Below are 144,179 nucleotides of genomic sequence, written 5' to 3'. Positions count from 1 at the left end.
TGCAGCATCTTTTCCTTACACATATTTGCATAGAAAATAAGTAGGATTATGTTTTATTCTAAACCATCATCCATTCCTGAGTCATTTCTCTCTTCAACACAGTCAATCCATTATTGCCCTTGAACTTAAAGACAGACCTACTAGCTACAATGGAGCTCCCTGCAAACAGTTTTCATGGAAACCAGAATCTCATTTATTCTAAAACCTTTCAAGCAAAATTAAGGGTAGAAAAACAATAGAACTGACTGAATCTTTAAGGTCATTTAGTTCCAGTCCCCCTGCTATAGGCAGGGACACCTCCCTCCACACCAACTCTTCTCCTCAGGGTCAAGGCTTCTCTCAAATCATTCTCCTCTAAGCCTGTGCCTGTGCTTGGGATTGCCCTGACCCAGGTGCAGGGCCTTGTACTTGGCCACACTCAAGTTCATGAGGCTGCCAAGGGCCCACCTCTCCAGCCTGTCCAGGTCCCTCTGAGTAGCATCCCTTCCCTCTAGCACATCAACAGCACCGCTCAGCTTGGTGTCATCTGCAAACTTGCTGAGGCTGCATTTGATTCCACTCTCCATGTTGCCTACAAAAATGTTAAATAACACTGGTCCCAACACCACCCTCCACCTGGACACTGAGCTATTGACTGCAGCTCTCTGAGTGTGACCATCCAGACAGTTCCCTATCCTGCAACTGGTCCATCCATCAAAATCATTTTTCTCCAGTTTGGTGACCAGGATGTCATGCAGGACGGGATCAAATGCTCTGCACAAGTCCAAGTAGATGATGTCAGTTGCTCTCCCATTATCCACTGATGCTGTTACTCCATCATGAAAGGCCACCAAGTTTGTCAGACATGGCTTGGCCTTGATGAAGCCATATTGGTTACCACCAATTACCTCATCTTTATTTTCCAAACTATGCCAAGGAGAACTAGACAGAACTCTACAGTGTTGTGTCACTACAAACCTGTCTGAACCATTGGCTTCTCTGCATGCTCATCACTAGTCTCTCCTTAGCTTGTGTGCCTACAAACAATGTATGGGGAATGTCAGCCACAAATCTTACCTAGGGGACATCTTTGCTTCAAAATCCTTTGAACATCACACAATCCCTTTTAACTCTCCAGGTCTGCATTTAGTTATGTCAGAATCAGGCCATATTTCTGTGCTGCTATATCCCTTTCCTTCTGAAGGGCCTGGATACAACTTGGATTAACCTCAGGAGAAGAGTTCCTGCATAGAATCATAGATTTACCCAGGTTGGAAAAGACATTGAAGATCATCAAGTCCAACCGCAGCCTAACCAGTACCCTAACTCTAAAAACCCTACACTAAATCATATCCCTGAGTACCACATCCAAAAGGCTCTTAAACACAACCAGGGATGGTGATTCAACCACCTTTCTGGGGAGCCTATTCCAGTACCTAAAATCTCTAGTATCTAAATCTCTCTAAAAGAGCACAGGTATTAATCTGACCAGAAAGGTTCCTGTTTGTTCATAAAATGAGCCTTTTCCGCTCCATCTTGCATAGGCCACTGGGCACAGGGTAGCTGGGAGACCACAGAAAAAGTGGTTCTGTGAGCAATAGGGAAACTACTGCCTAATCCAACTCCTCCAATCTCTGCGCTCTGCCAGCATGTCTAAATAGGGTGGCAGATACACACAGGAGATAAATATTTCCACTTCCCTCAGCCAACACTGCTCTGAATTTCTATGGGACACAGTTAGATGAAAAGGCATTTGACAAAGAAGGAAATGAAAGAGTTTAATCTGCTGTGTCATTCTCTCGGTAGCCAGAATAACTAACCCTCGCCAGTGTTAGTTCAAAGAATAGGCAGATTTTATCTCCTGACATGAGCAGTAATTCAAAGAAGCTGGTATATGATCCAGTATCCTGCATATTCACTGCAGGCAGGAAAAGACATTATGAGATAAGGGAGATCTACACATCACTTGTTATGAACACCTCATAAAGATAAAACCACACACAAGAGGAGAGTTTAGGAAGAGGACCACTCTTGGACTACTTTCCAAGAGGCATCAATTAGTAACTCTCTTCGCTCATTTTTCACACTACTCCACAGTGTCCTCCTGAGCCCCCTTACTCCTGTTGCCAACTGCTGATGCAGGGAATCCTGAGGAACCAAGGATTCATAGTTGTTCCATCAGTAGTCCTTGGTCAGCTCTCCCTCCCTGCCCCTTCTGTTTTGATCCCACTAACCAAATTTTAGTTAGTCTGAAAAGAGGATGGAAACCTCCGCAGCAATTAGTTTCTAAATATCTTGCAATGGGCAGCTTGTAGGAGCCCCATCTCAATGCCCACAGCACAGGAGGCAGGACTGCTTAGCCCATGCACTAGTGCATTTACCAGCACAGATGTAAGCCCAGATCTATGCACACCAAATACAGGCTCTCAGTTTGCACAAGGAGGCATCCATGGAGCTGAAGTATTAGGCAGATATTGTGGTGGGGCAGCAGTTATTGAGACGCCAGACAGAAAGGACACAGATAACGTGGCAACTCAGCTTTACCATTATGACTGATGATGGAACATCTAATTTCACTGCTCAAAAGAGAACTTCCATATAACTGGAAAGAATGAAATTCACAGGGGAAACCACACACAGACACACACAAAAGCAATACAAAGGAGATGAAGGATGGTTCACATACTAGTGATTCACTCTGAGACGCAAGCAAATGAAAGAGTATCCCCAACCATTTGCCTCCTGAAATGCTAAGTATATAAACTCATTGCTGTGATAACTCTGCCAGACGTGAGTCATACACTGTAAAACCTTATGGGGTCAATCAGTTTAACTTCATAAATTCATTACACCAACAAAAACAGACCATCGTGTCCAGGCTGGTTCATTTCAGCTCTTCAAAGCTGTTGGTAAAACTGCCTGAGAGCTGAAATGCTTACCAGCAAAAGCTAAAAACTGTAAATCAAATGTAATAGGCTGGCTTTGTCTACTGTATAGAAATGATGCCTGAAAAAAAGAAAATAAAAAAGAACGTAAACCAGAACAAATGGAATGGCTACATAAAACAGCCAGTACTGAAACAGCAACCCAACCTGGTTGCAGAATGAGAGAGAAAATGAGAGTTCACCAAAGTCATGGGACAGGACACATGTTCATGTTCATGCTAACACTGAACCCAAGTGGCCACATGAGGACAGCATCTAGTAGGAAATCAGAAAAAAGCATCCTTTCATACGTCCCTTGGGAAGGTGGCATCTACCAGGGCACAGCAGACCCATGTGTTCAGTAACAAGTCTGATGCTTCAGAGCCCAATGATGAGCTACAAACTGGGGTTTAACCAATGCAACACATGGAGGGAAAATCTGTCTTGAGCATAAAGAAGAAAGAGAAAGGTATCCAAAAGGACTAACCAAGAAATGCCCAAACTGCCCATGAAGCATTTCTTCCCGTGGTGCAAAATACCACAAGAGGATTTATTTGCTCTTTCAGTTAAACATAAAATGAACCTTTAGGGTAGCTGATGTCTTGTCTTAGGCTGCTCAGCATGTGGATGTTCCCTGATCTTCATATTCACACTTGTGAATAATGAGACTTCTCTTATTTCCCTGGGAAGTAATGCCCACTTTTTTACTTTGACAGAGCTCCTTCCCATCCTAGAAGGGAAAATATCAAGTCAGATCTCCATTAGTCCTTCCATCTCTGCACTGAGCAAAGGGAGCCTTCAGATCTATGCTTAATTCACCCACTCCCCTAGAATTAATGGAACTGTGCTTACTGGAACATATGCTGAAGCTTAAGCACAGTGCAGTGTTTTCAACATGAAGGAATGGCTATAGAACATGCATAAATTCTGGCTGACCTATGACAGCTTAAAGCACTGCGGAGGACTGTTAACAAGCCTGTTTGGACATCACCTTGAATAAATGACGTTATCCCCAAGTAAGGGAAGGAACAGCTGAGCACCAGGGAGGTACACAAAGTGCCAGAGCAAATTCTCACACTGTCAGGTGCAAAGAAAACTGAGATTTCACCCCAAAAACCCAGTTCACAACAAGGCTACAAAATCCCGGCTGAGAATTTCTGTGTTAGACTTGAAGCTCAAGACTGTACTGTAGTTCAACCAACAATATTTTGTGCAGCATGACCTAAAAAGTTCACAATAAAACCAAAACAAACTTCCATTTCAACTTGATAAATGAACTCAGGACATAATAACAAAGAGTGCTGATCTGGGCAAATAAAAGAGCATAAAGAAAAGAGAGCAGTGAAAAAGCTATCAAGGAAAAGCTCAGACTCGCATCCCTTGGAAGTGAAATTAAAGGCTCTCATTCATTTCCAGAGAAGTCAGAAAGGAAAATACCATTACATGCCATACCTTGAACCACTTGACGTCCATGTTGGGCCTGGACAGCTCACACTCAAATGTGACCTTGTCCTTCTCAATGACGCTACTGTCTGCCAATGGTTTGCTGATTTTCACAGGCAATTCTGAGAAGGAGAAAGAAGAATGTGGATTTAGTTGGGAACTTAGTTTTGTTCATAACCAGGTCCATGGGTGCTGTTAAATGGATCCTTCCAGATGGAAAAAACATTTCAGGTGGCCTCCTAGATTTTACCCCTTTTTGTGTTGCACGCAAGACTGAAAAAAAAAATTACTTCTGCAAAGTTCTTCTTGTCATAAGGAAACAAATATTTGGGGAATGGCAGAACCAGGTAAAATTTTCCTTCACGTCAAGAAAGTATAAATTTCACTCTCATGCTCTTGGTGTGGTTTCTGCTATGATTATTTGGACTAATTAAGCTTCTCCCTGATGAAAGCCTAGAAGTATATCACAAGAAGGACCAACTTACCCGTGACCTTTTATTTGTCTTACTCAAGCATCTCCTCCTGACCAAAACTGACAATAAAAGATTCAGCCAGACTACAGGTTTGAGCAGCTGAGTTGTTTCTAGGATCTCCTGCAATCTCAAGCTTGGAACACACACTTGTCTTTTGACTAAGTGTCTCTTATAGTGCAGTAAAACAACAGGTTTTCACACAGCGATTCCTCATTTACCTTGATCTGAAATCATTCTCAAACCATGTGGGATCAGTCCAGGGAGAAGGGGAGGAGAGGGGAAGGGAAAGGGGAAGTCCACAGTCCTCTAAAATCAGGCTTCTTAGCCTAAAGCTCAACAGCAAATAGCAGTCCACTTCCCCACATTGCTAGACTCCGAGCATTTAAAGAACATCAGCTGACCTCATTATGAGCTCTAACATAGCCAAAGGAATTCATATATTCAAATATTCTCTTGAGTGATGAGAAATATGGAGCATAACTTCAGACTTCTGCTGTTAAACTCTCACTTCTATCATAAACCAGAGTAAGAGTTCAATGCTGTTTTAGATGGAGGACTCATATTTTAAATAACTCATCTCATTAAGGCTTGGATTCCCTACTACAATTAGTTAAATTCCAGTTTGGATCATGCTTCACCTTGGATCACTTAGGGCTTCAGCCACTTATTGGAACTAACTCAATTTGTCTACAGAGAAGCTGTTTTCTATAGCAACAATAAGCTGTGATTGCAACTGGATGTCGGGAGAGCACAAATCCCGCAGTTATCCTGTACCAACATCCTCTCCTTCCATCAGAACAGCAAGTTTTTAAACCAGACTCATGCAAGCTTGCATGACACACCTTGTGTAAAACTGTTGGCAGCCATCAGGACAGCCAGTTGCTTCCTGTATAGACACTGTTCCATCAGTTTTGGTTTTTTGTCTCGCTAGAACAACAGCCAGTGTCTGAAAACTCCCACAACTGAAGCAACCACGCTGATATACCGCAGTCACTGGAGGTGCTCAAGAGCCACGGGTATGTGGCACTGGGGACGTGGTTAGTAAGTCCAGTGAGGGTGGGCTGGGTTGGACTCAGCTATCTCAGTGGTCTTTTCCAGCCTTGGGTGCAACTTGTAAGAGGGAATGAAGCAGCAAACTGCCCAGCACTGAGCTGCATTCTTCTGACACATGGTATCAGTGAACTGCTGTATTTCCCTATCTTCTCTGGAGCTATTGATCTAACCTAACTGAAAAAGTAAGCCTGAACCTAGATATAAATCAGGATCATAGTCACCCATGGTTGCTTATATATTCAGAAAGACACTCCAGAGGGTAATTCAGCGCATCTAGAAATTAAAGTAGAAGTTCCTTAGTCAAAAATATTCCACAGCCAGATTTTCACCTCGCTACCACTACATTAAAAAGGAGAATCCAACTTGTGGTGTGGGTCATTGATGTTGTTCCGGGGGGAATTGTGGCTGTTCCATGCCCACAGGGTAGAAGACAGCCAGTCTTCCTCTAAGCCACATAAAAAGCTGCTTAGTGCTCCCAAAGCGAATGCTCACCAGTTGTTTCCAACTTGAAGGTCATCTTCTGGCCAGCAGCCTCGCAGATGTATTCTCCAGCATCTGTTTTCTCCAGCTGCTCCACAACCAGACGCCGTGTTTTGCCCACAGATTCCATTCTGAACTTTCTGGAGGAGGCAAGCAGTCTTCCATCCTTGTACCATTTTACTTCTGTTGGATCCTGTGCTACTTCACAGCTGAGGGAGGCACTTGCTGCCAGGGCAGCACTCACCTCTTTCTGCACCTGCTCCTGGTTTATAAACACAGGTTTTGGCTCTGAGGGAAGAAAAGAAAAAGTATTGACTGAGGGACCGAAATGAGACCAACTTGCAGGTTTGTATGTACAGGTTGGAACAGGTTTAGGTTACCACTTGTGCCCAAACTAATAGCCTTCACTAGAGAATATCAGCTCTTCTGTTGAAACAAAGTGTCAAATCTAGGCAAGAAAGAACCTAGGAACTGAAGGAACCAAGAGGGTCCTTGAACACCAGTCCCATGGTTGCAAGTCACTATGCAAACATATTGAACCCAAAAGAACATCTGTCCTGCAGGCAACCAAAACCTGAGTTCCTTTTACTTAAGACCCACCGTGAAACATCAAAACACATAAACATGTGATAGTCAAACCACTGGCTGCCTTTTCATGACCCAGAACAGTACTCCTGGCTTCCTGAACAGACTCCTCATGGCCTCTACCATTGCCACAACTGTGACTGTCAAAGGCACAAAGGAAATATGCTCACCAACGCAGTCCTTTGTTCTTTGTGTGTGATTTGCAGATATCTATCTTACTTTGAGCTCTGGCAATAGTCAGCTCTACCAGGTCTCTTACTGTGAGTAGCAGACTCACCTATCCAGATGCAGCCTCCAACATAAAGGCATAGTAAAAAGGCAGTGTACTACTAGGAGAAGTTCCTGCTTCTCCTGCCATGAAAGGCTGCACGTAGAACATGCACTCCAGCCTCACTGCACATACTTATCTTAGTCAAATGTTTAGGTGAACAAGAATTACAGTTTGGGATCTCAGGCACAGGAGAGATTTGAATAATATCTTGAATATTGCTTCCACTGTACATATATTACTAATTATTGCTCTACAGACAGACTGAAACAGGTCTTTGTGTCATACTGAAACCAAATACTTTCTACAAACCCAGGCAATCAAGTCTAGGGAAAAAACCTCAGCACAGACTACAGTGATCCAGGTGCAGTATAATAGAAACTAGATTTTACTTTACTGTTCTCTGCTGTATTTCATACAACACCTGTCTTACCTGTGACATGAATCTTGAAGGTGAGTTTCTGGCCAGCAGCCTCGCAGCTATACTCCCCTGCATCTTTCTTCTCCACCTGGCTCACCACCAGCCGACGCTGTTTGCCCTCTGACTCTACCTTGAACTTCTTGCTCGAGGTGATCAGTTTCCCCTCCTTTTATCACTTGACCTCTGTGATAAAATGTTTGCTCATTAAGACTGGGATGTGGTAGCATTGTGGTGGAGTGCTTGTTCATTAGGACCGGGATATAATGGTGGAATATGGAGGCCACAAAGGTTGCAGAACACTCTAATTTTATGGGTAGATTGTGTACTCTGCGTAGTTACAGGCAAAGCGCGCCCCGATGGATACAAAGTTCCACGGAAGGACCAACCAAGGAACGACACACCAAGTCGCACGATCACGACCGACCAATTAAAGGACAATACGCTCGGGATGGACAATACAAAAGAAGTTGCAAGGGACGGGACGGCGCGGCAGTTGGAGGAACAATAATCCCCCTGTCGCCCAGCGCTGAATTGCCTTTTAGTTTTACCCGCTACAATTAATAAAAGTTTATAATTGGAACATTATTGGCTCATTGCTTATAAATTGATGACAACCTCCATCTTCTCCTGGGCCACCTCGCAGCTCAGCGTGGCATTTTTCTGTTGCTGCAGCCTTCACCACCTTCTGTACCTTCTCCTTGTTTGTAAATACAAATTCTGGCTCTGAAAAGAGAGAGATACATTAGTTTGGCCTCTTGAAAGAAGAGCAGGTTTTGGGGAAGGAGTCAGAAAAATGAATCAGTTCTCCCAGTCTGATGCCCCAAGAGAATGATGTGGAGAGAAGTTGTGCAATTTATGGATGCCCCATCCCTGAAAACATTCAAGTCTAGGCTGGATGGGTGTTAGAGCAACCTAGTCTCAAAGAATGTGTTCCTTTCCAGGACAGAGATTGGAACTGGATGATCCTCCAGGTCCCTTCCAACAAAAGGCATTCTGTGATGCTTCTTGTATGACTCTCATGACTCTTTCGTCCCCTAGCTGCCATTTACTTATGTCTTCAAAACATCAACTTATACAAAACATTCCTGTAGTATTCTCTCCCATGCTAAATGAGCCCTTGCAAGACAAAAACATGTTACATAGAGCACACCCCCTAGTGCTTGACACAAAGCCCCTGTTCTGAAACTTCCTGAGACGCAGCTGCATTGCAGAGTTGTTCTAGTGGTACAGGCACGTGGGAATGGAGAAGTGCAATCAGAACTTTCTTGTCTATGGCCTCATTCCCACAGCAAAAGGAAATTCCTGAAGATTTTAAAAGATGGAGCTGCCTCACAACTGTATTTAGAATAATTTGTTCAATTTCCTCATCAGAAATTAACCACCCCAAAGTTCAGCTCCAAAAATTTTAAGCATAGCAGGGAAAACTTACAAACTAATGACCGTTTTCTAAAACATTCTAGAATGAAAGGCCAAAATGTGTTCTCTCTCACCTGTGACATGAATCTTGAAGGTGAGTTTCTGGCCAGCAGCCTCGCAGCTGTACTCCCCTGCATCTTTCTTCTCTACCTGGATCACCACCAGCCGACACTGTTTGCCCTCTGACTCCACCTTGAACTTCTTGCTCGAGGTGATCAGTTTCCCCTCCTTGTACCACTTCACCTCCGTCTTCTCCTGGGCCACCTCGCAGCTCAGCGTGGCATTTTGAGTCAGTGCAGCCTTCACCTCCTTTTGTACCTTGTCCTTGTTTGTAAACACGTCTTCTTTCTCTGCAGGGACATCACAACAGTCACACCATTTTGCTGTAGTCTGCTGCAGAGCTTACTCCAGTTCCCCATTTTCATTATACTTGCCCTTCACAGGGACCATCATGATGCCTCATTAAGACAGGAAAATACTTTCCCCTCTATTTTGCCTTGGGAAATGAATAGGCATATCATTTCATATCATATCATAAATCTAAACATTTCGCAGTCTGATAGCAGATTTGGACATGAGATTTAGAACACCTGCATGCACTGCTGAACCTCCTCCCTTCTCTTTGTTTCTTCTGATGTCTCTCTACATTTCCAGTAAATCAGAAGGGAATGGCCCTCTAGAACAGGTTGCCCAAGGAGACTGTGGATGCTCCATCCCTGCAGGCATTCAAGGCCAGGCTGGATGTGGTTCTGGGCAGCCTGGGCTGCTGGTTGGCAACCCTGCACATAGGAAGAAGGGGGTTGGAACTGGATGAGCACTGTGGGCCTTTGCAACCCAGGCCATTTATGAGTCTGATTAGTGGCATTTTCCACCTCATTGTGTCATTCAAATTTTGTAACCAGATCTCATCAAACACCTCCCCTTTTCTCACTCCTTGCATGCCTGGTGTGCTCTTGCACTGTAACCCTGCAGACACCAGCTGACTACAAGAGCTGCACAAGTTACCCTCCTTGCCTATTGTTTGTTGCAGTAATTCATTCCTGGATGGAAAAGCACATGTAGAAAAGTGTTGCTATGACACTAGATGACAAAGAAAGTCCTATAGCCAAAATGTTTTGCACCAGAGAGGCTGTAAGTTGATCCTCCAAATGCAAGACACACAAAATGAAGTGTTCCTTTATCTCTGGGATTCCAAGCATTTTCTCACCTCTGACTTTCACTTGGAATGTTGCTTTGTCATCTTTTGTTTCACAGCTGTAGCTCCCTTGGTCTTTCAGGGTCACATTTTTGACCATGAGCTTGCGGTGCGTCCCCTGGGAGATGATGGTTGTCCTCTGGTCCTGCTTCACCTCTATTTGATCTTTCTTCTATACGACAGCTCCGCTTGCAGCTGACACCTCACACACCAGCTCCAGGTCTTCAGAAGGACTGACTGATATTTCTGGAGTCGTTTTGGACTTGCTGACAAAATTAATGGCTTCATCTGAAGAAAAAAAGAGAAAGTGGTTTACATCCTGACTCAGGCTTATTCAGCACAGCATTAAGATACAGTTAGAATTGATTGTAATGTCTCTGCTCATTACATCTGGGGGATCAAGTTTCACCTCTGGAGGTACTCACATACAAACGTGTGCTTGATTCTCCTGTGTAAGGAAAGAGTAAGTTCTATGCAGACAGTTCTTATTTCTTCTAATCAATTCTGTATTCTGCACATGTTCTTCTGAAGCTAAAATGAAGGCAGCTAAGTAACCTGTTTGCAATACATGAACAAACCAATTCAACACCTTGTCTCTAAGCTAACAAGCAGCGTTTGATGAGCACATCAGTATTTCATGCCCTTCATTCCATCCAGACTGTATTGGCAATAACTATGCTGGTATTAACAAGGATAGCAATTACAAGCAAAATGGTAGAAATACAGAAGATATAAGGAAAAGGGAACTCACCAGAGCTGAGGCGATCCTCCCTGGTGAGCGATCTCCAAGAGATGCTGCCTCAGTGAGGGTCAGCCCTTAAATGAGGTCTCAGAGGAGGTGGAGTCGAACTGCACCCCTCCAGGGAGCACAGCTACATAACTTTCACCTGTGCTCCCACAGCTGACCCCACACTTGCCTCAGCTGATCAATCAGTGGTTCACATTGTGATCTCCCATACACTCCACCCCTTCACAACGTGAACCAATGATTAGGTGAGTTCCCCTTATTACAGAGACCCAATCACGACGCTGATACAATCTCCCGTCGCATTAGATGTTGATATTATTCAAATGATGATGATTGGATGGGTGTTTATGATCTTCCATGGGCCAGTGCTTGATAGATGTTACCGGAGACAAATCATCTTGAAGTGCAGGTCCGTCTGCGTTTCATCAGTCCAGAGTAATGGTCCTAGAGGCTTAGAATCAATCTTAAGGGGAGTAATATAGATGTTTCAAGGGTACTAGGAGGGGAAGATCCGCCCTCCAGGGCAAGATACAGGCCGTATTCTTATCTTGGGTCAATACTTCTGCTTGTACTGGATTATGTCCCGGCCTCCGATACCATACCCTCTGGCCAGATATCTGTGGCTGTATAACTATATCTGGCACCAGAGGAGGAGTCTTGATCTGCCATAGGGACATAATAGGTGTTCCTTTAGCAATAAAGGCCGGAGTATTGACCACGATGTCAGTAGGCCATGTACCTATCACCGAGAGGGTGACTGAACCTCCCACCTCCAATAATCTCCCCCAAGGTGCAAGTAGGCCACACCATTTGGGTCCTACCTGCACCTTCCAAGGCCAATTTATCTTATGGATTCCCGGTTCTAAATTCTCAGGGGCAGGGAGCAGAAGATTATTTTCAGTACCAACCTGCGGTTTTACCTTATTATCGGTGCCTGTAATTTGGATCCTAAGAGGGGAGGCCCATATAGTTTGTAACATTTTCAGGGCACTGGGTCTGCCATCCCGAGGTCTTTCATTCAGGTCCCGCACGGTTTCATATAATCTTTTTGTCCACCCCTGCAGGGACTGAGAGTCTGTTTTCAGGGCAGCCTTAAGGATACCATTATAACGTTCAATAAGGCCTGCCCCTGTTGGGTTATATGGCAGGTGGAATCGCCATTCAATGTTGTTTTCTTCTGCCCAGCGCTGTATCATCGCTCCAGTGAAGTGAGTCCCTTGGTCACTCTCGATAACTTGAGGTGTCCCGTATGCAGACATCAGTTTAGTAAGTGCCTTAATTGTGTATGCTTGATTTGCCTTTGGTACAGGATAGGCTTGCAGCAGTCCACTTACAGTGTCAACGCAGGTCAGGGCATATCTCGCCCCCTCAGACCGAGGGAGGGGCCCAATGTAGTCGACCTGCCATCTCTGAAGAGGACTATATCCTCTAGCAATGTGGGATGTTGTTTCAGGCAACGGTCTCGGTCTCATCTTTGAGCAAGCATCGCAATCCTGACATGCTTGAACGATATCAGATAGTTGTACAGGCAGCCCCCATGCTTTAGCAGCTGCCCACATTATCTTCTGTCCAGCATGCCGTAGCTTCTGATGTAACCAACGGGCAATATTTTCAGATTGTGAATTCTCAATCCATCGGATTCGGGCCAGTGTGTCAGCTTCATCATTTCCTGGTGACTGCAAGGGTTGATGACCAGAGACATGGTAGACACATACTGTCCTGTGTTTGACCGTATTCCAAATGTCTACCCACATGTCTTTACCCCAAATCGGTCGGGCGTGGATAGTCCATTCCTGGGTAGCCCATTGCGTAATCCACAGAGTGAGCCCCCGGTACACAGCCCAACTATCTGTACAGATGTTCAGGACGCCGTCACCAGGTTCTTTAGTTATAACCATCCACACGGCTCGCAATTCTGCCCATTGGCTGCTTTGACCATCCCCCTCATCAAACCAGATGGTCTCAGTAGAGGGATGGTATGCTATTGCTCGCCACTTGCTCGGGTTGCCTCTGCTGGACCCATCCGTATACCAGGCATCTTCAGGAATAGGATATCTTCCTTCCTGAACGGGACTCTTCTCTGGTGGAGCAACCATCGGTTCTTTTGATGTATCACTGTGATACGTCACTGGGCCTAGGATCTTCTGTAGTTCTTCTTTAAGTGGAGATGAAGACAGACTGCTTCTCTCTCTTAGATAGGCGACCCATCGTGCCACCGTTTGTGCTTGGGCCACCCCCGTCTTAGGAAGGTGAGTCAAATCTCTCACCCACCCCTGGATTGGTAATGAAGTCTTAACTATGACCTCTGCTGTTTGCGTTATCGGCTCTACTGCTTGTAATGCCGAATAGGCAGCCAATAACTGTTTCTCAATCATGCTATATCGTTCTTCTGCTCCGTGCCAAACCTGAGACCAGAATCCAATGGGGGTTCGAACAGAACTCTGGCATTGCCACAGGCCCCAGCCAAAACCATCTTGAGTAACATGAACATCTAGTTCAGCTGGGAGGGTCGGATCAAATATACCCAACGCCTGAGCTTGTTTAACTGCCAGTTTTGCCTGTTGGAAAGCATCCTGTTCTATCTTTCCCCAATTCCATGATTGACCCTTCTTTGTAAGCTTGTATAATGGCCTTAATAGCTGAGCTAAATGAGGTATAAAGGAGCGCCAATACCCCAATATACCCAAACATTCTTGCAATTGTTTTGATGTTGTAGGGACTGGAAACACTTGGACTTTATCTACTACCGCACTGGGTAGTACTTTGGTTTTCCCAGACCAAATTACTCCCAGGAATTTTACAGATAGCCCCGGACCTTGCACCTTCTGTGGGTTTATAGCCCACCCTCTTTTCTGCAGGTAAGCTATCAACAAATCTGCTGCTTGTCTCACCGCCTCTAACGAATCGGATGTTAACAGGAGGTCATCAATATAATGATATAAATTGACATTATTTGGCTTTTCCCACTTAGCCAGATCACGTGCCACTAAATTATGACAAAAAGTGGGCGAATGTACGTACCCTTGGGGTAGGACCTGGAAAGTCCATTGCCTCCCTTCCCATGTAAATGCAAACTGATCTTGCGATTCTTCACTGATTGGAATACTGAAGAATGCATTCGCCAAATCCAAGACACAGTGATATGTTTTGATTTCCCTGCTTAGTGTGTCCATTAGGGAGGCAATATTGGGTACAGCCGCATGAACAGGTGGCGTGACCTTATTTAATTCCCTATAGTCTACTGTCATCCTCCATGTTCCATCTGGTTTTCGCACTGGCCATATTGGGGAGTTATATGGGCTATGTGCAGGCCTTATAATACCCACTCTTTCTAATTCCTGCACCGTCTTTGTTATTTCATCCTGCCCACCCGGGAGTCTGTACTGTTTCACATTAGTAATCCGGCGTGGCTTCGGCAAACAAATAGGCTCATGTTTTGCATGGCCTCTCAATATTGTCTGGATTGCCCGGATACTAATGCATCTCTGCCGCAATCGGAACTCTCCCACTGTTGTATGGAGAGCCAGACCCCACAGGATATCAATTCCTAATATATACTCTGGAATTGGGGCAATGGATACCTTGTACTCCCGTGGTGGAAGACGCCCGACCCCCAGTTTTACCCAGGTTTGGGTGACCGGAATGGTTTGTCCCCCAAAACCTCCAATCATCACTCTATTACCTTTAAATTTAGTTGGGTCTCCATATATTATAGATGTCTCTGCCCCGGTATCAACTAGGGCCATAACCTTCTGTATATTCTTTCGGGACCAGTATATCGTCAGTTCCACATAGGGCCTCCGGTCCCGTCTAGAGGCCCTAGGAGGACTGACATCCCTCGTCAAGCCATGAACTGAGCCAGATTCAAGTCTTTTACCTCCGATACCTCCGGTGTCATAACCCGAGGCACCTGAGGTGGCTTCTTTTTCCTATTTGGAAGTATAAAATCTTCTAAATTCCATGTTGTTGTTGGTCGCCGCTCTATAAATCTTATCCCTGGCCTTTTGGGTTTATTCTGAAATTTTTGTTCATCCTTCAGTTGCTTCCACAACTGAAGGAGAACCTGATTGGGCTGCCCATCAATTTTTGAAAACTGAACGCCTTCCCGGAGCAGATCATTAAACATTTGTTTCCGGGATACCCTAACAGGTCCTGCCCGAGAAGTTCGCGGGGCCGATCTTCTGGCTCGCACTATTGGAAAAGCCTCGGCATCCTCAATCACCCTGATATTGCGCTTAGCTCGTAAACGCTCAGTTTCTCCGAGGTCTGCTACCAATTGGGCGGCTTGTTGGACTACTGCCTCTGCGGATACTACTGGATTAAGTATGGAAACCAAGGTTCCATACATATGAGAGGGTGCTTACTGTAAAATTAGGTCCCTCATTCCCGCAGAAAATTTAACCATATCAGGGCTATCGAATGTGTCTTCGTAGATAGCCTCTCTCATACCTAATCCGCGTATATAATTTTGAAGGTCTTCCATAGAAGACCACATCCCTGTGTTTACTGGCACGTCAGTTTTATTTGTCCACACCATGCGGCAAGCAGCCATTATCCATTCTACAATTGAATGGTTTTCTTCAGGGAACTGAGTCCCAGCATACAGTCTCTGCCGAAGGGCAGGATGTACTGTTATTGTGGCCAACTTAGATACTTCGGGGCCACTAACCAGTACACTATCTGCCCCTGAATCCCATAACCGTAATAACCAAGCCGGAACACTTTCCCTTGGCCTTTGCCTAAATCGTTGCACTAGGTCCATGAGTTCAGTAGGTGTATATGGACGGGCTGTTACATGTAAAACAGATTCGGCAGGGGGCCATTGATCAGGAGGCACTCCTGCTGGTCGATCTTGAATTTTCTTTGTTTTTTGAGTTATTACTGGACGGACTTCTAGTGAGTCCGTCTCAGATGGTTTTTCTAGATCAGATTTAGTGATCTTATTTTGATTCATTTCTTCAGGATCTTGATCGTCATTAAATGAAATGTATCTAATTTGAGGGTTGGAGGAAGAAAATGACGGTTTTTTTCCTGTCAATAGATTGATCTCACCCTCCAATTTTTCAATACGGGCCTTTAACAATTCATTTTCATGTGCAATGTTGTTTGATTTTATCTCTGCCCGATTTAAAGCATTTAATAATGGCCAGGCTGCCATAGATGCATCCATTCGCTTTTCTTTTGTAATTAAGATATCTTTTTGTAGTCCTAGAAAGTAATCAGTTAGACAATAGGCGTCCATGTTATTTGGTACTCTTAAAGGGCCCCATTGTTCAATAATTGTTGCTAATTGGTAATATGGGGACGCCTCAAAACCTGGAATTTGTCCAGGAAGGCATGTCCCTAAGGGGGTGGTCTTCTCCCCCTTGTACCAATTAAAGATTTTCCACACAAAGGACATTTTTTTTTTTCCTTATATTTCTAGATGCCAAGTCAGTGGCTCCTGCCTGGCTTGCCAAATGTATTGGCAATAACTATGCTGGTATTAACAAGGATAGCAATTACAAGTAAAATGGTAGAAATACAGAAGATATAAGGAAAAGGGAACTCACCAGAGCTGAGGTGATCCTCCCTGGTGAGCAATCTCCAAGAGATGCTACCTCAGTGAGGGTCAGCCCTTAAATGAGGTCTCAGAGGAGGTGGAGTCGAACTCCACCCCTCCAGGGAGCACAGCTACATAACTTTCACCTGTGCTCCCACAGCTGACCCCACACTTGCCTCAGCTGATCAATCAGTGGTTCACATTGTGATTTCCCATACACAGACAGAACCTGCCTGAGGAGCAAGCTGATGGCTGTCAGCTACAGGCAGACCTAGCTTTGTACTGCATTTCTTAGAGCAACAACTGTTGCTTTCAGTCACTGAATATACCAAGGCCAATTACTATGCCAGGAACATTTATGGCATCAGTGAACAAAAAATGCGTTAAAAATTGTAATAGACAGGAGCCATTTATTCTTTTATAACTAGGTGACCAAAGAACAACAGTCCTTCTAGAGTCAAGCTGTTAAGAACTAATAGCATCAATCAATATCACATAGATAGATTACTTCCCTGCCCTAAGACCATCTTGCGACCATTTGGTGCTCCTAATTAAGCCCTCTTGATGGCATTTTGTCTGAGCCATGCGACATTTTGTGATAGGAGTTACTGCTAGTGTTCCCTTAACCCTACACCAAAGTAGGAGGTATCCATTCTCAGGGAATCATGCAGGCTTCCTCTGTATTTGATGCTCAGAGACAGCCCCAGAACTTTTTAAATCTTAGCTTAGCTCTCATCCAATAATGTTCATCAAACAGTGCAACTTGTCCTTTGGGGATGCCTTTGTTCTGCATCAACCAGTTCCAACGGAGTCTTCTTGGCTTGTTTTAGATCAGTTTTTCAACAGATAAAGCCAGGGTCTTTGAATTACAAAGTGAAATTGCAGAATGCATGATTCTCAACCAAACAGAACAGCAGGTGGGATGCAGGGTGAATACCTGAACCAACACCACCTGCAAGCAATCCTTCAATATCTTAGGAATCTCTAGCCACCCCAAATCCAGTGTTGTGCTTGATCTATCATCTCTGCTGAGTTTTTAGCTAAGCTGATGGTGAGCATCACGGTGGTGATGGGTGAGCAGTCAGACTAGAGGGTCTTAATCAACCGTAAGGATCCTGTGATCAGAGGAACGTGAATGTGCTGTTAAAGGTCACAAGCGCTGCACTGCAGCATGAGCATACACAGCGAAAGGCTTTCAGTAGAGCTTCAGTTCATAAATGAGGACTGGGTTATGGAAAATAGGCTCAAGATATAAAACAGAAAACAGATCTTAACGCCAGGTTCTGTGAATGCAACCAGCTGAATTTCACAGATATTGAATTTCAATGACAATTTCTTGTGTTATTTTACCCTCCAGCTCCACCCTGAACAGGAACATGTCAGTGACAAGCATTACTCCTCCAGGCTTGACCTAACAGTGCTTTACTTGCACTATGAGCTAATGGCTGTGCTTACAGCACCTCAGGGAGACACCTCAGAGATCACAATGTCCTTCGGGTACAGCAGGAGACACTCAACTCTCCAAATGTGGAGTTTAATTTGTCCAAAGAGGAGACAGGATTCCCATGCTAATAACTTAGGACCATTTCAGTCATAGGTTTAAAGATGATGTAAGTGCTGAGGCAATACATGAACTAGATGAATGAAGCCCAGATGTCAGGGCTCAAGTCGTGACTCCAGCCCCAGCTGGAGCTAAGGCTGTCTTGAATTCATCACAACACAGTTACATTATTTGCTCATACTGTGGATTTGCATAGGGACAACAGGAAGGTCAGAATTGCTTCAATAGAGCTATGCAATCTTTGTCCTAAATACTGGAAACCCACAGCGTTGGACAAATAAAATGAATTAAGTCTGAAGTGCTTTACATGGATTGTGATCCTATGTTTGCCTCACAAACTTACCTGAGACTTTCCAATCAAAAATCAGAGTGTCATCTCCAATTGTGTAGATGTATGTTCCCTCGTCTTCTTTTGTTACAGCTGAAGCCACAAGCTTATGCAGTTTCCCTTTATCTTCCATTGTGAATTTCTTACTGGTCTTGATTTCTTTGCCATTTTTGTACCACTTCACCATGACATTGGCTTCAGAGGTCTCAGAAACAAATTCAGCTTGTTTTCCAGCAACGGCCCTGATTACTCCTCCACTTGTCTCTTTGATTACGAAGTTTGCCAGTGCTGAAACAAAATATGAAGACACAAAATACATATGATGGTAAAGAACTGCAGGGACATTGGTGACCATGAGGCATTCATTTATCATAAGATCAAACGTGCACGTTTAATCCTAGTTCTAATTGCTAGATTCTAATTCAGAAGCTGGCAAATTGGCAGCTTTTATAAACCACGTACCAGATTACCTTATCTCCACAAGTTGAAGGACGTACACTGTACAGGGGACAGAGCCAAAGGAAGAAGCCCAAGGCTTCAAGAAAATGTCTAAAATAGGAAAACTGAGGAAAGAATTGGAACAAGCAAACTAGAAGGAAATCAATGGAGGGGGTATCTATTACTGCACTGTAACCCCCTGGCAAACAAATCAAGCCTAAAAGATAGAGATATCACTTAGGACTGAAAAGAAAAAAGAAAAAAAAGAATTCCTTTATGGAAATTAATTGGAGTGCAAAAGTTAGATGATAAAACTGGCCCTTATTAACACACAGTGGAATAATTGACTTCAAAGATTCAAAATCTCACCACTGTCTTAGCCAAAAGTTCAAGCCTAAGTCCACGGTCCTATTTTACTGAGGGTAATTGAGCTTGTTTTCCAACTTCTTGTTAACATATCATTTCAAAACAGCGCACACAACTGAGTTGGGTCTGTTGAGACAGCGCAGTCAGAGCTGCTAAAATCAAAGTCTGGATTATGCATGCATTTGTTCTGCAGTTCCAAGAACACACATGTATAATACAAATTCAACAACGTTCTACAGAATGCCTGTATTTAGGAGCTCGAGAGCCAGCTGATGGACACTGGGATGACTGAGATCCTGTCAATACATTTAACTCCATCCTATCATACAGTCAAATTTCATTCATTTTTTCAGGAACTGTCTCTTATCATTGTAGTCCCGTCACCACTGCTGGATGTGAGCCCAACCACACAAAAGCAGCTGCTGGTTTTCACTGCAGATACTGCAGTAAGGAGAAACAGCCTCCAGACTGGACCAGCTGAGCGTGGCCCTACCAGGATTTGCTCCAAAGGTCTTATTACCAGTAGTGCTTCCCGATGAAATACATGGGGGTCCTCCTTTGATTCCAACCCCAACCCACCCCACCATGCCCCCTGATAACATCCATCAGGGCCACATCTCGACAGCTCCTGAACACCTCCAGGGATCCCACCACCTACCTGGGCAGCCTGTGCCAGTTAATTCTATGGGCAGACCTGCCAGTATGAAATATTATGCTAACATGACAAAGAGAGAGAAGAAAAGCAAAATTAAGACTAGCTGACAAGCCTTGGCAGGAAGTTCTGCTCTCCATCAATTTAGTCCCTGTGACTCTTCACAGGTGTTTTCTACATTTGGGATCACTGCTACAAAAAGAGATGTTGACATCATCTCTTGTGGCCACCCTGACAGAAGAGCAGGAAGGCTGGGATGCTCTTTTTCCTGTCTTTCCCTTGATTTCCTCTATATCTTAGGGCCGAATCACAGGACAGAACACAGAAATCAAATGGCTCTACAAAGCAGATTGGCCAGTTCAAGTCAAAACAGCCACTGAAAACACCCCAGATGCTGTCTGACAACAGCTGGACTGTCGGGGAGTCAGGTGAATGCAGTCTGCTGGCCCTGGGCAGGAAGAGGACAGCCCAGACTGTCACATACCTTTCACTGAAAGCTGATAGAGCATTTTATCCCCCTCACAGATGCACTGATAACTTGCAGCATCATCCATTGAGTCGTTGTGAATTTTCAGGGTGTGTTTCTTCCCCACAATTTGCAGTTCATAATTTTCACTGGCCTTGAGCTCCTTCCCATCCTTCATCCACTCCACAGTAGCGCCTGTGTCTGAAAGCTCAGCCTGCAGTTTGGCTTCCTCACGCAGCCAAGCGCAGATCTTTTCTACATCTTTGCTCTTCTTGGTAAATCTCACTGCAGCACCTGTCAGGAGCAAAGGCCTCGTTATTTCAATTTATATCAGGCTAACGTGGTCAATGTTTGCTGCAACATCTCTGAAAAAGTATCACCTTCTGTTCCTGCACTCATCATTGTGTCAGTGCTGAGCAATTCACGATATTTCATTTGGTCTTCTTGCTGGATTTACTAAGTAAAAATCAACCAAACATCTCCTTCTACTGATTAATAATGCTCTAAACATGCTTCTGCAGAGGTTTCCACCCAATGACAAACAGGTCCTCCCATCATGAATGTTTATTTGTTCTACTTTGTCATGCAAAGCTGATTGATAGAGATATTATTGGAATGATTGCTCCCCTACTTCTAAACTATTCCAGTGCAATCAGAAAGGCTGTCTGAACCTGCAGCTGAAAGTACTGCTCTATGGTCATGCAGTGGTAAACCTGGTGACTGAATGCACTGGCCAATAGCTGTGAACTGCAGACATTCATCAGCTGGCATGCTTGCACGTTGTTGTAAGGTCAATAGTAAACATGGCATCCCCTCCAGGTACAGCTTCACCAGTTGTTAGGGGGGATTTCACAGCCAGGACTGGGTCTGAGGAAGAACATGTATGTCTTAATGCTCTTTAGATGCAAGTCTGGTATCTCATTTAGAGATGGAAGATTAAATCATAGGTACATTTCTACTTCTCCCTTTGCATGAGTGCTAGAAGAAGCACTTCTGTGCTTAAGATCTGTTACAGAAAGTTCTGCCTCTTGCACATGTGAGATATCAAAAGATAAGGATATTCATGTCTCTGTCACAGAAACAACTCGTATCACTTTAGTGGTAGCTGGAGGTTGATAGGAGATAGGAGAACTAGGAATAAAGGAAAGCCTTTGGTGTGTTAATGCACTGCTAACCTTAAAGTCAAAGGAAGCATCTTTAGGGAACCAACACAGCTGCTCAGCACACACTGACCCATTTCCATTGGGGTTTTTGTGCTTACCAAGGTGCACGCTCCCTGGGAATTCCAGAGACGGGCTCTGTCCATGCGCATTGACTGCAGACACTCGGAACTGATCATCAGCCTCTTCAGACAGATTGCTCACCGTGAACTCTGGGACGGGGACATGAGACTCGTGGCACCTCACCCAGGTGAAGCCAGTTAGTTTCTTGCATTCCACAATGTAGCCATCGACTGGAATGGGGCGGTGCATCTTCGGAGGGGACCATGCCAGCGTCACTGAGGTTTCTGTTTTATTTTTCACCACGGGGTCAGTTGGGGGCTGGGTGGGAGGTTTTCTGGGAGCTGAACAGAAATAAATTTCAGAAATATTAGCATAAGGTCATGTAGGATGGAAAAGACCTTCAAAAGACCTTCAAAATCAGCAGACTCAACTTTCAGCATGACCTACTGAGTCCCACCATTAACTACTGTGGTACCTGAGGACATACATGACAAGCTTATTCCTGCAGGTATTTACATAGTGAATATATTCACCCTCTGGTTGCTTTGGAACATTTTAGAGGTTAAAATCCCATCAGACTTTTTCACTGTGTGCAGCCACTGATACAGGCAGGAGGCTGGGAATTACCTGATGGGCTCTAGTTACAGACTACTGACACAGTAAAGGATTGATTTCATTTAATTTTGGCCATCAGAAAGTTTGGTGTCTGGTTTCAGTCACCCATCTGGACTCCAATTATAATCATATGGAGAACAGCACATTCAGGAGAACTCATCTCAATAAACCTGAATGAAATCACAGAATCATAGGATCATGGGAGGGCTTGGGTTGGAAGAAACCTTCAAGATCATTAAGTGCTAGATGCCAAAGGTCCCACTAACACAGTATTAAGCCAAAAGCTAGATGCTGGAATCAGATCTCCTGACCTTACCATCAGAAACTGAGATGTGATATTTTGCTCAGAGGTGCCTGCTTGTAGGAGGGACAGCTTCCGAGCTTTTTCTGCTCCAGGAACCAGCTCGAGCTTCAGAATTTAAACAGCAGTCAGAAATTAAACTGAGCTTTGTCACCTCCATCAAATAGAAGGAGTGGTTGGGTGGTACAGCTTTCCAAATCGCTTAGAAACTGTCACAACAATCAGATGCCTACCTTTTCTTTTTTAACTTGTTAATACATAGAGCTTAATAGCATCAGAATGCCCCAAGCACTTCAGACAACAGGACAGCTGTAAACCCTTCTTTAAGGATTCCTTTGTTTAACCACTGAGTAACTGTAATTCAGTGGTGCTGGTAGGAGAAGGGAAGTCCTAATCTTCCCAGATGGTGAACAGAGTTGATGTTCACATGCAGACTGGTGCTGCAGCAGAGCCAGAAACCACTCATTTGGGAAACACAGCACCAAGAAAATAATGGGAATAGCTTCATAAAATCAGGAGCTTCACTCAAATTTCATGTCAGATCTATAATTCTTCCTATTTTCAGGAAGAAATGATTTCCCTTTTTCTTGTAGTTTTATTTTCTTTTCCTTTCCAGCAAGCAGCTTTGTAGCTTACAAATTGTTTTCTAATCACCTCCTGGTGTGGACAAATCACACAGGTCTGACTCCATGTTTTACATAGTTAGCATATTATATTTGTTCCACTATGGAACTGTACAGTCATAGAATGGCCTGGGTTGAAAAGGATCCCAAAAATCATCCAGTTCCAACCCCCTGCTATGTGCAGGGACGCCATCCACCAGACCAGGCTGCCCAGAGCCACATCCAGCCTGGCCTTGAATGCCTGCAGGGATGGGGCATCCACAGCCTCCATGGGCAACCTGTTCCAGTGCGTCACCACCCTCTGAGTGAAAAACATCTTCCTAAGATCCAACCTGATCCACAACCCCTACACACCCTCAGAGCCCCCTAGAGCCCCTAGTCCTCCTATTGCCCACCACAGCCCCATATGCCCACTAGAGTCCCCCTCAACTCTCTTTACAGGCCCTGCACAGCTCTATATAACAGTCTTATAGAACTACCTCTAGTAGAAGCAATCTCCATACAGAGATCCTTTCCCAGCACACTGCGCCACGGGGGGAGCAAAACGGGGGGGGGGCACATACACACACAGCGCCGGGGGGGCCCGTAACCGACCCCCACCCATCCTTTAAAGGGGTGGGGGGTCCGTTTTAATGGGGGGGGGGGCGAGATCACCTTCACCCCCCACCCCCCCATCCCCACCCCATCCTTTAAAAGGGGGGTGTCCATTTTGGTGTTGGGGGGCAGTGACAATCCGCCCCCCCCACCCCATCGTTTAAAGGAGGGGGGGTCCGAGACCACCCCCCCACCCCATCTTTTAAGGGGGGGGGTCAGGGGCTCATGGGGGGCAGCACATCGTGCACAACATTGTGGGGGGGGGGGGGGCTTTAAAAGGGGGGGGTTACAAAAAGCGTAGCTCTCAACTATAGATGGGATTGGGGGGGCTCAATCGATGGGGGGGGGCCCTTCATGCAGGGGGGGCACAGCGTAAGTCAGCGGCTTTGAGGGGGGGTGTTGGGGCTGTTTGGCCTTTGGGGGGGTTATTGTGTGCCCCACCCCCACCACCCCCACACACAATGGGGTGTTAATGTGGGGGGGGGGGGCTTAGATTAGTTGCGTTCCCTATAGCACTGCCCCCCCCCGTCATTAACCCCCCCGCTTTATCCTTACGGCTGAGCCCCCCCCCGACAGCGCCCCATTCATCTTGATGGGGGGGGGGGTTTGTCACACGACCCCGGCGCGGCTTACGGCACATCGTCGACCCCACCCCACCCCCCATAACCCCACCCGGGGGGGGAGGGGGCGATGTGGTGAGTGGGGGGGGGGTTCCGGAGGTGGGGGTGAGCAAAGCGCAATATGGGGGGGGGGGTCCTATAACTGGAGGGCAGCGGCTGCACAAAGAGCCCGCGGGGGTCGGAGAGCAGCACTTTGGCTGGGGGGGGTCCACGGGGTCCGGGGGTAATGCTGCCCCACCCCCTCCCCCACCCCCCACTGCCGACCCCCCCCCCGCGTTGCCCCCCCTCCCAACGTCAGCTCCTGCGGCAGCTCCTCGTCGCTCTCCTCCTCCTCTTCCTCGTCTGGGGGGTCAATATGTGGGGGGGGGGTCCCATCGGGCAGCGGCAGCTCCGCCGGCTCCGATTGGCTGAGCCGCAGTGCGCGGGAGCGGCTGTTGTGTGCTGGTCGGTGGAGGGGAGGCTCTTCATGGAGCTGCCCCGCAGCCAACAACAGCCTGAATGAGATCCTGGAGTCCCAGACGCTGGAGGATGAGCTGGGAAAGAGCAGAGGCTCCCCACAGAAGGGCAAATCACGTCTGATAACGTGAGTGTGGAGCACAGCCAGCCCCTTCCTCACATATGTGGGGCTTCCATGTTCCTCTGTGCCCATTGCAATGTGCCACCCCAATCCTGCTGCCCAGCCAGGAGTGGATGGGATGAGCAGGTTGGGATGCACAGAGCAGTGCTCAGACATTGCTGGGACATTTGTGCACTGCTGTTGAGCTTCCCTTTGTGCAGCAGGGGAGAGGATGGAGGTTTACAGGTGGATGGTTGTTATTTCTATGGCATTGCACAGGTGGTAGAACCATGTCCATTCCCAAACTTATTCCAGGGCATGCGGGAATTTGTGCAGTTGTAGTTCCTGAATTGTGCTATTTAAAACCCTCCTGTAAATGGGGATGTTTTGTAATGCCTGCTGGGGCTGCAGGCAGCATTGCCTTCCTCCTTAGGGGGCAGGTTTAATCACAAGCCTCCCTATTTCCTATCACAAACGTCCTACAAACCATGTCTGGGCATTGCTGTCTCGGCCTGGATCTCAGCTCCTGAGACTGTCAGATGTGAAGCAGCAGCAGCTGGGACAGGGCTGGCTCTGTGTGCCCTCTCTGGCTCTGTGGGCACAGAGTGGGGCAGAGGGATGACTGTGAGAGGGAGGAATTGCCCAGCCACAAGAAAGAGGAAATCAGCTGAAAAGGGGAGATTTGAGAAGCACTGAGGCTGTGGCTGCTTTGACAGTAAGAAGAAACCAAGCTGTCACTGTGCAGATGGGAACTCCAGTAGGAGAGCTGTGGTGGCTTTACAGATGGCAGACAGCAGCTGGAGTGTAGAGCCAAGGGTAGGGGGGGGATCTTCCTCTTAGCAATGCCATGCAAAGAATGATGCAGACTCCTGCAGGGTCGGCTTTGCTGTGTGACCCTGGGTGGAAGCAGCTGGAAGGTCTCAGCCCTTCTGCATTATCCCAGGAGCTGGGGCAGTGCTCGGTCTCATCCCACCTCTGCTAATAGCAAATGCAGAATCCCTTATCTGAGTGCCCTTTTCTCTCATGTAGAGTCACCAACCCTGGGAAGTTCACAAAAAGTTTGGGTGTTGTGTTGAGGGATGTGATTTAACTGGGAAGTATTGGTGATGGTTGGACTGGATGATCATAAGATCATCCAGATCATAAGATCTGAGATCATAAAATCATAAGATCATCCAGGTCTTTTCCAACCTTGAAAATTCTATGGAGTTGTAGCAGATTGTGGGGGTGTAGGTGTGGTATATATATGTACACAGATGGGAATATCCGTATGGAAAAGATAGATCCATGTGTGTTCTGGGCTGCACTGAAAAAGGGGTGGCCAGCAGGAGAGGGAGGTGATTGTCCACTCCTGCTCAGCTCTTGTGAGGCCATATTTGCAGCACTGTGTCCAGGCCTGGGAAGGATGTGGAGCTGTTGGGGGGGGTCCAGAGGAGGGCCACTGTGATGATCAGAGGGCTGGAGCAGCTCTCCTATGAGGAAAGGTGGAGGGATCTGGGCTTGTTTAGCCTGGAGAATGGAAGGCTGTGGGGAGACCTCATTGTGGCCTTTGAGTACTTGAAGGGAGCGTATAAACAGGAGGGGGAATGGCTGTTTATGAGGGTGGATAATGATAGGACAAGGGGGAATGGTTTAAAACTGAGACTGGGGAGGTATAGGTTGGATCTTAGGTAGATGTTTTTTGCTCAGAGGGTGGTGACACACTGGAACAGGTTGCCCAAGGAGGCTGTGGATGCCCCATTCAAGGCCTGCAGGCATTCAAGGCCAGGTTGGATGGGCTCTGTCCATGAGCATTGACTGCAGACACTTGGAACTGATCATCACCCTCTGCAGACAGATTTACAGCCCCTGCACAGCTCTATATAACAGTCTTATAGAACTACCTCTAGTAGAAGCAATCTCCACACAGAGATCTTTTCCCAGCGCCCCTTTGTGACATCATAATGCCCCTTTGTGACATCATAACACCCTTTGTGACATCATAATGCACCTTTCTGATGTCATAATGCCCCTTTCTGACGTCATAATGACCCATTGTGATGTCTTAATGCCCCTTTGTGACGTCATAATGCCCTTTGTGATGTCATAATGCCATTTGAGACGTCATAAGGCTCCTTTGTTTTCATAATGCCTCTTTGTGACGTGATAATGCCTCTTTGTGACGTCATAATGCCCTTTGTGACGTCTTAATTCCCCTTTGTGATGTCTTCATGCTCTTTTGTGATGTCACAATACCCCTTTGTGATGTCATAACACCCCTTTGTGACATCACAATGCCCCTTTCAGACGTCATAATGACCCTTTTTGACGTCATAATTCCCCTTTGTGATGTCATAATGCTTCTTTGTGGTGTCATAATGCTTCTTTGTGATGTCATAATGCTACTTTGTGACGTCATAACGCCCTTTGTGACGTCATAATGCCCTTTGAGACGTCATAATGCTCCTTTGTGATGTCATAATGCTCCTTTGTGATTCATAATGCCCTTTGTGATGTCATAATGCCCTTTGTGATGTCATAATGCCCTTTCTGACGTCATAATGCCCCTTTGTGGTGTCATAATGCTTCTTTGTGAGGTATCTGTGGTGCCATTGATAATGAAGTGTGATGAACTGGAAGGCTTTCAGTAGAATTGCAGCCCTAACATAAACAATGACTTGAACTCTGGAATTCTGTGTAAAATCATTAGCTAGCTTGTGGTCCAGGTCTTGAAACCAAAGGCTGTGAGGTGCTGCTCTTGTTGACGCAGGCTGTGAAAGATGACTTGAGCTCTAAGAGTAATTTCCCTTCTGCTCTTTATATGAACGTCAAATCCACAATTAGAATATTAAGAAGATAATATAAAATTTTGTGCTGCTGGACTGAGGACTTCCATTAGCTGTTAGCCATAGTTTGGAACTTGCAAAGCAATCATATTGGAGCCTTGCTGGGCAACCTGCTCCAGTGTCTCACCACACCCACAGTAAAGCATTTCTTCCTAATATCCAATCCTAATCTACCTTCTTCCCATGTAAAGCCATTTCCCCTCATTCTGTTGCTACCTGCCCTTATGAAAAGTCCCTCCCCAGCCTTCCCTGTAGGCCCTCTTCAGATACTGGAAGGCCACTCTAAGGTCTCCTTGGAGTCTTCTCCAGGCTGAAGAGCCCCATCTCTCTCAGCCTGTGCACATAGTAGAGGTGCTTTCAGCCCTCTCTGATCACCTTCATGGCCCTCCTCTGGACCTGCCTGAACATCTCCAAGTCCTTCTTGTGTTGAGGGCTCCAGAACTGCGTGCAGTGCTCCAGATGGGGTTTCAATGAGAGGAGTGTGGAGGGGCAGCACCACCTCCCTCGACCTGCTGGTCATGCTTCTGTGCTTTAAGCTTATGCTTTAAGGTCCTATATGCTTTAAGGTTTAGGTAGTGCAGTCGCCTCACCTCTTCAGGTTTATCTGTGAAGGTCCCTTCCAAGTGAACCGTGCTGATCCAGACAGTTCGGATTGCTCATTAAAGTGTTTTAGTAAGTTGGGCTGGTCCTACGAAGCAGTATGACTGCAGTAAGCAGTGTACATGGTGCGCTGTGAGTATTGCACACATTCCTCTTGGCAGCTTGTGGAACAGAAACTGTGCATTGTTTGGATTGTGTAAGTATTCCTGTTGGTCTCTTGTGATGCTTACCTTCTTAGAGCACCTTTCCTCGTTTGGCTCTACATATTTTGGTACCTTACTTGTTCTGTTTGGCTTAGCAGGGAAGGTCTTCTTCTGAAGCATCCTCAGTCTTGGTCTGGGCAGCATACTTAGAAATGACATGGACGTTACATGAGTGGGTGGTCAAAGGGGGGAAGAACTCACCTTTCTGATCTGTTTCCTTTTAGAACACAGTCCTGGAGAGGATTTGCTTTCCTTGTTTCCTGGAGACTTGGATTCTTAGATGGTTTTGACTGCAGCTATTTCTGATGTTAATTCCTTTTTCTGTACTTTAGTAGCCAAGTGCAAGTGGAGTGCTTTGGGAATTGTCTGAAGTTGCCAGGTTGCGTGTGATCACATATGTAACGTGGAGTTATGTGTGGTGCCAGTGATAATTAAGTGTGATGAACTTGAAGGCTTTCAGTACAATTTCAGCCCTAATGTAAACAGTGACTTGAACTCTGGAATTCTGTGTAAAATCATTAGCTAGCTTGTGGTCCAGGTCTTGAAACCAAAGGCTATGAGGTGCTGCTCTTGTTGACGCAGGCTGTGAAAGATGACTTGAGCTCTAAGAGTAATTTCCCTTCTGCTCTTTATATGAACGTCATATCAACAATTAGAATATTAAGAACATAATATAAAAGTTGTTGCTGCTGGCCTGTGGACTTCCATTAGCTGTTAGCCATAGTTTGGAACTTGCAAACCAATCTTATTTAGACTTTAGTGGTGAAATCTTCTGATGAAATCTTCCTTCTAATTCTGCAAAAGAATCTCGGTGGAACATTTCTGTCTGAAAAGGCTCTGGCATATGAAGATGTGCCAGACTGCAGCCATGTGCCAGATGCGTTTGGATCCATGGAATTTTCTGATGTAGCTTCAGTGTTTGAAGAATCTCCACTCGATCTAAATACTCAGAAAACAAAGCAGGTGTGTGAAGATGTACAGCTAGTTTCTTACAGAAAAAATACAGCTCTTAATCTAGAAATCTGCTTCTCATTGTATCTAGTGCTTACTCCATATTTAAGTATCTAGTGGACCTTGACCAAAGGAAGATAAAGATAGAGCAAAGAAGTATGTTAAGCATAAATTTTGTTGCCTTCTACCTGTAGGCCATGGTTGGTTTGACGTGATCCCTAACTCCAGTGTTTGGTTTGCACAGAAACAGCAAGCAAGGGAACAAGTAAAGGAGTCAGTGAGGATTTTAAAACACAATGGGAAGCGATAAGGCACAGTTAATAAGATTCTGGAGTTAGGCTGGAGGTAGGCAGAGGTTGAAAGGTACCGAAAGAAATTCAATCTTACTGTGTTGGACAACAAAATCCACTGTGATATTATTCAAATTTTTAACTAAACCAAGTGATAATTCATATTTATGTTTAGATAAGCTGGTGAAGGTTAATCCTCAATGGAGAATTGAGATGAACAAATAAAAAAATGGTGTTTGACAGTCTATAAGAAACGAACTTATTCTAGGAGAGAATCAGAGTTTTCAACTGTTTTGTTCAATAGCCAAATAATGTATGATATTTTTATAAGCATTGTGTCTGACCTTCTCAGCTGTTAGAATTTCTTTGACAGTAACTTCTCCGGCTGTGATCAGAAAACCTTTTGTTCCGTCTCTGGCACCATTCGAGGCATGATACTCAACTGGGTGATATGGAATTCACACTGTCAACTCCAGTGACAAGAAAAGTGGCATCTAAGAAGCGTGCAAACACAGAGAATGTTGATGCAGAGTCAGTGTTAAGAAATGAGCTGCCCTTTGCATTTCCTGCTCCAAAGGCCTTCTTTTCGAAGAGCCAGACAGAGAAGCAAGTAGAAGGCATATCTTTTTAGGCGCCTACTTCCAAAGGTATGTTGTATCTAACAAATGGAAACCTAGAACATGTGTAGCTTAGGAATTTTTTACTTTTAATATGAATGCAGTACTTGTAGGTCCTAAAATTCTGAAAGGTTTCAGTGTGGGGTTTATTTGGTCACAGCACATACAGCTGCCATCCTGTACATCTGACAGTGCACTGCAAGCGGTTTAACCATATATCAGGGCATGGTACACGTCTGTTAATGATAGAAGTTCTCACAGTTTCACAAGGAGCATGCCTTGAGATGCATTCAGATAATGAGATAAGTGCTGTGTTCCTAAAACTAGCATGTGTCTCCACTCTCCATCGAGATTTAGTAGATAATTTCTTTAACAATTATGATGAGAGTTTTGTTTTGTTTTTATTTTTTTCTGGGCTATTATTTTGAGTGAAAGAAAAGGGTATGCTTTTATTTAAGCGAGCTTTTGATTGCATCATGCTTCTAAATTAAATGTAACCTACTGAATTCCTCATGATAGCATACGAGTACTTGCGTGTATCTGTTCTCCCTAATAGAGGGAGAAGAGACTCAGTGAACCTGGACAGTGTTACCCAGGGTTGTGAGAACAGCTAAATGATTGTTGAGAACTGGTCAACTCGTGAGCCTGAGACCTGGGATCCTCCATCCTAGGGTGGAACTTTACTGGAGCACGTGGGTGCCACAGCAAAAAAAGGACTGTGTACAATAGACTGAGAGTTTGCTGAGTTTCTTGGTTTACAGAAAGCACAACTAACTCAGCAGCAAGTGACGTATTTGGGATAGGAGATGACAGCTGGACTTTGAACCTTAAGGACTGCCAAGAAAGAAGCCATCTGCTCAACCCCTGAGCTGCAAACTGCCAAGGAACTCCATACGTTGCCAGGAATGACAGGAGGGTGCCGACCATGGATACACAGCTACGGACTGATGGTAAACTTGAAACAGCTTGAAGTGAGTAAGGGATATCCAGGGTGCACTGGTGCTCAATATTCAAGAAGCCCATCAATCTACACTGGGCCAAAGGATACCAGTTTTAATATCTCATGCAGTGTTTACTGTATTGGAGGCAAAAGGGGGACATTGGCTTTCACCCCACAGAATCACAGAATCACAGAATTACCCGGGTTGGAAGGGACCTCAAGGATCATGTAGTTCCAACCCTCCTGCCTAGCAGGGCCACCAAACATACACATTTACTAGATCAGGTTGCCCAGGGCCCTGTCCAACCTGGTCTTGAACACCTCCAAGGACGGGGCATCCACAACCTCACTGGGCAGCCTGTTCCAGGACCTAACCACCCTTCTAGTAAAGAACTTTCCCCTAACATCCAACCTAAATCTTCCCTCCTTCAACTTAAAACCATTTCCCCTAGTCCTGCTATTATCAGCCCTTTCGAAGAGTTTACTCCCCTCCTGGGAGTAAGTTCCCTTCAGGTACTGAAAGGCTGCAATGAGGTCACCCCGCAACCTTCTCTTCTCCAGGCTGAACAAACCCAACTCCCTCAGCCTGTCCTCATAGGGGAGGTGCTCCAGCCCCCTGATCATCTTCCTGTCCCTCCTCTGGACCCTTTCCAAAATCTCCATATCTTTTTTGTACTGAGGGCTCCGCACCTGGACACAGTACTCCAGATGGGGCCTCACAAGAGCAGAGTAGAGAGGGACGATCACCTCCCTATCCCTGCTGACCACCCCTCTCCTGATGGAGCCCAGGATCCCATTTGCTTTCCGGGCTGCCAGAGCGCACTGCTGGCTCATGTTAAGTTTCTCATCTATCAGGACCCCTAGGTCTTTTTCAGCCGAGCTGCTCTCAAGGACAACTCCTCCCAGCCTGTACAGGTGCCTGGGGTTCTTCCGGCCCAAGTGCAAAACCTTGCACTTTGCTGTGTTGAACCTCATTAGGTTCACCCAAGCCCAGCTTTCCAGCCTGTCAAGGTCCCTCTGAATGGCATCTGTTCACCCCAAAGATTCCCGAAATACCAGGCCATCCTGGTAGAGCAGGGTGATATAGAAATAATTGTAACTACTATTGCCAACCCAGTATCTTTCCTTAGCGGAACTCCCCTGGTGGAGAACCAGGATGACATCACTGCTTTGAAACAACTGATGCTGCACATTACATCCAGTCGGTCGGAGCTGAAGGACGAACCCTTAGAAGATGCAGAAGACGCCTGGTTTACCAGCAGCTGCAGTTTTGTGAGACAAGGAGGCTGTAAGGCAGGACATGCAGTAACTGCTACTGAGCAGGGAATGGAAGCACAACCATCAGCCGTGGGGACTACCCCTCAGAAGGCTGAAATAACTGCCTTGACGAGAGCCTTAATGATATGGACAGATGCTAACTATGTGTTTGGGGTGTCACACGCTCATAGTACCATCTGAAAAGAGCAAGGATTGCTCACACACAAGGAAAAGAGCATGATGTAAATGTACCTATGTTGTAGGGCACAGTTCTCTATCCAGGCCCAAGTCTGTGTGGGTGTCTCCTCTATCCACAAAGCTGCTCACACTGCAGGAGGCACAGGCTGAGAGGAGAGGCCAGAGCAGCTCTCCCACTGTGACACGGAGCAGCAGGATACAAGTAAAGGAAGGCCCCGCAGCGGTACTGGGAAGGTTCCACACAGTCATCAATTTTTCATCTGAAAGGTAAAGAGGAATTCCCTTTTCTGCCCCTATCATCATTGGTCGGGTGAGTAGCAATGATGCCCGGTGTGCTTCCATCAATGGAGCAGAATAGGCGGAAGGCTGGGGTGCAGGCTTTCCTCTGCTGAGGTGAGTGGGGGCTCAGGGTGTTGCTCAGTGGTAGATTTGTTCACACTGAGTTCTAACAGGAAACTTGCTCAACATCGAAGGCCTTGCAAAAGTCTGGCTGAGTGATGTCAGTTGCTTTTCCTTTCCCTACTGATGCTGTCACTCCACTGTAGAAGGCCACCAAAGCGACCAGGCTGCATGTCTCCGTTTCCGCTGTTTCTCCATTTCCTTCTTGTTGCTCCCTGTAACCAGCAGGTTCAGCCATGCTGCTTTCCTGCCTCCTCTGCTGTGTTTCGTGTGGTCGGGATGGAGCTCAGAGCTCCAGCTCTGAGAAAGGTTTTCTGAGAAAGTTACCATCTCTTTTCCATTCCTTTACCCCTAAAAACAGTTTTCCAGTGTCTCTCATGCAAGAATTCTTTGAACAGCCTGCAGCTGACTCTCCTGAAGCTCAGGGTCCTGACTTTGCTTTTTGCCAGGCACACATTCCTTGAGATGAGGAACTCTAGGAGGGCATGGTCACTACAGCCCTGACCACCTCCAGTCTTAACCCCTGCTGTTCAGCATGTCCAGTAATGCTTCCCTTCTGCTTGGTGTGCTTAATGCTTGGCCCACAAAGTTATTGTCAGTGCACTCCAGCAGGCTCTCAGACAGTTTGCAGCAACTGGGATTGGTGCTGGGTGGTTGCTGGGAGGTGTCTCAGCAGAAAAGCTGGGCTGGGGTGGGCGTGCTGTGTCAGTCCTCATCGCAGCTGGCAGAGAGAGTTAGAGGAGGGTGATGGGTGCTGCCTGCTCTCAATGCTGCTGCACTGAATTTGGGGCACAGCAGCACACTGGTGAGTGAGCTGGGAGGGAGACGGACTGCTGCTGTGCATGGCTAGGCCAGAGCTGGAGGATTGTCAAACGTGAGTCATGCTGGTGCAGCCATTGCAGCTGCAGCAGGAGTAGAAGACAAAGAGGTTTTGTAGAGGACAGAGGGTGGTGACTCATGGTTTGATGTCCAGGTGGAGGCCGATAACAAGTGGTGTCATCCAGGAGTCTGTCTTGGGACCAGTGCTTTTTTACATGGTTATCAGAGACACCAATGATGCAATGGAGTGCACCCTCTGCTGTTTGCTGAGTGGTGCGGCTGACGCAGTGGAAGGAAGGGATGCCATTCAGAGGGAGCTCAACCGAGAGGTTGGCCTAGGTGAATTTAATGAGGTTCAACACAGCAAAGTGCAAGGTTTTGCACTTGGCCTGGGGGAATCCCAGGCATTTCTACAGACTGGGAGGAGCAGTCCTTAAGAGAAGCCCCGCAGAGAAGGACCTGGGGGTCCTGGTGGATGAAAAACAGAACGTGAGCCATCAGCGTGCTCTTGCAGCTCAGAGAGCAAATGGTCCCCTGGGCTCCATCAGAAGAGGGGATGGCCAGCAGGGACAGGGAGGTGATTGATCTTCATGATCCTTGAGGTCCCTTCCAACCCGGGCCATTCTATGATTCTGTGATTACACTCGCTGTCAGAAATAACGGCAGCTGTACAGATGTTGGATATATTTTGGGACAGTTCTTGTAACCAGCTGATTTTAAGACCTTGCCCGAGTCAAGAGTCTAAATTGAGTGTCAGAAGAAAGCTGGTAAAGTGGCTATTGCTCATTCTTTTTCATTTGCTGATTCTTTCATTCGGGTTCCTTTTCCAAAGGAGATTCTGGTGATGGAAGCAATTGAAGAAAGAACCAAAGCAGCTCTTGCCAAGAGTGCTTGAAGTCCCTGTGGAGAGAAGCAAAGAACTTGGGCTTCCTCTGGGATGCGCCCCACCATGTCTCAGGAAGGAGACAACTGCTGTTCCACTTTCTGCTTTGTGTGTGGAAAGGTACGTCTGGGTTTTCTTCTACTTGTTTTTCTTTCTTTTTCTGGATTTGAAGGAGAAGGGGTGGAGCAACGGGAGACCCACTGGTCATTTGTTAACTCAAGAGCAGGATGGATTCTGCATTGACTGTGAAAATCCTGGGCTAGTAGCATGGGCATATTTCAGGCTGGACTCTTCTTTTGCTGCTTGGTTTCCTTTTGGCTACAGGGAGACAGCTGTCTAAAGGTGTGTTTTCAAACCCACTCTCCAAAACAATGTTTCATTGTTGCAGGTGGTTCAGTGTGCTCTTGCAGGGTAGATGTGTTTGCTGTAGAATCTGAATGGTTTCTGTTCCTAGGGGAGGACTGGGAGGAGGTAGTGAGAAGAGAATTCAATGCCTGAGGTGTATCTTAGTGAGAAATGTTGGCATGAGGTGCTGAAAGTCTTGAGTTGTCAAAGGCCAGTGAGGCTCAGACTCCTTAACCTGCTGGAGCAGGGTGGAAGCAAGGAGTGGGCACTGCCGTCACACAAGCTGCACTTGGTTCTGGTCTGCCAGGTCTGTGCTGGCCTGGATTTCTTCTGAGAAGTTTGTTGGAGCTGCTTGGAGTAGTGAAGGGTGGGGAAGAAGTGCTGCTCCAGAGCTATGAGACGTGCAGCTCCTTCTGAAGTGCTCCTGAGAAGGACGGAGCGCATTTGCTGCAGCTTTCTCTGCAGATGTGCTCCTCACCTTGAAATCCTCGTGGTTTGTCCTCAGCTCCTGACCACGGCCTGTTCTCTGTTTTGCAGGCTGATAACATGCAGAAGCCGCAGCTGGTGCGTGCTATGTCATCTTCAAACGTACCAGCATTTGCGGCAGCCCATGTTATTAAGAGCCACGTCGCCCAGGGGCCAGATGAGCTCTCTCTGGAGGTAAGCAGTTCCAGGCGTTCCGTGTTGTCGTGCATAGAAGAGGGCAGTCCTTTCTGCTTTGTTTTCCTACCAGATTTGCTGAATCTGGGATTGATGTTTCAATCTCTTTCAGGTCGGAGATCTGGTGAGCATTGTTGATATGAGGACATATCAACAGGCTGAGCCCCTGGTGGAGAGGCAAGCGTGGCTTTGAGGTAGGCACACGTTTTTGACTAGAGAGCACAACTTCAGTAGAGTTGGGAATCTCAGCTTGGAGCTGCTCTGCCTGCACAGGATGGCTGCTGGATGCAAACAGTTGCCCTGTGTCACTGTCAGTGGACCTTCCCTTTGGCTCTGGGCTCGGGCTAATGCTCACCTGTCTTTTTGTTCTAATTACAGGTTGGGCTTTTCCCTGGTGAGTGCATGGAACTCATCAGCGGAAAAGTTCCCGATTCCCTCCTCAATTCATTGCCAAAGCCAGGTGCGTAATTTACATTTGACAATGCGAGTTAGTCAAATAGGGTCAGAACGTTACTTTCAGGGGGTTTGTTTATGCCCAAGTTCAGCAAGCTTAGAAAGAGAACTACAGTAATCTCCTTGGGCACCTCCAGGGATGGGGAAAATCCATTCTTGCGTGTCCTTGTTGGGAATGTTCTTCCCGTTGTTACATGCTCTGTCGAATGCATTGCACTCAGCTTCGTCCAACCGAGCCAGGCCTGAAATGAACTGGTTTCTTTGTTTTGTTGCGCAGAGCCAAAGAAATGGGGCAAGCTCATCAACGGCCTTTGTTCCCTGGTGAAGGTCAGCCCTGGGAGAGCAAAGCAGCCTGAGCCTCCGACATTCTCCGGATCCATGTCCTTGCTTGACATCGTTGAGAGGTATTTAGCCTTCAGGACTTGAGGGCTGAGCTGTAGGAATGGAAGCATCCTCTGCTGTTTGAAACAGAGGGTGTTTCTAAGCTGTGTTTCAGCAGAAAGCAGGCAGTGCCCAGAACAGGCAACTTTTGGACAGGGCTCGGTGCAGCTCTTCCATTACCCTGCACCACGTCTGACAGCATGCTCTGTTTTCTCTGCAGAATGAGTTCTCCCAGGAAGAGGGCAGAGTCAGCAGCTGGCAGTTGGTGTTCCTGCTTCTGCCTGGGCAAACCATCCCCTGTGGCCAAACACCAACTGCAGAGCAGTGCCAGGGAGCCCTCTGAAGCAGAAGTCTTGGTCCTGGCAGGTAAGGGTGCAAGTCCAGCTTACAAAACACTGCTTGTCAGCAACACAGGTAGAATTCATGCTTTCAGTGGGCTTGTACCTCCTTCTGGCGTTCAAGCCCGTGCCTGACATCTTCAGTTGATCCCTGTCTTTCCCAAATGAGTCTCTTGTCAACACAAGAGCTGGACCTGCACGTGGATCACTTTCAAGACAGTGACGCTGTTGCTAGAAGCCTATTTGCTTCTGCCCACCACCACTACATAGCCAAATGTCAAGAATCTCCATGGTTCATCTTGTGAACGTTCGACACTAACTGCTGTACATCTGCTCCTTCCTAGGTGACCCGAGCCCTTGTATATCCCCAAGACGCAGGGCATGTTACGATGACGCATCTTCCATCAATGAAGAGTTGTTACTAAGCACAGAATGCTGCAGTTCAGATGAAAGCCTTCCGTATAACATCAGCTATCAAGAGAAGAAGGTCATCATCGTTGAAGCCTTCATTCATCCCATCCCTACTGAAGCTGCTGACCTGAGCCCACCAGACACCTCAGGCACCAGCCTGGACTCAATGTCTCTGCAGTGCAGCCCAGCCCAAGCACAGCCTGAGTGCCCCGACAGCAGCACCACCATGCAGGCTCAGGTCAGCATCACCGAGGAGAAGCTGAGCATCTCGCAGGGGGGCACAGAATCAGGACACGAGTCCCAGGCTCCGGGCAACAGCACGGTCTCTGAGCAGCTCTCATGATTACAAGAGAGGATGAGTCCCATCTTTCCTCCAGACCTCACACCCCCTCCTTTCTCCTATTGAATAAAGGCACGCTCGTGCTCAATCAATGCCTTGACTGAATTCCGAGTTTTCATTCGCAGAGATTGGGATGAGTGCAAGAAACTGCAAGGCAGCTCAGCTTACAACACTCTGGCTGTGGGGTTTGTGCGGCCGAGCTCTGGGTGTGTTCCCATTTTGCCTGACTTTGGGATGCCTGCAGCGAGAGCTCTGCTGCCGTTGTGTATGGCAGCAAATAGTCTCTAGCATCCTGGATGCTGCTCATGAAAACCCCAAGCTTCCTGGCTGTGGCTGTGATGCTTTTCAGGGCCTTTTGATGCTCTTTGATGCCGTGGCTGCTCCCTAAAACCTCTGTCCTCCCACCGTGTCCATTCCTGGCTCCCACCTGTGAGCTGTCCCTGCAGATCATCTCCAGCCCTGCCATCATCGCGCTGCAGCAGGAGGAGCTCGCCCTGACCAACATCAGGCAGTGCTGCCTGCCTCTCTCACTCTCTAGACCAAGTGTAACTACGCTGTCATGGAGACAAATGCTTTCTGTCACATCCTCCATCCCCGCAGACATTTACCGGTAGGTGGCTCTTGCAGAAGAAGATTCAAGCAGCAGAACCTTTTGCTCAGCTACAGCACACAAATGCTACAAAAGCAGGAATAACCCGCAAGCTCTGGGTCTGTTTGTCTTGCACAGGCATGCACTAACTGCGTTTGATGGTACCCCCCATCCTTGATTTCCTTCCCTGCTTCTTGTCTGATGACGCTGCTGAGCCAGGAACAAGCTGCCCAGTGTGGCAGAGCATGGTGCAGGGCTGTGCTGGGACCTCCTCCCCTTCATCTGCTGCAGATCAGTGCCACACACGTGCCATCGAGATGCTCTGGCACGGGATGTGCCTCCAACCCAAAGCTCCTTCCCACCTCCCAAGGAAAAGCAAAGCAACCCAAGCATCTCCAGCAAAGCTGCCCAGCAGACAGCAGGGAATGCAAACAGCTTCTGGCTGGTCCCCTGCACTCCTGTCCTAAGTAATAGACCCCATGAGGACTGGCTGGGAAATCAGTGCATGACACATGTGAGTGTGCACAGGATTGTGCAAAGCAGTGGGGTTCCATGAGTTTGTGCGTGTGTGTATCTCGGCTGTTATGAAAGCATGGGAAGACTGCCTTACTGAGTCCCAGATAATTACTTATCCTCAAATGATTTTTCCTGGCCAAATTTAAAGCCTCTTACAGGTAATCGAGACCAACAGGCTGTTGTTGCACAATCAACAGGCACAAACTAGATGAATAGCTGAGGAAAATAAAGCATCATGCCAAGGGTACTAGATAAGTGAGCAGCTTGAGATCTGCACATTTATGTGATACTCATGGTCTTAGACAATATTTGCTTAGTGAGGTCACATAGAATGAAAGTAAAATAGAAGAAGTGCAATTGGTCTCAGTTCACACAGCTGGCTGGTTTGTCTCAGGCTAATCCTGAACTGCCTCAAGCGACTGCTTTGGTGCTCTACAGAACAGCAACTTCAGAGATCTCTTTCTATTACTAAGTTTTTGAAAGAGCAATTTGCTCTGTTAATTATCCATCATTTTTGTGCAGTCTGTTTTGTCAGACTTGTCTTTAGCTTCCAAGTTGTATGTGAAGAATTGTTTCCGTTGTAATGCACAATGAACTAAAAATTGAGAGATGAAAATGTGAAGAGTTTTTCCAGCTTTGATTTCATGTCTGGAATTTTGGAACCCACTACTTGCAGTTGTTAATCTGTCCAAACTGGTCTGGTTTGGGATGCCCTCGTACTTCTTGAATCGCTGTTAAAGGCGCAGCAATTCCTACAAGTGCCATGGCCCCACTGTTGTTCTAATTCTTGTTTCTTTGTTTTCCACACACTGCTTTTCAAGCCTCCTTTTTCTTTACAGTCAAAGTGAGAACTGCACTGTGTCTGAACCTTGTTGTGCCTCTACATAAATAGAACAGCAGCAAAGCCAGACAGGTGACTGTGCTGACAGCTCTCGTAGCCAGTAACACGTAACTGTGCTAAATCCCTTGTGACGGCTTTGATTTCATTTTTGCCAGTGAAATCCTTGTAAAAGGAACTGCAGCAGTGTGATGAGCTAAGGTGAAGATGCTGGTTTTAGTAGTGCTCTAAGCTGAGTGAAAGGGCAATTGAATGAGGGTTATATGCTTTCTCTGGGACGATAAGGCTCTTTTTCCTGAGGGAAAGAGCCAGCTTTTCATGGGCTATATGTGGGCTTTGGCAAGGGCAGACAATCCAGTCTGTCAGGAAGCCATTTGAGGTGCTTCAGGTTTGTAAGCTTGTCTTTTTGTTTTTCAGGCGGATATTTGGAGCATGGGTGTACTGCTGTATGCTCTGCTGTGTGGGTTTTCCCTTTGGATGATGACAATATGATGGCACTCTACAGGAGGATACCAGTGGGTATCAGTGGTGCTAGAATACACTGAGAAGGGAAATAGCTGAGCTTGACAAGAGGCCTTGCTTTTCGGATGGCAGAACATGCTGAGCTGTGAGTAGAAAGGCCTGTCTGCTGAATATTGTCCCTGTTTTTGCTGCTTTGTCTACCAGTATTTAGTGGAATTGGTTCTACGCTTGGTTGGCCTATGTGGCACTGTAGCTTAATTCTGTACCATGATAGCATACAGAATTTAAGGAGAAATATTTTCTTGCCAATGGTCTGGATTTTTTGTATCTGGTTCTTCAACTGGCTGCTCCCTATACTATCTGTAGTAAAAATACAGACACATCATTTGATTTCCCTGAAATGAATGTTCCTAAATGCCAGCTCTTCTCATGTCTACAAAGATCAAAGTTCTGCATTTGCTATTAGAATTTCCTCTTCCAGAATCAGGAGGTAATGTAGGACCCCACAGATTGCCTTCAGAATCCAGCAGTTAGTTCTGTTTCCTTTCGGAGTGCATAACAACCTGAGCAAATGAATTGAATGACGTGGCTTATTAGTCTGGTACAAACTCTGCTGTACACTGAAACTTGGTCCATTTGTAAGCAGGACTTTTTCCATCTCTCCAGGACAGCAGAAAACCCTTTGTGCTAATCATGATGCCAAGAAGCAGAATGCGGCAGATGATCCAACTGCTTCAGGTGTTCATTTCCTTAAAACTGAATAGTTTTGGACTGAGAGTTTGTAAGCAGAACGGAGCTCTTAAAGCTGTCAGAGACTATTTCTGCACTGTTCAATTCTATCTGCACAACATACACAGGATCTCAGAACTGCGTTGCTTGAATTGGTGGAACTTGTTGAAGTGAACTGGGATGAGCAAGTTTTAGAACTTAGTCAGAATGCAGTAAAAAATGGATAATCTCATGAGTATTAAGGTACAGGCTTGCTATTTCTGCACTGAATTTGTTTTTATTTTACATGGCTGTGATCTGAAAGTTGCTTGAAACGCAGGCACCTAGGCACTGTTGTGTAACTGAATTTCACACGATAGGTCCTGAAATATCCTGGAATCAAAAACTCTGACTTGTTTTAAGTCTGCTGCTTGAGTCTAATCAGGGTCATAGTGTCTGTGTGCAGTGTTTCTTTCCCTGTAATGCTCCACATCATTTCATTTTGGGAATATTGAAGGAAATGGACTATGTGCCATAACTGTTGTTAGAACAAAGTATGTCTGGTGTGATCTTATGCATAGGTTCTGTAACTGCTCTTCACAGCTCAGGTGTTTGACCTTCCTTTTGGTGAAGTGATGAAATACTGCTGGTTTCTATTTGTGCTTCTAGGCACCTTGAAGCTCTTAGGAATAGAACAATTGTCTCCAGTTCTTTTCAATGATATCAGTAACAGCTCGAGTGTTGCTGCCCACTAGGTAGACCCAAAGAAGCAGATTACAGTGAAACAACACACGAGCTGGACCTGAATGAGGATCACTTTCAAGACAGTGGCTATGCTGCTTCAAGCCTACTTGCTTCTTCCTGCCGCCACTCTATTACCAAGTATCAACAACCTTTCATGATTCAACTTGCAAATGTTTGAAACTAACCCTTGTGTTTCTATGCCTTCCTAGGTGATTCGAGCCCTTGTCAACCCCAAAGATCCAAACCAAGCAGTGTCTTTCCATCAATGGAGAGTTCTTATTAAGCATGAATCGCTGCAATTCGGATGACAGCCTTCCACATGGTAACAGTGATGGACACAAGGGGCTCATCCACGTTCATGCTCTCATATCTCCTGGCTCTGCTGAAGCTCCTGACCTGAGCCTGCCAGACACAGCAGTCACCTGCCTGGATTGTGACCCAGCGCCTTTGCAGTGCTGCCCATCCCAACCACAGCCCGAGTGTCCCAGCAGCAGCACCACCATGCAGGAGCAGGGCAGCATCAGTGAGGTGAAGCTGAGCATCTTAGATGGGGACTTAGAGTCAGGCTGCCAGTCCCAGGCACCAGGCAGCAGCACCAGCTCTGAGCCACTCTCATCTTGACAAGAGGAGTCCCATCTTCACCCTTGACCTCTCAAGCCCTCCTGTCTTTTATTGAATAAAGTCACTCTCATGCTCAGTCATCGCCTCGACTGCATTCTGAGTCTTCAATCACAGGGATTGGGATGAATGCAACAAACAGCAAGGCAGCTCAGCTTGCAATGCTATGGCTGTGGGGTTCGTGCAGGCAGAGCTCTGGGTTCCCATTTTGCCTGGCTTTGGGATGTCTGCAGCAAGATCTCTACCATTTTGTATGGGAGCAAATAATCTCTAGCATCCAGGTTGCTGCTCATGATATATCCCAGTCTTCCTGGCTGTCACTTTGTGATACTTTTCAAAGCCTTCTGATACTCTTTGATGCCTTGGCTGCTCCCTAACACCTCTGTCCTCCTGCCATGTTGACTCACGTCTCCCACTTTTAAGCTGGCTTTGCAGATCATCTCCAGCCCTGTCATCATCACGCTGCAGCAGGAGGTGCTCACCTGGCCCAATGTCTGGCAGTACTGCTTGTTCTGCAGATGAGCAGCTGCCTCCTCATCTCTTCAGCTACAGTAGTTTTTCTCAGGGCAGTTAGATGCAGTCATGCTCCTCTGGATTTGGTGTGTTAAATCCATGCTGCATGGCAGCAGTCAGTGCAATACAAAGGTGTTCTGTGTGCCATAGCATTTCTCCAGGGGCTGCCAAAGGTAGAAGCACAACACAGCACCATCCTTCTGACAGTAATGTCTGTGAGTGTTAGACATGTGAGCACTGCATCATCCCCAGCGTGTCAGTGCTTTTCCACACCAACCTGACTCTCACACTCTGCACTGAATGTAACTCTGCTCTTGTGGAGACAAATGCTTTCTGTCACATCCTCCATCCCTGCAACCATTTGCCGGTAGGCAGCTCTTGCAGAAGAATCAAGCAGCAGAACCTTGTGCTCACCCTACAGCATGCAAATGCTATGAAAGCAGAAATAACCTGGCATGCTCTGGGTCTGCAAGGCTGCACAGATGGGAGAGGTAGATTGTGTTTTTGCAGTGGAAGTTTCCAGTATTTTCAGTACGTAGTGTAGGCCCTAACTGAATGTATAACCCTCTTGTAAAACAGCTGTATAAGTAGTTTTTCCACCAAGAAAGTTGCTGAACAGAATTAAGTTCAGACTGGGGGCATTCTGACATGGGGAGAATTGAGACAAGCACAAGATAAATACAGGGTGGGTAGAGCCCAGCACAGGACAGAATGAATGTACTGACTTTTGGTAACATTGCCCTTCTCTGTCCGCAGAAAAGTACAAGGCAGACCTAAAAACAAGAGGTTGGTAATTGACCTTCTATGGAAATGAATCCTAGCCACAGTCTCGAGGAGTCTGTGAGCCTGAGATGCTCAACCAATGAGAGCCATGAGAGCATCACCTGCAGTGGGTTTAGGGCACAGAACAAAATTGATTTCACTGACTGGTGTGCAGTTTCTCCCTTGCCAATAGGGGATGTGCGCGCAGTATTGCAATAATGAATAAGCACTGCTGCTATCGCTGCCAGCTTTGCCTAACTAGAAATCTTTGACTTTGAGAGTTTCTCACACAAGGGGAGAGGGTAAGAAAGTAAAGAGGCACAGAAAACTAAGGGAAACTGCTCTTCTTTATCTTATCTATAAAAATTGATACGATGCTGTTGTGCATTTTTTTTAATTTTATTTTTAATTTTTTGCTAATGTCAGTTAGATTGTTTTAAAATATCCACACACCAAAATCTGACTACCAAGCAAATGTAATGAAAATGAAATGAAGGTGAGTTAGTGGAAAGCACAAGGCCATATTATATTAGGCTCCAGCAAATTTACAGGCAGTCACTGCACGAAGAGGTAGATCTGAGTTGCACATTATATGATTCCCACAAAGATTAAGGAAATCTGAAGCTTTCAATATATTTTTTTAATTCTTTTTTCATTTCATTTTTTAAACACCTGACCCAGACCCCAACCCTCACAGGAGCTGTAAAGATAACAGCATTAACCTGCAATGTAACTCTAATCCTAACCCTTACCCTGATTCTACAGGGGACTGTCTGAAACGGACATCAATTCAATTACTCATTTATTTATTGACAGACATTCAAGTTTGCTACGTTTGGAGAAGTTTTTATTTGTTTGCTGTGGTTTGGTTTTTTCTTTTTTTCTTTTTTTTTCCCCCCTTCCCTCCTCTTCCATCTTTGTGTTCTTCCCCTATAATCAAAAGAGAACGGATCCCCAGGGTCTGTCCCGCAGACGTTCTTTCCGTGGTCTCTGCTGCCACCTGCTGGCCAATACACGGAACTGCCACTGTTGGGCGTTTGGTGCCACAGGAAGCACAACGCAGATCTGAGTTCTGACCGGTCTACGCAGCAAATCCGCCAATCTTTATTGTGATAAGCCCTCCACATGGCATTGCGCATGCACTCGAACACGCAACAGGCATAGATTTCTCTTAACTCCTTGAGGAGCAGGCAAGCAGAACAACTGAGCGCACCACTGCTTGTGATTGGGCCACCCCCATCATAGAGATGTGTGTTAGATCTTTTACCCACACCTGGACTGGCCTTGTTGTTTAACGATAACCTCTGAAATCTGAGCTACTGGTTCTACCACCTGTAGTGTAGAATAGGTAGCCAATAAATGCTTTTCAACTGTGATGCATCTTTATTCTGCTCCATGCCAAACCTGTGGCCAAAACCTCATAGGGGTTCACAAAGAACTCTGGCTCTGCCAGAGCCCCCATCCAGACCCTTCTTGAGTTACATTCACATCTAGTTTGGCTGAAAAGGTTGGACTATAAATACTCAGTGCTTGGGCCTGTTTAACAGATATTTTTTCCTGATTATGCTGTCCATCGATCTTTTTAAACTGAACTCCTGCTCTAATCTGGTCTTTAAACATTTGTTGTCTCAAGACGCTAATGGGTCCAGACTGGATTACCTTAGGGGCTGGACGCCTAAGTCATGGCAGCAGATGGTTCTCTGCCTTTCTCAGACCTTTCCACCACCATTCAGAGCCTGCATCTGGCCGTAGGCACTCTTGTCTCCCCATCAATTGGGCAGCCTGTTGTATTACAGCACCTGAGGGCCACTGGGGGGTTCAGTATGGATAACATAGACCCATACTAATGTAAAGGTGATGGCTGTAGGATGAGATCCCTCGTTCCTGATGAAAAATTTATTGACTGGGCTCTCAAAATCATCTTCATAGATTGCCTCTTTCATGCCTAATTCTCTAATATAATTTTGTTAGTCCTCCATAGAGGACCACAGGCTGATATTTAATGGTATGTCATTCTTATTTGGCCATGTTATATGACACACAGCCATAAATCATTCACTGATCAAATGGCTATCCTCATTATGTTGGACAGAGCATACAGTCTTTGCCTGAGGGCAGGGTGAGTAGTAATGGATGTCAGTTTTGAAATTTCCAGTCCATTCACCACAGCGCTTTCTGCCTCCATGTCCCATAACCAGAGCAGCTATGCTGGCATGCTCTCTTGGTTTCTGTCTAAACCACTGTACTATATCCATCAGTTCAGCTGCTGTATTATGGGCAGCAGGGTTTGGGGGGTTGGATACTGGTCAGGGCACTCCCACCAGCCTATCCTGCATTTTTTTTTTTTTTTTTTTTTCATTTTTGGGTTACAATCAGTCAGATCTCAAATAGATCTAGTCCAAATGGAACCTCAAAATCTGACCTTTTAGTGCCTTCATTTACAGAGTCCATTTTATACAGATTCCCTTGTACAGGGTCCCCATGGTCTTCCAGAGAGATGTTCCTGATCTTCCATAGGAGAATGATTGAATTAGGTTTTTTCCCCATCAAAACTGCCACCTGTCTTTCCAATTTTTCAACACTATCATTCAATAGCTGATTTGCATCAGCCTGAGCCTCTTCAGTTATGTTCAGACAGTTCAAGGCCATTAAAAGTGGCCATGCCACCATGAACACAGCTAACTGTCATTCTCAAGTTGTAAGTATGTCTTTGCTAAGACCATGGAAATACTCAGTCAGGTGGGCCAGGGACTCATGGACCCTCCCTCCGTCCCACACACGGCCCCATTTTTCAGTGACAGAAGCAGTGCTGCATTTTGAGGATCCTAGGAATCCCAGGACATGCCCTGACAAAAGGTCATTCAAAGGGGTAGTCTTTCCCCATCCAAACAACTCCATGATATTCACAGAATCACAGAATTGTAGGGGTTGGAAGGGACCTCCAGAGACCACTGAGTCCAGCCCCCTGCCAAAGCAGGTTCCCTACACCACGTTGCACAGCTCAGCATCCAGGCAGGTCTTGAATATCTCCAGAGAAGGAGATTCCACAACCACCCTAGGCAGCCTGTTCCAGTGCTCTGTCACTCTCACCGTAAAGAAGTTATTGCACACATTAGTGCAGAACTTCCTATGGTGCAGTTTCTGTCTGTTTCCCCTTGTCCCGTCTCCACACACTGCTGAAAAGAGTCTGGCCTCAACACTTTGCCCCCCACACCTCAAATATTTATAGAACCTGGATCCTGTCCCCTCTCAGCCTTCTTTTCTCAAGGCTAAACAGACCCAGTTCCCTCAGTCTCTCCTCATTGGGGAGATGCTCCAGGCCCTTCACCATCTTAGTGGCCCTCTGCTGGACTCTTTCTAAGAGGTCCCTGTCTTTTTTTTACTGGGGAGCCCAGAACTGGACACAATATTCCAGATGAGGCCTCACCAGGGCAGAGTAGAGGGGGAGGATCACCTCCTTCGACCTGCTGGACACGCTCTTTTTAATGCACCCCAGGATGCCATTGGCTTTTTTGGCTACAAGGGCACACTGCTGGCTCATGGTTAATCTGTCGTCCACCAGGACGCCCAGGTCCCTCTCAGCAGAGCTCCTCCCCAGCAGCTCTTCCCCCAGCCTGTACCGGTGCATGCAATTATTTCTCCCTAGGTGCAAGACTCTACACTTGCTTTTGTTAAACCTCATCCGGTTTCTTACTGCCCGGCTCTCCAGCCTGTCCAGGTCTCGCTGAATGGCAGCACAGCCTTCAGGTGTGTCAGCCAATCCTCCCAACTTCGTGTCATCAGCAAACTTGCTGAGGGTGGTCATTGATGAAGATGTTGAACAAGACCGGACTGAGCACAGTCCCCTGGGGGATGCCGCTCGTTACAGGCCCTCAGCCAGACACTGCACCGCCAACGACAACACTCTGCACTCTGCCAGTCAGCCAATTCTCGACCCACTTCACTGTCCAATCACCTATCCCATACTTCCTCAGCTTTGTTATAAGGATGTCATGGGAGACTGTATCAGTTATAGAGGTTATAGAGTTCAATTCCTGTAGTCAATTTGGCGGCCCAGGTGGGACCAGCTCTGTTCGCTGCAGGACCAGCTGAGAGGGAGACACTTTTGGCGCACCCTGAGATTTCTCTGAAGGACTCCCTTCCTCACCTGATCACTGCAGGGACAGACAAGGACCACCCATAGGTGGACCAGGTATGTGTATGGTAAGTGGAGCCCATATGTCTTGAGGAGACATCCTACACAGTTTACAGCCATACGTGCTGCTCCCAGGGAGGTGAGCTCATGGCTTTGGTTGCCAGCTGGGGTAGGAAGACTCCTTGGGTGAGTTCCTATGAAAGGGAACTGTATGTCATATGAATGGAAACAAGAACAAGTACTCTCTCCCAGGTGGGTGACAATAGGAGGGACCTAGGTTGGTCTCTCCTACGGGTATGGGATATAGTGGATAGCCTGTCAAATGGTAGCCTGGGTTCTCCAAGTTGTAATCACGGGGGTTATAGGTTGTATGTTCAATATTATCATCTGCTTTAAGTGTTTGGTACCGTGTGTCAAGCCGACTCTGGGAAAAACATTAACGTTTGCAACTGGTCGACCAGAGTATGAGTGTTATTAAGATTCCAGCTAGAAAACGTTGTCAGCATTGTGTAGTATGAATAAACCATGGTTTTTGATCTAAATGTCAGAGTGAGTGTGGTGTGAGTGAGACACAGAACAGCTGCAGGGTGAGTGCCGAGTCCCGATCCATGTTTCCTTCCTCCTGTGAGGGAAATGGCCAGACACGGACAAAGTGAAAGACTGTGTTGTGTGTCCACTCATAAGTACTTTCTGCTTGTATGTAAGAAGACAGGAGTTTGTACTCTGTAGATTAGTAAGATTGTCCTGAGGAGAGGTGTACATTCCACCCGACCAATGAGTGTCAACCCATTTATGTAATACTATGTACTGCTTGCGAGGAAGTGTGTGAGGGAGGTGGTTCAATCAGTGCTGGTTCTGTGGCACAGTGTTTATAACTGAAGAATACAGACTGTATTAAGGGAGTTTATGTGAACTGAAGAACTGTACGTTTTGACAAACTGTTTTGATGGTATAAGAAAGTGTAATTGTTAATGATATATGGAAGTGTACTTGAGGGAATGTGGAAGTGTATCTGAGCATAGAAATAGAGGAAGCATTTACAGAGGAAAAAGGATTAAAGTGAGTTTACCTGCATTGACATGAGAGCAACACCCTGCCAGACCGCTGCCCTGTGAGCTGAGCAGAGCAGAGCAGAGACACAGTCCCCATGTATCAGGTAGTGTTATTCTGCTTACCAAAAGAATGAGTTCACTACAGAAGAGGCAAATCTTCCCCTCTGCTCCATCTGTGGCATACTCTGGAGTTCAAGGCATTGCAAAGCTATGGCACATCTACTTTCTTTCAATGATGAAAACTTAGTGTGCTCTGGGCTCTCATTTCAATTGCATCTAAAGAAGTCTAGGGTCATGCCAGCTGACAGGAAGCTGGCAAATGTTGTCTCATTGTAAGGAAGAGCAAGAAAGATGACATGGGCAATTATGGACCTGTCAGTCCAGAGCCTGGTAAAATTATGGAGAAAATGATGGTGGGAGTTATGGAAAAACAGCTGAAGGACAATTCTGTCATTGGTCGCAGCCAACACAAGTTTGTGAGGCAAAGGTCCTGTTTAATTTAAGCTCATTTTGTGACACAGTTATCCGTTTAGTTGACCAAGGGAAGCCAGTTGATGTAATCCTTGAGGATTTCAGTGGAGATTTTGATACTGTTTCTCACAACAACCTTCTGGACAGAATGTTCTGCATATGGCTAGACAGAAACACAATGTGGTGGGTGAGCAGTTGGCCAGTAGGTCAGTCCCAAAGGATTATAGTCAGTTTTTTCCATCAGGCTGGTAGATGGTCACTGTCGGGGTCCCCAGGGTTCCATTTTGGGGCCACTTTCCTTTCATGTTTATGCAGATGACTTGAATGCAGGACTAGAAGACGTTCTGAGCAAGTTTGCTGATGAGACCAGATGAGGAGGTGCTGTTGCCTCCACTGAGGGTGGAGAGGACTTGCAGAGAGATGTGGACAAGTCAGAGAAGTGGGTACCAGTTGGTACTAAGCACCAAGTGCATAAAGTATAACAAGAACAAGTGCCTGATTGTGCACCTGGGTAGGGGCAATGCTGGACATACACACTGACTGGATATGGGACACTGGAGAGGATTCTGACTGGAAAGGGTTGGGGTGCTGGTCAGCATCACACTGAATGTGAGTCAGCAGTGTGCCAAGGCAGCCAGGAAAGACAACAGTCCCCTGGAGTGCATGAAGCAACTTATTGCCAGCTGGGTGAGGGAAAGGGTTGTCCCTCTGCTCTGCATTGCTACTGCCTCACTATGTTCTGGGCACCACAGAACATAAAGGACTTCAAACTCTGGGAGAATGTGCAAAGGAGGGCACTGAAACCGAGAGATCTGAAGTTCAGAGTTTCACAGGGATTGGCTGCTTGTTCAGACTGGGCCCTTCTCACATCCCTGCTCACATCCTGCAATGAAACATAGGTCTCATATGGGACATGAACCTCACAGCGTCCTTGCACCACATGTAGAGCCTGGGATCTTCTGTCCCCATGTCTTTCATTTAACATCATACGGACCTCCAACCCATTGCCCCAGGAAATGCCAGGAGCCAACATGAGAGACAGGATCTCTCTACCACTGGTCTTGCAATCAGGGCTTGACCTGTCTGCTTCGTAAGGCAAAGGAGAGGTTTCTTAGCATGCCAGTGCCTTTGCCTGCCTGTAGTCATGGCTTCCAGTTATCTTCTCTAACAAGTCCCTTGGGAAGCTTACTTGGTAATGGCCCTCAGTGGGCCCATTAATACTCCAAGAAACTTCACTGTTACTTCTGACTTTGTCTTGTTGAGCACTTTGTGCAAACTTCTCTCTGCACTAGAGGCTGATGAACTCAGCATCAAATGCACCCTGGGGCCCATTATAACCTAAAGAATCTCCTGTGCCTTATGCCATCTTGTTATCTTCTTTAGGTTATCAGAACTTGTTCAGCAAAAAGGAGGGATATCTGGAGAGAGCTTAAAGAATCCAGTATAAATTTATTGTCTATTTATTTATAGTTGGGTTTAAAGAAGACATTAAAGCAGCACTGTGCAACTGATACCAATCCAGGATGTCCCAATGAGTTCTGTACTGTTACTGTGTTGACAAAGGTCCTTCTCAACCTCCCCACCCAATTTCTGCTCACAATGGACCTATGGGACTTGCATCACTTTTCTTCACATCACTCTTCTCCTCTGCATTCATCCGCTCAGTGTTAAAACTGCTTTGCACCAACTCCCACTGGCTTTCCTCAGAGAACCAGCTACACATGGAAAAGGAAAGATTTCTCTTTTTTATCTGGCCAGCAAATGGAAAGAAAGGTGATGCAATTGAATGAACAGTAAAACACAGTGATCAACTGCATGCCATGTTCAAGCTGCATCTATTGAAGTTTGTCTTTCATATGGAATACTTTTAAAAGAAATGATTTATTCTGAGGTAGGATAGGATAGATTGAATCACAGTGAAGTAGTTGACAACAGAGGCCATCAGACTCTGGTAGATAGAGCAAATTCCAGTAATCTCCCTGGGATAGATCAGCCAGGTAGTTGAGAGGTATCAACTTAAAATTGATCAGGACTTGTGAGTATTTCACACATTGAGACGGGTTAACACATTCTCACTGATTCTCAGACTTTGGGGAGATGGAACAAATTCCAGTAATCCCCCTGAAAGTCAGAAATCAGACAGATAATTGGGAGGTATCTGACTGAACAAAGAGCAAGGGATGGAGAAATCTGGAGGGCAGTGGGAGTAGTTTGTGCCCAAATGGCCTGCTGAAAACATGCCCTTAACCATGGCCATTTATTTAGGAGAGCTGAAAAAACTTGGAGGATGAGACACATCAAATAGGCAGCAGGGAAGAGTAGTGCTGGGCACCGGGCTATAGTCACAGGGCATTGGCACGGGCACCACTGTCTGTGTCTCTGAATCTGAAGACATTTGTGTCCAGCGAACACAGTTCTGGAAAACATTGTAGTTTCAGTAAAAGAAAAAAAAAGACATCAAATCACCTCAAAGATTCATATTTACAACTTAAAATGGAACAAGACTCATGAGAATTTTTCATGTTGAGAAGGGTTAACACAATTTCAATGATTTCCATCTTTGTCTTCAATTATTTGTTTCAGTTTTATTGACATTTATGATCAACTATTAAGCTTACAGCCTCAAAATAAATAAAAAGAGATACATTTGCATCTTGCACGTGGCCTGATGCCCCTTTCACCTTCGCAGTTCCCACAAGTCCTTCCATGCCGGAGAGTATGAGATCCAGCAGAGCACCTCTCCTCTTTGGTTCCTCCACTGCTTGGTCAAGAAGCTGCCATCTGTGCTCTCCAGGGATCTGCTGGATGCCACATGCCCTGCTGTGCTGTCCCTGCTGCAGATAATGGAGTGACAAAGGCCACCAAATGGGACAAGGGACAGACAACATCAGATTCCCATCTGTCTGCAGAGGGCACCTTCCATTTACTCTCCCTGATCAGGAAGACAGGAAAAGACACTGATGGTCTCCTCTGTTTGCCATTTCCATTAGCTCTGACCTGTCTGCTCTTCCATCCCCAGGCAGAGCTCAGTGCACTCTCACAGAGGGCATTCACCCTTCTTTATCTCCTCGCCCATCCATCCTAAAGACTCGGTATCCCCCTTGTGCTACAGTGCAGTTGTGGAAGCCATTAAACTGTGTCCCCATGGTCCAAACAGGAGCTCAGGCCTGCAGCTCTATCAAGATTTCCAGCTTCTTGTGTGTTGGTGTTTGCATTAGTGCAAAACCACAGAAGTAAACATCCTAATTGGAAAGCATCACTGGACATAGCCTGACTGGATAGCTAATCTATGGTATCAGTGTGCAGAAGGTGGCACACAAACATTAGACTGATCGTGGGCCTTGGAGTTGACACAGCAACATGGTCACACCATGGGCATGGCTTTCCTGAAGGCCCTGTGCTGCTCTTGCAGCTGTGAGTGAATTCACCAGACAGCCATTGCTATCCCCTCTCTGGCCCTCGGCTGATGCCCAGGAAGGAGCTGTCTATCTCAGGGATTTCCCACATGGTTTACAAGCACTGGCACACATCAGGAGCAGCCCAGGCACCTTGGGCATCACCCAGTGTCTGTGTGTGAGCAGCTGCCTCCCAGCTGAAGGTCCGAGGACTCAGAGCAGGAGCTCACATGCAGGCAACTCCTTGTGCTCTTCTGAACTGAACCAGAGGAATCCCAGCTCCTGTGGGTGTGTAGGGAGCTGAATCCCATTTCAGCTCCAGGATTTCTGTCAAGGGATGAGACTCCTGCACTGCCTCAGCTGGATCACTGCCCTGCACAGGGAAAGTCCAAACCTTGCCTTCCTTGTCTGGTTGCCCTTATTGTTTCATCAAACGATCTCTGGGAGCACTCCCCATATGTCTCCAATCAGTCACTGACCACTGGACATGTGGTGGTTAATTGAGCGAATTTCAAAGCACAGTCATGATGCTGTTGTCTTTCAGGAGCTGTTGGCCATGAGGACCCAGGGACATGTCAGGGGAGACAAGTCGGAAAGATAAAAATGACATAATCTGCTGCTTGCCTGTCCAGGCTCCTGGGACACAGGGAGCTCATAAAAGTGTGCAGGGCTGCAGAGAGACAGCTGTGCCCAGGAGCAGCTCTTGTGCACAGCACAGCCTGCAGGTGACAGAAGGAGAGGAGAGAAACTGAAGAGAGCTTGCAGGATGTGTGTGGTGTGAGCGGGCTGTGAGCTCACTGCAGGAGCATTGCTCACAGACCATGACAGGGTAAGTCTCACTGCAGACCATGAGCTGCTTTTCATAGAGGGTCAACTTAATTTGGGACATCCCATAGGAGATCTGGATGCAGGCACTGCATGTTTCTTTACTGTGGAAAAAGCCTTCTGCTCCAGCTGAGGGCTTCCATACTGCAGTATGAAATCACAGCCCTGAGGGCTGCATGTCCCAGCACGGCTGCAGGCTGTGCAGCCGGGGCTGCAGGCGGGTGCCCAGGGCTGTCCTGCAGAGCAGGGTCCCTGCTGTGCCCCAGGGGCTGTGTGCCGGGTATGGGACTCTGCCGCCTGCCAGGCTCAGCACTCAGCCTGCCCGGGGAGCTGCCCAGGGTGCTGCAGGGAGACGGGTGGGGGGAAGGAGCCCCCCGGCAGGGCTTGTGCTGCCACAGCTGCTGCCTGGGGCAGGGGATCACAGCTCCACTGCACAACTGAATGTTTCTGAGGGCACTTTGCAAGAGGAGAGCCAAGGCAGGGGGTTTCCATTTCCTGTTCTGAGGCAAAGAGGTTTGGAGTCAGAAATCTAAAAAAGGCAATAAGAGTTCTGAGAATTTTTCATCAATCAATTGCTTGTTTTGTGAACACTCACACATGATGTGTTTTCAGTCTCCCCTTTCTCGAAGGATGGAATTATCATCATTTTCTGTAGGCATGAATAATTCACTTATCCTACAAACAGGCAGCATTTTCTAACTGAAACTGAATGCCACAGAAGCTCAGGTAGGGGGCTCTAAGAGCACTTGGGGTAAAGATATGAGACATGAAACAGATGAAAATATCCAGGGAGAAGGCATAAGAAAATAAAAGGAAGGTTAGAGCTCCATATGCTGCTTCTGCTTAAGGAATGCTGAAATACATGAAATTAAATGCAAGTAATGGTGCTAAATGTACACTGTTGTAAGAGAATAAAAACATTTCATATTATAGCAGGAGTAGTGCCTCTGAGAATGGTCTGGACTTGTCATTATCTTCTGCACTCTGAGCAGGACTCCAAGCCCAACAACAGCAGATGTCCAACAGCAGCTCCATCAGCGAGTTCCTCCTGCTGCCGTTGGCAGACACGCGGCAGCTGCAGCTCCTGCACTTCTGGCTCTTCCTGGGCATCTACCTGGCTGCCCTCCTGGGCAACGGCCTCATCAGCACAGCCGTAGCCTGCGACCGCCGCCTGCACACCCCCATGTACTTCTTCTTCCTCAACCTGGCCCTCCTCGACCTGGGCTGCATCTCCACCACTCTCCCCAAAGCCATGGCCAACGCCCTCTGGGACACCAGGGCCATCTCCTACACAGGATGTGCTGCACAGCTCTTTTTCTTTTCCTTCTTCCTCTCAGCAGAGTATTCCCTTCTCACCATCATGTCCTATGACCGCTACGTTGCCATCTGCAAGCCCCTGCACTACGGGACCTTGATGGACAGCAAATCTTGTGCCACCATGGCAGCAGCTGCCTGGGGCACTGGGGTTCTCTATTCCCTGCTGCACACTGCCAGTACGTTTTCACTGCCTCTCTGCCAAGGCAATGTTGTCAACCAGTTTTTCTGTGAAATCCCACAGATCCTCAAGCTCTCCTGCTCTGGCTCCTACCTCATGGAATTTGTATTTCTCTTTTTTGGTGTCAGTTTAGGCTTTGGTTGCTTTGTTTTCATAGTTGTGTCCTATGTGCACATCTTCATGGCTGTGCTGAGGATGCCCTCTGAGCAGGGACGGCACAAAGCCTTCTCCATGTGCCTCCCTCACCTGGCTGTGGTCTCCCTGTTTCTCAGCACTGGTGCTTTTGCCTACCTGAAGCCCCCGTCCATTTCCTCCCCACTCCTGGATCTGACAGTGGCACTTCTGTATGCAGTGGTTCCTCCAACACTAAACCCTATTATCTACAGCATGAGGAACAGGGAGATCAAGCACGCTTTCAGGAAGGTGTTGCAATAAGCACTATTCCAGCTACAATTAAATGCACAACTTCCTCAATAGGATTCCCAGTGGTGGTTCTTTATGTTTTATGCATCTTTGTCTGTTTGATTATGTGAGATATAGGAATGTGCAAAAAAAAAATGTTATTGAACTTATAAATAAAAATGTATTTAAATTCTTTCCTACCTAATTTCCATTTTCTCACTCCAAGAACTCATGTAAACATGGAACCAGATTCCCTGAATATGTTATAAGATACCTAAAAAGCTTTCAAAATAGACTTACTTAGATTTTCTTTCTTCCTACTTTGCCTGGATTTGGGGAGGTACAGCCACAGACAGCAGCTCAACGTGCTCTTTTCATTCATGTGCTCTTACCAGTGCTGCAGTGCTCTTGAGTCCTCTCATTTGTGCAGTCCTGAAGGTCTTGTGTGTCTCACAACAGTCCTGTTGCCTCTACAGCAGCAATCCAGGGCTGCAGTCAGTAGCCGGCAATATGAACAGGTCTGTCAGAGCTGGTCTCCTTGCTGGCACTGCCATAACAAGAGGGCCCCTTTAGAGCAGGACCAGAGAACTGGAGGGAGGCCTCTTCCAAACTGGTGTAAGGAATATACCTCAGGAGCTGCTCCCTGAGAAAACCTTGAGATCTTCAGGTGCTCTTCACTGTGTGACCAGATCAGATTGAATAGTCCCAAGGAGATCCGTAAGCATCTCAAGGCAGTGCTGTGGTTTAAGGTTTATGGGTTGAGACAAAGAGAAAAAGAAAAGGATAATAATTATGACAAATGTATTTATACATATATAATATATTTAGTGTATTTTCACACATATACAACATATGCAGTTGCAAACATATATGAACTAATCCCTATGCGCATCTGTCTGCAAGTCCAGGATTAGTTGCAGGGGTTTTAACAGCCACAGGGTTCACTGTAGGAGCTGAAGTGGCTGTTGGGCTGTTGCAGGAGTTGAAGTGACCTCAGAGTTCATTGCCAGAGCTGGAACCACCACAGGACCTGTGACTATGTTGGAGCAGCCACTGGGCTCATTGGAGGGGTTGGAGCCACCGCAGGGCTGTACTTCCTCCCTTGGGAGGAATTTGTACCATTTTCTTATTACCATACTTGGAACAGCTACAGGACCCGTAGCAGGAGTAACTGCAGAGCTCATTATGAGGGGTGGAGTGACAGAGGGATCTGCCCAGAGCTTGGAGCAACTGCAGGACGTGTAGCAAAACCTTGGAGCTGCTGCATGGTCTGTGCCAGGAGTTGCAGAGGCTGCAGCACTGTCAGCAGATCCAGCTCTCTGGATCTGGCACACTGCAGTCATTTGTGCCTCTTGGGGGTTACCAGTGCCACAGCAGACCTGCCCCCAATATTCTACCAGTTTATCAGGATCCTGCAGTTGCTCGGAGATGAAGTTCCAAAGCCCTGGGGGTGCCCACCACTCCAGGCAGCTGCCCAGACCGTCCCACACCCTCTGCCATGCAGAGCCTTCTCACCTTGGGGCAGATCTCTCACTGATATTCCTGAATAATTGTTTAACCTCAATCCTAGAATCATAGAATCACCAAGGTTGGAAAAGGCCTAAAAGATCATCCAGTCCAACCGTTCACCTATTACCTATAGCTCCCACTAAACCATGTCCCTCAACACAATATCCAGTACACCCCCGGACTCACAGAGGCGACAATGTAAATTGTGTAATTCCTAATCATATGGACAATATTACTTCCAAAACCCAAAGATGACCGCAGAGCTGAATGTGCACAAAACTTCACTTTGTCAGCTGCCAATTTTATCGTGGTACAAACTGAGGTCAAACAGCATAGCAAAATAAATACCCTAATGCAGCATCCAAGCACCAAGTAAGGAGCTGTGCAGTGAAGCTTCATGAGAAGACTCAACAAGCTCCACACATAGGGAGCACATCCACACATATCAGCACCATGGCCTGCACTTCTCCAGCTCCCACAAAGCCCTGTCCGCTCTGGACAGATGTGCTGCTATCTCAACCCTTGGAGCCTCACATCAGGCACCAAAATGACAGTGGTTGTTGAACCCAACATGTGGCTCAGCAGCACACAGTGCTTTGTGCACTGCCCAATTCCCAGTGGGATGGGGATGAGAACTGGGAAAAAGAGTACAACTTCTGGGATGTAACAAAGCAGTTTACTAAGAGAGATAAAAGAAGTGGAGTAATAGTTATCACTATATATCCGTTGATATGGAATTGTATGTAACAACTGATGCACAAGCACTTGCTCAGCACCACCAGACTGATGCTCAGCTGGACCCTGGGCAGTGAAGAGACTGAGATGAACTCCCACCCCTTTCAATACAATTTCTGCTTGCTGTCAGCTGATAGAGAACGTCCCTTTGGCCACTATCAGTCAGCTGTCCTCACTCTGTTCCCTCCCAGCTCCATGTGCCCTCCACTGACCATGGCCTTGGCTCTGTACAACACTGCTTAGCAGCAGCTGTAAACATCAGAGTGTTATCAATGGTTTTCTCCTAGAACCAAAACACTGCACCACAGCAGACAGTCTGAAGAAAACAATTCCATTCCAGCTGTAACTCAGATTCCTGCCTGTCCCCTCTTCTTGTTCTTCCTGATCAGGAAGCAAGGAACAGAATCTGCCGCTCTCCTCTCTGAGCCCTTTCCATCAGTTCTCAGCTGGCTCCTCTGCCATCCCCAGGCAGAGCTCAGTGCCCTCTCATGGATGGCAGCAGCCTTTTCTCTTCTTCCTTGCCCATCCGTCATGCAGAATCTGTACCCCATTTGCTACAGTACAGAGCTGAGAATCAACCCACCATGTCTCTGTGAACCAAACAAGACCCTAGGCCTGCAAAGGCACAGAGATTTGGAGTTCGCTGAGTGAATGTTTGTGGTCCTCTCATTAGTGTAACGACTCTTCAGAAAGGATCCCCTTCCAGAAGCATGTTTTGATTTTGCCTGGCTGGGCCTTGCATCTACACCGTGCTACTGGTGTTCAGAAGATGGCACACAGGTACGAGACCCATTGTGGGGCTCACAGTTGTCCAGTGAACATTGTCACTACCCAGGGCATGTCTTTCCTAAAGGTCCTCAGTGGCATTTGCCAGCTGGCTGGGGGTGTGCTGGAGACCCCAGGGAACTGCCATTCTGTTGTAATACAAGAAGAATTTTACAGAGCAGCAGCCATGGATCAAGATAAGCACTTTACAGAGCAGCAGCTGCAGAGCAGGATAAACAGCATGAGAACCAAGGACACCTCTAGCAAAAGAGTGAAAGGCTCGTGGCTTTGAAGTGGGGTTTTAGGGTTCTTATTGCAGAAGCTTTCTTCCAATTAGTACGTGTGATTTTTGAACACCCTTGTTTGTTTGCTATAAAAGTACGGCTCTTCAGGCAATAGATGGACACAGCTATATTTAACTATATTGGTGTGTGGTTGTTTGTCCTAGAACGCTGACTTTTGCCTTCAGGTTCGCCAACACATGGGGGCCCGCAATGTCATGGGATTTAACTCTTGAACACCTGTGGGATCCCGAGAAACTAAGCCAGTATTTGAGTCAGGGATGGCGCAGCCTAGATAGATCTAAGGGGGTATGACTTATTTGGGGCTTGGCTTGTGCTTACCGTGCTCTATATAACACTGTTCCGAAAAGAGAGAATTTCCGAGCTGAGGTTCTAGCCAAAAAGGGAAATCCCCAAGTCAATTTTGATCAGTCACAGGAGGCACCAGTAACAATATCAGTTGCCCTTGTGGAAGGCAAGAAATGGAAATGGGTGTCCTCACGTCTAGAACGGAAAAAAGAAGTGGAGGAGGAGGCAACAGAAGATCCAGGTGACGGGTCTGGATAAGTACCGAGAAAGGAAAAAGGAAAAGTGTCATGAAGAAGAGAGTGATGAGGAGGAAATCTCTGTTACTGTTTGTCGATCCCTGAAGATGACTGAAATCGAAGGCGTAAGAAAGGAGTTCACACGGCACCAGAATGAATCTCTTGTTACCTGGTTGCTTCGCTGTTGGGACAGCTGGGACGGTAGCTTGTTGTGATGTGACAGGCCCTTCCCCATATTCTGGAAGAATCTCAGTGTAATACAGTGGGTGTAGACAAAAAGGCGTAGGTTATATAAGGATGTGTCTGTTTCAATAAATCGCCATTTTGCCACTTCATCTCCTTGGTGTCACTTGGTAATTGGCCTAGCTGCTGCTTCAGTTGAAGGCGAGAGATCGTAAAGAAATTAACGACCATAAAGCCTTCATGTGTATCATTAAAATTCTCAGCTATTAGACACAAGCGCTTTCCAGATTGAGCAAGGAACAACAGTAAATTGCACTGTGTGTTTCCTTGTGGTGTTACCTACGTGACCACAGAGAAGACACGAGGAAGTGGCATGACCAGCCTACTCCTGTACTATGAGCACGGGTGAGGGAACTACAAAACAGTCCAACCACCAGTACGGCTGCTCCAGTTATCACAGGTAACCAATAGAGGGGCCCTGCCCTCATTCAAGGGAGTGGAAGGGATAATAGAGTTTATTGGACTGTGTGGATTTGATGGCCTAGCACATCAGAACCACAGAAATATAAGGCACTGGTGGATACTGGTGCACAGTGCACCCTAATGCCCTCCAGTCATGAAGGGACAGAATCAATCCATATTTCTGGATATCTCTCAAGAATTGACTGTGTTGGAGGCTGAAATAAGCCTCACTGGTAAAGACTGGAAAAAACATCCTATGTGAGTGGTCCAGGGTTTCCGTTCATACTTGGTATTGAGGATACCTCAGAAGAGGGCATTTCAAGGATACTAAGGGGTATCACTGGGCCTTTGGAATCGCTGCTGTAGATATGGACAACATTAAGCAGCTGTCTGTTTTGCCTGGCCTGTCAGAGGACCCGTCTGTTGTGAGGCTGCTACGAGTAAAAATAAAAGAGCAGCAGGTACCGATTGCTACAAAGACAGTGCACAGACGGCAGTATCGCACCAACAGGGATTCCTTGCTCCCCATTCATGATTTGATTCGCCAGTTGGAGAATCAGGGAGTGATCAGTAAAACTCACTCACCTTTTAACAGCTCCATATGGCCAGTGCGTAAAGCCAGTGGAGAATGGAGGCTGACAGTAGACTACCGTGGCCTGAATGAGGTCACGCCCCCACTGAGTGCTGCTGTGCTGGAGAGCAAATAATTCAAATTCTTCTATGAGCCAGTTTTGCTATTAAGTGAAGCAAAGTAAAAGGGCCTGTCCAGGAAATTCAGTTCTTAGGTATAAAGTGGCAGGATGGATGTCATCACATCCCAACAGTGATTGACAAAATCACTGCCATGTCTCCACCAACTAGCAAGAAAGAGACACAATCTTTCCTGGGTGCAGTGGGCTTTTGGAGGATGCACATTCCAAACTACAGCCTCATTGTAAGCCCCCTTTATCAGGTGATGCAGAAGAAGAATGATTTTGCATAGGGCCCAGAGCAGCAGCAGGCTTTTAAACAGATTAAACAGGAGATAGCCTGTGCCATGGACCTGGGGCCAGTACGGACTGGACAGGATGTAAAGAACATCCTCTATACTGCTGCTGGAGAGAAAGGTCCCACTTGGAGTTTGTGGCAAAGAGCCTCAGGAGGGACCCAAGGCCGACCCCTGGGATTCTGGAGCTGAGCGTACAAGGGGTCTGAAGAGTGCTACACTCCAACTGAGAAGGAGATCTTAGCCGCGTATGAGGGGGCTCGGGCTGCTTCCGAAGTAGCTGGTACTGAAATGCAGCTCTTTCTGGCACCTCGACTGTCAATGATGAACCGGATGTTGAAAGGGGAGGTTCCCTCCACCCATCATGCTACCGATGCCACCTGGAGCAAGTGGATTGCACTGATTAGACAACAAGCGCGGATGGGGAACCTCAATCGTCCAGGAATTTTAGAAGTGATCATAAACTGGACTGAAGATAAAAAGTTTGGAACATCACCAGGAGAAGAGGTGTCATGTGCTAAAGCGGCCCCACCATACATCGAACTACCAGAAAATGAAAAGAAATATGCTCTTTTCACTGATGGATCATTTCATATTGTAGGGAAGCATCGGAGATGGAAAGCTGCTGTTTGGAGCCCCACACGACAGGTCGCAGAGGCCACTGAAGGTAAAGGAGAATCAAGTCAGTTTGCAGAGGTAAAAGCTGTCCAGCTGACCTTAGATGTGGCTGAACGGGAGAGGTGGCCAATGCTTTATCTTTATACTGACTCATGGATGGTGGCAAATGCCTTATGGGGGTTGTTACAGCAGTGGGAACAAAATAACTGGCAACGGAGGTGTAAACCTATTTGGGCTGCTGAACTGTAGAAAAACATAACTGCTCAAAAAAAAGATATGATTGTAAAGGTGTGTCACGTGGATGCACACTTGCCCAAGAGTCGGGCTATTGCAGAACAACAAAACAACCATCAGGTAGGTCGAGCTGCCAGAATTGAGGTGGCTCAAATAGACTTGGACTGGCAGAACAAGAGTGAATTATTTCAAGCTTGATGGTTCCATGAGACCTCAGGCCATCAAGGAATGGACATAACATATAATTGGGCTAGAGACTGAGGGGTGGACTTAACTATGGATGCTATTGCACTGGTTATTCATGACTGTGAATCATGTGCCATAATTAAACAAGCCAAGAATATGAAGCCTCTCTGGGGGGAAGGCCAAGGCAAAAGTATAACTATGGGGAGGAGTGACAGGTGAATGATGTCACCTTGCCAGGATCTCATAATGATAAGCGTTTTGTGCTTACCATGGTGGAAGCAACCACTGGGTGGCTTGAAACATACGCAGTACCCCATGCTACTGCCAGAAACACAATATTGGGTTGTTAGAAACAAGTCCTATAGAGACATGACACCTCAGAAAGAACTGAGTCTCATAATGGGACACATTTCAAAAATTCCCTTAATAAATACTTGGGCCAAAGTTCATGGCATTGAGTGGATTTATCATATCCCCTACCATGCACCAGCTTCTGGTAAAATTAAAAGATACAATGGGGTGTTGAAAACTATGTTGAAAGCAATGGGTGGTGGAACACTGAAGCACTGGGAAAAGCATTTGCATGTGGTGCAAGGATGCTGTTAAAGTTCATATCCCACATGTGCCCTGTGTCTCATCACAGGATGTGGGGTGTGAGAAGGGCCCAGTCTGAACAAGCAGTCAATCCCAGTGAAACTCTGAACTTCAGATCTCTCAGTTCCAGTGCCCTCCTGTGCACACTCTCCCATAGTTTGATGTTCTTTATGTTCTGCATTGCCCAGAAGTGCACCCAGTGCTCCAGGTGAGGCAGTAGCAATGCAGAGCAAAGAGGGACAAACCTTTCTCCCACCCAGCTGGCAATAAATTGCTTGATGCACTTTAGGGGACTGTTGGCCTTCTTGGCTGGCTGGGCACACTGCTGACTCACTTAAAATTTTATGTTGAGCAGGACCCCCAATCCTTTTCAGTCAGACGTCTCTCATGTGTCCAATATACAGACAGTGTTTATGTCCAGGGTTGCCCATACCCAGGTGCACAATCAGGCACTTGTTCTTGTTATACTTTATGCACTTGGTGCTTAGTACCAACTGGTACCCACTTCTCTGACTTGTCCACATCTCTCTGCAAGTCCTCTCCACCCTCAGTGGAGGCAACAACACCTCCTCATCTGGTCTCATCAGCAAACTTGCTCAGAACATCTTCTAGTCCTGCATGCAAGTCATCTGCATAAACATGAAAGGAAAGTGGCCCTAAAATGGAACCCTGGGGAGCTCTGACAGTGACCATCTACCAGCCCAATGGAACCCACTGACTATAATCCTTTGGGACAGAACTACTGGCCAACTGCTCACCCACCACTGCTGGTGAACCTGAAAGGCAAAATGTCAGCGTGCTGGGTCAAACAGAGAAACACCAATATAGTTACATATAGCTGCATCAATTTATTGCCCGAAAGCCAGACTTTTATAGGAGACAGACAAGGGTGTCCAAAAATCACACACGCTAATTGGAGGAAAGCTACTGCAATAACAACCCTATAACCCCCCTTCAAAGCCACGAGCCATTCATTCTTTTCCTAGAGATGTCCTTTGTTCTCATGCTGTTTATCCTGCTCCGCAGCTGCTGCTCTGTGAACTCCTTATCTCAATCCATGGCTGCTGCTGTGTAAAATTCTTCTTGTATTACAACACACCACGTTCTGTTTCTGTCTAGCTGTATGCAGGAATTTCTGTCCAGAAGGGTGCTGGAGAAATAGTATCAAAAGCTCTACTGAAATCCTCAAGGATTACATCAACTGCCTTCCCTTGTTCAGCTCAATGGATAAAGGTGTCATAAAAAGACCTGAAATTAAATAGGACCTTCCCCTCTGTATCTTGTGTTGTCTGTGACCTGTCCTTCAGTTGTTTTTCCATAACTCCCACCATCATTTTCTCCATAATTTTACCAAGCACTGTAGTGAGACTGACAGGTCCATAGTTGCCCGTGTCATCTTTCTTGCTCTTCCTTACAATGAGACAACATTTGCCAGCTTCCTGTCAACAGGTATGACCCTAGATTTATTAGATGCCATTGAAATGCGAGCCCAGAGCATGCTAAAGTGTCATCAGTGCAAGAACGTAGATGTGCCATAGCTTTGCAATGCCTTGAAATCCAGACTATGCCACAGATGGAGCAGAGAGGAAGATCTGCCTCTTCTGTTCTGAGCTCATCCTTTTGATAAGCTGAATATCACTACATACTCCATGGGGTCAGGTGCAAAAGACACAATGGGTGCCCTAAGCACGTGGCTGAGGTGGTATTTAGGATGGCCAAGAATACCTCCCTTCTGGCCCTCAGCTGATGCTCCAGAAGGAGGTGTCTATCTCATAGATTTTCCGTCACAGTTTACAAGCACTAGCACAAAACTAGGATCACCCAAGGCATCTTGGGCATCACTGAGAGACTGTGTATGAGTAGTGCAGTCCCTGTGGAATAAAAACCAAGGATTCAGATGAGGGACTCACACACAGACACCTCACTGTGCACATCTGAACTCAGCTAGGTGAACTTGTAGCTCCTGTGGTTCTTTGAAAAACTGATCCCAATTCAGCCCCAGGGTTTCCATCTGAGGATGAGATGCCTAACGCTAGAATAAGGATGGGATGGTCTGTTGATAACAGGACAAATGGAAACGGATTTAAATTAAAAAGGGGAGACATAGGTTAGATGTGAGGAACCTATATTTTTACACAGCAACACTGGAAAAAGTTGCCCTCAGAGGCTGTGCATGCCCAATGGATGGGATCCTGGGTTTACTCTGGGTTTACCCTCACGTCAGTCCATGTTTCTACTCATACTTTTGTCTAGGTGAACTCTCACTTTACTCAAGGTTTTACTCACAGTTTACCATCAGGGAGTGTGATCGGGAGATGGGCTGGTGGAGTGACTTGCTGGCATCCCCGAGGGAAGGCTGCCAGGCAGATACCCCCAGAAAAGTGGTTGACTCCCTGCCCTGTCACAGTCAGACAGACCTGACTGATGAGGCAGGTTGGAAGAGAGTCCCAACTCAACATCACAGGAGCCCCCCCATGCCTGCCTAGCCCTCGACCCCTGATCCATCTAAGCAACAGGTTTGACACTCTGAAATCTGAAGGAGATAAGAATGGGGAGGCAATGGAGGATCTGCCTAGGAGGAAACCTAATGCAAGGCAGTCACTACCAAGCCTTGTGACTTCCTCTGCCATGAAAGAAAGAAGGGTGGCCGTGGTGGGTGACTCCCTTCTCAGAGGAATAGAGGGCCCCATTTGCAGACTGGACCCCAGTTGTCAGTAAGTCTGCTGCCTTCTTGGTTTCAGGTCAGGGACATAATGAGGAAACTCCCAATGCTGGTTAGGTCCACTGATTATTTTCCACTACTCATAGTTTAGGTGGGCAGTGATGAAATTTCTTAGATAAGACTACAAACTATAAAAAGAGATTTCAGGAATTTAGGCCATTTAGTTCACAAAGTGGGAGATCAAGTGATTTTTTGTTCTATACCTTCAGTGGCAGTGAGGGACACAGAGCAGGCTTGGAAAGCAAAGCAATGAACAATTGTCTCAGAGGTTGGTACTGAGCCAGAAACTTTGAGTTCTTTGATCACAGGACAGTTTACTTGGCCCATGGTCTGTTATCCATGAATGGAACCCAACTGTCTCAAAGGGGGAAGTGAATCCTAGCATAGACGGTAGCGGGGCTTATCGAAAGAGCTTTAAACTAGCTACGATGGGGGAGTGGACAAAACAGGGCTTACCAGAGATAAGCCTATGGAAATGCTGTTTGAGCTGGGAGAGAGGCAGATGCCTCAGCTGAAGTGCGTCTACACCAACGCACGCAGCTTGGTCAACAAGCAAGAGGAGCTGGAAGCAACTGTGCATCTGACAAACCATGACCTAGTTGCTATTACCGACCCATGGTGGGACCACTGCCATGACTGGAGTGCTGTGATGGATGGTTACAAGCTCTTCAGAAGGGATAGAGGAGGAAGGAAGGGTGGTGGTGTGGCCCTTTATATTAAAGAGAGTTTTGATGTTGAAGAACTTGGGCTTCAGAATGAAGTGCATGTTTGTAAGGATCGGGGGAAAGGCCTGTAAGTGTGACATCTTGCTAAAGGTTTCTTATAGACCGCCTAATTGATGGGTGAGGCATTCTATGAGCAGCTTACTGAAGTCGCAAGATTGCCAGCACTCATTTTCTTGGGAGACTACAACTTCTCTGATATATGCTGGGAATATAATAAATAGCAGAGGAATCAGTCCAAGAGGTTTATAGATTGCATGCAAGACAGCTTCCTTACACAGCTGGTATGAAGTCCTACCAGGGGTGGTTCCTTGCTAGACCTGCTCTTCACTAACAGTGAAGGACTGGTAGGAGTTGAGAAGGTTGGGGACTGTCTTGGGCAGAGTGGCCATGAAATGGTAGAATTCTCTATTCTTGGAGATGTCAGAAGGGTGACTAGCAAAACTACTATCCTGAACTTCTAGAGGGCGGACTTTGACCTGTTCAGGACACTTGTAGCACAGGTCCCTTGGGAGTCGCTCCTTATGGGTAAAGGGGTCCAGGAAGCCTGGACACTCCTCAAGATGGAAATCTTAAAGGCACGAGATCAGGCTGTCCCTGAATGCCATAAGGTGAGCCATAGGGGAAGAAGACCAGTGCAGATGAACTGGGAAAAACTATTGAGACTCAGGAAGAAAAAGAGAATCTCCGTCCTCTGGAAGAAGGGGCTGGGTACTTGGGGAGATTACAGGGAAGTTGCTAAGGCATGCAGGGAGGAAGTTAGGAAGGCACATTAATTCCCTGTCCCTTAATCCATGCCCAGAGCTTCTCAGCCATGTCACTGCCAACTGTAAGCTCCATGCAGAGTTCAAGTGGGACACAGAGGGCACAGCCTTCTGCTGGGTGGATGCAAGTGTTGGTGGAACCAGATGGGACAAAGCCCTCCCACCATGCCCTCCTGGGAAAATGGCCACCCCAAGAATGGCAGTCTGCCTCCTCCATGACCCCATCTGAAATGCTCCTGCACTGATTGATTATAGGGCTTTAAACCAGGTCCAAATGGGGAAGGGTGGGGAATTGGATGTGACAGAGAAGGGCTGAGGGATATTGTTGCTGTTGGAGATTGAATGGAAAGCCTCTGAGTTGTTCTATAGGATTGTGTGAGGATTCCTCAGAGAAAGTCTTGTTGCCAATACCCCGTCCTAAATCTTACTGTGTACCCTCTGGGGGTAACCCCAACCTACTGCTGCCCTAAAGTGCCTGTAGACCAGTGCGGGTAGCATGGGAAATAAACGGGACAAATCAAGAGAAAACCACAGAGCTTTTCCTTTCATGCAGGCTGCTGATTCTGAGCAAGGCCCTGAACATCAGTACTGTCATCAATTTATAAGCAATGAGCCGATAATGTTCCAATTAGAAACTTTTATTAATTGTAGCGGGTAAAACAAAAAGGCAATTCAGCGCTGGGCGACAGGGGAATCATCGTTCCTCCAACTGCCGCACCTTCCCGTCCCTTGCAACTTCTTTTGTAAGGTCCATCCCGAGTGTATTGTCCTTTAATTGGTCGGTCGTGATCGTGCCACTTGGTGTGTCGTTCCTTGGTTGGTCCTTCCGTGAAACTTTGTATCCATCGGGGCGCGCTTTGCCTGTAACTATGCAGAGTACACAATCTACCCATAAAATTAGAGTGTTCTGCAACCCTTGTGGCCTCCATATTCCACCATCACATCCCGGTCCTAATGAACAAGCACTCCACCACAATGCTACTACATCCCGGTCTTAATGAGCAAACATTTTATCACAGTCCCCCCTTTTCTTTTATTGTACTATTTTGTTTTGCTCATTAAACCGTTTTAGTTCTTGTTGACTCCTGGGCTCTTTTTCTTTGTTCTAACTGTTTTCTTAGTTCAGCCATTGTATCTATTGCTACCCCCGTTTGATCAGCGTAGGTGCAACATTGTTCTTTAAGAGCCACACATTGTCCCCCTTGCTGCAATAGGAGAAGATCCAACCCCCTTCTATTTTGTAACACTACTTCTGATGAGACCACTTAAATGGCTCATGTGTCTGTACCTCTGTACCCCAACCCTCATTAATGAGACTTAATATTATTATCAATTGAGCTAGTTTTAGATAGGCAGTTTTCCCACTGCAGTAGTGAGTCTTTAATTGTTCGGGGGAGTTATTTCCAGTCTTGGGGTATCTTCTGGATTCTAAATCTTTGGATTCATTCATAATGGAGCAGACCCCTCCACATGTTTTATCTCCTCTGCCTCGCCCATCGACTCGGTTGCCTCGAGCCATGGGGTGTATAATCTTCTCGGCAGCAAGAGTATTCTTCAGGAGGGGCTGGTTTTGCTTCCCTTTTAAGTGGGTCTTTGGGGTACTGCACCCTATTCTTTTTCCCACTGGTTATACGCTTAAGTGATGCTGGTAAGGATCCAAATTCACCCCCAAGTTTACCCCCTTCTATTAAAATTTCCACGGCCACTCTGAAGGCTAATAACCAATTTGTGTATCCCTGTTTTCGCAGTGGGTCCACTACCTTTCTAAAACATATCCCAACAGTTGCATTCACAATAGTCAAAATATTCCCTTCTACATTAAATTCTATACTGATACGTTTATACAATCATTGTTAATTCATGTTCTCATTTTCCTTGACGGAGGGTTTCGTGACAGTTTTACTTTCAAATCACCCGCTGGACTAGTGACTCTCCATTCGTGGTTTTGTACTGGACCCTTAACACGACTAGCATGTGTCCATCCTTTTTCAGCAGTTCTGATGGCAGTATTGGTAGTCAATAATACCAGATAGGGACCTTCCCAGCGAGGCTGCAGTGTGGTTTCTCTCCAGGTCTTTATCAGAACCCAATCTCCAGGCTTTATTCGATGGAGGGTAATGTCCAGAGGGGGTCTTTGAGTCAATTGTCCCTTTTTCCACAATTCCTGTTTATACTTCATTAATTCCGTGATATAAGCTTGAATGTTCTGATCTACCACCCCCGGGTGATCTTTAGGGGTTCCTGCATCATATGGCATTCCGTATAACATTTCGAAGGGAGATATTCCTATGTCAGCCCGGGGCTGGGCCCTAAGGTTTAAGAGGGCAAGGGGAATGCATTTTATCCATGAGAGCTTAGTTTCTAGTGTTAATTTGGCCAATTGCTTTTTTAGTTCCCCATTCATTCTCTCTACTCGCCCTGAACTCTGTGGGTGCCAGGGAGTATGTTCTTCCCATTTTATTCCCAAGGCTTCAGCTATATTTCTAGTGATTCTTGATGTAAAGTGTGGTCCTTGATCTGAATCTATTACTTCTGTTACCCCATACCTAGGGATGATTTGTTCGAGTAATATTTTTGTTACTACCTGAGCTGTTGCTTTAGTTGTGGGGAATGCCTCTACATAATGTGTGAGGTGGTCTATTATGACTAATACATATTTATATCTTCCTACTTTAGGAAATTCGGTAAAGTCAATTTGGACTCTAGAAAATGGCCTAGTGGCCAAGGGTCTTCCCCCCATAGGCAGTTTTCTTTGTACGGCTCTGTTTATCTTTAAGCACGTAATACATCCTTGAGTAATATGTCTAGCTAAATTATGTAGGCCTATACACATGTACTTAGTGGCAAAATGATCTATTAAAGCTTGGCTTCCCCAGTGGGTCCGTTCGTGCAACTGGGTCAGCACCTGAGATGCTATTGACTTAGGCAGTACCTCTCTCCCGTCAGCTAAATACCACCTCCCTTCTGTGTTTTTAGTTATTCCCATTTGATTCAGTTTTTGTTCTTCCTTCGGTGTAAACGAAGGGGCCTCATCATGTGTCAATTCTTCCTGCCTTTCCTGCCTCAGGACCAATTCCCTGAGGGCAGCTTGCTTAGCTTCTAGGTCTGCTGCATTATTTCCTCTAGTCTTGTAATCGGTCCCCTGTTGGTGTCCTCTAAGGTGTACCACCGCTATCTTCTTTGGTCTTCGTAGGGCCACTAAGAGTTGCTTTATTAATTCTTGATGTATTAAGTCCTTTCCTTGGGAATTTATCAATCCCCTTTCTTCCCAAATCTTCCCAAAGGTATGTATTACCCCATAACTATATTTGGAATCGGTATAGATAGTGCCCTCTTTTCCCTGTAATCTTTTTAGTGCCTGTAAAACAGCATACAGCTCGCAAGCTTGAGCTGACCAAGTGTTACTCAAGGGTCCTGATTCCAATACCCGGAGGGTCTTTCCATCTACTATTGCATAACCTGATCTTCTCTTTCCCTCCACTACTCTAGAGGATCCATCCACAAATAATTTTTCCCCTTCTCTTAATTCTTCTTCCCTGCCCAATCCTGTGTTAAAACCCCATACGCTGTACCACTGTCTATGTTAACGAATAAATAAAAGGGTCTTTTTAAGTCAGGCAGGCTCAAGACAGGGGCATTGATGAGATCCTCCTTCAGCTTTTGTAGGTTCTCTTCATCTTGTCTATCCCACTTTATTAATCCATCGGTACTGAGCTTTTGATATAGGAACTTTACTGCTATAATTTTCGATCCATTGTCTACAATATCCCACTAATCCCAGCAATTGTCTTATTTGTCTCTTATTGCTTGGCGACGTCAGGGACAATATTCCTTGTATCCTTTCAGGATCTATCTTCTTTTCTCCTTTACTCAGGTAATGCCCTAGATATCTAACCTCCTCTTCCACAAATTGCAATTTCCTTTTTGATACTTTAAGTCCTTTCAGTCCCAAAAAGTTCAGCAATTTAATACTTTCTTTCCGAACCTTTCCCTCATCCTCTCCAGCAATTAATAGATCATTTACATACTGTATTAATTTGGTATCAGGATCTAGCTGATACTCTTGCAGGATCTGTTCTAGGGCTTGCCCAAACAAATTAGGGGATTCTGTGAAGCCTTGGGGGAGTACAGTCCATCTTAATTGCTGTTTTCTGTTAGTATCTGGGTCTTCCCACTCAAATGCAAAAAAATCGCGGCATGTCTCATCTAAAGGGCAAGCCCAAAAAGCATCTTTTAAGTCTATGACACTATACCACAAGTTGTCGGGCCCTAATTTACTTAGCAACGTATAGGGATTAGCTACAACTGGGAACCTAGATACAGTGCGCTTGTTAATTTCCCTCAGATCATGAACCAACCGATATGTTCCATCAGGTTTCTTTACCGGTAATATAGGGGTATTAAATGGGGACATACAGGGTTCCAGTAATCCTTTGCTCACTAATCTATCTATTTCTGGTTTGAGACCCCTCCTTCCTTCCAGGGAAATAGGATATTGTTTTATTTTTACTGGGATTTCAGGATTCTTGATTTTTACCGTGAAAGGGGGTATTTTTAGTTGTCCCACACTCTCGGGGGTATACCACACATCAGAATTGATCTCTTGTTCATCCTCTACCCTAAGAGGGCAGAGTTGATTCTCATTCTTTATTCTCTACTTCTAGTCCTATGCCTAATGCAATAATCAGATCCCGTCCTAACAAATTGAACTCCGCTTCAGGCAGTATCAAGAAATCACCCAACCCCACTTTGGACTCTGCTTCTATCATTACATTTTTAACTATTCCTACTGTAAAAGGTTCTCCCTTTGCTCCTATTACTTTGGTAGTTTCCCGGGAAGGTTTGCATCCGAGGGGGATCTGTTGTATAGTAGACCTTTCTGCTCCTAAATCTACTAGAAACTCTACCTCCTCAGCTTGGGGACCAATTTTCAATTTTATCAAGGGCTCCTGTTGTTTCTGGGTCCCCAATATATAGAGCCCCTGACACCCCTAGTCTTCTTGGAAGGACTTTTCGTCTCTCATTCTAACCCTGCAGTCCCTCTTCAGGTGTCCCTTTTTCCTGCAATAATAGCATATTCTCTCCTCCTCCCTGTTTTCAGGCTTCCTAAATATTTTGCTGTCCTGGAATTCGATTTTGCGTCCATCCCCCCATTTTCCTTTCCAATTCCCTACTTTCTCTGACCGCTGCTACCATCATCCTAACCTGCTTATTATGTCTTTCTTCCTCCCTTCTTACATATACCTTCTGAGCTTCCCTCAAAAGTTCATCAAGCCCCCGATCCTGCCAATTTTCTATCTTTTCTAGTTTCTTGCGGATATCTTCCCAAGCCTTAGCTATGAACTGTGTTTTGAGCAGAGCCTGGCCTATCGGTGTATCGGGATCCAATCCTGAATATAGTTGTAAATTCTTGCGTAACCTTTCTAGCCATTCAGTGGGTGTTTCCTCCTTCTTTTGTCTTTCATTAAAAGCTTTATTTATATTCTGACCTCTTGGGACTGCCTCCCTAATGACCTGGCTAATGATAGTTCGCAGATCCTGCATGTGAGTCCTATGATGTTGATTTTGATGGTCCCATTGCGGATTCTGTAAGGGCCATTTAATATCCGCAGCGGGCCCGTGGGCATGTTGAGCATCCCAAATGCGCATCCCTGCACGCCTAATCATACCTCTCTCTTCTGCTGTGAACAGTATACTTAGAATAGATTGTAGTTCCTCCCAGGTATAAACATTTGGCCCTAAGAACTGATCTACTCTGTCTGCCACCCCCAGGGGATCTTCTAGTATATTACCCATTTCCTTCTTAAAATCTCTAACATCCCCTGAATTTAAGGGCACTGATATAAACCCCATCTGAGGTTGTGGAACTCCCATGGGCATTTCTCTTAAAGGGTAGAGGTTATTTTGTCGTGCCTTTGCCCGTGTCACAGGCCCTCCCCCTTCTATCTTTTGTACTTCTCCCTCTCTCGAATCCATCTGCCCATGATCCAACTGAGGAGGAGAAGGTAGGGGAATTGCTGGTGGTAAAGCATATGGTGGGGGTCCCACTAAGGCCTCCTCTTCCCTTCGAGGCTTACGTTTTTCGACATCTTTTTCTGTTCGTGTCAAATTAAAAATGGGGACTCCTAAACCCTCTGGGCGAGTGACCCATACTGCTGCATAGTCACTTTCTTCTTGATTGAAAGGGGTTTTGGAGTTTACCCAAAAATTTAATTGCTGTTGTACCCAATCTTCATTAGAACCATACTTAGGCCACCATACTGCCGGGCCAATTTGTTGTCCGCTCCAAATTTCTACACAATAATAAATCATCTTTGCCTTATCTTTATTTCTTGTTCCTGGATAGTGCATCCAAACACTTAGCATGAACCCTAGAGGTGAGTCCTTAGGAATGGATGGTCGTTTAGAAGGGGCGGATGGTTTAGTTTTACACTGCCCCATCTCGTTCTTTACTTCTTGCTCTCTTGTTTTATTCAACGTCTGTAGCTCCCCCTAGTGCCCGTAGCTCTAGGATGCGATCTTATAATATCCTTCCCTAGTGCCCGTAGCTCTAGGGGTACACCTAATAGTAATCCTCCTCCCTAGTGCCCGTAGCTCTAGGGGAACACCTAATAATAATCATCCCTAGTGCCCGTAGCTCTAGGGGAACACCTAAAAATAATCATCCCTAGTGCCCGTAGCTCTAGGGGAACACCAAAGAATAACCCTCCATAGAGCCCGTAGCTCTAGGGGAATACCAAAGAATAACCCTCCATAGAGCCCGTAGCTCTAGGGGAATACCAAAGAATAACCCTCCATAGAGCCCATAGCCCTAGGGGTTGTGGTGGTGAAAGGGTCCCGCTTATACCCTGTACCCACCCTTCGGCGTGCCCTCACTCAGTGTTGCATTCACTCGCTTCCCCCAGGTCGTGGCCCACGCCCTCGCGGGCAATGGGAACCGCACTACTGTGGGGTCCACACTCGCTCGGGTTAGTGCCGGCTGCCGGCCCCCCTTCACAAACACACAACACTCGCCACACGCCGGATTCCCAACCCAGACCGGACTATACTCACCTGTCCTGCGTCTTCGTCCGGACTTTCGTGCACGAAAATTAAAGGGTTAACCGGTTTTTCCTTGCCTTTGTGTTTTAAATTTCGGATCGTCGGCGGGAGTAGGGCGGGAGGATAGGAGCCGAGGCCGCCTATTTAGGCGGGGCGCCCCCTCAGGCTCCTCATGCCTACGCCACTATTCCCATCCGAGTCAAGGCACCAAATTGTCATCAATTTATAAGCAATGAGCCGATAATGTTCCAATTAGAAACTTTTATTAATTGTAGCGGGTAAAACAAAAAGGCAATTCAGCGCTGGGCGACAGGGGAATCATCGTTCCTCCAACTGCCGCACCTTCCCGTCCCTTGCAACTTCTTTTGTAAGGTCCATCCCGAGTGTATTGTCCTTTAATTGGTCGGTCGTGATCGTGCCACTTGGTGTGTCGTTCCTTGGTTGGTCCTTCCATGAAACTTTGTATCCATCGGGGCGCGCTTTGCCTGTAACTATGCAGAGTACACAATCTACCCATAAAATTAGAGTGTTCTGCAACCCTTGTGGCCTCCATATTCCACCATCACATCCCGGTCCTAATGAACAAGCACTCCACCACAATGCTACTACATCCCGGTCTTAATGAGCAAACATTTTATCACAAGTACCACAGTGTAGATGCAAGACCCAGACAGGCTAAATCAAAGCATGCTTCTGGAAGGGGATGCTTTCTGAAGAATCCTTACACTAATGAGAGGACCACAAACATTCACTCAGCGAACTCCAAATCTCTGTGCCTTTGCAGGCCTAGGGTCTTGTTTGGTTCACAGAGACACGGTGGGTTGATTCTCAGCTCTGTACTGTAGCAAATGGGGTACAGATTCTGCATGACGGATGGGCAAGGAAGAAGAGAAAAGGCTGCTGCCATCCATGAGAGGGCACTGAGCTCTGCCTGGGGATGGCAGAGGAGCCAGCTGAGAACTGATGGAAAGGGCTCAGAGAGGAGAGCGGCAGATTCTGTTCCTTGCTTCCTGATCAGGAAGAACAAGAAGAGGGGACAGGCAGGAATCTGAGTTACAGCTGGGATGGAATTGTTTTCTTCAGACTGTCTGCTGTGGTGCAGTGTTTTGGTTCTAGGAGAAAACCATTGATAACACTCTGATGTTTACAGCTGCTGCTAAGCAGTGTTGTACAGAGCCAAGGCCATGGTCAGTAAAGGGCACATGGAGCTGGGAGGGAACAGAGTGAGGACAGCTGACTGATAGTGGCCAAAGGGACGTTCTCTATCAGCTGACAGCAAGCAGAAATTGTATTGAAAGGGGTGGGAGTTCATCTCAGTCTCTTCACTGCTCAGGGCCCAGCTGAGCATCAGTCTGGTGGTGCTGAGCAAGTGCTTGTGCATCAGTTGTTACATACGATTCTATATCAACGGATATATAGTGATTACTATTACTCCTCTCCTTTTATCTCTCTTAGTAAACTGCTTTGTTACAACCCAGAAGTTGTACTCTTTTTCCCAGTTCTCATCCCCATCCCACTGGGAATGGGGCAGTGCACAAAGCACTGTGAGCTGCTGAGCCACATGTTGGGTTCAACAACCACAGTCATTTTGGTGCCTGATGTGAGGCTCCAAGGGTTGTGGTAACAGCACATCTGTCCAGAGTGGACAGGGCTTTGTGGGAGTTGGAGATGTGCAGGCCATGGTGCTGATAGTTTCCCTATTTGTGAAGCTTGCTGAGTCTTCTCATGAAGCTGCATTTCACAGCTCCTTGCTTGCTGCTTGTTTTCCCTGCTGCATCATTTGTCAACTCTGGATGCTGGATTAGGGTATTTATTTTGCTATGCTGTTTGACCTTGGTTTGTACCACGATAAAATTCGCAAAGTGAAGTTTTGTGCACATTCAGCTCTTTGGACATCTTTGGGTTTTGGAAGTAATATTGTTGGTATGATTAGGAATTACACATTTTACACTGTCGTCTCTGGGAGACCAGGGGTATTCAAGGAGAGACTGGATATTGTGTTGAGGGACATGGTTAAGTGGGAGCTATTGGTAATAGGTGAACGGTTGGATTGGATGATCTTTCAGGCCTTTTCCAGCCTTGGTGATTCTATGATTCTAGGATTGAGGTTAAACAATTATTCAGGAATATCAGTGAGAGATCTGCCCCAAGGTGAGAAGGCTCTGCATGGCAGGGGGTGTGGGACAGTCTGGGCAGCTGCCTGGAGTGGTGGGCACCCCCAGGGCTTTGGAACTTCATCTCCGAGCAACTGCAGGATCCTGAGAAACTGGTAGAATATTGGAGACAGGTCTGCTGTGGCACTGGTAATCCTAAAAAGGCCCAAATGACTGCAGTGTGCCAGGGCCTGGCCCACACCTACTGAGCTGTGTTCAACACTATTCAGCATCTTCAAGGGGAAGAGAGCTGGATCTGCTGACATTGCTGCAGCCTCTGCAACTCCTGGCACAGTCCCTGCAATAGCTCCAAGTTTTTGCTACACATCCTGCAGTTGCTCCAAGCTCTGGACAGATCCCACTGTCACTCCACCCCTCATAAGGAGCTCTGCGGTCACTTATGCTACAGGTCCTGTAGCTGTTCCAAGTATTGAGATAAGAAAATTAAGCAAACCCCTGAGTGCTGCTGTAGAGACGACGGGACTGCTGTGAGACACACAAGACCTTCAGGCCTGTAGAAATGAGAGGACTCGAATCCTCTGTGCACTGTATCAGTGTAAAGAGAGGAGGAATGAAAAGAACTAGTTGTGCTTCTATCTGTGGCTGTACCTTCCCCAAATCCAGACAAAGTTGGATAAGAGAAGAGCTAAGGAAAAGCGTATTTTGAATGCTATTTATTTATCTCTTAACCTATTCGGGGAATCTGGTTCCATGTTTACATGAGCTCTTGGAGTGAGAAAATGGATAGTAGGTGTGAAAGAAGTGAAACAAATTTTTATTTATAAGTTCAATAACATTTTTTTGCACGTTGCTATATCTCACATAATCAATCAATCAAAGATGCATAAAAGATGAAGAACCATCACTGGGAATCATGCGATGAAGATGTGCACTTTATTGAAGCGGGAATAGTGAGTATTGCAACACCTTCCTGAGAGCGTGCTTGATCTCCCTGTTCCTCATGCTGTAGATAATAGGGTTCAGTGTTGGAGGAACCACTGAGTACAGAAGTGCCACTGTCAGATCCAGGAGTGGGGAGGGAATGGAGGGGGGCTTCAGGTAGGCAAAAGCACCAGTGCTGAGAAACAGGGAGACCACGGCCAGGTGAGGGAGGCACGTGGAGAAGGCTTTGTGCCGTCCCTGCTCAGAGGGCATCCTCAGCACAGCCACGAAGATCTGCACATAGGACACAACTATGAAAACATAGCAGCCTACGTCTAAACTGATAGTAAAAATGAGAAACACAACTTCCCTGAGATTTGATTCTGAGCAGGAGAGCTTGAGGATCTGGGGAATTTCACAGAAAAACTGGTTGACAACATTGCCTTGGCAGAGAGGCAGTGAAAACGTACTGGCAGTGTGCAGCAGGGAATAGAGAACCCCAGTGCCCCAGGCAGCTGCTGCCATGGTGGCACAAGCTCTGCTGTCCATCAAGGTCCCGTAGTGCAGGGGCTTGCAGATGGCAACGTAGCGGTCATAGGACATGATGGTGAGAAGGGAATACTCTGCTGACATGAAGAAGGTAAAGAAAAAGAGCTGTGCAGCACATCCTGTGTAGGAGATGGCCCTGTTGTCCCAGAGGGCGTTGGGCATGGCTTTGGGGAGAGTGGTGGAGATGCTGCCCAGGTCGAGGAGGGCCATGTTGAGGAGGAAGAAGTACATGGGGGTGTGCAGGCGGCGGTCGCAGGCTACGGCTGTGCTGATGAGGCCGTTGCCCAGGAGGGCAGCCAGGTAGATGCCCAGGAAGAGCCAGAAGTGCAGGAGCTGCAGCTGCCGCGTGTCTGCCAACGGCAGCAGGAGGAACTCACTGATGGAGCTGCTGTTGGGCATCTGCTGTTGTTGGGCTTGGAGTCCTGCTCAGAGTGCAGAAGATAATGACAAGTCCAGACCATTCTCAGAGGCACTACTCCTGCTATACTATGAAATGTTTTAATTCTCCTACAACAGTGTATATTTAGCACCATTACTTGCATTTAATTTCATGTAGATCAGTATTCCTTAAGCAGAAGCAGCATATGGAGCTCTAACCTTCCTCTTATTTTCTTATCCCTTCTCCCTGGATATTTTCATCTGTTTCATGTCTCATATCTTTACCCCAAGTGCTCTTAGAGCCCCCTACCCGAGCTTCTGTGGCATTCAGTTTCAGTTAGAAAATGCTGCCTGTTTGTAGGATAAGTGAATTATTCATGCCTACAGAAAATGAAGATAATTCCATCCTTCGAGAAAGGGGAGACTGAAAGCACATCATGTGTGAGTGTTCACAAAACAAGCAATTGATTGATGAAAAATTCTCAGAACTCTTATTGCCCCTTTTAGATTTCTGACTCCAAACCTCTTTGCCTCAGAACAGGAAATGGAAACCCCCTGCCTTGGCTCTCCGCTTGCAAAGTGCCCTCAGAAACATTCAGTTGTGCAGTGGAGCTGTGATCCCCTGCCCCAGGCAGCAGCTGTGGCAGCACAAACCCTGCCGGGGGCTCCTTACCCCACACGTCTCCCCGCAGCGCCCTGGGCAGGTCCCCGGGCAGGCTGAGTGCTGAGCCTGGCAGGCGGCAGAGTCCCATACCCGGCACACAGCCCCTGGGGCACAGCAGGGACCCTGCTCTGCAGGACAGCCCTGAGCACCCGTCTCAGCTGGAGCAGAAAGCTTTTTCCACAGTAAAGAAACATGCAGTGCCTGCAGTCAGATCTCCTATGGGATGTCCCAGTTATAGTTACCCCTTAATTAAAAGCAGCTCATGGTCAGCTGTGAGACTTACCTTGTCATGGTCTGTGAGCAATGCTCCTGCAGTGAGTTCACAGCCCGCTCACACCACACACATCCTGCAAGCTCTCTCCAATTTCTCTCCTCTCCTTCTGTCACCTGCAGGCTGTGCTGTGCACGAGATCTGCTCCTGGGCACAGCTGTCTCTCTGCAGCTCTGCCCACTTTTATGAGCTCCCTGTGTCCCAGGAACCTGGACAAGCAAGCAGCAGATTATGTCATTTTTATCCTTCCCACTCATTTCCCCTGACATGTCCCTGGGTCCTCATGGCCAACAGCTCCTGAAAGACAACAGCATCATGACTGTGCTTTGAAATCCACTCAATTAACCACCACATGTCCAGTGGTCAGTGACTGATTGGAGACATATGGGGAGTGCTCCCAGAGATCGTTTGATGAAACAATAAGGGCAACCAGACAAGGAAGGCGAGGTTTGGACTTTCCCTGTGCAGGGCAGTGATCCAGCTGAGGCAGCGCAGGAGTCTCATCCCTTGACAGAAATCCTGGAGCTGAAATGGGATTCGGCTCCCCACAGAACCACAGGAGCTGGGATTTCTCTGGTTCAGTTCAGAAGTGCACAAGGAGTTGCCTGCATGTGAGCTCCTGCTCTGAGTCCTCGGTCCTTCAGCTGGGAGGCAGCAGCTCACACACAGACACTGGGTGATGCCCAAGGTGCCTGGGCTGCTCCTGATGTTTGCAAGTGCTTGTAAACCGTGTGGGAAATCCCTGAGATAGACACCTCCTTCCTGGGCATCAGCTGAGGGCCAGAGAGGGGATAGCACCGGCTGTCCGGTGAATTCACTCACAGCTACAAGAGCAGCACAGGGCCTTCAGGAAAGCCATGCCCATGGTGTGTCCGTGCTGCTACGTCACCTCCAAGACCCACGATCGGTCTAATGTTTGTGTGCCACCTTCTGCACACTGATTCTATAGATGAGCTATCCAGTCAGGCAATGTCCAGTGATGCTTTCCAATTAGGATGTTTACTTCTGTGGTTTTGCACTAATGCAAACACCAACACACAAGAAGCTAGAAATCTTGATAGAGCTGCAGGCCTGAGCTCCTGTTTGGACCATGGGGACACAGTTTAATGGTTTCCACAACTGCACTGTAGCACAAGGGGGATACCGAGTCTTTAGGATGGATGGGCGAGGAGACAAAGAAGGGCGACTGCCCTCTGTGAGAGTGCACTGAGCTCTGCCTGGGGATGGAAGAGCAGACAGGTCAGAGCTAATGGAAATGGCAAACAGAGGAGACCATCAGTGTCTTTTCCTGTCTTCCTGATCAGGGAGAGTAAATGGAAGGTGCCCTCTGCAGACAGATGGGAATCTGATGTTGTCTGTCCCTTGTCCCATTTGGTGGCCTTTGTCACTCCATTATCTGTGGCAGGGACAGCACAGCAGGGCATGTGGCATCCAGCAGATCCATGGAGAGCACAGATGGCAGCTTCTTGACCAAGCAGTGGAGGAACCAAAGAGGAGAGGTGCTCTGCTGGATCTCATACTCTCCGGCATGGAAGGACTTGTGGGAACTGTGAAGGTGAAAGGGGCATCAGGCCATGTGCAAGATGCAAATGTATCTCTTTTAATTTATTTATTTATTTTGAGGCTGTAAGCTTAATAGTTGATCATAAATGTCAATAAAACTGAAACAAATAATTGAAGACAAAGATGGAAATCAATGAAAATATGTTAACCCTTCTCAACATGAAAAATTCTCATGAGTCTTGTTCCATTTTAAGTTGTAAATATGAATCTTTGAGGTGATTTGATGTCTTTTTTTTTCTTTTACTGAAACTACAATGTTTTCCAGAACTGTGTTCGCTGGACACAAATGCCTTCAGGTTCAGAGACACAGACAGCGGTGCCAGTGCCAATGCCCTGTGACTGTAGCCTGGTGCCCAGCACTACTCTTCCCTGCTGCCTATTTGATGTGCCTCATCCTCCAAGTTTTTTCAGCTCTCCTAAAGAAATGGCCATGGTTAAGGGCATGTTTTCAGCAGGCCATTTGGGCACACACTACTCCCACTGCCCTCCAGATTTCTCCATCCCTTGCTCTTTGTTCAGTCAGATACCTCCCAATTATCTGTCTGATTTCTGACTTTCAGGGGGATTACTGGAATTTGTTCCATCTCCCCAAAGTCTGATGGAATGTGTTGTCAACTCCTTCACTGTGATTTGATCTATCCCTTCCTATCTATTCTTTTTCTTTTTCTTCTTATACTTTTTCTTTTTCTCAATCACTGTCTCTTTTTTATTAAGGCACGAAGTCTGAAAGATGTTCATTAATGTCAGTAAAAGTGAAAAACAGAGTTGGAGACAAAGATATAAATCAATGAGAATGTGTTAACCCATCTCAATGTGTGAAATACTCACAAGTCCTGATCAGTTTTAAGTTGATACCTCTCAACTACCTGGCTGATCTATCCCAGGAAGATTACTGGAATTTGCTCCATCTCTCAGAGTCTGATGGCCTCTGTTGTCAACTACTTCACTGTGATTCAATCTATCCTATCCTACCTCAGAATAAATCATTTCTTTTAAAAATATTCCATATGAAAGACAAACTTCAATAGATGCCGCTTGAACATGGCATGCAGTTGATCACTGTGTTTTACTGTTCATTCAATTGCATCACCTTTCTTTCCATTTGCTGGCCAGATAAAAAAGAGAAATCTTTCCTTTTCCATGTGTAGCTGGTTCTCTGAGGAAAGCCAGTGGGAGTTGGTGCAAAGCAGTTTTAACACTGAGCGGATGAATGCAGAGGAGAAGAGTGATGTGAAGAAAAGTGATGCAAGTCCCATAGGTCCATTGTGAGCAGAAATTGAATGGGGAGGTTGAGAAGGACCTTTGTCAACACAGTAACAGTACAGAACTCATTGGGACATCCTGGATTGGTATCAGTTGCACAGTGCTGCTTTAATGTCTTCTTTAAACCCAACTATAAATAAATAGACAATAAATTTATACTGGATTCTTTAAGCTCTCTCCAGATATCCCTCCTTTTTGCTGAACAAGTTCTGATAACCTGAAGAAGATAACAAGATGGCATAAGGCACAGGAGATTCTTTAGGTTATAATGGGCCCCAGGGTGCATTTGATGCTGAGTTCATCAGCCTCTAGTGCAGAGAGAAGTTTGCACAAAGTGCTCAACAAGACAAAGTCGGAAGTAACAGTGAAGTTTCTTGGAGTATTAATGGGCCCACTGAGGGCCATTACCAAGTAAGCTTCCCAAGGGACTTGTTAGAGAAGATAACTGGAAGCCATGACTACAGGCAGGCAAAGGCACTGGCATGCTAAGAAACCTCTCCTTTGCCTTACGAAGCAGACAGGTCAAGCCCTGATTGCAAGACCAGTGGTAGAGAGATCCTGTCTCTCATGTTGGCTCCTGGCATTTCCTGGGGCAATGGGTTGGAGGTCCGTATGATGTTAAATGAAAGACATGGGGACAGAAGATCCCAGGCTCTACATGTGGTGCAAGGACGCTGTGAGGTTCATGTCCCATATGAGACCTATGTTTCATTGCAGGATGTGAGAAGGGATGTGAGAAGGGCCCAGTCTGAACAAGCAGTCAATCCCTGTGAAACTCTGAACTTCAGATCTCTCAGTTCCAGTGCCCTCGTTTGCACATTCTCCCAGAGTTTGAAGTCCTTTATGTTCTGCGGTGCACAATCAGGCACTTGTTCTTGTTATACGTTACGCACTTGGTGCTTAGTACCAACTGGTACCCACTTCTCTGACTTGTCCACATCTCTCTGCAAGTCCTCTCCACCCTCAGTGGGGGCAACAGCACCTCCTCATCTGGTCTCATCAGCAAACTTGCTCAGAACGTCTTCTAGTCCTGCATTCAAGTCATCTGCATAAACATGAAAGGAAAGTGGCCCCAAAATGGAACCCTGGGGACCCCGACAGTGACCATCTACCAGCCTGATGGAAAAAACTGACTATAATCCTTTGGGACTGACCTACTGGCCAACTGCTCACCCACCACATTGTGTTTCTGTCTAGCCATATGCAGAACATTCTGTCCAGAAGGTTGTTGTGAGAAACAGTATCAAAATCTCCACTGAAATCCTCAAGGATTACATCAACTGGCTTCCCTTGGTCAACTAAACGGATAACTGTGTCACAAAATGAGCTTAAATTAAACAGGACCTTTGCCTCACAAACTTGTGTTGGCTGCGACCAATGACAGAATTGTCCTTCAGCTGTTTTTCCATAACTCCCACCATCATTTTCTCCATAATTTTACCAGGCTCTGGACTGACAGGTCCATAATTGCCCATGTCATCTTTCTTGCTCTTCCTTACAATGAGACAACATTTGCCAGCTTCCTGTCAGCTGGCATGACCCTAGACTTCTTTAGATGCAATTGAAATGACAGCCCAGAGCATACTAAGGCGTCATCATTGAAAGAAAGTAGATGTGCCATAGCTTTGCAATGTCTTGAACTCCAGAGTATGCCACAAATGGAGCAGAGGGGAAGATTTGCCTCTTCTGTAGTGAACTCATTCATTTGGTAAGCAGAATAACACTACCTGATACATGAGGACTGTGTCTCTGCTCTGCTCTGCTCAGCTCACAGGGCAGAGGTTCAGGGTGTTGCTCTCATGTCAGTGCAGGTAAACTCACTTTAACCTTTTTTCTTCTGTAAATGCTTCCTCTGTTTGTATGCTCAGATACACTTCCACATTCCCTCAAGTACACTTCCATATATCATTAACAATTACACTTTCTTATACCATCAAAACTGTTTGTCAAACAGTACAGTTCTTCAGTTCACATAAACTCCCTTAATACAGTCTGTATTCTTCAGTTATAAACACTGTGCCACAGAACCAGCACTGATTGAACCACCTCCCTCACACACTTCCTCGCAAGCAGTACATAGTATTACATAAATGGGTTGACACTCATTGGTCGGGTGGAATGTACACCTCTCCTCAGGACAATCTTACTAATCTACAGAGTACAAACTCCTGTCTTCTTACATACAAGCAGAAAGTTCTTATGAGTGGACACACAACACAGTCTTTCACTTTGTCCGTGTCTGGCCATTTCCCTCACAGGAGGAAGGAAACATGGATCGGGACTCGGCACTCACCCTGCAGCTGTTCTGTGTCTCACTCACACCACACTCACTCTGACATTTAGATCAAAAACCATGGTTTATTCATACTACACAATGCTGACAACGTTTTCTAGCTGGAATCTTAATAACACTCATACTCTGGTCGACCAGTTGCAAACGTTCATGTTTTTCCCAGAGTCGGCTTGACACACGGTACCAAACACTTAAAGCAGATGATAATATTGAACATACAACCTATAACCCCCATGATTACAACTTGGAGAACCCAGGCTACCATTTGACAGGCTATCCACTATATCCCATACCCGTAGGAGAGACCAACCTAGGTCCCTCCTATTGTCAACTACCTGGGAGAGAGTATTTGTTCTTGTTTCCATTCATATGACATACAGTTCCCTTTCATAGGAACTCACCCAAGGAGTCTTCCTACCCAGCTGGCAACCAAAGCCATGAGCTCACCTCCCTGGGAGCAGCACGTATGGCTGTAAACTGTGTAGGATGTCTCCTCAAGACATATGGGCTCCACTTACCATACACATACCTGGTCCACCTATGGGTGGTCCTTGTCTGTCCCTGCAGTGATCAGGTGAGGAAGGGAGTCCTTCAGAGAAATCTCAGGGTGCGCCAAAAGTGTCTCCCTCTCAGCTGGTCCTGCAGCGAACAGAGCTGGTCCCACCTGGGCCGCCAAATTGACTACAGGAATTGAACTCTATAACCTCTATAACTGATACAGTCTCCCATGACATACTTATACCAAAGCTGAGGAAGTAAGGGATAGGTGATTGGACAGTGAAGTGGGTCGAGAACTGGCTGACTGGCAGAGTGCAGAGGGTTGTCGTTGGCGGTGCAGGGTCTGGCTGCAGGGCTGTAACTAGCGGCGTCCCCCAGGGGTCTGTGCTGGGTCCGGTCTTGTTCAACATCTTCATCAACGACCTTGATAAGGGGATAGTGACCACCCTCAGCAAGTTTGCTGATGACACGAAGTTGGGAGGATTGGCTGACACGCCTGAAGGCTGTGCTGCCATTCAGCGAGACCTGGACAGGCTGGAGAGCTGGGCAGTAAGACACCGGATGAGGTTTAACAAAAGCAAGTGTAGAGTCTTGCACCTGGGTAGAAATAATTGCATGCACCAGTACAGGCTGGGGGAAGAGCTGCTGGAGAGGAGCTCTGCTGAGAGGGATCTGGGCGTCCTGGTGGACGACAGATTGACCATGAGCCAGCAGTGTGCCCTTGTAGCCAAAAAAGCCAATGGCATCCTGGGGTGCATTAAAAAGAGCGTGTCCAGCAGGTCGAAGGAGGTGATCCTCCCCCTCTACTCTGCCCTGGTGAGGCCTCATCTGGAATATTGTGTCCAGTTCTGGGCTCCCCAGTACAAAAAAGACAGAGATCTCTTGGAAAGAGTCCAGTGGAGGACCACAAAGATGGTGAAGGGCCTGGAGCATCTCCCCTATGAGGAGAGACTTAGGGAACTGGGTCTGTTTAGCCTTGAGAAAAGAAGGCTGAGAGGGGACCTGATCCAGGTCTATAAATATTTGAGGTGTGGGGGGCAAAGAGGTGAGGCCAGACTCTTTTCAGCAGTGTGTGGAGGAGGGACAATGGGAAACAGACAGAAACTGCACCATAGGAAATTCTGCACTAATGTGTGCAATAACTTCTTTATGGTGAGAGTGACAGAGCACTGGAACAGGCTGCCTAGGGTGGTTGTGGAATCTCCTTCTCTGGAGATATTCAAGACCTGCCTGGATGCTGAGCTGTGCAACGTGGTGTAGGGAACCTGCTTTGGCAGGGGGACTGGACTCAGTGGTCTCTGGAGGTCCCTTCCAACCCCTACAATTCTGTGATTCTGTGAATATCATGGAGTTGTTTGGATGGGGAAAGACTACCCCTTTGAATGACCTTTTGTCAGGGCATGTCCTGGGATTCCTAGGATCCTCAAAATGCAGCACTGCTTCTGTCACTGAAAAATGGGGCCCTGTGTGGGACGGAGGGAGGGTCCATGAGTCCCTGGCCCACCTGACTGAGTATTTCCATGGTCTTAGCAAAGACATACTTACAACTTGAGAATGACAGTTAGCTGTGTTCATGGTGGCATGGCCACTTTTAATGGCCTTGAACTGTCTGAACATAACTGAAGAGGCTCAGGCTGATGCAAATCAGCTATTGAATGATAGTGTTGAAAAATTGGAAAGACAGGTGGCAGTTTTGATGGGAAAAAACCTAATTCAATCATTCTCCTATGGAAGATCAGTAACAACTGTCTGGAGGACCATGGGGGCCCTGTACAAGGGAATCTGTATAAAATGGACTCTGTAAATGAAGGCACTAAAAGGTCAGATTTTGAGGTTCCATTTGGACTAGATCTATTTGAGATCTGACTGATTGTAACCCAAAAATGAAAAAAAAAAAAAAAAAAAAATGCAGGATAGGCTGGTGGGAGTGCCCTGACCAGTGTCCACCCCCCAAACCCTGCTGCCCATAATACAGCAGCTGAACTGATGGATATAGTACAGTGGTTTAGACAGAAACCAAGAGAGCATGCCAGCATAGCTGCTCTGGTTATGGACATGGAGGCAGAAAGTGCTATGGTGAATGGACTGGAAATTTCAAAACTGACATCCATTACTACTAACCCTGCCCTCAGGCAAAGACTTTATGCTCTTGTCTGGAGGGCTTCTTGCAATAAAGATTGGCGGATTTGCTGCGTAGACCGGTCAGAACTCAGATCTGCGTTGTGCTTCCTGCGGCACCAAACGCCCAACCGTGGCAGTTCCGCTTATTGGCCAGCAGGTGGCAGCAGAGACCACGGAAAGAACGTCTGCGGGACAAACCCTGGGGATCCGTTCTTTTGATTATAGGGGAAGAACACAAAGATGGAAGAGGAAGGAAGGGGGAAAAAAAAAAGAAAAAAAAATAAATCAAACCACAGCAAACAAATAAAAACTTCTCCAAACGTAGCAAACTTGAATGTCTGTCAATAAATTAATGAGTAATTAAATTGATATCCCTTTCCCGCCCTCCCCCCCCCCCCCCCCCCCCCCCCAACTTCTGAGATGAAAAAAAAACACTTCTTTTAGAAGAAAACAGAGTAGTAACAACTTCTGTACCTACATTCACCACTCTGAGATCCTGTCTGGGTCTCCCAAGGCTTGTAAATAACCACTGGGTCGGTTCTGATGTCGCGTGATTTGTTGTCAGTTCTCTCATGGTTCTCCGGTCAGTTCTCCGGTGCCAGGATCTGCCACAGGGCATTCTGACCACGGGCATCATGTTTCTACGCTGCCGCCTGCATTTAACAGGCAATGGGACTGCCCAGCATGTGCAAGGCAGCACCTCTTTCACACCACCAGAATGTTTAAGGCTGTTGGGATTGTTGTTAGCGTCCCATTAACACTGAGGCTAGAGATACCCTTAGGATTGACATTACTATTAGCATTACTTTGATGGTGCCCTATCTGGGTCATTTCCAGGGGATGTCAGGAGTAAGGCACAGTGTCAGGAGAAAAAGAACAGACTCTGTTACTTTATAAACGTGATAATAGAGAGAGTTCATTGGAAAAAATACAACTCTTAAATAATGCAAAGCATGCTTCTGATTGGATGCAGGCATCATCTGGGCTCTGATTAATATTACTCTTAAGGTAAAGATTATTGTTACCATAATGATTTTTTTTTTGGATTATGATCAGGGTTAAGGTTCCTTTTGCTACAAACTTCTAGCATCATTTTTGTTGTTGCATTTGGAGTTAGGGACGATTTTAGAATCAGGGTAAGGGTTAGGATTAGAGTTACATTGCGGGTTAATGCTGTTATCTTTACAGCTCCTGTGGGGATTGGGGTCTGGGTCAGGTGTTTAAAAATGAAATGAAAAAAGAATTAAAAAAATATATTGAAAGCTTCAGATTTCCTTAATCTTTGTGGGAATCATATAATGTGCAACTCAGATCTACCTCTTCGTGCAGTGACTGCCTGTAAATTTGCTAGAGCCTAATATAATATGGCCTTGTGCTTTCCACTAACTCACCTTCATTTCATTTTCATTACATTTGCTTGGTAGTCAGATTTTGGTGTGTGGATATTTTAAAACAATCTGACATTAGCAAAAAATTAAAAATAAAATTAAAAAAAATGCACAACAGCATCGTATCAATTTTTATAGATAAGATAAAGAAGAGCAGTTTCCCTTAGTTTTCTGTGCCTCTTTACTTTCTTACCCTCTCCCCTTGTGTGAGAAACTCTCAAAGTCAAAGATTTCTAGTTAGGCAAAGATGGCAGCGATAGCAGCAGTGCTTATTCATTATTGCAGTACTGCGCGCACATCCCCTATTGGCAAGGGAGAAACTGCACACCAGTCAGTGAAATCAATTCTGTTCTGTGCCCTAAACCCACTGCAGGTGATGCTCTCATGGCTCTCATTGGTTGAGCATCTCAGGCTCACAGACTCCTCGAGACTGTGGCTAGGATTCATTTCCATAGAAGGTCAATTACCAACCTCTTGTTTTTAGGTCTGCCTTGTACTTTTCTGCGGACAGAGAAGGGCAATGTTTCCAAAAGTCAGTACATTCATTCTGTCCTGTGCTGGGCTCTACCCACCCTGTATTTATCTTGTGCTTGTCTCAATTCTCCCCATGTCAGAATGCCCCCAGTCTGAACTTAATTCTGTTCAGCAACTTTCTTGGTGGAAAAACTACTTATACAGCTGTTTTACAAGAGGGTTATACATTCAGTTAGGGCCTACACTATGTACTGAAAATACTGGAAACTTCCACTGCAAAAACACAATCTACCTCTCCCATCTGTGCAGCCTTGCAGACCCAGAGCATGCCAGGTTATTTCTGCTTTCATAGCATTTGCATGCTGTAGGGTGAGCACAAGGTTCTGCTGCTTGATTCTTCTGCAAGAGCTGCCTACCGGCAAATGGTTGCAGGGATGGAGGATGTGACTTGACAGGAGGGCTTGAGAGGTCAAGGGTGAAGATGGGACTCCTCTTGTCAAGATGAGAGTGGCTCAGAGCTTGTGCTGCTGCCTGGTGCCTGGGACTGGCAGCCTGACTCTAAGTCCCCATCTAAGATGCTCAGCTTCACCTCACTGATGGTGACCTGCTCCTGCATGGTGGTGCTGCTGTTGGGGCACTCGGGCTGTGCTTGGGATGGGCAGCACTGCAAAGGCGCTGGGTCACAATCCTGGCAGGTGACTGCTGTGTCTGGCAGGCTCAGGTCAGCATCTTCAGCAGAGCCAGGAGATATGAGAGCATGAACGTGGATGAGCCCCTTGTGTCCATCACTGTTACCATGTGGAAGGCTGTCATCCAAATTGCAGCGATTCGTGCTTAATAAGAACTCTCCATTGATGGAAACACACTGCACATCACTACTTGGTTTGGATCTTTGGGGTTGACAAGGGCTCGAATCACCTAGGAAGGCATAGAAACACAAGGGTTAGTGTCAAAGGTTTGCAAGTTGAATCATGAAAGAGGTTGTTGATACTTGGTAATAGAGTGGCGGCAGGAAGAAGCAAATAAGCTTCAAGCAACAGAGCCACTGTCTTGAAAGTGATCCTCATTCAGGTCCAGCTCGTGTGTTGTTACACTGTAATCTGCTTCTTTGGGTCTACCTAGTGGGCAGCAACACTCGAGCTGTTACTGATATCATTGAAAAGAACTGGAGACAATTGTTCTATTCCTAAGAGCTTCAAGGTGCCTAGAAGCACAAATAGAAACCAGCAGTATTTCATCACTTCACCAGAAGGAAGGTCAAACACCTGAGCTGTGAAGAGCAGTTACAGAACCTATGCATAAGATCACACCAGACATACTTTGTTCTAACAACAGTTATGGCACATAGTCCATTTCCTTCAATATTCCCAAAATGAAATGATGTGGAGCATTACAGGGAAAGAAACACTGCACACAGACACTATGACCCTGATTAGACTCAAGCAGCAGACTTAAAACAAGTCAGAGTTTTTGATTCCAGGATATTTCAGGACCTATCGTGTGAAATTCAGTTACACAACAGTGCCTAGGTGCCTGCGTTTCAAGCAACTTTCAGATCACAGCCATGTAAAATAAAAACAAATTCAGTGCAGAAATAGCAAGCCTGTACCTTAATACTCATGAGATTATCCATTTTTTACAGCACTCTGACTAAGTTCTAAAACTTGCTCATCCCAGTTCACTTCAGCAAGTTCCACCAATTCAAGCAACGCAGTTCTGAGATCCTGTGTATGTTGTGCAGATAGAATTGAACAGTGCAGAAATAATCTCTGACAGCTTTAAGAGCTCTGTTCTGCTTACAAACTCTCAGTCCAAAACTATTCTCAGTTTTAAGGAAATGAACACCTGAAGCAGTTGGATCATCTGCCGCATTCTGCTTCTTGGCATCATGATTAGCACAAAGGGTTTTCTGCTGTCCTGCAGAGATGGAAAAAGTCCTGCTTACAAATGGACCAAGTTTCAGTGTACAGCAGAGTTTGTACCAGACTAAAAAGCCACGCCATTCAATTCATGTGCTCAGGTTGTTATGCACTCCGAAAGGAAACAGAACTAACTGTTGGATTCTGAAGGCAATCTGTGGGGTCCTACATTACCTCCTGATTCTGGAAGAGGAAATTCTAATAGCAAATGCAGAACTTTGATCTTTGTAGACATGAGAAGAGCTGGCATTTAGGAACATTCATTTCAGGGAAATCAAATGATGTGTCTGTATTTTTTACTACAGATAGTATAGGGAGCAGCCAGTTGAAGAACCAGATACAAAAAATACAGCCCATTGGCAAGAAAATACTTCTCCTTAAATTCTGTATGCTATCATGGTACAGAATTAGGCTACAGTGCCACATAGGCCAACCAAGTGTAGAACCAAATCCACAAAATACTGGTAGACAAAGTAGCAAAAACAGGGACAATATTCAGCAGACAGGCCTTTCTACCCACAGCTCAGCATGTTCTGCCATCCGAAAAGCAAGGCCTCTTGTCAAGCTCAGCTATTTCCCTTCTCAGTGTATTCTAGCACCACTGATACCCACTGGTATCCTCCTGTAGAGTGCCATCATATTGTCATCATCCAAAGGGAAAACCCACACAGCAGAGCATACAGCACTACACCCATGCTCCAAATATCCGCCTGAAAAACAAAAAGACAAGCTTACAAACCTGAAGCACCTCAAATGGCTTCCTGACAGACTGGATTGTCTGCCCTTGCCAAAGCCCACATATAGCCCATGAAAAGCTGGCTCTTTCCCTCAGGAAATAAAACCTTATCGTCCCAGAGAAAGCATATAACCCTCATTCAATTGCCCTTCCACTCAGCTTAGAGCACTACTAAAACCAGCATCTTCACCTTAGCTCATCACACTGCTGCAGTTCCTTTTACAAGGATTTCACTGGCAAAAATGAAATCAAAGCCGTCACAAGGGATTTAGCACAGTTACATGTTACTGGCTACGAGAGCTGTCAGCACAGTCACCTGTCAGGCTTTGCTGATGTTCTATTTATGTAGAGGCACAACAAGGTTCAGACACCTCACAGTGCAGTTCTCACTTTGACTGTAAAGAAAAAGGAGGCTTGAAAAGCAGTGTGTGGAAAACAAAGAAACAAGAATTAGAACAACAGTGGGGCCATGGCACTTGTAGGAATTGCTCCGCCTTTAACAGCGATTCAAGAAGGATGAGGGCATTCCAAACCAGACCAGTTTGGACAGATTAACAACTGCAAGTAGTGGGTTCCAAAATTCCAGACATGAAATCAAAGCTGGAAAAACTCTTCACATTTTCATCTCTCAATTTTTAGTACATTGTGCATTACAACGGAAACAATTCTTCACATACAACTTGGAAGCTAAAGACAAGTCTGACAAAACAGACTGCACAGAAATGATGGATAATTAACAGAGCAAATTGCTCTTTCAAACACTTACTAATAGAAAGAGATCTCTGAAGTTGCTGTTCTGTAGAGCACCAAAGCAGTCGCTTGAGGCAGTTCAGGATTAGCCTGAGACGAACCAGCCAGCTGTGAACTGAGACCAATTGCACTTCTTCTATTTTACTTTCATTCTATGTGACCTCACTAAGCAAATATTGTCTAAGACCATGAGTATCACATAAATGTGCAGATCTCAAGCTGCTCACTTATCTAGTACCCTTGGCATGATGCTTTATTTTCCTCAGCTATTCATCTAGATTGTGTCTGTTGATTGTGCAACAACAGCCTGTTGGTCTCGATTACCTGTGAGAGGCTCTAACTTTGGCCAGGAAAAATCATTTGAGGATAAGTAATTATCTGGGACTCAGTAAGGCAGTCTTCCCATGCTTTCATAACAGCAGAGATACACACACACACAAACTCGTGGAACCCCACTGCTTTGCACAATCCTGTGCACACTCACATGTGTCATGCACTGATTTCCCAGCCAGTCCTCATGGGGTCTATTACTTAGGACAGGAGTGTAGGGGAGCAGCCAGAAGCTGTTTGCATTCCCTGCTGTCTGCTGGGCAGCTTTGCTGGAGATGCTTGGGTTGCTTTGCTTTTCCTTGGGAGGTGGGAAGGAGCTTTGGGTTGGAGGCACATCCCGTGCCAGAGCATCTCGATGGCACGTGTGTGGCACTGATCTGCAGCAGATGAAGGGGAGGAGGTCCCAGCACAGCCCTGCACCATGCTCTGCCACACTGGGCAGCTTGTTCCTGGCTCAGCAGCGCCATCAGACAAGGAGCAGGGAAGGAAATCAAGGATGGGGGGTACCATCAAACGCAGTTAGTGCATGCCTGTGCAAGACAAACAGACCCAGAGCTTGCGGGTTATTCCTGCTTTTGTAGCATTTGTGTGCTGTAGCTGAGCAAAAGGTTCTGCTGCTTGAATCTTCTTCTGCAAGAGCCACCTACCGGTAAATGTCTGCAGGGATGGAGGATGTGACAGAAGCATTTGTCTCCATGACAGCGTAGTTACACTTGGTCTAGAGAGTGAGAGAGGCAGGCAGCACTGCCTGATGTTGGTCAGGGCGAGTTCCTCCTGCCGCAGCACGATGATGGCAGGGCTGGAGATGATCTGCAGGGACAGCTCACAGGTGAGAGCCAGGAATGGACACGGCGGGAGGACAGAGGTGTTAGGGAGCAGCCACGGCATCAAAGAGCATCAAAAGGCCCTGAAAAGCATCACAGCCACAGCCAGGAAGCTTGGGGTTTTCATGAGCAGCATCCAGGATGCTAGAGACTATTTGCTGCCATACACAACGGCAGCAGAGCTCTCGCTGCAGGCATCCCAAAGTCAGGCAAAATGGGAACACACCCAGAGCTCGGCCGCACAAACCCCACAGCCGGAGTGTTGTAAGCTGAGCTGCCTTGCAGTTTCTTGCACTCATCCCAATCTCTGCGAATGAAAACTCGGAATTCAGTCAAGGCGTTGATTGAGCACGAGCGTGCCTTTATTCAATAGGAGAAAGGAGGGGATGTGAGGTCTGGAGGAAAGATGGGACTCATCCTCTCTTGTAATCATGAGAGCTGCTCAGAGACCGTGCTGTTGCCCGGAGCCTGGGACTCGTGTCCTGATTCTGTGCCCCCCTGCGAGATGCTCAGCTTCTCCTCGGTGATGCTGACCTGAGCCTGCATGGTGGTGCTGCTGTCGGGGCACTCGGGCTGTGCTTGGGCTGGGCTGCACTGCAGAGACATTGAGTCCAGGCTGGTGCCTGAGGTGTCTGGTGGGCTCAGGTCAGCAGCTTCAGTAGGGATGGGATGAATGAAGGCTTCAACGATGATGACCTTCTTCTCTTGATAGCTGATGTTATATGGAAGGCTTTCATCTGAACTGCAGCATTCTGTGCTTAGTAACAACTCTTCATTGATGGAAGATGCGTCATCGTAACATGCCCTGCGTCTTGGGGATATACAAGGGCTCGGGTCACCTAGGAAGGAGCAGATGTACAGCAGTTAGTGTCGAACGTTCACAAGATGAACCATGGAGATTCTTGACATTTGGCTATGTAGTGGTGGTGGGCAGAAGCAAATAGGCTTCTAGCAACAGTGTCACTGTCTTGAAAGTGATCCACGTGCAGGTCCAGCTCTTGTGTTGACAAGAGACTCATTTGGGAAAGACAGGGATCAAGACGGGCTTGAACGCCAGAAGGAGGTACAAGCCCACTGAAAGCATGAATTCTACCTGTGTTGCTGACAAGCAGTGTTTTGTAAGCTGGACTTGCACCCTTACCTGCCAGGACCAAGACTTCTCCTTCAGAGGGCTCCCTGGCACTGCTCTGCAGTTGGTGTTTGGCCACAGGGGATGGTTTGCCCAGGCAGAAGCAGGAACACCAACTGCCAGCTGCTGACTCTGCCCTCTTCCTGGGAGAACTCAGTCTGCAGAGAAAACAGAGCATGCTGTCAGACGTGGTGCAGGGTGATGGAAGAGCTGCACCGAGCCCTGGCCAAAAGTTGCCTGTTCTGGGCACTGCCTGCTTTCTGCTGAAACACAGCTTAGAAACGCCCTCTGTTTCAAACAGCAGAGGATGCTTCCATTCCTACAGCTCAGCCCTCAAGTCCTGAAGGCTAAATACCTCTCAACGATGTCAAGCAAGGACATGGATCCGGAGAATGTCGGAGGCTCAGGCTGCTTTGCTCTCCCGGGGCTGGCCTTCACCAGGGAACAAAGGCCGTTGATGAGCTTGCCCCATTTCTTTGGCTCTGCGCAACAAAACAAAGAAACCAGTTCATTTCAGGCCTGGCTCGGTTGGACGAAGCTGAGCGCAATGCATTCGACAGAGCATGTAACAACGGGAAGAACATTCCCAACAAGGACACGTAAGAATGGATTTTCCCCATCCCTGGAGGTGCCCAAGGAGATTACTGTAGTTCTCTTTCTAAGCTTGCTGAACTTGGGCATAAACAAACCCCCTGAAAGTAACATTCTGACCCTATTTGACTAACTCGCGTTGTCAAATGTAAATTACGCACCTGGCTTTGGCAATGAATTGAGGAGGGAATCGGGAACTTTTCCACTGATGAGTTCCATGCACTCACCAGGGAAAAGCCCAACCTGTAATTAGAACAAAAAGACAGGTGAGCATTAGCCCGAGCCCAGAGCCAAAGGGAAGGTCCACTGACAGTGACACAGGGCAACTGTTTGCATCCAGCAGCCATCCGTTGCAGGCAGAGCAGCTCCAAGCTGAGATTCCCAACTCTACTGAAGTTGTGCTCTCTAGTCAAAAACGTGTGCCTACCTCAAAGCCACGCTTGCCTCTCCACCAGGGGCTCAGCCTGTTGATATGTCCTCATATCAACAATGCTCACCAGATCTCTGACCTGAAAGAGATTGAAACATCAATCCCAGATTCAGCAAATCTGGTAGGAAAACAAAGCAGAAAGGACTGCCCTCTTCTATGCACGACAACACGGAATGCCTGGAACTGCTTACCTCCAGAGAGAGCTCATCTGGCCCCTGGGTGACGTGGCTCTTAATAACATGGGCTGCCGCAAATGCTGGTACGTTTAAAGATGACATAGCACGCACCAGCTGCGGCTTCTGCATGTTATCAGCCTGCAAAACAGAGAACAGGCCGTGGTCAGGAGCTGAGGACAAACCAGGAGGATTTCAAGGTGAGGAGCACATCTGCAGAGAAAGCTGCAGCAAATGCGCTCCGTCCTTCTCAGGAGCACTTCAGAAGGAGCTGCACGTCTCATAGCTCTGGAGCAGCACTTCTTCCCCACCCTTCACTACTCCAAGCAGCTCCAACAAACTTCTCAGAAGAAATCCAGGCCAGCACAGACCTGGCAGACCAGAACCAAGTGCAGCTTGTGTGACGGCAGTGCCCACTCCTTGCTTCCACCCTGCTCCAGCTGGTTAAGGAGTCTGAGCATCACTGGCCTTTGACAACTCAAGACTTCCAGCACCTCATGCCAACATTTCTCACTAAGATACACCTAAGGCATTGAATTCTCTTCTCACTACCTCCTCTCAGTCCTCCCCTAGGAACAGAAACCATTTAGATTCTACAGCAAACTACAGCATCTACCCTGCAAGAGCACACTGAACCACCTGCAACAATGAAACATGGTTTTGGAGAGTGGGTCTGAAAACACACCTTTAGACAGCTGTCTCCCTGTAGCCAAAAGGAAACCAAGTAGCAAAAGAAGAGTCCAGCCTGAAACATGCCCATGCTACTAGCCCAAGTTTCTCACAGTGAATGCAGAATCCATCCTGTTCTTGAGGTAACAAATGACCAGTGGGTCTCCTCTTGCTCCACCCCTTCTCCTTCAAAGCCAGAAAAAGAAAAACAGGTAGAAGAAAACCCAGACGTACCTTTCCACACAAAGAGCAGAAAGTGGAACAGCAGTTGTCTCCTTCCTGAGACATGGTGGGGAGCATCCCAGAGGAAGCCCAAGTTCTTTGCTTCTCTCCACAGGGACTTCAAGCACTCTTGGCAAGAGCTGCTTTGGTTCTTTCTTCAATTGCTTCCATCACCAGAATCTCCTTTGGAAAAGGAACCCGAATGAAAGAATCAGCAAATGAAAAAGAATGAGCAATAGCCACTTTACCAGCTTTCTCCTAACATGCAATTTAGACCCCCAATTCGGGCAAGGTCTTAAAATCAGCTGGTTACAAGAACTGTCCCAAAATATATCCAGCTTCTGTACAGCTGCTGTTATTTCTGACAGCGAGTGTAATCACAGAATCATAGAATGGCCCGGGTTGGAAGGGACCTCAAGGATCACGAAGATCAATCACCTCCCTGTCCCTGCTGGCCATCCCCTCTTCTGATGGAGCCCAGGGGACCATTTGCTCTCTGAGCTGCAAGAGCACGCTGATGGCTCACGTTCTGTTTTTCATCCACCAGGACCCCCAGGTCCTTCTCTGCGGGGCTTCTCTTAAGGACTGCTCCTCCCAGTCTGTAGAAATGCCTGGGATTCCTCCAGCCCAAGTGCAAAACCTTGCACTTTGCTGTGTTCAACCTCATTAGATTCACGTAGGCCAACCTCTCGGTTGAGCTCCCTCTGAATGGCATCCCTTCCTTCCACTGCGTCAGCCGCACCACTCAGCAAACAGCAGAGGGTGCACTCCATTGCATCATTGGTGTCTCTGATAACCATGTAAAAAAGCACTGGTCCCAAGACAGACTCCTGGATGACACCACTTGTTATCGGCCTCCACCTGGACATCAAACCATGAATCACCACCCTCTATCCTCTACAAAACCTCTTTGTCTTCTACTCCTGCTGCAGCTGCAATGGCTGCACCAGCATGACTCACGTTTGACAATCCTCCAGCTCTGGCCTAGCCATGCACAGCAGCAGTCCGTCTCCCTCCCAGCTCACTCACCAGTGTGCTGCTGTGCCCCAAATTCAGTGCAGTAGCACTGAGAGCAGGCAGCACCCATCACCCTCCTCTAACTCTCTCTGCCAGCTGCGATGAGGACTGACATAGCACGCCCACCCCAGCCCAGCTTTTCTGCTGAGACACCTCCCAGCAACCACCCAGCACCAATCCCAGTTGCTGCAAGCTGTCTGAGAGCCTGCTGGAGTGCACTGACAATAACTTTGTGGGTCAAGTATTAAGCACACCAAGCAGAAGGGAAGCATTACTGGACATGGTGCACAGCAGGGGTTAAGACTGGAGGTGGTCAGGGCTGTAGTGATTATGCCCTCCTAGAGTTCCTCATCTCAAGGAATGCAGGCCTGGCAAAAAGCAAAGTCAGGATCCTGAGCTTCAGGAGAGTCAGCTGCAGGCTGTTCAAAGAATTCTTGCATGAGAGACACTGGAAAACTGTTTTTAGGGGTAAAGGAATGGAAAAGAGATGGTAACTTTCTCAGAAAACCTTACTCAGAGCTGGAGCTCTGAGCTCCATCCCGACCACACGAAACACAGTAGAGGAGGCAGGAAAGCAGCATGGCTGAACCTGCTGGTTACAGGGAGCAACAAGAAGGAAATGGAGAAACAGCGGAAACGGAGACATGCAGCCTGGTCGCTTTGGTGGCCTTCTACAGTGGAGTGACAGCATCAGTAGGGAAAGGAAAAGCAACTGACATCACTCAGCCAGACTTTTGCAAGGCCTTCGATGTTGAGCAAGTTTCCTGTTAGAACTCAGTGTGAACAAATCTACCACTGAGCAACACCCTGAGCCCCCACTCACCTCAGCAGAGGTCAGCCTGCACCCCAGCCTTCCGCCTATTCTGCTCCATTGATGGAAGCACACCGGGCATCATTGCTACTCACCCGACCAATGATGATAGGGGCAGAAAAGGGAATTCCTCTTTACCTTTCAGATGAAAAATTGATGACTGTGTGGAATCTTCCCAGTACAGCTGTGGGGCCTTCCTTTACTTGTATCCTGCTGCTCCGTGTCACAGTGGGAGAGCTGCTCTGGCCTCTCCTCTCAGCCTGTGCCTCCTGCAGTGTGAGCAGCTTTGTGGATAGAGGAGACACCCACACAGACTTGGGCCTGGATAGAGAACTGTGCCCTACAACATAGGTACATTTACATCACGCTCTTTTCCTTGTGTGTGAGCAATCCTTGCTCTTTTCAGATGGTACTATGAGCGTGTGACACCCCAAACACATAGTTAGCATCTGTCCATATCATTAAGGCTCTCGTCAAGGCAGTTATTTCAGCCTTCTGAGGGGTAGTCCCCATGGCTGATGGTTGTGCTTCCATTCCCTGCTCAGTAGCAGTTACTGCATGTCCTGCCTTAAAGCCTCCTTGTCTCACAAAACTGCAGCTGCTGGTAAATCAGGCGTCTTCTGCATCTTCTAAGGGTTCGTCCTTCAGCTCCAACCGACTGGATGTAATGTGCAGCATCAGTTGTTTCAAAGCAGTGATGTCATCCTGGTTCTCCACCAGGGGAGTTCCGCTAAGGAAAGATACTGGGTTGGCAATAGTAGTTACAATTATTTCTATATCACCCTGCTCTACCAGGATGGCCTGGTATTTCGGGAATCTTTGGGGTGAACAGATGCCATTCAGAGGGACCTTGACAGGCTGGAAAGCTGGGCTCGGGTGAACCTAATGAGGTTCAACACAGCAAAGTGCAAGGTTTTGCACTTGGGCCGGAAGAACCCCAGGCACCTGTACAGGCTGGGAGGAGTTGTCCTTGAGAGCAGCTCGGCTGAAAAAGACCTAGGGGTCCTGATAGATGAGAAACTTAACATGAGCCAGCAGTGCGCTCTGGCAGCCCGGAAAGCAAATGGGATCCTGGGCTCCATCAGGAGAGGGGTGGTCAGCAGGGATAGGGAGGTGATCGTCCCTCTCTACTCTGCTCTTGTGAGGCCCCATCTGGAGTACTGTGTCCAGGTGCGGAGCCCTCAGTACAAAAAAGATATGGAGATTTTGGAAAGGGTCCAGAGGAGGGACAGGAAGATGATCAGGGGGCTGGAGCACCTCCCCTATGAGGACAGGCTGAGGGAGTTGGGTTTGTTCAGCCTGGAGAAGAGAAGGTTGCGGGGTGACCTCATTGCAGCCTTTCAGTACCTGAAGGGAACTTACTCCCAGGAGGGGAGTAAACTCTTCGAAAGGGCTGATAATAGCAGGACTAGGGGAAATGGTTTTAAGTTGAAGGAGGGAAGATTTAGGTTGGATGTTAGGGGAAAGTTCTTTACTAGAAGGGTGGTTAGGTCCTGGAACAGGCTGCCCAGTGAGGTTGTGGATGCCCCGTCCTTGGAGGTGTTCAAGACCAGGTTGGACGGGGCCCTGGGCAACCTGATCTAGTAAAGGCGTATGTTTGGTGGCCCTGCTAGGCAGGGGGGTTGGAACTACATGATCCTTGAGGTCCCTTCCAACCCGGGTAATTCTGTGATTCTGTGATTCTGTGGGGTGAAAGCCAATGTCCCCCTTTTGCCTCCAATACAGTAAACACTGCATGAGATATTAAAACTGGTATCCTTTGGCCCAGTGTAGATTGATGGGCTTCTTGAATATTGAGCACCAGTGCACCCTGGATATCCCTTACTCACTTCAAGCTGTTTCAAGTTTACCATCAGTCCGTAGCTGTGTATCCATGGTTGGCACCCTCCTGTCATTCCTGGCAACGTATGGAGTTCCTTGGCAGTTTGCAGCTCAGGGGTTGAGCAGATGGCTTCTTTCTTGGCAGTCCTTAAGGTTCAAAGTCCAGCTGTCATCTCCTATCCCAAATACGTCACTTGCTGCTGAGTTATTTGTGCTTTCTGTAAACCAAGAAACTCAGCAAACTCTCAGTCTATTGTACACAGTCCTTTTGTTGCTGTGGCACCCACGTGCTCCAGTAAAGTTCCACCCTAGGATGGAGGATCCCAGGTCTCAGGCTCACGAGTTGACCAGTTCTCAACAATCATTTAGCTGTTCTCACAACCCTGGGTAACACTGTCCAGGTTCACTGAGTCTCTTCTCCCTCTATTAGGGAGAACAGATACATGCAAGTACTCGTATGCTATCATGAGGAATTCAGTAGGTTACATTTAATTTAGAAGCATGATGCAATCAAAAGCTCGCTTAAATAAAAGCATACCCTTTTCTTTCACTCAAAATAATAGCCCAGAAAAAAATAAAAACAAAACAAAACTCTCATCATAATTGTTAAAGAAATTATCTACTAAATCTCGATGGAGAGTGGAGACACATGCTAGTTTTAGGAACACAGCACTTATCTCATTATCTGAATGCATCTCAAGGCATGCTCCTTGTGAAACTGTGAGAACTTCTATCATTAACAGACGTGTACCATGCCCTGATATATGGTTAAACCGCTTGCAGTGCACTGTCAGATGTACAGGATGGCAGCTGTATGTGCTGTGACCAAATAAACCCCACACTGAAACCTTTCAGAATTTTAGGACCTACAAGTATTGCATTCATATTAAAAGTAAAAAATTCCTAAGCTACACATGTTCTAGGTTTCCATTTGTTAGATACAACATACCTTTGGAAGTAGGCGCCTGAAAGGATATGCCTTCTACTTGCTTCTCTGTCTGGCTCTTCGAAAAGAAGGCCTTTGGAGCAGGAAATGCAAAAGGCAGCTCATTTCTTAACGCTGACTCTGCATCAACATTCTCTGTGTTTGCACGCTTCTTAGATGCCACTTTTCTTGTCACTGGAGTTGACAGTGTGAATTCCATATCACCCAGTTGAGTATCATGCCTCGAATGGTGCCAGAGACGGAACAAAAGGTTTTCTGATCACAGCCGGAGAAGTTACTGTCAAAGAAATTCTAACAGCTGAGAAGGTCAGACACAATGCTTATAAAAATATCATACATTATTTGGCTATTGAACAAAACAGTTGAAAACTCTGATTCTCTCCTAGAATAAGTTCGTTTCTTATAGACTGTCAAACACCATTTTTTTATTTGTTCATCTCAATTCTCCATTGAGGATTAACCCTCACCAGCTTATCTAATCATAAATATGAATTATCACTTGGTTTAGTTAAAAATTTGAATAATATCACAGTGGATTTTGTTGTCCAACACAGTAAGATTGAATTTCTTTCGGTACCTTTCAACCTCTGCCTACCTCCAGCCTAACTCCAGAATCTTATTAACTGTGCCTTATCGCTTCCCATTGTGTTTTAAAATCCTCACTGACTCCTTTACTTGTTCCCTTGCTTGCTGTTTCTGTGCAAACCAAACACTGGAGTTAGGGATCACGTCAAACCAACCATGGCCTACAGGTAGAAGGCAACAAAATTTATGCTTAACATACTTCTTTGCTCTATCTTTATCTTCCTTTGGTCAAGGTCCACTAGATACTTAAATATGGAGTAAGCACTAGATACAATGAGAAGCAGATTTCTAGATTAAGAGCTGTATTTTTTCTGTAAGAAACTAGCTGTACATCTTCACACACCTGCTTTGTTTTCTGAGTATTTAGATCGAGTGGAGATTCTTCAAACACTGAAGCTACATCAGAAAATTCCATGGATCCAAACGCATCTGGCACATGGCTGCAGTCTGGCACATCTTCATATGCCAGAGCCTTTTCAGACAGAAATGTTCCACCGAGATTCTTTTGCAGAATTAGAAGGAAGATTTCATCAGAAGATTTCACCACTGAAGTCTAAATAAGATTGGTTTGCAAGTTCCAAACTATGGCTAACAGCTAATGGAAGTCCACAGGCCAGCAGAAACAACTTTTATATTATGTTCTTAATATTCTAATTGTTGATATGACGTTCATATAAAGAGCAGAAGGGAAATTACTCTTAGAGCTCAAGTCATCTTTCACAGCCTGCGTCAACAAGAGCAGCACCTCATAGCCTTTGGTTTCAAGACCTGGACCACAAGCTAGCTAATGATTTTACACAGAATTCCAGAGTTCAAGTCACTGTTTACATTAGGGCTGAAATTGTACTGAAAGCCTTCAAGTTCATCACACTTAATTATCACTGGCACCACACATAACTCCACGTTACATATGTGATCACACGCAACCTGGCAACTTCAGACAATTCCCAAAGCACTCCACTTGCACTTGGCTACTAAAGTACAGAAAAAGGAATTAACATCAGAAATAGCTGCAGTCAAAACCATCTAAGAATCCAAGTCTCCAGGAAACAAGGAAAGCAAATCCTCTCCAGGACTGTGTTCTAAAAGGAAACAGATCAGAAAGGTGAGTTCTTCCCCCCTTTGACCACCCACTCATGTAACGTCCATGTCATTTCTAAGTATGCTGCCCAGACCAAGACTGAGGATGCTTCAGAAGAAGACCTTCCCTGCTAAGCCAAACAGAACAAGTAAGGTACCAAAATATGTAGAGCCAAACAAGGAAAGGTGCTCTAAGAAGGTAAGCATCACAAGAGACCAACAGGAATACTTACACAATCCAAACAATGCACAGTTTCTGTTCCACAAGCTGCCAAGAGGAATGTGTGCAGTACTCACAGCGCACCATGTACACTGCTTACTGCAGTCATATTGCTTCGTAGGACCAGCCCAACTTACTAAAACACTTTAATGAGCAATCCGAACTGTCTGGATCAGCACGGTTCACTTGGAAGGGACCTTCACAGATAAACCTGAAGAGGTGAGGCGACTGCACTATCTAAACCTTAAAGCATATAGGACCTTAAAGCATAAGCTTAAAGCACAGAAGCATGACCAGCAGGTCGAGGGAGGTGGTGCTGCCCCTCCACACTCCTCTCATTGAAACCCCATCTGGAGCACTGCACGCAGTTCTGGAGCCCTCAACACAAGAAGGACTTGGAGATGTTCAGGCAGGTCCAGAGGAGGGCCATGAAGGTGATCAGAGAGGGCTGAAAGCACCTCTACTATGTGCACAGGCTGAGAGAGATGGGGCTCTTCAGCCTGGAGAAGACTCCAAGGAGACCTTAGAGTGGCCTTCCAGTATCTGAAGAGGGCCTACAGGGAAGGCTGGGGAGGGACTTTACATAAGGGCAGGTAGCAACAGAATGAGGGGAAATGGCTTTACATGGGAAGAAGGTAGATTAGGATTGGATATTAGGAAGAAATGCTTTACTGTGGGTGTGGTGAGACACTGGAGCAGGTTGCCCAGCAAGGCTCCAATATGATTGCTTTGCAAGTTCCAAACTATGGCTAACAGCTAATGGAAGTCCTCAGTCCAGCAGCACAAAATTTTATATTATCTTCTTAATATTCTAATTGTGGATTTGACGTTCATATAAAGAGCAGAAGGGAAATTACTCTTAGAGCTCAAGTCATCTTTCACAGCCTGCGTCAACAAGAGCAGCACCTCACAGCCTTTGGTTTGAAGACCCGGACCACAAGCTAGCTAATGATTTTACACAGAATTCCAGAGTTCAAGTCATTGTTTATGTTAGGGCTGCAATTCTACTGAAAGCCTTCCAGTTCATCACACTTCATTATCAATGGCACCACAGATACCTCACAAAGAAGCATTATGACACCACAAAGGGGCATTATGACGTCAGAAAGGGCATTATGACATCACAAAGGGCATTATGAATCACAAAGGAGCATTATGACATCACAAAGGAGCATTATGACGTCTCAAAGGGCATTATGACGTCACAAAGGGCGTTATGACGTCACAAAGTAGCATTATGACATCACAAAGAAGCATTGTGACACCACAAAGAAGCATTATGACATCACAAAGGGGAATTATGACGTCAAAAAGGGTCATTATGACGTCTGAAAGGGGCATTGTGATGTCACAAAAGAGCATTAAGACATCACAAAGGGGTATTGTGACATCACAAAAGAGCATTAAGACATCACAAAGGGGAATTAAGACGTCACAAAGGGCATTATGACGTCACAAAGAGGCATTATCACGTCACAAAGAGGCATTATGAAAACAAAGGAGCCTTATGACATCTCAAATGGCATTATGACATCACAAAGGGCATCATGACGTCACAAAGGGGCATTAAGACATCACAATGGGTCATTATGACGTCAGAAAGGGGCATTATGACATCAGAAAGGTGCATTATGATGTCACAAAGGGTGTTATGATGTCACAAAGGGGCATTATGATGTCACAAAGGGGCGCTGGGAAAAGATCTCTGTGTGGAGATTGCTTCTACTAGAGGTAGTTCTATAAGACTGTTATATAGAGCTGTGCAGGGGCTGTAAATCTGTCTGCAGAGGGTGATGATCAGTTCCAAGTGTCTGCAGTCAATGCTCATGGACAGAGCCCATCCAACCTGGCCTTGAATGCCTGCAGGCCTTGAATGGGGCATCCACAGCCTCCTTGGGCAACCTGTTCCAGTGTGTCACCACCCTCTGAGCAAAAAACATCTACCTAAGATCCAACCTATACCTCCCCAGTCTCAGTTTTAAACCATTCCCCCTTGTCCTATCATTATCCACCCTCATAAACAGCCATTCCCCCTCCTGTTTATACGCTCCCTTCAAGTACTCAAAGGCCACAATGAGGTCTCCCCACAGCCTTCCATTCTCCAGGCTAAACAAGCCCAGATCCCTCCACCTTTCCTCATAGGAGAGCTGCTCCAGCCCTCTGATCATCACAGTGGCCCTCCTCTGGACCCCCCCCAACAGCTCCACATCCTTCCCAGGCCTGGACACAGTGCTGCAAATATGGCCTCACAAGAGCTGAGCAGGAGTGGACAATCACCTCCCTCTCCTGCTGGCCACCCCTTTTTCAGTGCAGCCCAGAACACACATGGATCTATCTTTTCCATACGGATATTCCCATCTGTGTACATATATATACCACACCTACACCCCCACAATCTGCTACAACTCCATAGAATTTTCAAGGTTGGAAAAGACCTGGATGATCTTATGATCTTATGACTGATCTTATCATCCAGTCCAACCATCACCAATACTTCCCAGTTAAATCACATCCCTCAACACAACACCCAAACTTTTAGTGAACTTCCCAGGGTTGGTGACTCTACATGAGAGAAAAGGGCACTCAGATAAGGGATTCTGCATTTGCTATTAGCAGAGGTGGGATGAGACCGAGCACTGCCCCAGCTCCTGGGATAACGCAGAAGGGCTGAGACCTTCCAGCTGCTTCCACCCAGGGTCACACAGCAAAGCCGACCCTGCAGGAGTCTGCATCATTCTTTGCATGGCATTGCTAAGAGGAAGATCCCCCCCCTACCCTTGGCTCTACACTCCAGCTGCTGTCTGCCATCTGTAAAGCCACCACAGCTCTCCTACTGGAGTTCCCATCTGCACAGTGACAGCTTGGTTTCTTCTTACTGTCAAAGCAGCCACAGCCTCAGTGCTTCTCAAATCTCCCCTTTTCAGCTGATTTCCTCTTTCTTGTGGCTGGGCAATTCCTCCCTCTCACAGTCATCCCTCTGCCCCACTCTGTGCCCACAGACCCAGAGAGGGCACACAGAGCCAGCCCTGTCCCAGCTGCTGCTGCTTCACATCTGACAGTCTCAGGAGCTGAGATCCAGGCCGAGACAGCAATGCCCAGACATGGTTTGTAGGACGTTTGTGATAGGAAATAGGGAGGCTTGTGATTAAACCTGCCCCCTAAGGAGGAAGGCAATGCTGCCTGCAGCCCCAGCAGGCATTACAAAACATCCCCATTTACAGGAGGGTTTTAAATAGCACAATTCAGGAACTACAACTGCACAAATTCCCGCATGCCCTGGAATAAGTTTGGGAATGGACATGGTTCTACCACCTGTGCAATGCCATAGAAATAACAACCATCCACCTGTAAACCTCCATCCTCTCCCCTGCTGCACAAAGGGAAGCTCAACAGCAGTGCACAAATGTCCCAGCAATGTCTGAGCACTGCTCTGTGCATCCCAACCTGCTCATCCCATCCACTCCTGGCTGGGCAGCAGGATTGGGGTGGCACATTGCAATGGGCACAGAGGAACATGGAAGCCCCACACATGTGAGGAAGAGGCTGGCTGTGCTCCACACTCACGTTATCAGACGTGATTTGCCCTTCTGTGGGGAGCCTCTGCTCTTTCCCGGCTCATCCTCCAGTGTCTGGGACTCCAGAATCTCATTCAGGCTGTTGTTGGCTGCGGGGCAGCTCCATGAAGAGCCTCCCCTCCACCGACCGGCACACAACAGCCGCTCCCGCGCACTGCGGCTCAGCCAATCGGAGCCGGCGGAGCTGCCGCTGCCCGATGGGACCCCCCCCCACACATATTGACCCCCCAGACGAGGAAGAGGAGGAGGAGAGCGACGAGGAGCTGCCGCAGGAGCTGACGTTGGGGCGGGGGGGCAACGCGGGGGGGGGGTCGGCAGTGGGGGGTGGGAGAGGGGGTGGGGCAGCATTACCCCCGGACCCCGTGGACCCCCCCCAGCCAAAGTGCTGCTCTCCGACCCCCGCGGGCTCTTTGTGCAGCCGCTGCCCTCCAGTTATAGGACCCCCCCCCCCATATTGCGCTTTGCTCACCCCCACCTCCGGAACCCCCCCCCCACTCACCACATCGCCCCCTCCCCCCCCACAATGGGGTTATGGGGGGTGGGGTGGGGTCGACGATGTGCCGTAAGCCGCGCCGGGGTCGTGTGACAAACCCCCCCCCCATCAAGATGAATGGGGCGCTGTCGGGGGGGGGTCAGCCGTAAGGATAAAGCGGGGGGGTTAATGACGGGGGGGGGCAGTGCTATAGGGAACGCAACTAATCTAAGCCCCCCCCCCCCACATTAACACCCCATTGTGTGTGGGGGTGGTGGGGGTGGGGCACACAATAACCCCCCCAAAGGCCAAACAGCCCCAACACCCCCCCTCAAAGCCGCTGACTTACGCTGTGCCCCCCCTGCATGAAGGGCCCCCCCCCATCGATTGAGCCCCCCCCAATCCCATCTATAGTTGAGAGCTATGCTTTTTGTAACCCCCCCCTTTTAAAGCCCCCCCCCCCCCCACAATGTTGTGCACGATGTGCTGCCCCCCATGAGCCCCTGACCCCCCCCCTTAAAAGATGGGGTGGGGGGGGTGGTCTTGGACCCCCCCTCCTTTAAACGATGGGGTGGGGGGGCGGATTGTCACTGCCCCCCAACACCAAAATGGACACCCCCCTTTTAAAGGATGGGGTGGGGATGGGGGGGTGGGGGGTGAAGGTGATCTCGCCCCCCCCCCCATTAAAACGGACCCCCCACCCCTTTAAAGGATGGGTGGGGGTCGGTTACGGGCCCCCCCGGCGCTGTGTGTGAATGTGCCCCCCCCCCGTTTTGCTCCCCCCGTGGCGCAGTGTGCTGGGAAAGGATCTCTGTGTGGAGATTGCTTCTACTAGAGGTAGTTCTATAAGACTGTTATATAGAGCTGTGCAGGGCCTGTAAAGAGAGTTGAGGGGGACTCTAGTGGGCATATGGGGCTGTGGTGGGCAATAGGAGGACTAGGGGCTCTAGGGGGCTCTGAGGGTGTGTAGGGGTTGTGGATCAGGTTGGATCTTAGGAAGATGTTTTTCACTCAGAGGGTGGTGACGCACTGGAACAGGTTGCCCAAGGAGGCTGTGGATGCCCCATCCCTGCAGGCATTCAAGGCCAGGCTGGATGTGGCTCTGGGCAGCCTGGTCTGGTGGATGGCGTCCCTGCACATAGCAGGGGGTTGGAACTGGATGATTTTTGGGATCCTTTTCAACCCAGGCCATTCTATGACTGTACAGTTCCATAGTGGAACAAATATAATATGCTAACTATGTAAAACATGGAGTCAGACCTGTGTGATTTGTCCACACCAGGAGGTGATTAGAAAACAATTTGTAAGCTACAAAGCTGCTTGCTGGAAAGGAAAAGAAAATAAAACTACAAGAAAAAGGGAAATCATTTCTTCCTGAAAATAGGAAGAATTATAGATCTGACATGAAATTTGAGTGAAGCTCCTGATTTTATGAAGCTATTCCCATTATTTTCTTGGTGCTGTGTTTCCCAAATGAGTGGTTTCTGGCTCTGCTGCAGCACCAGTCTGCATGTGAACATCAACTCTATTCACCATCTGGGAAGATTAGGACTTCCCTTCTCCTACCAGCACCACTGAATTACAGTTACTCAGTGGTTAAACAAAGGAATCCTTAAAGAAGGGTTTACAGCTGCCCTGTTGTCTGAAGTGCTTGGGGCATTCTGATGCTATTAAGCTCTATGTATTAACAAGTTAAAAAAGAAAAGGTAGGCATCTGATTGTTGTGACAGTTTCTAAGCGATTTGGAAAGCTGTACCACCCAACCACTCCTTCTATTTGATGGAGGTGACAAAGCTCAGTTTAATTTCTGACTGCTGTTTAAATTCTGAAGCTCGAGCTGGTTCCTGGAGCAGAAAAAGCTCGGAAGCTGTCCCTCCTACAAGCAGGCACCTCTGAGCAAAATATGACATCTCAGTTTCTGATGGTAAGGTCAGGAGATCTGATTCCAGCATCTAGCTTTTGGCTTAATACTGTGTTAGTGGGACCTTTGGCATCTAGCACTTAATGATCTTGAAGGTTTCTTCCAACCCAAGCCCTCCCATGATCCTATGATTCTGTGATTTCATTCAGGTTTATTGAGATGAGTTCTCCTGAATGTGCTGTTCTCCATATGATTATAATTGGAGTCCAGATGGGTGACTGAAACCAGACACCAAACTTTCTGATGGCCAAAATTAAATGAAATCAATCCTTTACTGTGTCAGTAGTCTGTAACTAGAGCCCATCAGGTAATTCCCAGCCTCCTGCCTGTATCAGTGGCTGCACACAGTGAAAAAGTCTGATGGGATTTTAACCTCTAAAATGTTCCAAAGCAACCAGAGGGTGAATATATTCACTATGTAAATACCTGCAGGAATAAGCTTGTCATGTATGTCCTCAGGTACCACAGTAGTTAATGGTGGGACTCAGTAGGTCATGCTGAAAGTTGAGTCTGCTGATTTTGAAGGTCTTTTGAAGGTCTTTTCCAGCCTACATGACCTTATGCTAATATTTCTGAAATTTATTTCTGTTCAGCTCCCAGAAAACCTCCCACCCAGCCCCCAACTGACCCCGTGGTGAAAAATAAAACAGAAACCTCAGTGACGCTGGCATGGTCCCCTCCGAAGATGCACCGCCCCATTCCAGTCGATGGCTACATTGTGGAATGCAAGAAACTAACTGGCTTCACCTGGGTGAGGTGCCACGAGTCTCATGTCCCCGTCCCAGAGTTCACGGTGAGCAATCTGTCTGAAGAGGCTGATGATCAGTTCCGAGTGTCTGCAGTCAATGCGCATGGACAGAGCCCGTCTCTGGAATTCCCAGTGAGCGTGCACCTTGGTAAGCACAAAAACCCCAATGGAAATGGGTCAGTGTGTGCTGAGCAGCTGTGTTGGTTCCCTAAAGATGCTTCCTTTGACTTTAAGGTTAGCAGTGCATTAACACACCAAAGGCTTTCCTTTATTCCTAGTTCTCCTATCTCCTATCAACCTCCAGCTACCACTAAAGTGATACGAGTTGTTTCTGTGACAGAGACATGAATATCCTTATCTTTTGATATCTCACATGTGCAAGAGGCAGAACTTTCTGTAACAGATCTTAAGCACAGAAGTGCTTCTTCTAGCACTCATGCAAAGGGAGAAGTAGAAATGTACCTATGATTTAATCTTCCATCTCTAAATGAGATACCAGACTTGCATCTAAAGAGCATTAAGACATACATGTTCTTCCTCAGACCCAGTCCTGGCTGTGAAATCCCCCCTAACAACTGGTGAAGCTGTACCTGGAGGGGATGCCATGTTTACTATTGACCTTACAACAACGTGCAAGCATGCCAGCTGATGAATGTCTGCAGTTCACAGCTATTGGCCAGTGCATTCAGTCACCAGGTTTACCACTGCATGACCATAGAGCAGTACTTTCAGCTGCAGGTTCAGACAGCCTTTCTGATTGCACTGGAATAGTTTAGAAGTAGGGGAGCAATCATTCCAATAATATCTCTATCAATCAGCTTTGCATGACAAAGTAGAACAAATAAACATTCATGATGGGAGGACCTGTTTGTCATTGGGTGGAAACCTCTGCAGAAGCATGTTTAGAGCATTCTTAATCAGTAGAAGGAGATGTTTGGTTGATTTTTACTTAGTAAATCCAGCAAGAAGACCAAATGAAATATCGTGAATTGCTCAGCACTGACACAATGATGAGTGCAGGAACAGAAGGTGATACTTTTTCAGAGATGTTACAGCAAACATTGACCACGTTAGCCTGATCTAAATTGAAATAACGAGGCCTTTGCTCCTGACAGGTGCTGCAGTGAGATTTACCAAGAAGAGCAAAGATGTAGAAAAGATCTGCGCTTGGCTGCGTGAGGAAGCCAAACTGCAGGCTGAGCTTTCAGACACAGGCGCTACTGTGGAGTGGATGAAGGATGGGAAGGAGCTCAAGGCCAGTGAAAAATAGGAACTGCACATTGTGGGGAAGAAACACACCCTGAAAATTCACAACGACTCAATGGATGATGCTGCAAGTTATCAGTGCATCTGTGAGGGGGATAAAATGCTCTATCAGCTTTCAGTGAAAGGTATGTGACAGTCTGGGCTGTCCTCTTCCTGCCCAGGGCCAGCAGACTGCATTCACCTGACTCCCCGACAGTCCAGCTGTTGTCAGACAGCATCTGGGGTGTTTTCAGTGGCTGTTTTGACTTGAACTGGCCAATCTGCTTTGTAGAGCCATTTGATTTCTGTGTTCTGTCCTGTGATTCGTCCCTAAGATATAGAGGAAATCAAGGGAAACACAGGAAAAAGAGCATCCCAGCCTTCCTGCTCTTCTGTCAGGGTGGCCACAAGAGATGATGTCAACATCTCTTTTTGTAGCAGTGATCCCAAATGTAGAAAACACCTGTGAAGAGTCACAGGGACTAAATTGATGGAGAGCAGAACTTCCTGCCAAGGCTTGTCAGCTAGTCTTAATTTTGCTTTTCTTCTCTCTCTTTGTCATGTTAGCATAATATTTCATACTGGCAGGTCTGCCCATAGAATTAACTGGCACAGGCTGCCCAGGTAGGTGGTGGGATCCCTGGAGGTGTTCAGGAGCTGTCGAGATGTGGCCCTGATGGATGTTATCAGGGGGCATGGTGGGGTGGGTTGGGGTTGGAATCAAAGGAGGACCCCCATGTATTTCATCGGGAAGCACTACTGGTAATAAGACCTTTGGAGCAAATCCTGGTAGGGCCACGCTCAGCTGGTCCAGTCTGGAGGCTGTTTCTCCTTACTGCAGTATCTGCAGTGAAAACCAGCAGCTGCTTTTGTGTGGTTGGGCTCACATCCAGCAGTGGTGACAGGACTACAATGATAAGAGACAGTTCCTGAAAAAATGAATGAAATTTGACTGTATGATAGGATGGAGTTAAATGTATTGACAGGATCTCAGTCATCCCAGTGTCCATCAGCTGGCTCTCGAGCTCCTAAATACAGGCAATCTGTAGAACGTTGTTGAATTTGTATTATACATGCGTGTTCTTGGAACTGCAGAACAAATGCATGCATAATCCAGACTTTGATTTTAGCAGCTCTGACTGCGCTGTCTCAACAGACCCAACTCAGTTGTGTGCGCTGTTTTGAAATGATATGTTAACAAGAAGTTGGAAAACAAGCTCAATTACCCTCAGTAAAATAGGACCGTGGACTTAGGCTTGAACTTTTGGCTAAGACAGTGGTGAGATTTTGAATCTTTGAAGTCAATTATTCCACTGTGTGTTAATAAGGGCCAGTTTTATCATCTAACTTTTGCACTCCAATTAATTTCCATAAAGGAATTCTTTTTTTTCTTTTTTCTTTTCAGTCCTAAGTGATATCTCTATCTTTTAGGCTTGATTTGTTTGCCAGGGGGTTACAGTGCAGTAATAGATACCCCCTCCATTGATTTCCTTCTAGTTTGCTTGTTCCAATTCTTTCCTCAGTTTTCCTATTTTAGACATTTTCTTGAAGCCTTGGGCTTCTTCCTTTGGCTCTGTCCCCTGTACAGTGTACGTCCTTCAACTTGTGGAGATAAGGTAATCTGGTACGTGGTTTATAAAAGCTGCCAATTTGCCAGCTTCTGAATTAGAATCTAGCAATTAGAACTAGGATTAAACGTGCACGTTTGATCTTATGATAAATGAATGCCTCATGGTCACCAATGTCCCTGCAGTTCTTTACCATCATATGTATTTTGTGTCTTCATATTTTGTTTCAGCACTGGCAAACTTCGTAATCAAAGAGACAAGTGGAGGAGTAATCAGGGCCGTTGCTGGAAAACAAGCTGAATTTGTTTCTGAGACCTCTGAAGCCAATGTCATGGTGAAGTGGTACAAAAATGGCAAAGAAATCAAGACCAGTAAGAAATTCACAATGGAAGATAAAGGGAAACTGCATAAGCTTGTGGCTTCAGCTGTAACGAAAGAAGACGAGGGAACATACATCTACACAATTGGAGATGACACTCTGATTTTTGATTGGAAAGTCTCAGGTAAGTTTGTGAGGCAAACATAGGATCACAATCCATGTAAAGCACTTCAGACTTAATTCATTTTATTTGTCCAACGCTGTGGGTTTCCAGTATTTAGGACAAAGATTGCATAGCTCTATTGAAGCAATTCTGACCTTCCTGTTGTCCCTATGCAAATCCACAGTATGAGCAAATAATGTAACTGTGTTGTGATGAATTCAAGACAGCCTTAGCTCCAGCTGGGGCTGGAGTCACGACTTGAGCCCTGACATCTGGGCTTCATTCATCTAGTTCATGTATTGCCTCAGCACTTACATCATCTTTAAACCTATGACTGAAATGGTCCTAAGTTATTAGCATGGGAATCCTGTCTCCTCTTTGGACAAATTAAACTCCACATTTGGAGAGTTGAGTGTCTCCTGCTGTACCCGAAGGACATTGTGATCTCTGAGGTGTCTCCCTGAGGTGCTGTAAGCACAGCCATTAGCTCATAGTGCAAGTAAAGCACTGTTAGGTCAAGCCTGGAGGAGTAATGCTTGTCACTGACATGTTCCTGTTCAGGGTGGAGCTGGAGGGTAAAATAACACAAGAAATTGTCATTGAAATTCAATATCTGTGAAATTCAGCTGGTTGCATTCACAGAACCTGGCATTAAGATCTGTTTTCTGTTTTATATCTTGAGCCTATTTTCCATAACCCAGTCCTCATTTATGAACTGAAGCTCTACTGAAAGCCTTTCGCTGTGTATGCTCATGCTGCAGTGCAGCGCTTGTGACCTTTAACAGCACATTCACGTTCCTCTGATCACAGGATCCTTACGGTTGATTAAGACCCTCTAGTCTGACTGCTCACCCATCACCACCGTGATGCTCACCATCAGCTTAGCTAAAAACTCAGCAGAGATGATAGATCAAGCACAACACTGGATTTGGGGTGGCTAGAGATTCCTAAGATATTGAAGGATTGCTTGCAGGTGGTGTTGGTTCAGGTATTCACCCTGCATCCCACCTGCTGTTCTGTTTGGTTGAGAATCATGCATTCTGCAATTTCACTTTGTAATTCAAAGACCCTGGCCTTATCTGTTGAAAAACTGATCTAAAACAAGCCAAGAAGACTCCGTTGGAACTGGTTGATGCAGAACAAAGGCATCCCCAAAGGACAAGTTGCACTGTTTGATGAACATTATTGGATGAGAGCTAAGCTAAGATTTAAAAAGTTCTGGGGCTGTCTCTGAGCATCAAATACAGAGGAAGCCTGCATGATTCCCTGAGAATGGATACCTCCTACTTTGGTGTAGGGTTAAGGGAACACTAGCAGTAACTCCTATCACAAAATGTCGCATGGCTCAGACAAAATGCCATCAAGAGGGCTTAATTAGGAGCACCAAATGGTCGCAAGATGGTCTTAGGGCAGGGAAGTAATCTATCTATGTGATATTGATTGATGCTATTAGTTCTTAACAGCTTGACTCTAGAAGGACTGTTGTTCTTTGGTCACCTAGTTATAAAAGAATAAATGGCTCCTGTCTATTACAATTTTTAACGCATTTTTTGTTCACTGATGCCATAAATGTTCCTGGCATAGTAATTGGCCTTGGTATATTCAGTGACTGAAAGCAACAGTTGTTGCTCTAAGAAATGCAGTACAAAGCTAGGTCTGCCTGTAGCTGACAGCCATCAGCTTGCTCCTCAGGCAGGTTCTGTCTGTGTATGGGAGATCACAATGTGAACCACTGATTGATCAGCTGAGGCAAGTGTGGGGTCAGCTGTGGGAGCACAGGTGAAAGTTATGTAGCTGTGCTCCCTGGAGGGGTGGAGTTCGACTCCACCTCCTCTGAGACCTCATTTAAGGGCTGACCCTCACTGAGGCAGCATCTCTTGGAGATTGCTCACCAGGGAGGATCACCTCAGCTCTGGTGAGTTCCCTTTTCCTTATATCTTCTGTATTTCTACCATTTTACTTGTAATTGCTATCCTTGTTAATACCAGCATAGTTATTGCCAATACATTTGGCAAGCCAGGCAGGAGCCACTGACTTGGCATCTAGAAATATAAGGAAAAAAAAAAATGTCCTTTGTGTGGAAAATCTTTAATTGGTACAAGGGGGAGAAGACCACCCCCTTAGGGACATGCCTTCCTGGACAAATTCCAGGTTTTGAGGCGTCCCCATATTACCAATTAGCAACAATTATTGAACAATGGGGCCCTTTAAGAGTACCAAATAACATGGACGCCTATTGTCTAACTGATTACTTTCTAGGACTACAAAAAGATATCTTAATTACAAAAGAAAAGCGAATGGCTGCATCTATGGCAGCCTGGCCATTATTAAATGCTTTAAATCAGGCAGAGATAAAATCAAACAACATTGCACATGAAAATGAATTGTTAAAGGCCCGTATTGAAAAATTGGAGGGTGAGATCAATCTATTGACAGGAAAAAAACCGTCATTTTCTTCCTCCAACCCTCAAATTAGATACATTTCATTTAATGACGATCAAGATCCTGAAGAAATGAATCAAAATAAGATCACTAAATCTGATCTAGAAAAACCATCTGAGACGGACTCACTAGAAGTCCGTCCAGTAATAACTCAAAAAACAAAGAAAATTCAAGATCGACCAGCAGGAGTGCCTCCTGATCAATGGCCCCCTGCCGAATCTGTTTTACATGTAACAGCCCGTCCATATACGCCTACAGAACTCATGGACCTAGTGCAACGATTTAGGCAAAGGCCAAGGGAAAGTGTTCCGGCTTGGTTATTACGGTTATGGGATTCAGGGGCAGATAGTGTACTGGTTAGTGGCCCCGAAGTATCTAAGTTGGCCACAATAACAGTACATCCTGCCCTTTGGCAGAGACTGTATGCTGGGACTCAGTTCCCTGAAGAAAACCATTCAATTGTAGAATGGATAATGGCTGCTTGCCGCATGGTGTGGACAAATAAAACTGACATGCCAGTAAACACAGGGATGTGGTCTTCTATGGAAGACCTTCAAAATTATATACGCGAATTAGGTATGAGAGAGGCTATCTACGAAGACACATTCGATAGCCCTGATATGGTTAAATTTTCTGCGGGAATGAGGGACCTAATTTTACAGCAAGCACCCTCTCATATGTATGGAACCTTGTTTTCCATACTTAATCCAGTAGTATCCGCAGAGGCAGTAGTCCAACAAGCCGCCCAATTGGTAGCAGACCTCGGAGAAACTGAGCGTTTACGAGCTAAGCGCAATATCAGGGTGATTGAGGATGCCGAGGCTTTTCCAATAGTGCGAGCCAGAAGATCGGCCCCGCGAACTTCTCGGGCAGGACCTGTTAGGGTATCCCGGAAACAAATGTTTAATGATCTGCTCCAGGCAGGCGTTCAGTTTTCAAAAATTGATGGGCAGCCCAATCAGGTTCTCCTTCAGTTGTGGAAGCAACTGAAGGATGAACAAAAATTTCAGAATAAACCCAAAAGGCCAGGGATAAGATTTATAGAGCGGCGACCAACAACAACATGGAATTTAGAAGATTTTATAGTTCCAAATAGGAAAAAGAAGCCACCTCAGGTGCCTCGGGTTATGACACCGGAGGTATCGGAGGTAAAAGACTTGAATCTGGCTCAGTTCATGGCTTGACGAGGGATGTCAGTCCTCCTAGGGCCTCTAGATGGGACCGGAGGCCCTATGTGGAACTGACGATATACTGGTCCCGAAAGAATATACAGAAGGTTATGGCCCTAGTTGATACCGGGGCAGAGACATCTATAATATATGGAGACCCAACTAAATTTAAAGGTAATAGAGTGATGATTGGAGGTTTTGGGGGACAAACCATTCCGGTCACCCAAACCTGGGTAAAACTGGGGGTCGGGCGTCTTCCACCACGGGAGTACAAGGTATCCATTGCCCCAATTCCAGAGTATATATTAGGAATTGATATCCTGTGGGGTCTGGCTCTCCATACAACAGTGGGAGAGTTCCGATTGCGGCAGAGATGCATTAGTATCCGGGCAATCCAGACAATATTGAGAGGCCATGCAAAACATGAGCCTATTTGTTTGCCGAAGCCACGCCGGATTACTAATGTGAAACAGTACAGACTCCCGGGTGGGCAGGATGAAATAACAAAGACGGTGCAGGAATTAGAAAGAGTGGGTATTATAAGGCCTGCACATAGCCCATATAACTCCCCAATATGGCCAGTGCGAAAACCGGATGGAACATGGAGGATGACAGTAGACTATAGGGAATTAAATAAGGTCACGCCACCTGTTCATGCGGCTGTACCCAATATTGCCTCCCTAATGGACACACTAAGCAGGGAAATCAAAACATATCACTGTGTCTTGGATTTGGCGAATGCATTCTTCAGTATTCCAATCAGTGAAGAATCGCAAGATCAGTTTGCATTTACATGGGAAGGGAGGCAATGGACTTTCCAGGTCCTACCCCAAGGGTACGTACATTCGCCCACTTTTTGTCATAATTTAGTGGCACGTGATCTGGCTAAGTGGGAAAAGCCAAATAATGTCAATTTATATCATTATATTGATGACCTCCTGTTAACATCCGATTCGTTAGAGGCGGTGAGACAAGCAGCAGATTTGTTGATAGCTTACCTGCAGAAAAGAGGGTGGGCTATAAACCCACAGAAGGTGCAAGGTCCGGGGCTATCTGTAAAATTCCTGGGAGTAATTTGGTCCGGGAAAACCAAAGTACTACCCAGTGCGGTAGTAGATAAAGTCCAAGCGTTTCCAGTCCCTACAACATCAAAACAATTGCAAGAATGTTTGGGTATATTGGGGTATTGGCGCTCCTTTATACCTCGTTTAGCTCAGCTATTAAGGCCATTATACAAGCTTACAAAGAAGGGTCAATCATGGAATTGGGGAAAGATAGAACAGGATGCTTTCCAACAGGCAAAACTGGCAGTTAAACAAGCTCAGGCGTTGGGTATATTTGATCCGACCCTCCCAGCTGAACTAGATGTTCATGTTACTCAAGATGGTTTTGGCTGGGGCCTGTGGCAACGCCAGAGTTCTGTTCGAACCCCCATTGGATTCTGGTCTCAGGTTTGGCACGGAGCAGAAGAACGATATAGCATGATTGAGAAACAGTTATTGGCTGCCTATTCGGCATTACAAGCAGTAGAGCCGATAACGCAAACAGCAGAGGTCATAGTTAAGACTTCATTACCAATCCAGGGGTGGGTGAGAGATTTGACTCACCTTCCTAAGACGGGGGTGGCCCAAGCACAAACGGTGGCACGATGGGTCGCCTATCTAAGCCAGAGAAGCAGTCTGTCTTCATCTCCACTTAAAGAAGAACTACAGAAGATCCTAGGCCCAGTGACGTATCACAGTGATACATCAAAAGAACCGATGGTTGCTCCACCAGAGAAGAGTCCCGTTCAGGAAGGAAGATATCCTATTCCTGAAGATGCCTGGTATACGGATGGGTCCAGCAGAGGCAACCCGAGCAAGTGGCGAGCAATAGCATACCATCCCTCTACTGAGACCATCTGGTTTGATGAGGGGGATGGTCAAAGCAGCCAATGGGCAGAATTGCGAGCCGTGTGGATGGTTATAACTAAAGAACCTGGTGACGGCGTCCTGAACATCTGTACAGATAGTTGGGCTGTGTACCGGGGGCTCACTCTGTGGATTACGCAATGGGCTACCCAGGAATGGACTATCCACGCCCGACCGATTTGGGGTAAAGACATGTGGGTAGACATTTGGAATACGGTCAAACACAGGACAGTATGTGTCTACCATGTCTCTGGTCATCAACCCTTGCAGTCACCAGGAAATGATGAAGCTGACACACTGGCCCGAATCCGATGGATTGAGAATTCACAATCTGAAAATATTGCCCGTTGGTTACATCAGAAGCTACGGCATGCTGGACAGAAGATAATGTGGGCAGCTGCTAAAGCATGGGGGCTGCCTGTACAACTATCTGATATCGTTCAAGCATGTCAGGATTGCGATGCTTGCTCAAAGATGAGACCGAGACCGTTGCCTGAAACAACATCCCACATTGCTAGAGGATATAGTCCTCTTCAGAGATGGCAGGTCGACTACATTGGGCCCCTCCCTCGGTCTGAGGGGGCGAGATATGCCCTGACCTGCGTTGACACTGTAAGTGGACTGCTGCAAGCCTATCCTGTACCAAAGGCAAATCAAGCATACACAATTAAGGCACTTACTAAACTGATGTCTGCATACGGGACACCTCAAGTTATCGAGAGTGACCAAGGGACTCACTTCACTGGAGCGATGATACAGCGCTGGGCAGAAGAAAACAACATTGAATGGCGATTCCACCTGCCATATAACCCAACAGGGGCAGGCCTTATTGAACGTTATAATGGTATCCTTAAGGCTGCCCTGAAAACAGACTCTCAGTCCCTGCAGGGGTGGACAAAAAGATTATATGAAACCGTGCGGGACCTGAATGAAAGACCTCGGGATGGCAGACCCAGTGCCCTGAAAATGTTACAAACTATATGGGCCTCCCCTCTTAGGATCCAAATTACAGGCACCGATAATAAGGTAAAACCGCAGGTTGGTACTGAAAATAATCTTCTGCTCCCTGCCCCTGAGAATTTAGAACCGGGAATCCATAAGATAAATTGGCCTTGGAAGGTGCAGGTAGGACCCAAATGGTGTGGCCTACTTGCACCTTGGGGGAGATTATTGGAGGTGGGAGGTTCAGTCACCCCCTCGGTGATAGGTACATGGCCTACTGACATCGTGGTCAATACTCCGGCCTTTATTGCTAAAGGAACACCTATTATGTCCCTATGGCAGATCAAGACTCCTCCTCTGGTGCCAGATATAGTTATACAGCCACAGATATCTGGCCAGAGGGTATGGTATCGGAGGCCGGGACATAATCCAGTACAAGCAGAAGTATTGACCCAAGATAAGAATACGGCCTGTATCTTGCCCTGGAGGGCGGATCTTCCCCTCCTAGTACCCTTGAAACATCTATATTACTCCCCTTAAGATTGATTCTAAGCCTCTAGGACCATTACTCTGGACTGATGAAACGCAGACGGACCTGCACTTCAAGATGATTTGTCTCCGGTAACATCTATCAAGCACTGGCCCATGGAAGATCATAAACACCCATCCAATCATCATCATTTGAATAATATCAACATCTAATGCGACGGGAGATTGTATCAGCGTCGTGATTGGGTCTCTGTAATAAGGGGAACTCACCTAATCATTGGTTCACGTTGTGAAGGGGTGGAGTGTATGGGAGATCACAATGTGAACCACTGATTGATCAGCTGAGGCAAGTGTGGGGTCAGCTGTGGGAGCACAGGTGAAAGTTATGTAGCTGTGCTCCCTGGAGGGGTGGAGTTCGACTCCACCTCCTCTGAGACCTCATTTAAGGGCTGACCCTCACTGAGGCAGCATCTCTTGGAGATCGCTCACCAGGGAGGATCGCCTCAGCTCTGGTGAGTTCCCTTTTCCTTATATCTTCTGTATTTCTACCATTTTGCTTGTAATTGCTATCCTTGTTAATACCAGCATAGTTATTGCCAATACAGTCTGGATGGAATGAAGGGCATGAAATACTGATGTGCTCATCAAACGCTGCTTGTTAGCTTAGAGACAAGGTGTTGAATTGGTTTGTTCATGTATTGCAAACAGGTTACTTAGCTGCCTTCATTTTAGCTTCAGAAGAACATGTGCAGAATACAGAATTGATTAGAAGAAATAAGAACTGTCTGCATAGAACTTACTCTTTCCTTACACAGGAGAATCAAGCACACGTTTGTATGTGAGTACCTCCAGAGGTGAAACTTGATCCCCCAGATGTAATGAGCAGAGACATTACAATCAGTTCTAACTGTATCTTAATGCTGTGCTGAATAAGCCTGAGTCAGGATGTAAACCACTTTCTCTTTTTTTCTTCAGATGAAGCCATTAATTTTGTCAGCAAGTCCAAAACGACTCCAGAAATATCAGTCAGTCCTTCTGAAGACCTGGAGCTGGTGTGTGAGGTGTCAGCTGCAAGCGGAGCTGTCGTATAGAAGAAAGATCAAATAGAGGTGAAGCAGGACCAGAGGACAACCATCATCTCCCAGGGGACGCACCGCAAGCTCATGGTCAAAAATGTGACCCTGAAAGACCAAGGGAGCTACAGCTGTGAAACAAAAGATGACAAAGCAACATTCCAAGTGAAAGTCAGAGGTGAGAAAATGCTTGGAATCCCAGAGATAAAGGAACACTTCATTTTGTGTGTCTTGCATTTGGAGGATCAACTTACAGCCTCTCTGGTGCAAAACATTTTGGCTATAGGACTTTCTTTGTCATCTAGTGTCATAGCAACACTTTTCTACATGTGCTTTTCCATCCAGGAATGAATTACTGCAACAAACAATAGGCAAGGAGGGTAACTTGTGCAGCTCTTGTAGTCAGCTGGTGTCTGCAGGGTTACAGTGCAAGAGCACACCAGGCATGCAAGGAGTGAGAAAAGGGGAGGTGTTTGATGAGATCTGGTTACAAAATTTGAATGACACAATGAGGTGGAAAATGCCACTAATCAGACTCATAAATGGCCTGGGTTGCAAAGGCCCACAGTGCTCATCCAGTTCCAACCCCCTTCTTCCTATGTGCAGGGTTGCCAAGCAGCAGCCCAGGCTGCCCAGAACCACATCCAGCCTGGCCTTGAATGCCTGCAGGGATGGAGCATCCACAGTCTCCTTGGGCAACCTGTTCTAGAGGGCCATTCCCTTCTGATTTACTGGAAATGTAGAGAGACATCAGAAGAAACAAAGAGAAGGGAGGAGGTTCAGCAGTGCATGCAGGTGTTCTAAATCTCATGTCCAAATCTGCTATCAGACTGCGAAATGTTTAGATTTATGATATGATATGAAATGATATGCCTATTCATTTCCCAAGGCAAAATAGAGGGGAAAGTATTTTCCTGTCTTAATGAGGCATCATGATGGTCCCTGTGAAGGGCAAGTATAATGAAAATGGGGAACTGGAGTAAGCTCTGCAGCAGACTACAGCAAAATGGTGTGACTGTTGTGATGTCCCTGCAGAGAAAGAAGACGTGTTTACAAACAAGGACAAGGTACAAAAGGAGGTGAAGGCTGCACTGACTCAAAATGCCACGCTGAGCTGCGAGGTGGCCCAGGAGAAGATGGAGGTGAAGTGGTACAAGGAGGGGAAACTGATCACCTCGAGCAAGAAGTTCAAGGTGGAGTCAGAGGGCAAACAGTGTCGGCTGGTGGTGATCCAGGTAGAGAAGAAAGATGCAGGGGAGTACAGCTGCGAGGCTGCTGGCCAGAAACTCACCTTCAAGATTCATGTCACAGGTGAGAGAGAACACATTTTGGCCTTTCATTCTAGAATGTTTTAGAAAACGGTCATTAGTTTGTAAGTTTTCCCTGCTATGCTTAAAATTTTTGGAGCTGAACTTTGGGGTGGTTAATTTCTGATGAGGAAATTGAACAAATTATTCTAAATACAGTTGTGAGGCAGCTCCATCTTTTAAAATCTTCAGGAATTTCCTTTTGCTGTGGGAATGAGGCCATAGACAAGAAAGTTCTGATTGCACTTCTCCATTCCCACGTGCCTGTACCACTAGAACAACTCTGCAATGCAGCTGCGTCTCAGGAAGTTTCAGAACAGGGGCTTTGTGTCAAGCACTAGGGGGTGTGCTCTATGGAACATGTTTTTGTCTTGGAAGGGCTCATTTAGCATGGGAGAGAATACTACAGGAATGTTTTGTATAAGTTGATGTTTTGAAGACATAAGTAAATGGCAGCTAGGGGACGAAAGAGTCATGAGAGTCATACAAGAAGCATCACAGAATGCCTTTTGTTGGAAGGGACCTGGAGGATCATCCAGTTCCAATCTCTGTCCTGGAAAGGAACACATTCTTTGAGACTAGGTTGCTCTAACACCCATCCAGCCTAGACTTGAATGTTTTCAGGGATGGGGCATCCATAAATTGCACAACTTCTCTCCACATCATTCTCTTGGGGCATCAGACTGGGAGAACTGATTCATTTTTCTGACTCCTTCCCCAAAACCTGCTCTTCTTTCAAGAGGCCAAACTAATGTATCTCTCTCTTTTCAGAGCCAGAATTTGTATTTACAAACAAGGAGAAGGTACAGAAGGTGGTGAAGGCTGCAACAACAGAAAAATGCCACGCTGAGCTGCGAGGTGGCCCAGGAGAAGATGGAGGTTGTCATCAATTTATAAGCAATGAGCCAATAATGTTCCAATTATAAACTTTTATTAATTGTAGCGGGTAAAACTAAAAGGCAATTCAGTGCTGGGCGACAGGGGGATTATTGTTCCTCCAACTGCCGCGCCGTCCCGTCCCTTGCAACTTCTTTTGTATTGTCCATCCCGAGCGTATTGTCCTTTAATTGGTCGGTTGTGATCGTGCGACTTGGTGTGTCGTTCCTTGGTTGGTCCTTCCGTGGAACTTTGTATCCATCGGGGCGCGCTTTGCCTGTAACTACGCAGAGTACACAATCTACCCATAAAATTAGAGTGTTCTGCAACCTTTGTGGCCTCCATATTCCACCATTATATCCCGGTCCTAATGAACAAGCACTCCACCACAATGCTACCACATCCCGGTCTTAATGAGCAAACATTTTATCACAGAGGTCAAGTGATAAAAGGAGGGGAAACTGATCACCTCGAGCAAGAAGTTCAAGGTAGAGTCAGAGGGCAAACAGCGTCGGCTGGTGGTGAGCCAGGTGGAGAAGAAAGATGCAGGGGAGTACAGCTGCGAGGCTGCTGGCCAGAAACTCACCTTCAAGATTCATGTCACAGGTAAGACAGGTGTTGTATGAAATACAGCAGAGAACAGTAAAGTAAAATCTAGTTTCTATTATACTGCACCTGGATCACTGTAGTCTGTGCTGAGGTTTTTTCCCTAGACTTGATTGCCTGGGTTTGTAGAAAGTATTTGGTTTCAGTATGACACAAAGACCTGTTTCAGTCTGTCTGTAGAGCAATAATTAGTAATATATGTACAGTGGAAGCAATATTCAAGACATTATTCAAATCTCTCCTGTGCCTGAGATCCCAAACTGTAATTCTTGTTCACCTAAACATTTGACTAAGATAAGTATGTGCAGTGAGGCTGGAGTGCATGTTCTACGTGCAGCCTTTCATGGCAGGAGAAGCAGGAACTTCTCCTAGTAGTACACTGCCTTTTTACTATGCCTTTATGTTGGAGGCTGCATCTGGATAGGTGAGTCTGCTACTCACAGTAAGAGACCTGGTAGAGCTGACTATTGCCAGAGCTCAAAGTAAGATAGATATCTGCAAATCACACACAAAGAACAAAGGACTGCGTTGGTGAGCATATTTCCTTTGTGCCTTTGACAGTCACAGTTGTGGCAATGGTAGAGGCCATGAGGAGTCTGTTCAGGAAGCCAGGAGTACTGTTCTGGGTCATGAAAAGGCAGCCAGTGGTTTGACTATCACATGTTTATGTGTTTTGATGTTTCACAGTGGGTCTTAAGTAAAAGGAACTCAGGTTTTGGTTGCCTGCAGGACAGATGTTCTTTTGGGTTCAATATGTTTGCATAGTGACTTGCAACCATGGGACTGGTGTTCAAGGACCCTCTTGGTTCCTTCAGTTCCTAGGTTCTTTCTTGCCTAGATTTGACACTTTGTTTCAACAGAAGAGCTGATATTCTCTAGTGAAGGCTATTAGTTTGGGCACAAGTGGTAACCTAAACCTGTTCCAACCTGTACATACAAACCTGCAAGTTGGTCTCATTTCGGTCCCTCAGTCAATACTTTTTCTTTTCTTCCCTCAGAGCCAAAACCTGTGTTTATAAACCAGGAGCAGGTGCAGAAAGAGGTGAGTGCTGCCCTGGCAGCAAGTGCCTCCCTCAGCTGTGAAGTAGCACAGGATCCAAGCGAAGTAAAATGGTACAAGGATGGAAGACTGCTTGCCTCCTCCAGAAAGTTCAGAATGGAATCTGTGGGCAAAACACGGCGTCTGGTTGTGGAGCAGCTGGAGAAGAAAGATGCTGGAGAATACATCTGCGAGGCTGCTGGCCAGAAGATGACCTTCAAGTTGGAAACAACTGGTGAGCATTCGCTTTGGGAGCACTAAGCAGCTTTTTATGTGGCTTAGAGGAAGACTGGCTGTCTTCTACCCTGTGGGCATGGAACAGCCACAATTCCCCCCGGAACAACATCAATGACCCACACCACAAGTTGGATTCTCCTTTTTAATGTAGTGGTAGCGAGGTGAAAATCTGGCTGTGGAATATTTTTGACTAAGGAACTTCTACTTTAATTTCTAGATGCGCTGAATTACCCTCTGGAGTGTCTTTCTGAATATATAAGCAACCATGGGTGACTATGATCCTGATTTATATCTAGGTTCAGGCTTACTTTTTCAGTTAGGTTAGATCAATAGCTCCAGAGAAGATAGGGAAATACAGCAGTTCACTGATACCATGTGTCAGAAGAATGCAGCTCAGTGCTGGGCAGTTTGCTGCTTCATTCCCTCTTACAAGTTGCACCCAAGGCTGGAAAAGACCACTGAGATAGCTGAGTCCAACCCAGCCCACCCTCACTGGACTTACTAACCACGTCCCCAGTGCCACATACCCGTGGCTCTTGAGCACCTCCAGTGACTGCGGTATATCAGCGTGGTTGCTTCAGTTGTGGGAGTTTTCAGACACTGGCTGTTGTTCTAGCGAGACAAAAAACCAAAACTGATGGAACAGTGTCTATACAGGAAGCAACTGGCTGTCCTGATGGCTGCCAACAGTTTTACACAAGGTGTGTCATGCAAGCTTGCATGAGTCTGGTTTAAAAACTTGCTGTTCTGATGGAAGGAGAGGATGTTGGTACAGGATAACTGCGGGATTTGTGCTCTCCCGACATCCAGTTGCAATCACAGCTTATTGTTGCTATAGAAAACAGCTTCTCTGTAGACAAATTGAGTTAGTTCCAATAAGTGGCTGAAGCCCTAAGTGATCCAAGGTGAAGCATGATCCAAACTGGAATTTAACTACTTGTAGTAGGGAATCCAAGCCTTAATGAGATGAGTTATTTAAAATATGAGTCCTCCATCTAAAACAGCATTGAACTCTTACTCTGGTTTATGATAGAAGTGAGAGTTTAACAGCAGAAGTCTGAAGTTATGCTCCATATTTCTCATCACTCAAGAGAATATTTGAATATATGAATTCCTTTGGCTATGTTAGAGCTCATAATGAGGTCAGCTGATGTTCTTTAAATGCTCGGAGTCTAGCAATGTGGGGAAGTGGACTGCTATTTGCTGTTGAGCTTTAGGCTAAGAAGCCTGATTTTAGAGGACTGTGGACTTCCCCTTTCCCTTCCCCTCTCCTCCCCTTCTCCCTGGACTGATCCCACATGGTTTGAGAATGATTTCAGATCAAGGTAAATGAGGAATCGCCGTGTGAAAACCTGTTGTTTTACTGCACTATAAGAGACACTTAGTCAAAAGACAAGTGTGTGTTCCAAGCTTGAGATTGCAGGAGATCCTAGAAACAACTCAGCTGCTCAAACCTGCAGTCTGGCTGAATCTTTTATTGTCAGTTTTGGTCAGGAGGAGATGCTTGAGTAAGACAAATAAAAGGTCACGGGTAAGTTGGTCCTTCTTGTGATATACTTCTAGGCTTTCATCAGGGAGAAGCTTAATTAGTCCAAATAGTCATAGCAGAAACCACACCAAGAGCACGAGAGTGAAATTTATACTTTCTTGACGTGAAGGAAAATTTTACCTGGTTCTGCCATTCCCCAAATATTTGTTTCCTTATGACAAGAAGAACTTTGCAGAAGTAATTTTTTTTTTCAGTCTTGCGTGCAACACAAAAAGGGGTAAAATCTAGGAGGCCACCTGAAATGTTTTTTCCATCTGGAAGGATCCATTTAACAGCACCCATGGACCTGGTTATGAACAAAACTAAGTTCCCAACTAAATCCACATTCTTCTTTCTCCTTCTCAGAATTGCCTGTGAAAATCAGCAAACCATTGGCAGACAGTAGCGTCATTGAGAAGGACAAGGTCACATTTGAGTGTGAGCTGTCCAGGCCCAACATGGACGTCAAGTGGTTCAAGGTATGGCATGGAATGGTATTTTCCTTTCTGACTTCTCTGGAAATAGATGAGAGCCTTTAATTTCACTTCCAAGGGATGCGAGTCTGAGCTTTTCCTTGATAGCTTTTTCACTGCTCTCTTTTCTTTATGCTCTTTTATTTGCCCAGATCAGCACTCTTTGTTATTATGTCCTGAGTTCATTTATCAAGTTGAAATTGAAGTTTGTTTTGGTTTTATTGTGAACTTTTTAGGTCATGCTGCACAAAATATTGTTGGTTGAACTACAGTACAGTCTTGAGCTTCAAGTCTAACACAGAAATTCTCAGCTGGGATTTTGTAGCCTTGTTGTGAACTGGGTTTTTGGGGTGAAATCTCAGTTTTCTTTGCACCTGACAGTGTGAGAATTTGCTCTGGCACTTTGTGTACCTCCCCGGTGCTCAGCTGTTCCTTCCCTTACTTGGGGATAATGTCATTTATTCAAGGTGATGTCCAAACAGGCTTGTTAACAGTCCTCCGCAGTGCTTTAAGCTGTCATAGGTCAGCCAGAATTTATGCATGTTCTATAGCCATTCCTTCATGTTGAAAACACTGCACTGTGCTTAAGCTTCAGCATATGTTCCAGTAAGCACAGTTCCATTAATTCTAGGGGAGTGGGTGAATTAAGCATAGATCTGAAGGCTCCCTTTGCTGAGTGCAGAGATGGAAGGACTAATGGAGATCTGACTTGATATTTTCCCTTCTAGGATGGGAAGGAGCTCTGTCAAAGTAAAAAAGTGGGCATTACTTCCCAGGGAAATAAGAGAAGTCTCATTATTCACAAGTGTGAATATGAAGATCAGGGAACATCCACATGCTGAGCAGCCTAAGACAAGACATCAGCTACCCTAAAGGTTCATTTTATGTTTAACTGAAAGAGCAAATAAATCCTCTTGTGGTATTTTGCACCACGGGAAGAAATGCTTCATGGGCAGTTTGGGCATTTCTTGGTTAGTCCTTTTGGATACCTTTCTCTTTCTTCTTTATGCTCAAGACAGATTTTCCCTCCATGTGTTGCATTGGTTAAACCCCAGTTTGTAGCTCATCATTGGGCTCTGAAGCATCAGACTTGTTACTGAACACACGGGTCTGCTGTGCCCTGGTAGATGCCACCTTCCCAAGGGACGTATGAAATGATGCTTTTTTCTGATTTCCTACTAGATGCTGTCCTCATGTGGCCACTTGGGTTCAGTGTTAGCATGAACATGAACATGTGTCCTGTCCCATGACTTTGGTGAACTCTCATTTTCTCTCTCATTCTGCAACCAGGTTGGGTTGCTGTTTCAGTACTGGCTGTTTTATGTAGCCATTCCATTTGTTCTGGTTTACGTTCTTTTTTCTTTTCTTTTTTTCAGGCATCATTTCTATACAGTAGACAAAGCCAGCCTATTACATTTGATTTACAGTTTTTAGCTTTTGCTGGTAAGCATTTCAGCTCTCAGGCAGTTTTACCAACAGCTTTGAAGAGCTGAAATGAACCAGCCTGGACACGATGGTCTGTTTTTGTTGGTGTAATGAATTTATGAAGTTAAACTGATTGACCCCATAAGGTTTTACAGTGTATGACTCACGTCTGGCAGAGTTATCACAGCAATGAGTTTATATACTTAGCATTTCAGGAGGCAAATGGTTGGGGATACTCTTTCATTTGCTTGCGTCTCAGAGTGAATCACTAGTATGTGAACCATCCTTCATCTCCTTTGTATTGCTTTTGTGTGTGTCTGTGTGTGGTTTCCCCTGTGAATTTCATTCTTTCCAGTTATATGGAAGTTCTCTTTTGAGCAGTGAAATTAGATGTTCCATCATCAGTCATAATGGTAAAGCTGAGTTGCCACGTTATCTGTGTCCTTTCTGTCTGGCGTCTCAATAACTGCTGCCCCACCACAATATCTGCCTAATACTTCAGCTCCATGGATGCCTCCTTGTGCAAACTGAGAGCCTGTATTTGGTGTGCATAGATCTGGGCTTACATCTGTGCTGGTAAATGCACTAGTGCATGGGCTAAGCAGTCCTGCCTCCTGTGCTGTGGGCATTGAGATGGGGCTCCTACAAGCTGCCCATTGCAAGATATTTAGAAACTAATTGCTGCGGAGGTTTCCATCCTCTTTTCAGACTAACTAAAATTTGGTTAGTGGGATCAAAACAGAAGGGGCAGGGAGGGAGAGCTGACCAAGGACTACTGATGGAACAACTATGAATCCTTGGTTCCTCAGGATTCCCTGCATCAGCAGTTGGCAACAGGAGTAAGGGGGCTCAGGAGGACACTGTGGAGTAGTGTGAAAAATGAGCGAAGAGAGTTACTAATTGATGCCTCTTGGAAAGTAGTCCAAGAGTGGTCCTCTTCCTAAACTCTCCTCTTGTGTGTGGTTTTATCTTTATGAGGTGTTCATAACAAGTGATGTGTAGATCTCCCTTATCTCATAATGTCTTTGCCTGCCTGCAGTGAATATGCAGGATACTGGATCATATACCAGCTTCTTTGAATTACTGCTCATGTCAGGAGATAAAATCTGCCTATTCTTTGAACTAACACTGGCGAGGGTTAGTTATTCTGGCTACCGAGAGAATGACACAGCAGATTAAACTCTTTCATTTCCTTCTTTGTCAAATGCCTTTTCATCTAACTGTGTGTCCCATAGAAATTCAGAGCAGTGTTGGCTGAGGGAAGTGGAAATATTTATCTCCTGTGTGTATCTGCCACCCTATTTAGACATGCTGGCAGAGCGCAGAGATTGGAGGAGTTGGATTAGGCAGTAGTTTCCCTATTGCTCACAGAACCACTTTTTCTGTGGTCTCCCAGCTACCCTGTGCCCAGTGGCCTATGCAAGATGGAGCGGAAAAGGCTCATTTTATGAACAAACAGGAACCTTTCTGGTCAGATTAATACCTGTGCTCTTTTAGAGAGATTTAGATACTAGAGATTTTAGGTACTGGAATAGGCTCCCCAGAAAGGTGGTTGAATCACCATCCCTGGTTGTGTTTAAGAGCCTTTTGGATGTGGTACTCAGGGATATGATTTAGTGTAGGGTTTTTAGAGTTAGGGTACTGGTTAGGCTGCGGTTGGACTTGATGATCTTCAATGTCTTTTCCAACCTGGGTAAATCTATGATTCTATGCAGGAACTCTTCTCCTGAGGTTAATCCAAGTTGTATCCAGGCCCTTCAGAAGGAAAGGGATATAGCAGCACAGAAATATGGCCTGATTCTGACATAACTAAATGCAGACCTGGAGAGTTAAAAGGGATTGTGTGATGTTCAAAGGATTTTGAAGCAAAGATGTCCCCTAGGTAAGATTTGTGGCTGACATTCCCCATACATTGTTTGTAGGCACACAAGCTAAGGAGAGACTAGTGATGAGCATGCAGAGAAGCCAATGGTTCAGACAGGTTTGTAGTGACACAACACTGTAGAGTTCTGTCTAGTTCTCCTTGGCATAGTTTGGAAAATAAAGATGAGGTAATTGGTGGTAACCAATATGGCTTCATCAAGGTCAAGCCATGTCTGACAAACTTGGTGGCCTTTCATGATGGAGTAACAGCATCAGTGGATAATGGGAGAGCAACTGACATCATCTACTTGGACTTGTGCAGAGCATTTGATCCCGTCCTGCATGACATCCTGGTCACCAAACTGGAGAAAAATGATTTTGATGGATGGACCAGTTGCAGGATAGGGAACTGTCTGGATGGTCACACTCAGAGAGCTGCAGTCAATAGCTCAGTGTCCAGGTGGAGGGTGGTGTTGGGACCAGTGTTATTTAACATTTTTGTAGGCAACATGGAGAGTGGAATCAAATGCAGCCTCAGCAAGTTTGCAGATGACACCAAGCTGTGCGGTGCTGTTGATGTGCTAGAGGGAAGGGATGCTACTCAGAGGGACCTGGACAGGCTGGAGAGGTGGGCCCTTGGCAGCCTCATGAACTTGAGTGTGGCCAAGTACAAGGCCCTGCACCTGGGTCAGGGCAATCCCAAGCACAGGCACAGGCTTAGAGGAGAATGATTTGAGAGAAGCCTTGACCCTGAGGAGAAGAGTTGGTGTGGAGGGAGGTGTCCCTGCCTATAGCAGGGGGACTGGAACTAAATGACCTTAAAGATTCAGTCAGTTCTATTGTTTTTCTATCCTTAATTTTGCTTGAAAGGTTTTAGAATAAATGAGATTCTGGTTTCCATGAAAACTGTTTGCAGGGAGCTCCATTGTAGCTAGTAGGTCTGTCTTTAAGTTCAAGGGCAATAATGCATTGACTGTGTTGAAGAGAGAAATGACTCAGGAATGGATGATGGTTTAGAATAAAACATAATCCTACTTATTTTCTATGCAAATATGTGTAAGGAAAAGATGCTGCACTCAGTTCTGGAAATACCCTGACAAATATATCTCTACTGTTTCACAGCTGGAGATATCAAGATTGTTAAAGCACTGGAAGATGTGGAAGTGAATGAATATGGGAGTGCATCTTTTGTCTGTGAGATTTCACACGATGAGGTTCAGACCCAGTGGTACAAAGAGGACAACAAGCTGAAGGCTGATGACAACATCAGAATGCAACAAGATGGTAGGGTGTAAGCAGGGGGTCTTTCTCCTGAGTGGGGGGTGGGTTGGAGATCAAGCATATAAGACATCTGAAATGAAGTGAAGAAGGTTCAGAAGCGAGTTCCCCTTTTGTTTTGGGACTGAGGTTTAGGTGGAACAAGTGACATGGTGGGATGCTTAGTGTGGGAAGTGTGATGCTATCCCACCATCCCACACTGCTGGGAGCAGGTAGGAAATGAGTGCAGTTATTTCCAAAGTGGGGGTGAACAGGGCAGTCAGTTCACCTCTCCAAAGAGGTTTTGTCTGACAGTGAGTGTGATCCTTCTGTATCAGATACTTTGAATTTGACGGTGGCCGCATTTGATCAGTCCTTGTAGAAGCCATGTTTAGATTCTGCTTTGGTCTGCTCCATTTCCAGTTCAAAGTCGTTGGACACTAAATGAGACAGCTGCATCTCAGTAAAAGATGTGTTTGAATAGCTGTGATGTGCTTACTATTCAGATTTACAGAGCTGAGGTTTTGTCCTTGGCTATAGCAAAGAAGTCAAATCAGGTGAAATTAATTGTATTTCTGAACTAGACAAGTTTAAGTTTGGTAGCACCTAAATTTGGTGCGGTTTGTCATTGATTTCATCTGAAAGAAACTTGCAGGCTTTTTATCTGCTGTTGTCCCCAGCGTAAGATTATCCATTCACATCCTAAAGTACTTGTTATATTTTCAACTCACTCTTATTTGAATAAAAGCCTCAACAATTGGGAGCAATTTAATAAGCACAGAACAAGAGCTGGACCTTGCATTTGGTAGATACTGTACAGTATTACTTCATAGAAATGTAGTCAATGGCATTCCCTATAGACAATCGTTTGTTTTATCTTTAGAGTCGTTCAAAGAACCATTGTGAACTTGACATTAATTGGAATGGAATACACGCAAGAGACTTTCCTCTTCTTCCAATTGTCCTCATCCTTTCTTCTCTTCCACCCCTGCTTTGCAGATTACCATATAGAAATCACCAGGAAGTTGGAGGACAAGACAGCTTTGGAACGTCATTCTGTCATCCTGTCCTGTGACTTCAGGCCTTCTCCAAAGGTTGTGAAATGGTTCAAGGGCCGCACACCCATCGAGCCCTCTGAGAAGTACAAGATCAAGAGGGATAAGCATTCAGTAGAGCTCAGAATTCTGAAGCTGAAGCCCGATGATGCTGGTGTGTACAAGTGCAAGGCAGGAATTGCAGAGACTGAGGCCACGCTGACAGCTGAAGGTATGAGCAGGGAGGGTGGCCTCTTCCATGTCCTATTTCACCTCAGATTTCTCTTCTTGAGGTTGACTTCTGCCGTTCTCTCCTGCTAACTTTATACATGTATTATCTTCACATAGATGATTACACAAAGATCATCTAGTCCAACCATTCTACCACATCCCAGTATGATTTATAGTAACAGTGGTAACAGTTCACCTTGTTTCCCCACAGCCCGCAATGTAGAAGTAACGAAGCACCTGCAGGATGTAGAAATTGAAGAAGAGAGCTCTGCTGTCTTCTCCTGCGAGCTGTCCCATAATGACGAGGACGTGGAATGGTTCCTGAATGGCAACCTCCTTTACACCAACAATTACAATGACATCAAGAACGTTGGCAATTGCTGCACACTGACAATGAAGCAGGTTAAGCCTGAGGATGCTGGCACAGTGACAGTGAAGTCAGACAAGGTGTCAGAAAGCGCACCTGAAGGTGATAGGTGGGTCTGATCACACCCCTCCTGGATGTAAGAGATGCTAAGGAGCTCCAGTTCATTCTATTGTGCAGCAGTCCTGCTTCTAAAGCTGACCTCTCTGGGGTGACAAGTCATCAGAGGCTTTCTTCCAGTGGAAGGTTCCATTGCAGCAGATATCAAGGAAGGAGGATGGTTTTGGTGTCCTGCCAAAGCATTCCATTGCTTTTTATCATCATTTTACTTAACACAAGGAGAGTTACAGGAGCAATTTCTTTTACTGCTTCAGTAACATGCAGTGTCAATGCTGTTGTCTCCAAGGATTTATGACTGAAGGAGAGATCATTCAGTGTGTGTTTTGCCTCTGGGATGACTAATGACCAGGCTGTGAGCAACCTGATCTAGCTGTGAATGTCCCTTTTTATTGCAGGGGAGCTGGGCTAGATGGCCTTTAAGGGTCTCTTCCAATTCTAAGGAACTTGTGCCTGAAGTGCAGAAGTGGATGAATTATACCACTTCTTCATATCCTCCCCATGATTACAGAGGAAATACAACAAAACAACATGCATGGTCTTACTGTTGTCATTTGCTTGAATACGAAGACGTCTCTTTTTTATGGTTGAGATTTTTGTTGATATGGGTCAGGAGGAACACACACTTTTTAGCTTTCTCAATAGGCAAAAAGTTCCAGTTGCTGCAAGCCACCGAGGTAACTAATAGAGGGGCCCTGATCCCCCTTGTGCCATCGGGATGCTCTGGCACGGGATGTGCCTCAAATTCAAAGCTCCTTCCCACCTCCCAAGGAAAAGCAAAGCAACTCAAGCATCTCCAGCAAAGCTGCCCAGCAGACAGCAGGGAATGCAAACAGCTTCTGGCTGCTCCCCTGCACTCCTGTCCTAAGTAAGTGACCCCTCGAGGACTGGCTGGGAAATCAGTGCATGACACACGTGAGTGTGCACAGCATTGTGCAAAGAAGTGGGGATCCATGTGTGTGTGCGTGTGTATTTGTGCATGGATGGTGTTGTACACACATTTGTGTCCATGAGTGTACAAACCAGTGGTGTTGCTCAGGTGTGTGTAGGTCTGTGGGTATGTGTGCAAGGACGAGCATGCACATATATGTACGTGCACAGGGGTGTGCAGAGTGTTGGAGCTGCACAAGGACATTGTGGTACCGGTGTGTGCGTGCACTTTGGGAGTGAAAGGAAGGGGTTACACATGTGTGAGTGTGTGTGCGCACAGGGCTGCACTAAGGGATGTGGTTGTGTGAGTGTGTGTGAGCACATAGATAGTGCGTGGATGCGGTGGCACAAATGTGTGCTTGCACAGGGCTGTGCTGAGGAGTTGGGCTGCACACAGGTGCACACAAAGGGATGTTTGAACCCTTTGCCCCTAAGAACAGTTTTCCAGTGTCTCTCGTCCAAGAATTCTTTGAACAGCCTGCAGCTGACTCTCCTGAAGCTCAGGGTCCTGACTTTGCTTTTTGCCAGGCCCGCATTCCTTGAGATGAGGAACTCTAGGAGGGCATGGTCACTACAGCCCTGACCACCTCCAGTCTTAACCCCTGCTGTGCAGCATGTCCAGTAATGCTTCCCTTCACAGAATCACAGAATTACCCGGGTTGGAAGGGACCTCAAGGATCATGTAGTTCCAACCCCCCTGCCTAGCAGGGCCACCAAACATACACATTTACTAGATCAGGTTGCCCAGGGCCCTGTCCAACCTGGTCTTGAACACCTCCAAGGACGGGGCATCCACAACCTCACTGGGCAGCCTGTTCCAGGACCTAACCACCCTTCTAGTAAAGAACTTTCCCCTAACATCCAACCTAAATCTTCCCTCCTTCAACTTAAAACCATTTCCCCTAGTCCTGCTATTATCAGCCCTTTCGAAGAGTTTACTCCCCTCCTGGGAGTAAGTTCCCTTCAGGTATTGAAAGGCTGCAATGAGGTCACCTCACAACCTTCTCTTCTCCAGGCTGAACAAACCCAACTCCCTCAGCCTGTCCTCATAGGGGAGGTGCTCCAGCCCCCTGATCATCTTTGTGGCCCTCCTCTGGACCCTTTCCAAAATTTCCATATCTTTTTTGTACTGAGGGCTCCACACCTGGACACAGTACTCCAGATGGGGCCTCACAAGAGCAGAGTAGAGAGGGACGATCACCTCCCTATCCCTGCTGACCACCCCTCTCCTGATGGAGCCCAGGATCCCATTTGCTTTCCGGGCTGCCAGAGCGCACTGCTGGCTCATGTTAAGTTTCTCATCTATCAGGACCCCTAGGTCTTTTTCAGCCGAGCTGCTCTCAAGGACAACTCCTCCCAGCCTGTACAGGTGCCTGGGGTTCTTCCGGCCCAAGTGCAAAACCTTGCACTTTGCCGTGTTGAACCTCATTAGGTTCACCCGAGCCCAGCTTTCCAGCCTGTCAAGGTCCCTCTGAATGGCATCTGTTCCCTCCACCGTATCGACTGCACCACTCAGCTTGGTGTCATCAGCAAACTTGCTGAGGGTGCACTCCATTCCCTCATCGATGTCATTAATAAAGATGTTAAAGAGCACCGGTCCCAAGACAGACCCTTGAGGGACGCCGCTCGTTACCGGCCTCCACCTGGACATAGAGCCATTGACCACCACCCTCTGTCTGCGGCCTTTCAACCAATTGCTTATCCATCTAGTTGTCCACCCATCAAATCCACCTCCCTCCAATTTGGAGATGAGGATGTGATGGGGGACCATGTCAAAGGCCTTGCTCAGGTCCAGGTAAATGACATCGGTCGCCTTCCCTTCATCCACCAACGCCGTCACTCCATCATAGAAGGCCACAAGATTAGTTAAGCATGACCTTCCCCTGGTGAAGCCATGCTGGCTGTCTCGGATCACATGCTTGTTCTTTATGCGATCAAGCATGTTGTCCAGGAGGATCTGTTCCATAATCTTCCCAGGCACAGAGGTGAGACTCACCGGCCTGTAGTTACCCGGGTCGTCCCTGCTCCCCTTCTTGTAAATGGGAGTGACGTGACCCTTCCTCCAATCATCCGGGACCTCACCTGACAGCCACGACTTCTCAAATATGATGGAGAGCGGCTCAGCAACCACCTCAGCCAGCTCCTTCAGGACCCTGGGATGCACGCCATCTGGCCCCATAGACTTATACTCATTCAGTCTAAGGAGGCACTCTCGGACTTGCTCTACCCTTACAGTGGGGAGGGATTTACCTCCTTGGTCCCCACATGGAGGTATGGGGGTGCAAGACTTAGGGACGTGAAAAAGACTAGAATCCTGGCCACCAGTGAAGACCGAGGTGAAGAACTCATTCAGCACCTCAGCTTTCTCTTCATCTGTTGAAGCCATTTCTCCTTTTAAATTTACCAAAGTAGGCACGCCCATTTTGGCCTGTCTCTTCTGGCCAATGTACCTGTAGAAGGTTTTCTTGTTGTTTTTCACATCCCTCGCCAAGTTCAGTTCTGCCTGAGCCTTGGCTTTCCTGATCCCACATCTGCAAGTTCGGACGGCATCCCTGTATTCTTCCCGGGTGACACAGCCTTGTTTCCAGAGCTTGTACACCCCTTTCTTCACCCTCAGTTCTCTTAGCAGGTCCTTGCTGAGCCATGCCGGTTTTCTACCTCTCCTGCCCACTTTCTTAATCAGGGGAATGGAGACCTCTTGTGCTGCCAGGAGGGCATCCTTGAACAGTAGCCAGCTCTCCTCAATCTTTGAGGGCAGCGCGCCAGGGGATCTTGGCCAGCATTCCATTGAGTAGCTTGAAGTCTGCTCTTCTAAAGTTGAGCATCCTGGTCCTGCTCTTTGCCAGGCCCACATCGCTTGAGATCACAAACTCAACCAGGGCATGATCGCTGGAGCCCAGGCAGCCTCCAACCTTGACGCCTTTGATGATCTCCTCAGCGTTGGTGAGCAGCAGGTCCAGCAATGCTTGACCTCTGGTCGGTCTGTCCAATACCTTCCCTTCTGCTTGGTGTGCTTAATGCTTGGCCCACAAAGTTATTCCCAGTGCAGTCCAGCAGTCTCTCAGACAGCTTGCAGCCAGCCATGCTGATTTCCCAGCCTGACTGGAATCCCCCATCAAGTTGAGAGTCAGTGAGCGCGGTGCTTCTGGTAGCTGCAGTAAGCAGGGCCCATCAACAGGCTCCCTTGACCAGGCGGCCTGGAGCAGACCCTCACCTCCAGAAGCCCATTATTGGTTCAGTCCCGAATTTTACCCGCAAGTTCTCAACGTGATCGTGGCTGTTCTTAGTCCTTTGCAGTCAGCTTCTTCATAGAGAGGGCAAATACCTTGCCCTCCGGAATTCCATAGTAACAATCATGTCTCCTTTATGTCAGGTGAGGTGTTTTTTGTTGTTGTTGTTTTTTGTTTGCTTGTTTGTTTGTTTTCCATTTTCTAGGTAGAAAATTTAATTTCTGAGCCAGGAGAAGAAGAAGTGCAACATGTAACAATCTTCCTGGCACTGTGCAGTTTGCATGAGTAGCCAAGTGCTCCTCAGGTAACGTGTGCTGCAGAGCTGACCTTGGTGGCAGGGGTTGTGTCTTCATTTTCTTCCTGTCATGTGGGAACATAAGAAGACTCTTCAGAGCAGGAGCTGCAGAGGAAGATGAACGGCATGAGAAGGTAAGGCTAGGAACCAAGGACACCTCCAGAAAGAACAGAAAAACTAAGTCATTTAAGATGCATTATGGCCGTGTGATACTGTCCGTGACTGGAGGAGAAGCACATGGCTAGGAATGACTGATGGCTCTGGTGGGATGAGTGCCTACGTGCGCCGTAAAGGAGAGTTTGTGGGATGTTCTGTGGACATGTGAAGGCTGTGGGAAAGTTAAGAGAGAAAACGTGTGAATTCACAGAAGTGGTATTAGAACCTGGAATAAACCATTTGGATCACTCACATCTGAGTCCGTGCCAGATTGTCGCACTGTCAGAACCTGAGGCCTGGGATTTTCCTTTAGTAGTGCCAACTGCCTGTTGTAAATGAGAAAAGATATTACTAAACATAGCTTCCCTCCTTGTAGGTTTGATATTTCTGTCTTTGCATTCCTTTAGCACCCAGGGTGTTGATGCAGCTGCACAAATCCGCTGTACTGTCCTCCTGTTTTGCATGGAAGAATGGTAAAATAGCAATCTCTGGGTGAAATTTTGTTCACGCGTTTTCCTTTCTGTGCCCCTAGGAAGCAATGGCTTGGAAATGGCAGTGCCGCCTGGGAACCCACACAGCAACCCAGTATCTCATTGTCTGGGTCTGTGAAAAACCACAATGTTGACAAAAGATGTTTCAATTCTGTCTGTGCTGTCAGTGCAGCCCTGAGGAGCGGTGTGGGCATGGCATGGCAGGGAGAAGGGATTTCCCTTCCAATGGGAAAGTGCCTGTTCATGTGTTGGTATGTAACCGCTCCATGGCCTGCTCCATGTGCTTCTGAATGGGCAGCTCAACTTTTGTGTCACTCAGCCACCTGTGGCAGAGGTCAGGATTAGTGCCTTTCAAGGAGCTGAGAAGCATTTCTTGCTCAAGTCCTGCTTCCAAGCTTAACCACCTACAATGAAGTAGATGTCGTTTTTCTGGTGTCCTTCAATTCCGTGTCCGCATTTTCCCAAAAGCAAAAGAATTTGGAGTTAACCAGCTGCAGTGAAGTGAGCGATTTCAGTGCCTATTTCTGATGGTGGCAATGAGTTCAGAGGTCACACTTAATTGACGGTGCCTGTTTCCATTCTGACAAAGGCTGTAGTTTCAGCTGACTTCCCGAGGCTGCCATGTGTGGTGGTGACACAGCCTTGGGCTTGTGCGTTTGCATGACTCCCACCTTTCCTTTCTGTGTCTTGCAGGTCAGCTGGTGCTGGAAGCGGCCGGTATCTGAGTAGGAATGAAGGTGAGTGCAGGAGCAGCTGCTGAGGGGAGGAAGGAAGTCCATGCTAATGAGCTCTGAAGCATCTGCGGGTCCGGTACCAGAATAGGCAGCAGTGATGCAGGGGGCTCCTCGGCAGGAAGCTGGCTGATCCAAATGCTTGCTGAGAGTTTGGAAGCCCAAACCCTTATGGTCTCTGTAAGGGTGGTTAATAAAAAGATATTAACCAAGATGGTGGTAAATAGCCTAAGGTTATTAGCAAAGGGAAACTCACCAATATCGATACCTTGACTAGAAAGCTGAGGCAGCCTCAACTAGGGAGCAATCTCTAAGACATGCTGTCTCAGTGGTGGTCAGCCTTTAAATGAGGTCTCAGAGGAGGTTGAGTCGAGGTCCACCCCTTCTGGGAGCACAGCTAGATTACTCTCACCTGTGCTCCCGCAGCTGACCCAATACTTGCCTCAGCTGATTAATCAGAGGTTCAAGCTGTGATTTCCCATACAGTCTCTAAGCTGAAGGCAGCATCTCCTTGATCTGATGGTGGTGTGCCTGAGTGAGGGAGTGATCCAAGCTGGATGCAGAAGAGTCATCTTAATTTCTCTGCTATTTTACTTCAGATGACACCTATTGGGTGTTGGTTTCTTAAAATTTGGATCTAGGAGGTGGTCTCTTCCTTTGCTTCTGATGAAAGCACAGAAGTGCAGCAGGAGTAGAAGACAAAGAGGTTTTCTTGGTGACAGGAACACCAATTATTTGATTCAAATGTGTAACTGATGTAGATGGTGAAGAACAGATCTGCCTCAAAGACATGCTTGATCACATAAGAAATGAGCATGTGATCCAAGACAGGCAGCGTGGCTTTAGCAGGGGAAGGCCATGCCTAACCAGTCTGGTGGCCTTCTATGATGGAGTGACGGCATTTGTGGACAAAAGGAAGGTAACAGATGTCATTGACCTGGACTTGAGCAAGATCTTTGACATTGCCCTCCACCACATCCTTATCTCTAAACTGGAGGGATGTGGATTTGACAGGTGGACCACCTGGTGGATAAGGGATTGGTTGAAAGGCCACAGACAGAGGGTGGTGATTCATGGTTCTATGTCCAGGTGGAGGCCGATAACAAGTGGTGTCATCCAGGAGTCTGTCTTGGGACCAGTGCTTTTTTACATGGTTATCAGAGACACCAATGATGCAATGGAGTGCACCTTCTGCTGTTTGCTGAGTGGTGCGGCTGACGCAGTGGAAGGAAGGGATGCCATTCAGAGGGAGCTCAACCGAGAGGTTGGCCTACGTGAATCTAATGAGGTTGAACACAGCAAAGTGCAAGGTTTTGCACTTGGGCTGGAGGAATCCCAGGCATTTCTACAGACTGGGAGGAGCAGTCCTTAAGAGAAGCCCCGCAGAGAAGGACCTGGGGGTCCTGGTGGATGAAAAACAGAACGTGAGCCATCAGCGTGCTCTTGCAGCTCAGAGAGCAAATGGTCCCCTGGGCTCCATCAGAAGAGGGGATGGCCAGCAGGGACAGGGAGGTGATTGATCTTCATGATCCTTGAGGTCCCTTCCAACCCGGGCCATTCTATGATTCTGTGATTACACTCGCTGTCAGAAAGAATGGCAGCTGTACAGAAGCTGGATATATTTTGGGACAGTTCTTGTAACCAATTGATTTTAAGACCTTGCCCGAGTCAAGAGTCTAAATTGAGTGTCAGAAGAAAGCTGGTAAAGTGGCTATTGCTCATTCTTTTTCATTTGCTGATTCTTTCATTCGGGTTCCTTTTCCAAAGGAGATTCTGGTGATGGAAGCAATTGAAGAAAGAACCAAAGCAGCTCTTGCCAAGAGTGCTTGAAGTCCCTGTGGAGAGAAGCAAAGAACTTGGGCTTCCTCTGGGATGCTCCCCACCATGTCTCAGGAAGGAGACAACTGCTGTTCCACTTTCTGCTCTGTGTGTGGAAAGGTACGTCTGGGTTTCTTCTGCTTGTTTATTCTTTCTTTTTCAGGCTTTGAAGGAGAAGGGGTGGAGCAACGGGAGACTCACTGGTCGTTTGTTACCTCAAGAACAGGATGGATTCTGCATTGACTGTGAAAAACCTGGGCTAGTAGCATGGGCATGTTTCAGGCTGGACTTTTCCTTCTTGGTTTCCTTTTGGCTACAGGGAGACAGCTGTCTAAAGGTGTGTTTTCATACCCACTCTCCAAAACCATGTTTCATTGTTGCAGGTGGTTCAGTGTCCTCTTGCAGTGCAGATGCTGTAGTTTGCTGTAGAATCTGAATTGTTTCTGTTCCTAGGGGAGGACTGGGAGGAGGTAGTGAGAAGAGAATTCAATGCCTGAGGTGTATCTTAGTGAGAAATGTTGGCATGAGGTGCTGAAAGTCTTGAGTTGTCAAAGGCCAGTGATGCTCAGACTCCTTAACCTGCTGGAGCAGGGTGGAAGCAAGGAGTGGGCACTGCCGTCCCACAAGCTGCACTTGGTTCTGGTCTGCCAGGTCTGTGCTGGCCTGGATTTCTTCTGAGAAGTTTGTTGGAGCTGCTTGGAGTAGTGAAGGGTGGGGAGGAAGTGCTGCTCAAGAGCTAAGGCTCTGCATGATCATCTTGGATGGTTTTAACCATGATATCTGAAGACATAGTTTCCATCAGAATGATCCCAACATTGTGCGAGTGTCTCAGATGTATGAGAGCACCCGCCTCCTCCAGCTGAGCCATAGGAAAGCTAACTGTGCCCAGTAATTACAGCTTCTGCAGATTGAATATGCTTCCAAGTGTTTTCCTTAGTGATCAATAATGTCCCAGCACTCTGAGATTCCATCTCTGGCACAGTCTGGAGCATCTCTGCAATCCTTGGTTGCTGGAGGGCACGTGGTGAGTGCATGGACAGGGTGGCACAAACGCGTGCGTGTGCTGAGGAGTTGGGTTGCACACAGGTGCACACAAAGGGGTGTTTGTGGAAGGTGTAGGCACGTAGGTGTTCCCAGGGATGGTTTGCACACGTCTGTGAATGCAAAGGAGGGCACACGATGCAGAGTGTGCATGGGGGTGTGCAAAGCAGGCAGGGTGGTGAATGGGTGTGCGTGTGCACATGGATAGGGGAAGGTTGGGGTTACAGGTTGACCTGTGCTGAGGTGAGTGGGGACTCACGGTGTTGCTCAGTGGTAGATTGGTTCACACTGAGTGCTAACAGGAAACTCGCACACCCTTTTTGTTTCAGCTGTGCCAGTGCTGTGATCCCTTGCTGCAGGGATGGGGTGTTGGAAGGATGGTGTGCGTGCCGAGCTCCCATCTCTTGCAGGAATCAAGTGTAGAGCAAAAGGGATGTTTGGGCCAGGTGACTGTAAGAAGGCTGGCTGCTTTGGATGGTGGTAGCTGATGGAAACAGGTGCTCTGGGGACCGTTCAGCTTTTAACAGAAGACAGGGGTCCTGCAGCAAGAACGACTAGGTTCTCAAATGGCTTCAGACGTGCACACCGACTACATCCCCGCAGACATTTACCGGTAGGTGTCTCTTGCAGAAGAAGATTCAAGCAGCAGAACCTTTTGCTCAGCTACAGCACACAAATGCTACAAAAGCAGGAACAACCTGCAAGCTCTGGGTCTGTTTGTCTTGCACAGGCATGCACTAACTGCGTTTGATGGTACCCCCCATCCTTGATTTCCTTCCCTGCTTCTTGTCTGATGACGCTGCTGAGCCAGGAACAAGCTGCCCAGTGTGGCAGAGCATGGTGCAGAGCTGTGCTGGGACCTCCTCCCCTTCATCTGCTGCAGATCAGTGCCCCACACGTGCCATTGGGATGCTCTGGCACGGGATGTGCCTCCAACCCAAAGCTCCTTCCCACCTCCCAAGGAAAAACAAAGCAACCCAAGCATCTCCAGCAAAGCTGCCCAGCAGACAGCAGGGAATGCAAACAGCTTCTGGCTGCTCCCCTACACTCCCGTCCTAAGTAAGAGACCCTATGAGGACTGGCTGGGAAATCAGTGCATGACACACGTGAGTGTGCACAGGATTGTGCAAAGCAGTGGGGTTCCACGAGTTTGTGTGTGTGTGTATCTCAGCTGTTATGAAAGCATGGGAAGACTGCCTTACTGAGTCCCAGATAATTACTTATCCTCAAATGATTTTTCCTGGCCAAAGTTAGAGCCTCTCACAGGTAATCGAGATCAACAGGCTGTTGTTGCACAATCAACAGACACAATCTAGATGATCAGCTGAGGAAAATAAAGCATCATGCGAAGGGTACTAGATAAGTGAGCAGCTTGAGATCTGCACATTTATGTGATGCTCATGGTCTTAGACAATATTTGCCTAGAGAGGTCACATTGAATGAAAGCAAACTCTAAGATGAATGAAAATATGCACAGGAGAAGAAGCCTCTGAGGCTTCTCAAGTGTTATGACCAGAAGACATAAACTCTGTTAAAGCAAACGTTTCTCTCTATTTTTTGTGTTATTCCAGGCAGGCCTTGATTACCGCCTGAACACATGCTGTGGAAGCCCAGCTTATGCAGCACCAGAGCTAATCCAGGGCAAAGTGTCTATTGGCTCAGAGGGATGTAGAGCGGTGTTTGTTTTCCCCTCTTTCCCTTCCCTCTCCACAGAGCATTTAAAGGCAGTGGAGCTCAGGTAGGCTCTCTTGGTTTCCCTTCTGAATTCTGCTAGGTTGCATCGCTTGGTAGCTCTCAGAAGCTGTCAGTGGCCACAGACTAGAAAAGTGCAATTGGTCTCAGTTCACACAGCTGGCTGGTTTGTCTCAGGCTAATCCTGAACTGCCTTAAGCGACTGCTTTGGGGCTCTACAGAACAGCAACTTCAGAGATCTCTTTCTATTACTAAGTGTTTGAAAGAGCAATTTGCTCTGTTAATTATCCATCATTTCTGTGCAGTCTGTTTTGTCAGACTTGTCTTTAGCTTCCAAGTTGTATGTGAAGAATTGTTTCCGTTGTAATGCACAATGAACTAAAAATTGAGAGATGAAAATGTGAAGAGTTTTTCCAGCTTTGATTTCATGTCTGGAATTTTGGAACCCACTACTTGCAGTTGTTAATCTGTCCAAACTGGTCTGGTTTGGGATGCCCTCGTACTTCTTGAATCGCTGTTAAAGGCGGAGCAATTCCTACAAGTGCCATGGCCCCACTGTTGTTCTAATTCTTGTTTCTTTGTTTTCCACACGCTGCTTTTCAAGCCTCCTTTTTCTTTACAGTCAAAGTGAGTACTGCACTGTGTCTGAACCTTGTTGTGCCTCTACATAAAGAGAACCGAACAGCAGCAAAGCCAGACAGGTGACTGTGCTGACAGCTCTCGTAGCCAGTAACACGTAACTGTGCTAAATCCCTTGTGACGGCTTTGATTTCATTTTTGCCAGTGAAATCCTTGTAAAAGGAAGTGCAGCAGTGTGATGAGCTAAGGTGAAGATGCTGGTTTTAGTAGTGCTCTAAGCTGAGTGAAAGGGCAATTGAATGAGGGTTATATGCTTTCTCTGGGACGATAAGGTTTTATTTCCTGAGGGAAAGAGCCAGCTTTTCATGGGCTATATGTGGGCTTTGGCAAGGGCAGACAATCCAGTCTGTCAGGAAGCCATT

The 144,179-nt window shown here is 46.6% G+C and overlaps 1 protein-coding gene across 1 annotated transcript; it reads left to right on the top strand.

Annotated features, from left to right (window-relative positions):
- Positions 1 to 72,974: 72,974 nt before the first annotated feature.
- On the top strand, positions 72,975 to 132,254 carry LOC146759698 (myosin-binding protein C, cardiac-type-like). Its single transcript, XM_085509849.1, has 5 exons — positions 72,975 to 72,987; positions 124,225 to 124,500; positions 126,397 to 126,509; positions 130,914 to 131,075; positions 132,048 to 132,254. The coding sequence occupies exons 1-4, from the start codon at positions 72,975 to 72,977 to the stop codon at positions 130,956 to 130,958; spliced, it is 447 nt and encodes a 148-aa protein (XP_085365975.1). The 3' UTR covers positions 130,959 to 131,075; positions 132,048 to 132,254.
- Positions 132,255 to 144,179: the final 11,925 nt, after the last annotated feature.

The sequence above is a fragment of the Coturnix japonica genome, chromosome 9, assembly GCF_054131305.1.
Source record: "Coturnix japonica strain WE chromosome 9, WE-NBRP24, whole genome shotgun sequence".
Lineage (NCBI taxonomy): Eukaryota > Metazoa > Chordata > Aves > Galliformes > Phasianidae > Coturnix > Coturnix japonica.
This window is presented reverse-complemented; position numbering and strand designations above follow the sequence as displayed.

Bases quoted from the DNA above. Each gene is read 5' to 3' on its own strand.
- LOC146759698 (XM_085509849.1), top strand. The intron at 124,501-126,396 runs GTGAGCATTCGC...TCTCCTTCTCAG, and splicing joins CTTCAAGTTGGAAACAACTG to AATTGCCTGTGAAAATCAGC. The intron at 126,510-130,913 runs GTATGGCATGGA...ACTGTTTCACAG, and splicing joins TGGACGTCAAGTGGTTCAAG to CTGGAGATATCAAGATTGTT.